Source organism: Hemitrygon akajei, chromosome 6 (assembly GCF_048418815.1).
Source record: "Hemitrygon akajei chromosome 6, sHemAka1.3, whole genome shotgun sequence".
Classification (NCBI taxonomy): domain Eukaryota; kingdom Metazoa; phylum Chordata; class Chondrichthyes; order Myliobatiformes; family Dasyatidae; genus Hemitrygon; species Hemitrygon akajei.
This window is the reverse complement of record NC_133129.1, coordinates 53,338,873-53,483,051: the sequence shown is the minus strand read 5'-3', so window position 1 is coordinate 53,483,051 and position 144,179 is coordinate 53,338,873. Positions and strand designations below refer to the sequence as shown.

Below are 144,179 nucleotides of genomic sequence, written 5' to 3'. Positions count from 1 at the left end.
CAGAAGAGCATCTCTGAATGCACAACACGTTGAACCTTGACATGGACGGGCTACAGCAGCAGAAGACCACAAGCATACACTCTGTAGCTATTTCATTAGGTACACTATTTGACCACTGATCGATTACCCCATCTGACCCCATCTGACCCCATACCCCATCGATTACTCCGGTCAGTTTTCTTGACTTTTGTCAACAAAATACTTTTAAGGTTCAGTCTCTGAAAGCTCAGAATATATTGAGGCAAAGGAGTTTTGGGGACTGGAACATTCATCCAAGGACAGTAATCAACAACTTCAAGAGAGAAGGAAAGGGTAAAGATTTTCAATAATATTTGCGGTGATTACAGACTTTGCTGGTTTTTGTTCTGGATTCGTCATGGACCTCAGCTCACGAAGAAATGCCAAGGAGAAGAACAACATAAAGAATCTTTAAAACTATATGGAAAACTCGATGGACCAGGCAGGGTCTGTGGAGGAATAACAGAGTTAACATTTGGGTTTGATCTGTTGTCATGAATGAAAAGTAGTCAACCTGAAACATGAACTCTGTTTCTCTCTCCACAGATGCTGCCTGAATTGCCGAGTATTTGCAGCACTTCTTTTCTTATTTCAGATTTCCAAGATCTGCAGTACTTTGCTTTCAGAGAAAAAAAAATCAGACAATGTTTGGCAAGCATGGAAGACAGGAAATCATGTTGCAGCCATTCAGCCACAACCAGGAAGCTCAGGAGGTTCACTATTTCAATGAGGGCCTCTGGCAGATTGGTATCATATAGTTACAGAGCAGCAACTACCTTTCCATCAATTATTTAGACAGGCAGACACTTCAAAAAGACTGCATTGTCATGTGAAAAATTGGTAAATATCTGATCAAATTATTCTTATTCATTCATAGAATATTCCATATGGAATTCTGACATGAATTAAGTTTTATACCAGGATGCCATCTGAAGTGTGTGGTGAATCTCTGGAAGTCTATTTACTGGATGGCTATGCAGGCTAGATAAACAGAGGTATTTAAAAAGGGAAGCAGATCTGAGAAGAAAAGCATATTTAAGAGATCAGGGAATTGACAACTATGAGGAACTGGAACAGAAGGGATGAGACCTGTGATAGAGCAGAAATAAATATATTGAAGGGTGGGTCAGGCTTGTGGGGCCAAGTGGCTTACTCCTGTTTCTATTTTCTCAGATTCTCGTGCAGCCTGAATCTAAAACTCTCATAATTATGATTGACAAGAAACTTGTTCTTGCCTTGATCAAAACAAAATCTTGACACTTCTTTGACATTGAAAGGCACTTGGACAGGTATATAGATAAGATAGAATTAGGGAGATATGGGCTATGGGTGGGCAAAATGGATTATCTTAGAAAGCCATGGTGGTTGGCATGGACCAGTTGAGCCGAAGGATCTGTTTCCATGATGCTTTGCTCCGAAACTCTATGACTGCTCCTGTTCTAGGTACGGAAATTTGGAGACAGGAGTATTTCTCACATTTGAAGAAGAAGTGGTTTTAAACATTGTTAAAGATTAGAATACTTTATAACATAAGCAACATACTGTGGGTATTGGAAATCTGAGACCACTTTGAGATGTTACGTAACCCCGTAACCAGATAACTTACCAGCAAAGATAGATGGATCAGCTGAGTCGGATGCTACTATTTTCAAACGTTTTATTCAAAAAGGGGCACAAGCGTATGGTTAATACAAAACATTCAGATCATATACATCGTCAAAACTCAATCCAAAACACCGGTGTAATAATAATCAATCAGAAATAAGCTCTATAGTTGTCTAGGGGTGAGATGCTGAAGATGTTCTATAGGTCAGTTGTGGAGAGCGCCCTCTTCTTTGTGGTGGCGTGTTGGGGAGGAAGCATTAAGAAGAGGGACGCCTCACGTCTTAATAAGCTGGTAAGGAAGGCGGGCTCTGTCGTGGGCAAAGTACTGGAGAGTTTAACATCGGTAGCTGAGCGAAGGGCGCTGAGTAGGCTACGGTCAATTATGGATAACTCTGAACATCCTCTACATAGCACCATCCAGAGACAGAGAAGCAGTTTCAGCGACAGGTTACTATCGATGCAATGCTCCTCAGACAGGATGAAGAGGTCAATACTCCCCAATGCCATTAGGCTTTACAATTCTACCGCCAGGACTTAAGAACTTTTTAAAAGCTATTATTAATGCTTTTGAGATAGTGATTTAGATGCATATCATATTTTTTTACTGAGTTAAGTATTGTATGTAATTAGTTTTGCTACAACAAGTGTATGGGACATTGGAAAAAAGTTGGAATTTCCCCATGGGGATGAATAAAGTATCTATCTATCTATCTATCTATCTATCTACTGAGTCCAATTGAAATATAAAGAGTCACTCAGAAGTTTGCAGGCTTTTCCCTTTCGGGAACCGCTGGGGTTTTCATGTTGTAGAGAGAGAGAGATGATTTAGAAAAGATGAACACTTGCCCGTTGTCTTTGCAGAGCAAATCCTTGGAATCAGGGGAGGAGACTTCCCCGTTGTTCGTTAAAAGCAGTCTTTCGTTGGCTCTAGCCACAGATTCAAAATTTGGAATCTAACGCACGTGGCTTCCTTCAAAATGGCTTCCCGCTCCCACGGGAATCGGTATCGTGCTTCCTTGGTGTCTCCTTGGTGCGTCTGAGGGTTTCCCCCCCTCAGACCCTCCTTTATACTTCTTCACGGGATCGCAGGTGTCAATCAAGGTTGCAGGTAATGCGATCTCTCTCTCAACCAGCCCACTTTGCCCGAGGGCTTTTCACGTGGTCTCCATGAGACAATAGTCAATGTCGCCTTTATTCTGCTTCTTGGGAGAACGTGGTCTTCCGCACGTCCCCCTCTCTCTCTCCCATTTTCCTGTGTCTATTCAGCACGTCTCTTTCCCTCTTGGGTCAGTTGACCCCCCCTCGACTAGGGCTCTTGCGATTCTCACAAAGGAGGGGGCCGAGGGCATAACAGAGATAAACTGACAATCTACGGCAGTCAGAATCATTGGTCCAGAGATAAGATTGCATAGCACAGATTTACATCAGGGAAGAAAAATGAAAATGATCCCTTTGCTGAGTGAAATGCTGTTAAGCTTGAAGGAATCAGTATTCACTGATAAAAGAAAAAGCTTCATCTCAATATAAATCAATCAGAAATTAATGTGAAATTTTGGAATAGTTCTTTTGAGTTCAAAAGTAGTAATCCATGAAAGGAAAAAGCTTTAACTCAATGGAAGAATTTGCTTTGATGAAATCAATCAGAAAATGTCATTATGGATTATAAAAATATAGTTTTAAGCAGAAGGTGATATTCAAAGATAGAAAATGTTTATATTCAGTGTATGAAATTTTTGATCAAGTGAAGCATTCATAAAACTATATAAGACATAGGAACAGTCTGCTCTGTCATTCCATCATGGCTGATTTATTTTCTATCTCAGCCTCATTCTCCTGCCTTCTCCCCATAACCTTTGACACCCTTACTAATCAAGAACACTCAGTGATGTGGCCTCCACTGCCATCTGTGGCAATGAATTCTACCAATTCACCACTCTCTGGCTAAAGAAATTCCTCTTTATCTCTGTTTTAAGATGAGAAGGGGTATATTCAAAGATGATGTTTGGGGTAAGTTATATTTTACCGAGTGTTGGGTGCCTGGAATGTGCTGCCAGGGGTGCTGGTTGTGGAGACAGATTAATGGAAGTATTTAACAGCCCCTTGGACAGGTGGATGAATGTTCAGAGAATATGGTTTAGGATCCGCAAGGTAATGTTGCAGCTCCAAAATCTCTGGTTAGACCACACTTGGAGTATTGTGGTCGCTTCTGGTTGCCTCACCTTAAGGAGATGTGGAAGCTTTCGAGAGGGTGCAGAGGAGATTTACCAGTATGCTGCCTGGATCAGAGAGCTGTCTTATGAGGAAAGATTGAGAGAGCAAGGACTTTACTCTTTGGAGTGAAGGAAGATGAGAGGTGACTTGATAGAGATGATAGGAGGCATAAATAGAGTGGACTAGCAGCACCATGGATAATGTGTAGGCAGAAGGGATTAAGAGTCATTACTTCATTTTATTTAGAGATACAGCATAGGAACAGGCCCTTCTGGCCTAATTAGTCCACGCTGCCCAATTACACCCATGTCACCAATTAACCTACTAATCAGTAATCTTTGGAACATGGGAGCAAACTGGAATACTTGGATAGTGAAGGATTTTGATTTATCGGGTTTAAAGTAAGAACCAATAACTGACAGAAGAAGAGTCTTTATCTCAATATAACATTTTATTTTGACTAAGTCAATCAAATCTTGACAGGGAGACTTGTTTGTCCATGCCAATCAAAAGCTTACTTTGAAATAAAAACCAGTAGACATTTGAAGTAAAGCTTCACTGCCTTGTATTCTGTTTTGATCAAGTCAATTAAAATTTGATTTGGCAGAATATAATGATTCATTCAGCCAAAAATAATTTGTACACTGACATGAAAGCCCTTTTTCATGAATTACACATTTTTACTTGAAGCCAAGTGACTTATAGTGTCATTGTTTGATTCGCTCTCTTACTACAATAACTTTCAGGATGACTTTTCTAACTAAAAAGGAAGACATTTCAATATACCATGATCCTCTTCATCAAAGCAGCTTCTTTCATTGAACTAGAACTATCACTTCCAAGAATAACAGTTCCTCCCTATCAATCAAATTACTTTCAATGATTCACTGGCCGGCTGGTGACACAATGGCATCAGCGCTGGACTCCGGAGCGAAGGCTCCCGGGTTCGAATGCTTTCCATCCGTGCCGGGTTGAGCATTGAGCTAGCCACTCGGCCTCGTAAAAAATACAAGGGTCGAGTCAGGAACGTTCATATCGTGACTCGGTTAATCGGAAAGGATTGGCTGACTGTCTGGTGCGACACGCTAAAATAAATGATTCACTAGGTCTAAACAGCCAAGGATTTTCCTATCATTGTTTACTGCCTTTCTCTTCAAATCATGTTGATCACCCTTGTCACAGACAGGTTCACTTGATGAAAGTAATGCTACTCAATAAGATATAACTTTTGTCAATATGAGTATGTAAATATAGCAAGTGCATTTCAAGCTATCTTACTTGTTGGCTTCTGTTAGTCTCAACAGTGTATTTTAAAGCACCCAGTGCTGCCAAGAGATTATTATCGATAATACCTACCAGCATATTAATTCTGGCTCATAGACTACCTCTGGGTACACAGCAGGTTTGGTTTTGTTTATCGTTGCTGTCAGATAAGACCTTAAGACCATTAGAATTAGGCCATTTTGCCCATTGAGTTTGCTCCACTCTTCCATCATTTATTATCCCTCTCAACCCCATTCTCCCGACGCTGCCCTATAATGTTTGGTGCTCTTATTAATCAAGAACCCATCAACCTCTGCTTTAGATGTATCAGGATGCAGTAATAAGCTTTTGTTGTGTGCATGGGTCATATAAATAATCCAGACAGATCACTACATATGTAACTAATAAAGATATTTTAAGAGGGAATAACATCAGAATGTGGAAGATGCTGTTACAGTTGAAGTTCAAAGTTCAAAGTAAAATTTATAATCAGAGTACATACATGTCACCTCATGTACCACCCTGAGATTCTTTTTCTGTGGGCAAATCTATAGAACTGTAACTATAAACAATGGACGACAAACTGTGCAAATGCAGATATAAATAAATAGCAATAAATAATGAGCATGAAATAACAAAATAAAAGAGTACTTTAATGAGTGTAGTTATCCCCTTTTGTTCAAGAGTCTGTTGGTTGGGGGGTAGTAACTGTTCTTGAACCTGTGGTATAAGTCCTGTGAAACTTGTACTTTTTACTTGATGGCAGCAGTGAGAAAGGAGCATGGCCTGGGTGGTGGGGATCTCTGATGATGGATGCTGCTTTCCTCTGGCAATGTTTTATGTAGATGTGGGCAAGGGTTGGGAGGGTTTTTCCCGTGATGTATTGGGCCGAATCTCTGAGCTTCTGCAGGATTTTCCACTCAAAGGCATTGGTGTTCCCATACCAGGCTGGAATGCACACTTTCCACCACACATCTATAGATCCCACCCTTCAATATATTCTATAGAAGTTTGCCGAGGTTTTTGATGACATGCCCAATCTCCGCAGACTCCTGAGGAAGTAGACAGTCACCAGTAGATTGTGCAAATTGTGCTTTCTTCACAATTATGTTCATATACAGAGAAAGTGCAGAGCAGATAAACAAATAAAGTGCAAGGAGGAAACAGGAGATAGAGAACACCATGAGGAGATAGATTGAGAAATCAGGAGTTCATCCTTTGGTGTACAAGAGATCCATTCAAGAGTTTGATAAAAGTGGGATAGAAGCTTTACTTGAGTTTCAAGGTACGTGCTCTCAAGCTCTTATATCTTTTGGGTGATTGGAGTGGGAAAAGAGGGAATGACTGGGGTCCTTGATTAAGTTGCATGCTCCCAAAGCAGCTAGTAATGTAGACAGGGTAAATGGAGTGGAGGCTGTTTTGCACGATGGACTGGGCTGGACTCAAAATTCTGCAATTTCTTGCAGTCCATGGTGTAACAGTAAACACTGTTGACTGGTGATAAGGATGATTAAAACATTGCGCATCAGCTTTGTGAAAGCGAATCCCTGAAGTCACTCCTAAGCAGATCAATATTGTTACCCACAGGATCACAAGACAGCACAGCTGGAGTGAAAAGTTGGATCAGAGGAGGGTTTACCTGGAGGAGTGAGTAGATGAATCTGCTCAGATTGCTGCAGCCTGAGAGAAACATTGATAACAGGAACATCAAAGGTGCAGGAAAGTGGATAAATAGGTAGAGAAGCCTCAGGGGCTGAACATCACAGCTGAAAACATTCTGTATTCTATAAAATGGAGGCGTAATAAGAAACCTTGACAGGTTCAGTCAAGTACTGAGGTCTCATGCAGCACCCACTGAAATGATGGAAATGTTCTTTATGGCCAGCTATATTCCCAAAGCTGCAGATTACATTGAAAGCATGTTGCCATAAGGGAGTCTGAGAAGGCTGTCAAAGCCTTGACTTGCTTTCAAACGCTATAGTAGTAAAATATCAGTTATAGGTATAGGCAGAGAAATGATAGATGGAGTATAATCCAAGAAAGTGTGAAGCATTGCACTTGAGCGGTCTAATATAATAGGGAAGCACAGTGTACAGTTAAAAGCAGGACCATCAGCAGTATTGATGTACAGAAGCTTCTTAGGGTCCAAGTCCAACTCACTGAAAGTGGAGAGGGTGGTGAAAGGGTATGTTTTTGTCTTGTCTTCATTCATCAGGACATTGAATATAATCATCAAGAAGTCATGTTACAACTGCATAAAACTTTGGATAGGCCGTACTTGGAGTATTATGTGCACTTTTGGTTGCCCCATTACTGGAAGAACAGGGCCTTTGAAAAGGCCGCAAAAGAGGTGTTCTGTGGTCCTGAATGCATTAGATGGTATGAGCTACAAGGAGAAGTTGGAGAGACTTGGCTTGTTTTATTTGTAGAGAAGGAGGCAGAAGGGAGCCCTGACAGAAATTCATAAGATTATCATATCAAATCAAATCAAATTAGATCAAATCTAGTTTAATTATCATTGAACCATACATGGATACAGCTGAATGAAACAGCATTCCTCTGGGGCCAAGGTGCAAGACATACACAGCACATTCAAAATAGTGCACATATAAAGACACAGTCACACAAAAAACAAATACATATAGCTCAAGGCCCTGAACCACATGTCCTGCAAATTGATGGTACAGTTCCCGGCAGTGCGCAGCCTCCAGTTTCCATGCAGCCTGTCTTCCCACCGAACAAAGCAAACAGGCCTGCGGCATCTTACATTATCAACGTTCAACAGGGTCTTGCAAGAGAACTGCCCTAGACAATCACTCATGGTCATGCTGTACGGCGCCCTCACGCATCAACTCCGATGCCTTTGACTAGCAGGTAGCTCCTCTGATCCCAAAGCAACACGCACAAAACTGATGGAGGAACACAGCAGGTCAGGCAGCATCTCTGGAAGAGAGTAAGCAGTCAACATTTCGGGCTAAGACCCTCCGACGCGCTGACTGGCTCCTCCACCTACAGGCTGGCCGGCTCCTTTGATGCTCCAGCCAGATACTCTGATCGACGAACAGCTCACTGATGCAGTAGACCTGCTGTACCTGAAGTTCTTGGAGTCCAGTACTGTCTTGCAATCCTAAAAAACCACATTTAACTAAGATAGAAAGCATCTTTGGATGGCCCTTGAGGGGCCGCTGCGTCCGAGCGCACCTCCATCTTACCAGCAGACTGAGAAGTGTAGAAAAGGTAGACAGTAATAATAATTTTCCCAGGTTAGAAATGTCAAGTAGTAGAGTTCCTGGATTCAAGGTGAAAAGGGTAAATCTTAAATGAGATATGCAGGGCAAGTTTTTTTTTACACGAACAGTGGTAGATGCCTTGAACGGCTGTCAATGGTAGTGTTGGAAGCAGATACTATAGTGTCTTTCAGACACGTGAATATGCAGAGGCCGAAGGATAGTGATCATGTGCAGGCAAAAGAGAATAAGTTTAATTAGTGCTCAGCACGAACATTCTAGGCTGAAGGGCCTGTTCCTGTGCTGTACTGTTCTATGTTCTAAAGCAGGAATTCCCAAACTGGGGTCCATGGATTCCTTGGTTAATAATAGTGGTCCATGGCATAAAAAGGTTAGGAACTCCTGTTCTTAAGCTATTCTAGTGATGGGAATTGATTCTACATTTAGCAATCTTGTGGATCCACATTAAAGGCAAGAATAATTTGTTCACAGGAATTGGAATATTATTTCAATCCATAGTCATTTGAAATAGCAAAGTACTGTTTATGGGGCATAAAGTTTGGAAGAAACTGTGACTAATGATTTTTTTTTAATTGGAAGATTGATCTAGGCATTGCAATGCAAGTGGAATGAATCTATTTTTAGTTTGAAAGAAAACATATCCAGTCCATATTATCAAGCACACTGATGCACCATCAATAACTCACTCTGAGACGTAAGAAACGAGGTATCGGCTTTTATTGACTGGAAGAATGAACAACACTACATCCTGGAGAATGAGGCCGGGCATCAGGCCTCAATCGCCTTCATAAAGGGGTCTGTGGGAGGAGCCACAGAAGCAGTCAGCAGGGGTCTGTGGGAGGAGCCACAGGAGCAGTCCAGACAGGTATATGTAGTTCACCACACACACATCTTGCCTATGAATTGACTTGTAAGAATGCAACCTCAATGGAAATGGCTGCAAAAGATGTCAAGGAATTTTATTCTCCTCCAGAAAAAATGGCATGGCATCAATTCAGCATCATATGATTATTCGTGACCACCACGGACTACCCCACACACCTTCTCCACAGTCTTGCTGCAAATGCAATAGCAGGCACTCTGCACTGAGCTTATCAGGTGGAAATGTGCTTCAGGTGTCAGTAAAAGGGACAAAGACAATGAGTCTAACCCTTGTGCTTCAGATGCCTTCCCTGCACAGGAATGAAACTTATCCAAGGAAAGGAGGTCTGTTTAACACATACCTAATTCTGATGGAGTAGAACTGGACATGTGTCTCATCTGACCTACAAGATGTGATATGAAATGGCCAGGAACAGCAAAATTACAAGGTAAAACTACAAATAACTGAGTGGGCCACAGAAATTAATTTGTTAGTAAGCAGTGAATTATTCTGTCATGGTGGGGATAATGAGCACATGAACTAAAGATAGTTCCAAGACATTTGTGTGAAGTATTTAAGGTACTAGATCAAACACAATACACACAAACAGGCCCTAAGACCCAACTGGTCCATCCTACCCAAAGTTCCTGACTATGCTAGTACTATTTTCCTACACTTGGCCATATGCCTCTAAACCTTTCCTATCCATGTATCCTGACTAGGTACCTTTTAAATATTGTTAACGTATCTGCCTCAACCACTCTCTCGGTGAAAAAACTGTCCCTCAAATTCCTATTAAATCTCTCCCATTTCACTTTAACTGTAAGCCTTCTAGTTTCAGTATTCTCCAACTCTCTGGAAACAGACTGCGAGTTTTGATTCTGTCCAGGTCCCTCATATTTTATTACGTTAATCATGAGCACAGGATGATGTCAGTCAGTCACAGTAGTAGAAAGCACTGGTACAATAGAGAAGGACACACTTTAGAAATGAATAGAAGAGTACATTTTCAAAGGTTAACCAATTCAGATATGTGACCACATGTTAATATGTAGTAATTAAACAATAGACAAATCAAGGATGTTAGAATTGGATCTTAAAAAGTCATCTCCAATGTCATAGGAACCTGAATCTTAAATTAATTATTCTCAGAACATACTGGAATTGTAAATCTGAAGATTGTAGCTGAAAACTTCACCAGCCATTGACAAAGATCTAGAAAATTTAATAAAAAACAAAACCATCAAAGACACACCCCCACCCCAAACATGAAGTAGCTGACAGATTGTTTTCTCATCAAAATGACAACAAACAACCTTCTAATCCCAAACAACATTCATTTTACAGTTCGACATCTGGGATCATGTATTCAAGATTCGTGATTCAACAGCTGAGATTGATCTGTCCATCCCATAGTATACTTGATCATGGACCTCACATCACCTCTAACTGAATGATTCATAAGGTGCAGTGGTATCAAGCTCGCATTCATTCTCAACACCACCCAGCCTCAGATTGGACAACTGATTGCTCTCTGTATCTTCTTAAGGAACCCGTGAACATGAAGTACTTCTTTCACAAAATATAACTTCTGCCTTGATATGTGGGTATTTGTAATAGGACATTCACAATGTTCGATTCACTATGAAAAAAATGTACCTGCATCTTCAATATGCGACAATTGAGAAAAGGGGTATTTAAGACCTCAGACCTGGCGATAAAACTTGGTGCCTACTGGAAGCTAATGATCAGTTTCCCTACTTTATGTTTCTGAGATCTGGGTTACTCACAACAGACATCTCAAAGTAATACCAAAGCCGGCTCTGTAAAATTCTTAAAGTTCACTGAAAGTAGAAGTAAATTAGTGTCCCCTCACAGTCATTTTATTCTCTTATGCAGAAGTACGTGCTTGCACAGGTGCAATGAAAAACTTACTTGCAGCAACATTAGAGGCACATTGCATCAGGTAAGCAACGTTCACAAGAAAAAGGTAAATTAAAGATAGATTATACATGATTTTTACAAGAATAAATGTCGTGCAAAATGATCAATGTGTTGCTAAATTGTAGTGGCTAAGGTTTTGCTGGTAGGTTGAAGAACTGAATGGTTGAAGTGAAGAAGCTATTCTTGAACCTGGTGGTGTAGGACTTCAGAGTTCTGTACCTCCTGCCCGATATTAGCAGCGAAACGATGGTATAGCCCGGTTGGTGGGAATCATTAACTATGTATGTTACCTCACCTATAGGTACCACTAATAGTGGGGAGGGATATGCCCATGATGCATTGGGCAATCCTCTACTTTGCAGCTTTTTCCCATTCCTGTACATTTGAATTGCCATGCTAGATTATGATGGAAACATTCAGGATACTTTCAACAATACATCTGTAGAAGCTTGTTAGCGTTCAGTGACAGGCTGAACCTCCTTAATGTGGTAAGAAAGCAAAGATATTGGAGCGCCTTTCTTACTTCAGTACTGAGGTCCTAGTTAAAACTCGACCAGCTTTGTTGGGTACGCTATGCACCTCCCTGACATCCAAAACAGGCATTTTATTCCAAACTCTTTTGTGTGGATAACTTACCGAGCAGATAAAGTAAAATAGATGCAATCTACCTTGACGAAATGCAGGATCCTCACCCACTATTGGGAATCACTGGCCCATGACCACTCAAAGTTAGGAAGAATAAGAAACATTTGGTATTTCATTAACAACCTCAGATCCATGCCTTAAGGTTCATTGTAAGTAATCTCGAAGTGAATTGTTTTCAGTTTAATCCATGAAAGTTAAAGGTTTATCTCAACTAGTGAATCAAATCATGACAAAGTGGTTTAATGGAGATTTGGTTGAATGAAAAGCATACATGATAAGAAGAGATTTGTTGCAGTGAAATAAATTGTTTTGACGATCTGAAAAAATAGTGGGAAGGCTTATTGTAAGTTCCTTCACTTTAAGTAAATAAAGTAATAAACCATGAAAAAGCAGATAGAAGCTAAGGGTAAGTGGTAGGCGGAGTTCACCACCACACACACTAACCACTGATTTCAGTCATAAGCCACCTCCTCTCCCATCTGCCATTGTGAAGGGTCTGAAGTTCCCACATTAACCACAACAGCTACCACAGAATTCGCAAAACTAGAGTGGAATCTGGTGACCCCAGATCCCAAAGAAGTGCCTAAGAAGACAACAACGAAGTCAAAATGACTTCTGTCATTCCAGTAACTTGCATGACAGAGTTTTTTTGAAAACTGTTTTTCTTAATTCTAATGGGCTGGGCTGTCACTAACTTAAGTTACAGTCATGCAGCACTCAAACAGGCCCTTCAGCTGAAATGATCCACACAGACATAGATGTCCTTCTAAGCATTTCCCATTTGCCAACGTTTGCCCATATTCTTCTAGACTTTTCCGTTCCACATATGTACCTAACCAAATGTCTTCTACATGCTGTTATTGGACTTGCCTCTTCTACTTTCTCTGGCACCTCATTTCATATATATATATATATATCACCCTTCCTGTGGAAAAAGTTGCCCTCAAGTTCCTGCTAAATCTCTCCTCTCACCTTAAACCTATGCCCTCTGGTTTATGATTCCCTTTCCCTGTTAAAATGGCCCTACTCTTTTGCTCATTGCCCTGACTGATGAAGGCCTGGGTGCCAAATGCCTTCTTCATTACCGTCTTCCTTTGACGGCACTTTCAGTGAACTGTGTACCGGAATTCCTAGGCCCTCCTGTTCTACAACACTCTCCAGAGCCCTACCTTTCATTGTAAGTCGAGCCATGGTTTGACTTTCCAAAAGGCAATACCTTTCACTTATCTGAATGAACACCATATGCCATTCCTCAGTCCAGTTACCTAGTTGATCAAAATCTCCCTGTAATCTTTGAGACTTACTTCATTGTGTAGAATGCCACCTATTTTAGTGTTATCTGCATACTTACTAACCATGCCTTGTATATTCTCACAAAAATGCTTTATATATGTAAATGATAAACTACAACGGCTCCAGCACCAATCCCTGCTCAATTCCTGCTCAATCCCTCTCAATCCAATATTCCTGTGGGCAGATTCACTAGAGCCGTTGGGAGTGGTTTAAATAATATGCCGGGGGATGGGAACCAGTATGATGGAGCTGAGGATGGGCCAGCAGGTTTACAAGTTGATGATGGGTGTAATATGAATGTATCATCCTGCAGATGATGTCAGTGGTGGTCTGGGCTGTTTCCATTATTCTCTGCTGACTCTTGTGTTCCTGTGTGCTGGAACTGCCCCACAGGTCCATGAGTTGTTTGTGTTTTTGATGACATGCCAAATTCAGAACCAAGTTGAAGAAAAAGATTTCTCTACACCAATAGGTTATGGAGACTCACTCACTGATTTAATTCAAAATTGAGATCAATAGATGTTAGGATATTACATCCAGAACATTGATATCTATATCAATGATCTGGATGATAATGTGGTAAATTGGATCAGCAAATTTGTTGATGATACAAAGATTGGAGGTGTAGTGGACAGTGAGGAAGGTTTGCAAAGCTTGCGGAGGGATTTGGACCAGCTGGAAAAATAGGTTGAAAAATGGCAGATGGAGTTTAATGCAGACAAGTGTGAGGTATTGCACTTTGGAAGGAAAAACCAAGGTAGAACATACAAGGTAAATGGTAGGGCACTGAGGAGTGCAGTAGAACAGAGGGAGCTGGGAATACAGATACAAAATTCCCTAAAAGTGGCGTCACAGGTAGATAGGGTAGTGAAGAGAGCTTTTGGTACATTGGCCTTTATAAATCAAAGCATTGAGTATAAGAGTTGGAATGTTATGGTGAGGGTGTATAAGGCATTGGTGAGGTTGAATTTGGAGTATTGTGTGTAGTTTTGGTCACTGAATTACAGGAAGGATAGTAATAAGGTTGAAAGAGCGCAGAGAAGGTTCACAAGAATGTTGCCGGGACTTGAGAAACTGAGTTACTGAGAAAGGTTGAATAGGTTAGGACTTTATTCCCTGGAGCGTAGAAGAATGAGGGGAGACTTGATAGAGGTATATAAAATTATGATGGGTATAGATAGAGTGAATGCAAGCAGGCTTTTTCCACTGAGGCTAGGGGAGAAAAAAACCAGAGGACATGGGTTAAGGGTGAAGGGGGAAAAGTTTAAAGGGAACATTGGGGGGGGGGGCTTCTTCACACAGAGAGTGGTGGGAGTGTGGAATGAGCTGCCAGATGAAGTGGTGAATGCGGGCTCACTTAACATTTAAGAAAATCTTGGACAGATACATGGATGAGAGGTGTATGGAGGGATATGGGCCAGGTGCAGGTCAGTGGGACTAGGCAGAAAAATGATTCAGTACAGCCAAGGAGGGCTAAAAGACCTGTTTCTGTGCTGTAATGTTCTATGGTTCTATACAGGATTAAAGGGAAATGGTGTTTGAGGTAATCAGCCATGATCTTCATGAATGGCTGAGCACATTTGAAGTCAAGTTACTCCATTCCCTGTCTTTCCTTATTATGTCATTAATGCGTAATGTTAACTCATATTTTCTCATTCCATAATTACTGCTACCTGCTGAGTATTTCCAGCATTCAATTTGATTTCAAAATTTTAGCAACTTCAATTTTCCAGTCCCACTGTCATAGGAAGAACCATAAGACCATTAGACCTAGGAGTAGAATTAGGTCATTTGCAGAGTCTGCTCTGCAATTCAATCATGGCCGGTCCTTTTATCCACTCCTCAGCCCCACTCCCCGGCCTTCTTGTCGTAACCTTTGATGCTGTGTCCAATCAAGAACCTATCAAGCTCTGCCTTAAATGCGCCCAATGACCTGGCGTCCCTGCTCCTATATTCTACAGCTCTTAGAATGAACACTAACATTGCATTTGCCTTTCTCACCACTGACTCTACCTGCAAGTTCACCCTTAGGATGTTCTACACAAGAACTCACAAGTCCTAATACAATTATATTCTTGATACACAATCTACTCTTCTATGGTCTTGCAACTTAACGTCTGCCTGCACTGCACTTTCTCTGTTCTTGCAGCACCTTATTCAGCATTCTGTTGTTTTTGCCACGTACTATCTCAATGTACTGATATGTGAAATACCTGTATCCATGGCATGCAAAACAAAGTTTTGCACTGTACCTTGGTATGTGTGACAATTGTAAACCAATTTAATGATTACTTTTACCAGTTTACTCATTCAACTAGGGTTCGTTCCCTCTGGTTAGTAGTAATCATGTTGCACCCAAAAATACATTCAGAATTATTACTGTACAATTGAAGGATTAAATTGAAATCATCAATTAAAGATTAAAGTGGGTAAATTCCAAAGGCCTAATGAGATCTGCCCTAGATTACTGAGAGACAAGAGAGGAGATTGCTGGGGCTCTGACAAAGGTTTTTGTAATCTAACTAGCTGTAAGACAAGTTTCTGAATAGAGAGTGGTCTCTGGCATTCCTTTGTTTAAGAAATGCAAATTTATAGGATATGAGACTCACATCAGGAGCAGGGAAGAGATTCTTAGGGATAGAATTTACTCACATTTCGAAAAGCATAGACTTAAGATAGTCATCATGGCCTTTTGTAGGTCAGATCTTACTAACAACTGAGAACTTGAAGAAGTGATGAAGATGATCGATGAAGGTAAAGCAGTGTATTTTGTCTATGTCATGACTGTGAACGAAGCCAACCAGAGACACAGCTGGTAGAGATAAAAGTCTTTATTTGGGACACACACAAGCTGCAGCCTTTGGAGTCACTCGAGACAGAGGCTCCCGACCAAACACTCCAACACGTTGTTATATGTTAAAGAACAAAGTTAACAGGACAACTTCTATTGTTACAATGCCTTCATAATGCTTCTTTTCAGTTACATGTAATTTTTCGAATACCTGGATCTTCCCAATTGTGCTCTCTGAGTTGTATTCATGTTGGTGTTCCCCGGTCTGCAATTTATTCTAAAATGCAGCTTCAGGGAGACCATTGTTCCGAGATGCTTTTAAAATTCAATCTACAATCCATGTTCAGATCTGAAGACTGGTTGCTGTTGAAAATAATATTTGCTATATTGCACATCTCCAGAATATGCTCTAACAGTCTATATAGTCATTAGTAAGGCATTTGACAAGGTCCCTCATGATGAGCTAATCCAGAATATTAAAATGCCTGGTGCCCATGGTGGTTTGATAATTTGGATTCAGAACTTGCCTTCTTATAGAAGACCTGAAGAGCTGGTTCCTGTGCTGCACTGTTCTATGTTCTATTGAGACGTTTATTACAGAAAGGGATGCTTTTGCATTGTAGCTATTTTACTTTTGCCAGTAACTATGGGGATTTTGCAGGCTGCTATATTGATGAAGTCTGCATGAACAATTAGGAAAACGTCTATTTGAAATGCAAAACAGGAAATGGGAAAGTCAATAGGAAATGTTTCAATAACACTTGACAAAAGCCCAGAATTTGTGGTTAGTGGTGAACCACCAGACCTCACAGTGACATATGGCAAAGAATTACTCTTCGCTTCTGTGAGTCGTCACTGCCAAGTTACATCTTCGAACTCTGTAGCTGTCAAACAGTGTTTCTAACATTCTGCAAAATTAAAAAAAAAATCCCTGAACACTGAAAAAAATTATTCACCGTTCAAAGGTTCATACTCCTCCCTGCACGAAAAAGAAACAAAACTTATAGACCCCCAAATCCCCATCCCCTCCCCCCCAGGAAAAAGCAGTGACAATAGCGATAAATCTCCACCCGCTCCCAACAGAAAAAAGCAGCAACAATAACAACAAATCTCCAACCCCTCCCCATGGGAAAAACAGCGACAGTAACAAATCTCCACCCCTTCCAGAGTAAAAAAGTGACAATAACAATCTCCGACCCTCCACTCGACTCGCAGAAAATGACAGCAACAGTGGCATCGAAACCTCCCGAACCCTCCCCACCTCACACCAACAGATCACCCACTCGCCAAAGAAGAAAATGCCAAAAAACTGAAGGAGACCAATAAAAAGTACAGTCCAATCACATAAATCTCAGAATATTGAACAGTCCTCCCGCGACTCAGAACTCATGCCTGGTCTGAACGGTGGTCGCTACAGGGAGCGATCGCTGACCGGGTCCAAATGCTGCCGATCTGGTGGCCTCCATCAGGAACTATCACTGACCCCCTCTGCGTTCGCCTCGATGCCTCAGTCTTCCTCGCCGCTTCGAGAATGAGTCATTCATAACCCCGTGTCCCGTCTTTGCTTTTTTCCACAGGTCGGTTCGTATTCTTGGTCCTTCTCATTTCTGATCTCCACGGGGCAGCTCTCTGGACACAGCACAGCAAACTTTATAAGATATTGAACAAAAAGATTCAAAATAAGGCTGAAAAACACTTAGCAAATACAAGCATTGACTAATGCAATTCCTCAGAGTCTTGAGGAGAATACCCAGTACTTGGATTTTGTTGCACTCACATTCAGGGAATCGATGTTGCTGTTAAGTTCAGGGCACATGTACATATGCATTCAGTTCTGAATTTTTTGCACACCAGGTGGTTCAGTGTGGATATTGCAGCACCTTTGCTTAAAACCTGGTCTAATACTTTTGATCGGGGCCTCTGTTAAAAACTTATGATGATTTGAATTTGGGCCTGTTTGTTTTCTGCACATTAGTTGTTGTCTTATCACATTTGAAATGATGAACTTGTCTTCCAAGGGGAGCCCTTTTCAGGATCAGGATCAGAATCAGTTGAAGTAGTAGCTGGGCACTTGTGTTATTTTTAGTTCAACAGAAATAGCTCTCCTTGAAAGACAAATTCAATGGGAAACAGAAATAACCTATGTGAGTGCTCATTTTCTATCTCAGACCAGGTAATATCAACAGAAAGAGAAACAGTTAATGATTCAAATCAAAGAGCACTAAGAATTCCTAGTTACTTGAATACAGCTAAGCATAAGTTTAAAAATTACTTTATCTGATTGCTACTCTACCCGATTTCCTTGTCAGATTTCTCTTAAATCTCTATCAGTGCAACTAAACTACAACATACAGTAAATGTGGCCAGTGAAGATGCTCACACGGTAAGGTCTAAGTTTGTGTAAACCCCTCATCGAGATAGTATGCAAACTTGCCCCATTAGCTGGCCCTGCTAGCAGCCATGGGACTTAGTGGTGAGAAGGCTACCTTTCATAAACATTGTCTGATTTGGGGGTTCAGCCAAATAGAAACATTGTGGTGTTATGATTAAAGAAACTTCGATTTGAGCAAATGCTGCATAAATACCTCCTATACCCTAGTGTCTGTCAGTGATAAATAACAAATTGTACACCGCATAAAATTATAAATAAAGTATATTAACAAGATTCGTCTTTATTGAGCAGTTAGTAGGAAAAAAGGGAAAAAAAAGAAGGGTCCATTACAGTTAATCCAGTCCAAATGAGCACATAGAGTTGGAACTAATTTAGAAACTGTCTTTTTACTCACACATTGGACCCACAGTCTGTGTGAAAGCACACACCACATTCCGAACACTGCTCGAAATCCATGTTGAACAAGCGGGCACTCTCTCGGGAGTATTGGTCCTTCCTCCTTGGAGCCATTCACCTGCACAAAGCATTTCATGCAACAGGGATGTTCATTCCCACAGCATCCTCAGCCATCTTCCCCTGTCCTCACCGCAGCTTGCGCCAGAAAAATCTGCAAACCACACTATCCACCACAAATCTCACTCCGCCCAGCTCTCTAGAACCTTCTCCCAATTCCAGCATCCTGATTGGCTGACACAACATTCCTAGTTGCTCATCACAGCCCATTATCTTTCGGCCGAAACCAAAACATTCTAAACGCAGAACACGCTGCTTTTACAGAACTGCAAAAATGGAATTCCTACAGCATAGTAATAAAAATCTTAACCAGGGCATTACGTTCGGTTGTGCCTAGTTGGTGGATAGAATAGTTCTCAGAATTTTGATGATGGGTTGGGGAAGACAATGGAACACCAGTGTGAAAAATATTATCGGTGGAAGGGAACATGAGGAAGGGCGTAGAAGTGATTTCAACAGTGGAAGCAAGTGGAAGATTCAGTTGGTAGTGGGAAGAACTGGGAAAGATCAATAGGGCTATGAAGGACATAAAACTGTGGGTTGGGAAATAACGATCCTTCAAAGTGTACTCACCTTAAGGAGCATCAGCACATCATCCAAAAAAAATCTTGACATATGCATTCCTCAGCCTTTATCCTCTAGCATTTCAAAACTAGTTAGAAGTGGTAAATTGGGGCAAGTAGTATACACATAGATGTCCACAATTCACTTTACAGGTACCAGCTTTGCAAGGGCAAAGTATCCAACTGTTATGCAATATGCAACAGATTTCTGGGCCAAGATAGCTGTTTTTTAAATGAACATAAACAAGCACAACTTTTAGAGCAACATTAAAGCAAAAGTGTTCTGAATAAAAAAATGTAATGAAGTCTGTCGATATTTCTTTTTCAATTGGCTATAATGGAAAATTATGCAAAACATAATTGAATTACCTAGTGTCCTCACTGCTAGCATTGTTCTCTCCCTAAAATAAAGAACAACAGATTAGGAAGAAGGGTAGGAAATGGGACACACTGGAGATGGTACATCAACGGTTTTTTTTAAATTCACCAGGCAGAGATCCAAGTGCTCTTTTTGTTTACATGAAAGTTAGTGTCTTCTGCGGTTACTTTAGCAATTCGTCACCAATTACAATTGTTTTTATAACAAAAAAAATTCCATGAAGACTGTAGAAATGTCCCAAATGTCGACTTCTATATGCCCCCATCCTTCATCCCTATGGAAACATCCCATTAATTCATTAACAGGACATTTAATCAGCATAGCTTGTTTACAGGTCACCACTAAGAAAATAATACTTTTTTATTTGACAATTTAGCATCACTTTTAATTAGTTAATGGTGGTCTGAATCAGTAATATGCAATGATCAATGAATATCAGTAAAGCAAATCTACATTTAAATTTAATAGATTTTGCATAATATTGACAAAAAAGGAATCAACTTATGAAAAATGTTAAAAAATTGTCCAATAATCAAAAATATTTGGCAAAACAATGTAAAATTATTTGCCTTTTTGATATAGTCACCCCTCTGTCGATTTTGCATATATTGCATACAAAATTTAAGTGTTAAGTGACAGAATATAAATTAGCAGCTTACTACCTCATTAAGTTACAACTTTTTATATATTGAACAGTGTTATATAACTGCAAACATTTAATGCAAATCTGTCATGCTATCAATATGGCATTAATTTCCATTACAAATGTAGCCATAGGAAGTTACAATAGTAAATGTCAGGAACTAAAAGCAGATAGATTTAACTGGGTCTTGCCAGGATTGTCAATATTTCTCCACAGATGCCAGCAAGATTCCAAGCTCCTGTACAACTGAGTAGGAAAGCAAAGTATTCATATATTAACAATTCCATGCGGGAAATGTAAAAATAAGGTAAATCACATTGTATGCTTTTTTAATTATTTCAAAGTGTCATTGTATATTTTTGTCATAAACTTCTAGGAACCATAAAAAATCTTGACCATTTAAAGACGTTGGGGACAGCATTTTGACAACTGATATAGTTTTTCCACTGGAGTTTGGAGATGTGGCTTATTCATATTCCCAAAATCAGGTAGTTACATCATTTGACATCCTATTATCAGTCTCCAGCATGCCTTTGGGCTCCAGAATCATACCTGTTAGTAAATCTGGTGGTTCGCTTAGGAATTAACAAAAAACAAAGGCAGTGACAGTGGACAGTAGGCCCCAAATAAAATCTTTAGCACCACTTTCACAGCCATTTCTTACTACTTCCAACTTATTATGGACAAGTTCCTTGCTTTATTTGATAAAAATTGTAACCATTCATTACCGCTTATTTCCAAAAAGTAAGAATAACACTATATAAAACTTTTAATCTCATGTTTATTCACTGGCCTGAATTTGAAAATTCACAAAAAAAGTTAAGATTTCCAAATAATTACTTTACATTCCCTTGCCTTGGGATGACTTTGTGACTTTACTGAAATTTATGTTTAATCTAACCCTCTGTAAAATCTTAATACCAGTTATAGTCTAGTGGGTAAGGGAACATGAAAAAGATGTAAAAACATCAAATGTGATTTTATCACAAGGGTAAGTGCTTTTTGAAGAGTAGCTGGTGTTATGTACCCCTAGGGTTAAATTTTTCTGTGGTCACTTTAAAATGCCAAAAGAATTGAGACTGACTTTTGTTTTTTTGGATTTCTACTTACTGCAGAGTTGCTGGGTTGCTATGGTGAGCAGCTTGTGTTTATGGTTTCTGGTGGTTTGTTTTGAATAAGCAAGGTCAGATGATCTTCCCACAGACACACAGTTAGAGTCAAGATTGATTTGGTCAATGGAAGACACCAGTGAGTTGGTCACTGGTTTAAACTTTCAGTAGCCCAAAAGGAGTGAGTTGATCGATCTTGAGTATTGATAAATGACTCTCACAAGTTTTCTGCAACTAGAACAAGTTTGCAGGAAGAGAAAAGAGGAGAGGAAGGTTTGGAACAGAATAAGCCTAATGACAAAGAGGTCACTGTTTGGACTCTCTCTCTAAGTAGCCCATAAGGGTGAGTTTGCTTCCATTCAGCTACAGAAGTGTGATTGTCACTTGGTTAATCCACAGGAGTGGGTTCTCTGGTGAGGGGAAAACCTTTGTGAGTACCACGTGTGTGTTTACCCTTTGCTTGGGTGTGGTAGTTCACTGAAGAAAGGCACCCCTGTGGCAAATCACTGTTGGAGTTATTTCATATGTCGTGGAACTAGATAAGTGGCTATCATAGTTGGGTGTTTGGGGTAACTGTGTGGAGTCTACCGATGTGTCGACCCTTGCTTGGGTGGTGGTCCTTTGAAGATGGTCCCCTTTGTGATGAGCTACTGTTGGTGATAATCCATGCGTGGATTTTGTTTGAGTATCCTGTGGCTACCACTTTGGGATGTCCCATAACTTGTGTTGAAAGGATATTTATTGAGGATCACTGTCAGTGATACTTTGTGTGTGGAGTGGAACAACTTCGGAGATAAAGCCTACTGCTATTGTTATTTTGTATTGCTGACGTGGAATCTGTGGAATATCGATGTAATTGCCTTCTCACAACACGTGCCTTTGGATTACAAATCTCTCTCTCTCTCCTCAATTCTACTCAACTCAGTATCACGAATTGAACTGACTTCATTCCTAAACCATTGTAAGACTGTATCATTTACCACCTAAGCTTGAAGAAGTTTGGGGATTTATATTTACACACTATATATATATGCATAAACTCTGCTAACCAGTTTGATTTATCTGGTTTTATTACTATATTATGTAGATACTAATAAATAGTGTTTAGTTACTAGCAAAACGAGACTCTTAGGTGCGTTCCATTTCTGTTGGTTCTTTTAACCCGTTACGGGGTACGTAACACTGGCAAATAATTACTTGCATTTTATTCAGATCAAGTACGTAATGTATATTTCTGGGTAAATTTAGCTGGAAGTCTAATTCTGAGGCACCTTAGTCTGAATGACGACACAGCCAGAACCACATGGAACTCCGGGTGAGCCTTTTGGATTGTGAACGTTCACGTACGGATCAAAAGCAAAAAGTGGTTCAGATTGTCACTCTAAATCTTAAAGAGGAAGCAGGCAGAGGGGGAGTGGGTGATCGGCTGACAGACAATGAAGCCCAGAAAGTCCACAAGTCTTATTACATTCTGGTTGCAATTTAAGTAGTGGAGTCATGGGCATTTGGGAATTTGGTAGGCTAAAGCACAGAAAAAGAAACTTTTCTTGGACAAACTTGGAGGCCAACATCATAACACCCTTCATGAAGGTGGACCCTTGCAAGGTGTCAGGTGTACCTGGTAGGGCTCTGCAAACCTATGTCAACCAAATGGCAGGAGTGTTCAAGGACATCTTCAATTTCTCATGCTACAGTCGGAGGTTCCCACCCACTTCAAAAGGGTGACAGTCAAACCCAAAAAGAGCAGGGTGGGCTGCCTCAATGACTATCACCCAGTTGCACTCACACCTACTGTGAAGTGCTTTGACATATTGGTCATGGCTAGAATCATGGTTAAGGATCTGGACATGCTGTAACTTGCCCATCGCCACAATAGGTCCAGAGCAGAAGCAATCTCACCCAGCCTTGGACCATCTGGACAATAGCAATACCTATATCACGCTGGTGTTTATTGATTACAGCTCAGTGTTCAACACAATCACACCCTCAGTAGTAATCAACAAGCTCCAAAAGCTGGGCTTCTGTATCTCCCTCTGCCACTGGATCCTTGACTTCCTCACTGGCAGACCATAGTCAGCGAAGATCAGAAGTAACATCTCCTCCTTGCTGACGAACAACACTGCAACACCTCAAGGATGCATGCATAGTCCACTGCTCTACTCACTCTATACCCAGGACTGTGTGCACAGCTCAATCACCTTCTATAAATTTGCTGAATACACCACTATTGCTGGCAGAATTTCAGATGGTGATGAGGAGGCATCAAGGACTGAGATCAGCTGGTAAAGTGGTATCAAAACAGCAACCTTGCACTCAACGTCAGTAAGACCAAGGAATCGATTGTGGACTTCAGGAAGGGAAAGTCAAGGTAACACACACTTGTCCTCAGCGAGGGTCTATGTCACCAAATACTCTTGCAAATTTCTACAGATACACTGTGGAGTGTATTCTAACTGGTTGCATCACTGTCTGATATGGAGGGGCCACTGCACAGGATTGCAAAATTACAGACTCAGCCAGCTACATTATTGGCACTAGCCTCCCCAGCATTGAGGACATCTTAAAAACGTCCTGGCTCAAAACAGCAGCATCCATTATTGAGGATTCCCATTACCCGGGACATATCCTCTTCTCATTGCTACCATCAACAAGAAGGTACAGGAACCTGAAGACACACTTCGTATTTGAGTAACAGCTTCTTTCCCACCACCATCAGATCTCTGAATGGACAATGAATCCATGTATATTTTTTTCTTGCTCCTTTTTGCACTACTTATTTAATTTTATATACTGTACCCATGTGTATTTATTGCAATGCATAATAAAACATATGTTACAATGTACTGCTGCTGCAAAACAACATATGCCAGTGATATTAAGACCTGATTCTGGTTCAATTCTCAATAATATACAAAAAGCACAGAGGCAAAAGAAAGCAAATAAGGGACACAATAGAGTCTGGAAAAGCATTAGAAAAAAAATCAATGAATATTCTAGTATGCTTCATTTATAATGTGTATTATTAGCAAGAGGATAGAGAAAAGTTGCAACTATTGAGGCCCCCTGTTGCTTGAGGATGACCATAGAGGTTGTGTCCTAGCTGTCTACATGATAAACAAGTCAGGGCAGTAAAAAATAGAGAGCAAGTTGTTCCCCAGGCAGCAGGCTCCCCTCTCCACACAGCTGAGAAATCCAAAGGAACAGCAGAGACTGATACAATTCAGCACCAGCAGCATCATAGGAATTGCACTGTTGAACTCAGTGAAGGACTGCCTTGGGGATTTCACCTCTGGATTTTTCCCTCGGAGTTTACTCCCAAATCCTTTCCCATGAATGAGCATAGCTGCAAGGCAATAGAGGTTTAGTAGTTGGCAACTCATCTCCCAGATGAACCACCAACCATGGCTGACGAGCCCCATCCACTCAAAGCAACGCGCTTTAAAGGTGCCACTAGCAATACCCCTTAGCCCCTTCTACTGACAGTAGAAACTGCTCTGCCAGGCTTAGTAGCAAAGCTGCATTGGAAGGCCAGAATTGGACTTGGCTGTCAGAGGCTATTTGAGATGCATGCCATTGGGAGCAATTAATAGGCAGTGGGAGCTTGTCCCACCATCTCCTCTGGCTGTGACAACCTTAAGTAACCTGGAACCATTAGAAGATAAATAAAAAACTTGAGCATAAATACAGATGGTTTGTATGTTTATTTTCACAAAATGGCAGGGGGATGCAAGAACAATGCACACATTGTATTTTGGGAAGTGTGTAACAATTTAGGAAGAATTTGCACAGAGATTTAAAGATAATTTTTTAAAGTACTTGGTTCTACATTATTGAAGGATTATTCCGTTGCTATTGGATCTGAGTTTGGAATGAGACACACCTTTGAGGTGAACATAAAAGTTCTAACAGCTTTATTCAAATAAACCTTCAAACATCTTCACCAAAAGGTATCTGGCTCTTCAGTCTGTCTATTGTTTATGAGAGCCTGCTGTGAACAAATTAGTTGTTATGTTTGTTTACAAAATGTACTCTGGAAAGAACTCAAATTCAAAGCATGTTGGTACATCTAGATCAGAAGATGTAAAATAAATGCAAGTCTCTTCCCAATTATGAATGTTTCTGCTTTTCTTTTATAATCTATCATAAATTCTAATGAAAATATCATTCTCATACAAATTTAAACTTGTTTATCCAACATTAAAATGCATTAAGTAACATTTCAAAAACATCATAGCACTGCGCCAAAAAGATAAAAAATATATTTATATATATATTAGGACACAGTATTTATATATAAATAATCACCAAAGTCAGGTCTCTCAGCAGCAGACTAGGGGGTAAAATGGACTATATGTATCATATTATCAGTGTAGTAATTTTTTTACATTTACAGGAACAATTTAAATATTTCTATGGACTAACAAAACATTGATAACAATTTTTAATTATATTAGATGGCTTTGAGCAAAATCATATACATGCAACAACTTGGTAGTACCACAAAGTAATTGTTATTGTATTCACTCAGGACCAACAGGGTCTCCACAGACTACGGGGCGAAGGTCTGCTTCTTAGCTGTAATGCTCTATGATTCTATGACTCCAATTACATCCGAATTAGGCCATCCATGCATTTTAAAGTAATTGGGCAATCTCCTATCCACAGGAAGGAACTAAACGAGGGCAAAGAGTTATAGTGTTCGCACAGTTACAGGGTAGAGAAGGGACAAATGTTCTGCCCCTTTAATAGGTAACTTTCTTGTTGTATAGTAGTGTATGACCTCAGGAACACTATTAAATGGAAGGCTGTTCTGTCCCAAGATGTATTTGTCTTTGGTTCTGGTAAGCTTCATGTGCATGAAACCCTGGCTGCTCCTGTAAACAAGCAGAATTACAATTACCAAATGGTCACAATCTGGGGAAACACACAAGCAAACTTTTTTCTGAACTGGCTGTCCAGCAAAATGGCCCCATTTACCAAATCATACCATCACTACAAGCTTTCTAATTCAAATTGTCTCAGTCCAAAATTAAATTTCAGTGACAGAGCAGTAATGAATGATTTACTAACTTTATCAGCATGAACAATATGACCTTCAGATAATTACTATGTACGTTATATGTAAAATAATCAACATCTTACTATGCATCGCAATGCATGCCTACTTCGAGAAAGTTATAATAAGCAAGCAACAATTTTCAGCCTGAACTTCCACTAATTCATGTTTGTAATCCACAGAATAATCACTTAGAACACCCACAGGTTCAATAGTATCCCAGTTCTTGACTTCAATCAGCTCTGTGCCTGACCTGATTATACACAACTTATGAAGTGAAGTTCACTTGAAAATAAAAGCATTGGACTGAGAAAAAACTGTTTTCTCTCAAAGTTATTTGTGTCGACAATAATAACATTTGCTCAAAGATTTTGAGGGGATACATCCCACATTTTTTCCCATAGGAGCCAGTTTTAATTTCTTCTTTAAAGGAAATTAGACCAAGGGATTACCAGCTTTGTGTTGCCTGTAAGGTGTGTTCTAAATGGTTTGCAATAATACAGTGAAAAACTGGCAGAGCCAAGTCTTCTTTCCAATTCAATCAATAAAGAAGAACCCTTTTCTCTCAACACCAAGCCCCAATGCTGTTCCCCAAACTTGTCCAAGCCAGTATCTGTTGCCGATGAACCAATTTCTGAGCAGCAGGACTGAAAACTTGAAGTTGCTTCAAATGTTGGACTACACTTTCTGCTTTCTTAGTAGCAGAGCAGAGTTGGGTCTGAGTGGCAATAGAGTGTTATATCATCTCTATGAGATTTGGATACAGGCAAGGCTGTAAGAAAAACAGCAAAAAAAATAGGGCGTCAATCGGTGGTGTGGGGAGTGTTAGGTGCCTGTGGTGTAGTATGCAAAATTAGAGACAGGGTTCCCTTCCGAATCTCAGTGGAGAACAGAGAGGAGGTTTGGCTCCTAAATGTACGAGATCCCTACAGAACCTGCAATTTGAATGAATGAATGAATGAATTAATTTATTTTGGTCAGTGCAAACATAACAAGCATCATTTACAACAATGATTTTATAATGATGATTTCATAGTATAAAATTACAACAAAAAACATAGATATTCTTTAAAACAGACCGAAAGGGTGTAGGCTGAAGCTACAGCTTATTACGCCTACCCCTCTTACTTATACAACAACATATCTGGCGTCAATCATCACATCAGAAAGAAAAAAATCTTATAATCTTTTAACACAAAACCCAATTCCAAATATGCACGATTCCACTCTTGATTTTGGCTCACGGTGCTAAATTGTCACATCATGTAAATACAGAAAAAGTCTTTTTCAAACATCACTTTGTGCCAGCATTTTGGAAAAATGCTGTAAACATTCAATTGTTCTCACATTTCTCTGCTCAACACGCTGAACTTGGAAAATTCCCACTTGTAATATTTATCCAGTTCCCTTTTGAAGGTTGAATACCTGGATTTGGCAAACTAACGACAAAAAGATCTGTCAGTGTTATGCACCATGACCCTGTCTTAGCACAATAACTCAAAGATCTCTGTTCATGCAGAAAGAAACATGGAAGATGCAAATTCATTCTGATGATCATGACTACAATACAGGTTGTGCCCCAGAACTGCACAGCATGGGACGGGTAACCTGGATTAAATGATCCAGGCTTGTGTTTCACACTTAAGAACTGTGCTTCAGTTCAAAGAAAAACATAATTTATTTGCCCCTTAATTTGTATGAATGCGAATGAATACCTTAATGACAGGTAAGAGTTGGGTCATCAAATGATGTTATAGAAGTTATCAGTTTATAAATTACTATGTTTACAAATATTAAATCTTTAATTGTTTTGTTAATTGATAATTCAACATTTAAAGAAGTTTAAATTATGTTAAAACTGCTTTAAAAGTCTTTTGAAATATTTTACATTTTCAATCTTTGTTGTTTAAGATGTTTAAAGTTTATATTTAAAAAAAGACTTTATTTTGCTTAAGTTCTGGAAGGTTTCCAAATTTCTCAGGATCTTTCTAGGATATAGCAGCTGCTTTGTGCAATATATTCATTCAATTCAATTCAATATCATAAAATGCAATTAGAAAAACAACAGAAACTCCTTTTGCAGACATTTAGCTAATCTCTTTCAAAGCAAAGAGTAGGCAATGTGTGCCACACAAATATTATGGACTTGCCAAGGTTTACCATTTACAGATTGCTCCCTTAATAGTGAGTGGAGGCAATTAGAATTTTGGCATCTTCTATTAGAAGGGATTCCACTTGATTAATATCAAGTAGGTTTGTGGCCACAGTCAGAAGCGACTTGTGGTCAACTCCAAATTATTAGAGGAAGAAGCTGCAAATTTTAACTTACATATTGTAAGCAATATCTTGTATCCTTAATAAATTTAATGGAATTGTTATGAAATTAGAGATCAATTTTGTAATCTTAAGGTCAGCAAATATATATGGAAACCAAAAAAGTATTGGTCAACCAATGAAATTAGAACCAGAACCATACAAAACGTTCTTCTTTGAAGAAGCAGAACATCTTCTTAGTTCTTGAATGAAACACCACATCCTGAGAGCAGACGCGGCAGAGGCAGAGGAATTGAGAGAAGTTTTTACAAGTAACAGGTTGGGAAGAGGTCTAGTCCAGGTAGTTGTAAGAATTAGTGGGTTTAGACAGAGAGATTGAGAAAGCTTGGATTGCCAGCATCTGCAGATCTTGTTTGTGACTGGACTACTACATTGCAAAGGCTTTCCAGGCATGCCTACCCTGAAGAAGCTTAAATATTCCCTTCAACGGGAGTTCAGTGAAATCCTCTCTCACTGCTCACCCTCTGTGATCTTTGCTGCCGTCTGACTCTTCGATCATGTGCTCACCCAGACCTACTATCACAACCATGTCACCTATCACTTACTCTGACTCATCTTTTTTCTCCAGTCCTGCTGAAGAGTCTCGACCTGAAACGTCAACTGTACTCTTTTCCATAGATGCTGCCTTGCCTGCTGAGTTCCTCCAGCATTTTGTGTTTTGCTTGGATTTCCAGCATCTGCAGAGTTTCTCTTGTTTGTGATTGGAATACCATCTGTTAGTCTGCAACTTAAAGGTTTGGTTTATGTTGCACGTAGCACTTTTCTATCCCATGTAGACAAATTCTACTAATATCTGACATCAGCAATAAAGTAACTTCACAATTTGAAAACTAGCCGATAAATTTAATAATTGCACAGGATCATTTTCACTATTAACTGATTTGTGCAAAATGACAGAACCCCATTTATGTATCATAATTCTGTCTATACTCCCAAATGGAAGCTCAATCAGCTAGAACAGCAGGGCAGAGGATCAGCTCCATGTGTTTTCAGCTTTATAAGATGCATCTAATGCGGCTTATGCCAAAATATGTTGGACAGCTTCATTCTATGGAATGACTCCAAAAGATTTAGAAGTACCCAAACCTATCAATCAAGCATACAGTCAAGATTAAGACTGCTAAGTTGTTATGACGAATCTCAAAAAATAAAGAAATATTTATATCTTTGTATTTTTAAAACCACAAGCAAATTGTTACATTTACAAAATAAATAAAATGATAATATTTGTTTAGAATGTTACCTGATGTTTTATTGCCAAAATTCATGTTTTTCCCCCAATGCTCTGAAACAAGCAACTCAGAACTAAAGGAAAGATGAAAAATTCTGCAATTTTGAAAGCTGGAATGGTGTAGATAGTGGAGACTCATTATGTTAAACAGAGAAGGAACTACCTGGGGCATGAAGCACTGCACCAGTTATATTCCCATTCAAGAGAGTCCACGCACTCGCAAATCAGTGGTGAGAACATTTTGCGGCAATAACCCAGGACAAATTTAAATGTCATCTGGAAAAATGTGAATCAATGAAAATGACTTTCTGAAAGGCAAAAACATGCTTGGTTTGATTGATTAATTTCCTCCAGAGTAATATTGTTGAAGGTAGTGCAGTCTAAATTTTCAGAAGTAAATTTTTAAAGTATCAATTAATAAACTGGATAAGTAAAGTGCAGCCCTGTTGAATAAAAGGGGAATTAAAAGGGCCTGTCTCAGTGTTGGTTAAAATATTCTTAGAAGAGATAAAGACAAGAGTAGCAGTGTTGCTTTTGACAAGGGTATATAGACATCTAAGTCAAGTGCTTTTGTTGGTGAATAAAAAGTAAGTCTAAATGTAGATCATCACTTAAGACAAAGGAGTAGAATAAAACAGGATTATCTTTTTCAGCAGAGAAAATTAAAAAATAGGTTTAATGCATTGGAATTTAGGATACAAGTTAAACAATACATCTGAAACAGACATCAATAAATTGTCAGAGAAGGAAATTGTTCAAGAAGCACAGAGTAGTTCTGTCATGTTGAACGTCTATCTTGCTAAAACAGAATAATCGGTCAGCTGTCATTCACCAAATGCAGAAAAGATGTGTTTCGCAGTCAAAAGAAAGTCAAGGAGAGTTTGTTTTCTTTAATTTCAATGGAGACTGATAACAGCATAAGTGGCATGCAAAAGTTTGGGCACCCCGGTCAAAATTTCTGTTACTGTAAATAGTTAAGTGAGTAGAAGATGAACTGATCTCCAAAAGTCACAAAGTTAAAGATGAAACATTCTATTCAACATTTTAAGCAAGATTAGTATATTATTTTTGTTTTGTACAATTTTAGAGTGAAAAAAAGGAAAGGAGCAACATGCAAAAGTTTGGGCACCCCATGTGATATGAGCACTCAGATAACTTTTACCAAGGTCTCAGACTTTAATTAGCTTGTTAGGGCTATGGCTTGTTCGCAGTCATCGTTAGTAAAGGCCAGGTGATGCAAATTTCAAAGCTTTATAAATACCCTGACTCCTCAAACCTTGTCCCAACTATCAGCAGCCATGGGCTCCTCTAAGCAGCTGCCTAGCACTCTGAAAATTAAAATAAATGATGCCCACAAAGCAGGAGAAGGTTGTAAGAAGATAGCAAAGTGTTTTCAGGTAACCATTTCCTCAGTTCATAATGTAATTAAGAAATGGCAGTTAACAGGAACGGTTGAGGTCAAGTTGAGATCTGGAACACCAAGAAAACTTTCCGAGAGAACTGCTCGTAGGATTGCTAGAAGGGCAAATCAAAATCTCCGTTTGACTGCAAAAGACCTTCAGGAAGATTTAGCAGATTCTGGAGTGGTGGTGCACTGTTCGAACTGTGCAGCGACACCTGCACAAATGTGACCTTCATGGAAGAGTCATCAGAAGAAAACCTTTCCTGTGTTCTCCCCACAAAATTCAGCATCAGCAGTTTGCAAAGGAACATCTAAACACGCCTGATGCATTTTAGAAACAAGTTCTGTGGACTGATGAAGTTAAAATAGAACCTTTTGGCTGCAATGAGCAAAAGTATGTTTAGAGAAAAAAAAGGTGCAGAATTTCATGAGAAGAACATCTCTCCAACTGTTAAGCATGAGGGTGGATCGATCATGCTTTGGGCTTGTGTTGCAGCCAGAGGCACGGGGAACATTTCACTGGTAGAGGAAAGAATGAATTCAATTAAACACCAGTAAATTCTGGCAGTAAACATCACAGAATCTGTACAAAAAAAAAGCTGAAGATGAAAACAGGATGGTTTCTACAACAGGATAATGATCCTAAACACACCTCAAAGTCCACAATGGACTACCTCAAGAGGCGCAAGCTGATGGTTTTGCCATGGCCCTCACAGTCCCCCGACCTAAATATCATCGCAAATCTGTGGATAGACCTCAAAAGAGCAGTGCATGCAAGATGGCCCAAGAATCTCACAGAACTAGAAGCCTTTTGCAAGGAAGAATGGGCGAAAATCCCCCAAACAAGAATTGAAAGACTCTTAGCTGGCTACAGAAAGCATTTACAAGCTGTGATACTTGCCAAAGGGGGTGTTACTAAGTACTGACCATGCCGGGTGCCCAAACTTTTGCTTCAGGCCCTTTTCCTTCTTTGTTATTTTGAAACAGTAAAAGATGGAAATAGAAAAGTAATCTTGCTTAAAATATTAAAGAAATGTGTCATCTTTAACTTTATGCCTTTTGGAAATCAGGTCATCTTTTAGTCACTTAGCTATTCACAGTAACAGAAATTTTGACCAGGGGCGCCCAAACTTTTGCATGCCACTGTATGTATTAGCTGTTGTTTGAAAAATCCTATCTATGCAAGAAGTTAGTTTTTGTAAGTCTTGGAGAAAAAACTACTACTTTCTCAGTCTCAGAAAAAACACCTAACTTAGTGGTCCTTTAGTCGTTAAGGTCAGCATAATTTAAGCACAAGGAACAGTAGGAAAAAATGTGAATAAAACAAACCTCTGGGGGAAATAAAGGATTTTGACAGGCACTATTCTGCCTTTGGTTGAAAATTTTACACCGTTGTCAACTTGTCATGAATTAGATTGTCAGTAAATGTCACTCTTTGGCTTTCTCCCTGTAAAAGTAAACCCCGCCTGCATTAGAAGGTATAGATGAATAATTTCAAATCTAAGAAGGAAAGGTAAATCATGTATGATTTCATATAGGCTTTCATTTGGAATCTGGTAAAAAAAAATCTCTCCCAGAAAAATCCAGAACAATTCACAGAGTGTACAGATTTAATGACAGAGAAAGTTTGCAAGGATATAGGAAAAAGGCAGGAATAGGATTATAAAAGAAATGTCTGTAAGATTTAATTAAACACTGTCAAACCAGTAATTGAATAACTAAAATATATTACACAATCTTAACTGATACAAAGAATAGAAAATTTCACAATAATGCTGAATTTTGGAAATAAACTGTAATCATGAAATGCTAAATAAATACTATCAAGAATATCAATGAACAACGATGTTAATGAAAACTAGCCTCTGAACTGCAAAATATGTTCAAGGTCAGGTTTGTTATGAGGTTGAATATTAGTCACATTGAAACTGGACAGTGGTCACAAACCATCCAAAGTAACAGATGAAGAGCCTGAAGCAATAGCTTACAGCAGTACGAGATGAGTGCGTTATTAATTTCTAGTCAGAGCAAAGGTGATGCCATCATCTGTTAATAATCCATCAGCAATGCTTATAAGGCCAATGGTACTCCATACAATAATATTATATTTACAAACAAAATGGGTACAGATCAAAATTTTAAAGTCAGGCCAACCCATTCTTACTGACTAGCTTGGGTTCGAGCCAATCGTGGGGCAAGTCCCAACAACTATTACTACTGAAGTATACAGCAGTAGAACTAGACTCCACAAGATTACGGAAACAAACGCAGAAAGTGGCAGAAATACTCGGCAGATCATTTGGCATCTGTAAACTATAGTGGGAAATCTGGATGATTTATCTCTCAAGATAATCAGGCCAGTGTATAATTAAGAATTCTGTCCTTTGAAAATGCTCTTTGCTACAGCTAGATTACTATTCATAGCATGATTTTTTGACTAATCTTCCAAGACGATTCTGGGGATTTAGAATGCGGTCATAGATGTCAATAAAAATAATTACACACTTGAAGTGATTTATTTGGCCCAGAAATATAAACATCCGCCTAAGAATTAGATATGGTAATACAGCTTTCTTTGGGCATTGTGGGTCCACAGCTGGTTGGAGTTTCAATTGTACTGTACATGCATGCTACAAATATGCATATTTGGCAGATGTTACTGTCAATCTACATGCAACACTGATATACTGTTTGCCAAACAGGGCCATAATGCAGTGACAAAGATTGTGTGGAAATCAAGCTTACATATCTGGATGACTCTGTCCAGTAATATAATTAAAAAGATAACCTCAATTACTTGCAGATTTATGAGGTTCAGGATGATAGGCTGAACTGAAATTGAGTTTATTTTGAAAGAGACACCGTAAGTGTTTTGAAGTTCTGTTTGAAATTTGAAGTGAAAGCTGAGATAATGGGTGGCATGTTCACCAAAATCAGAAGCTTTATTTATGGTGTCTCTGGGTTGCCTGTGTAACTATGAACAGGAGAGAGCGCTGCTAAAGAAAAGTTGAAAGAGGGAGGTGAGAGAGTCTATGGGTAGGAGTAGCATTCTAATGATTTCTGTGAGCAATACTCCTATGTGCATTTCATTGAGGAAAACTGTGCTAGGAAAGCAACATTATCAAAGGGGATGGTAACAGATACCTCCAGCCTCAGTAATGATTCAACCACCTACCTGAGGCATGATAACCTCTCTGCTTCTGAACTTCCAAGTCTCCCAATTATTTCATGCAGTGGTAGCCAAAATATGTCATGCTTAACCATCCAAAGAACTTCATGGTGGCTCTCAGCAGAAGCAGAGATTTTCTCCTCTCCTTTGGCAGAGAATTGAATTGAACTGACATGACTTTATTTCTTACATCCTTCACATACATGAGGAATAAAAATCTTTAGGTTACATCTCTGTCTAAATGTGCAATTTATAGTAATTTGTAATACATAGTATGTTCAACAGGACAGTCAATAGACCATAGGAATACAACTGTATCAGTGTGAATTAATCACTCTGATGGCCTGGTGGAAGAAGCTGTCCTGGAGCCTGTTGGTCCTGGCTTTAAAGCTGCAGTATCGTTTCCCAGGTGGTAGCAGCTGGAACAGTTTGTGGTTGGGGTGGCTCAGGTCCCCAATGATCCTTCATGCCCTTTTTACAAACCTGTCTCTGTAAATGGCCTGAATAATATGGGAAGTTCACACCTACAGATGCGCTGGGCTGTCCGTACCACTCTCTACAGAGTCCAGAGATTATTAGCTGAATTAATTAGAACAGACCTAGATATTATGAGTTTCAGAGTTAACCAGGAGGAATATAAGATTAATTTATTTGCTGACGATGTTTTGCTCTATTTAACAAACCCATTGTATTCACTGTGTAAATTATCTTCTAGATTGGAAGAATATGGGAAAATATCAGGCTACAAAATAAATTGGGATAAAAGTGAAATTCTACCCCTCACTAAAGGAGATTATAGTCAATGTCAATTAATAACTCAATTTAGATGGCGGATAAATGGTATAAAATATTTAGGTACAAGAGTTGATAATGATATAAATAATTTATATAAGTTAAATTATTTACCATTATTGAAAAAAATTCAAGAAGATCTTGATAAATGGATGATGTTACCAATAACATTAGTAGGCAGAGTAAATGCTGTAAAAATGAATGTATTCCCTAGATTACAATATTTATTCCAAACACCACCAATACAATTACCGCAGAAGTTTTTTCAAGAGTTAAATAAATGTGTGAGGAAGTTCCTTTGGAAAGGTAAGACGTCAAGAATATCGTTGGAAAAATTGACATGGAAATTTGACCTAGGAGGGTTACAACTTCCAAACTTTAAAAATTATTATAAAGCAAATCAATTTAGATTTATTGCATCTTTTTTTGATGAAGATAAACCGGCATGGATTAGAATAGAACTAGATAAAATAGGAGAAAATATACCAGAAGATTTTATATATAAGTGGGAATCTAAATGGATACAGGAAAAGAAAGAATATCCTATATTAAAACTTCTGATTGATTTATGGAATAAGATAAATGTTGATGATGAGATAAAGAAATCTTTATTAGCAAAGAGGCCTTTAATTCAAAATAAACTTATTCCTTTTACAATGGTTAACCAACTTTTATACAACTGGTTTCAAAAAGGGATTAGATATATAGGCGATTATTTTGAAGGAGGTATATTAATGTCATTTGATCAATTAAAGAATAAATATAAAATATCAAACAACACTCTTTTTTGTTATTTCCAATTAAGGGCTTATTTAAGAGATAAATTGGGTCAAACAATGTTATTGCCAAAACCTAATGAAATAGAAATTTTAATTCAAAAAGGAAAAATTTAAAAAAATATTTCTTACATGTATAATTTGATTCAAAAGCAGGCAATTATACGAGGAATTCATAAGTCAAGACAAAAATGGGAAACTGATTTGAATATTAAAATTGAAGAAACAAATTGGTCAAGACTATGTCTTGACAGTATGACAAATACAACAAATGTCCGGCTAAGACTAGTGCAATATAATTTTTTACATCAATTATATATTACACCACAAAAAATAAATAAATTAAACCCAAATTTATCTGATCAATGCTTCCGATGTAATCAAGAAATTGGTATTTTTTTTACACTCTACTTGGTCTTGTTTTAAAATTCAACCTTTTTGGACAAATTTAAGAGTTTTACTGGAACAAATTATTGGAATACAACTTCCACATAATCCAACATTATTTTTACTAGGCGATATTGAAGGGATAAAATCAAAATCCAAATCGAATAAATATCAGAAAGAATTCATAAAAATTGCATTGGCAGTAGCCAAAAAGGCTATTGCAGTTACTTGGAAATTGGATTCATACTTAAGCATAGATCGTTGAAAGAATGAAATTTTTAGCTGCATTCCACTTGAAAAAATTACTTATAATTTGAGATAAATATAAAATATTTCTGAAAATTTGGCACCCTTATTTACAAAAGATAGGATTAAATATATAGGTGCTCCGAAGATAAAATTATTGGTTATCTGGGGAAAGAAATAAATATACATATTAAAGCTAGTATGAACTCCATGGAGCATGTGGGGGATCTTCCGATATCCAGGGATTCTTTCTTTCTTTCTTTTTTCTTCTCTTGTTTTCCTATAGGGATATGTTAGGGGGGAGGGGTTAAGGGGAGGGGGGAAGGGTTGTTTTTTTTCAATAACATTTTTTTTTATTAAAAAAAGTCCTGAGAGTGAGAGAAGTACAGTTCTCATACCAGGCAGTGATGCAGCCAGTCAGGATACTCTGAATTGGGCCCCTGTAGAAAGTCCTTAGGATTTGGGGAATCATGCCACACTTCTCTAACCGTCTGAGGTGAAAGAGGCACTGTCATGCTTTGTCCACCACACAGTTGGCATGAACAGACCACGTGAGATCCTCGGTGATGTGGATGCAAAGGAACTTAAAGCTGCCCACCCTCTCAATCGCAGATCCATTGATGTCATTAGGGGTTGGCCTGTCTCCATTCCTCCTTTGTCCACAACCAGCTCCTTTGCTTTTGCGACATTTGAGAGAGAGGTTGTTGTCGTGACACCACTGAGAGACTTCCTCTCTGTAGGCTGCCTCATTATTATTTGAGATTAGGTCAATCAATGTAGTATTGTCAGCAAGTTTAATTAGCAGATTGGAGCTGTGGATGACGACGCAGTCATGGGTATACACAGAGTAAAGTAGGGGGCTTAGGACACAGCCCTGAGGGCCACTGTGTTGAGGGACAGAGGTGAGGGAGCCCACTTTTACTACTTGCCGGCAATCTGACAGGAAGTCCAGGATCCAGCTGCACAAGATAGTGTGAAGGCTGAGGTCTCTGAGCTTCTTGTCAAGCCTGGAGGGAATTATAGTGTTGAATGCTGAACTGTAGTCCAAGAACAGCATTCTCACATAAGCATCCTTATTCTCCAGATGTGTAGAGCTGAGGCTATTGCGTCATCTGTCAATTGGTTGTATTGGTAGGAGAATTGTAGAGGGTCCAGTGTGGGTGGTAGCATGCTGCAGATGTAGTCATTGACCAGCCTCTCTAAACATTTGCTTATTATTGAGGTGAATGCAACAGGACGCCAGTCAATCAGACATGTTACCTTAGTCTTTTCAGGTACAGGGACAATGGTGGATGTTTTGGAGCAGGAGGGCACTTTACGCTGGGAGAGGGAGAGGTTAAAAATGTCTGTAAACACGCCTGCCAGTTGTGCCATGCACATCCCGAGTACCCGCCCTGGGATGCCGTCCGATCCTGTACACTCGTCGGAAACACCCGCGAACTTCAGCCTCAGAGGTGACCAGGTGCAAGTCACTTCGGCGGCTCTCCTCAGAGGCTCAGTGTTCACTACATCGAACCTAGTGCAAAATAGATTTAGCTCATCTGGGTGAGAGGCAATGATGTTGGCAGCACCACTGCGCTTAGCGTTGAGGTCTGTGATGGTGTGCAGACCTTGCCATAAGCTGCGTGTGTTGTTGGTGGAGAGTTGTATCTGAGATTGTAGCTGCATTTCTTGAATTCCTGGTGGTTACTGGTGGCGAAAGCTCTGTCTCACTTGGTAAGTGTTGCTTGCACGGAACTGTTGATCCAGGGTTTCTGGTTTGGGTGGATCCTGACTGATCTTTGGGGGACAACATCCTCAATGCACTTCCGGATGAAGCTTGTGACCCCATCCGTGAACTCAGAGACATCCTCATCACAAAAGACATTCCAGTTGACGTCATGAAATCAGTCCTGTAGCATGGAGACCGATTGGTTGGCTCTATTAAAGTCTCCGGCGATGATGAAGGTAGCCTCTGGGTGTACTCACGAGTAATAAAATACACCCACTAGAAATTAAAGACTTTATGTAGAAAGCTTGATTAAATTCCCAACAGACTGGACTATCACTGACAGTATATAAAGGTCAATGCAATGCTTGCACTTTTTGTGCATTTCCAAGCACCAGGATTGTTTCTGCTACATTTCAAACAACATGTAAAAACAACAGCTGTCTTTTGTTGTATGTAACAGCAGCTTCACTATAAACCAAAACAGCAAAATGACTGTTAAAGGCAGAGCTCAGTCAGTTAAAATTAATCCCAATATTTCTTCCACCTTGACCTTCAACACTAATGCTCACTAGAGTTGTTTGCTCAGTCCCTTAATCTGTTCCTTGTATATCTAAGACTATATGGCCATAGAGTGACAAGTCATTTTTTTAATATGCTGGAGACACCATTGTTATACACCAGTTCAACAACAAGGAGATAGAATAGAGGAAAGAGCTCACAAACCTGTTCTGGGACCCCTACTCTTTGTGATTTTTATAAATGACCTGGATGAGGAAGTGGAGGGATGGGTTAATAAACTTGCTGATGACACAAAGGTTGGGGGTGTTGTGGATAGCATGGAGGGCTGTCAGAGGTTACAGCGGGACATTTGTAGGATGCAAAACTGGGCTGAGAAGTGGCAGATGGAGTTCAACCCAGATAAGTGTGAGGTGGTTCATTTTGGTAGGTCAAATATGATGGCATAATATAGCATTAATGGTAAGACTCTTGGCAGTGTGGAGGATCAGAGGGATCTTGGGGTCCAAGTCCACAGGACACTCAAAACTGCTACACAAGTTGACTCTGTGGGATGGAGTTTAAGAGCCGAGAGGTAATGTTGCAGCTATAGAGGACCCTGTTCAGACACCACTTGGAGTACTGTGCTCAATTCTGGTCACCTCACTACAGGAAGGACGTGGAAACCATAGAAAGGGTGCAGAGGAGATTTACAAGGATGTTGCCTGGATTGGGGAGCATGCCTTATGAGAATAGGTTGAGTGAACTCAGCCTTTTCTCATTGGAGCGATGGAGGATGAGTGGTGACCTGATAGAGGTGTACAAGATAATGAGAGGCACGGATTGTGTGGATAGTCAGAGGCTTTTCCCCAGGGCTGAAATGGCTAGCACAAGAGGGCACAGTTTTAAGATGCTTGGAAGTAGGTACAGAGGAGATGTCAGGGGTAAGTGTTTTTTTTTACACAGAGAATGGTGAGTGCGTGGAATGAGCTGCCGGCGGCGATGGTGGAGGCAGAAACGATAGGGTCTTTTAAGAGACTCCTGGATAGGAACATGGAGCTTAGAAAAGTAGAGGGCTATGGGTAAAGCCTAGGTAATTTCTAAGGTAGGGACATGTTCGGCACAGCTTTGTCAGTCGAAGGGCCTGTATTGTGCTGTATGTTTTCGATGTTTCTATGTAACCTTGTGTCAATGTTTAAGAGCAACAAAATAGCCTTTGATATCAGCAAGACAATAGAGCTTATTGTTAACCTAAGGGGATGAACACAACACTGTCCTCGGCACAGTTTCTGTAGAGACGCTCAACAGCTTCAAGTTCCTACACATCCAACATCACCAGCATATCCCCTTTTCCAGTGGTGCTGCCACAATCTTGTCTCTTCATTCTACCATGCTCAGTTATTTCATTACTGACAGTTAAAATTTTCTTTTGCATGATTTCAGACTGAACTCTTAATCTTTGCACCATTGTTGTACTTTGCATGTTGCAGTTGTTTTGCTCTTGTCACCATATTAATTGGTGCATTTATTATTACCATGTAAATTGTATACTTCGGAAGCTTCATGCAAGCAAGGAATTTCATTGCACTCTGGTGTATACGAAAATAAGCTAAACAAAATCTGAATCAGTCTTGTGCATACAAGACTTGTGTCCATCTTCTTTACCTGTACTCAATAATGTACTGCTTTTTAAGTGACTGCAGCAAGCTGACTCAAAGTTGCGCTTCTGTTCCCTATATTGGGTGAATCCAGGCCCAGAGGGCACAGCCTCAGGGTGGTGAACCTGTGCAATTCACTGCCACAGACTGCTGTGGAGACCAAGTCATTAGGTAAAGTGGAGGTTGATAGGTTCTTGATTAGTAAGGGTGTCAAAGGTTGCAGAGAGAAGGCAGGAGAATAGTGTTGCGAGGGATAATACATCAGCCATGATGGAATGGTGTTGTAGACTCGATGGGCCAAATGACCCAAGTCTGTCGTATGACCTTCTATAGTGGAGGATGATTTAGGTGCCTTAAAGTAGACCTCAAGCAGCTCTTTCCGTCTTGGGTTTATCTTCAGACCAATATTAATGAGCGGCAGAAATCCATCCCAATCTCGCAGAATACTAGGTGTGAATGGTGGGAAATGAATGTGGTCGAACTGGGAAAGTAGCTGAAAGGTTCTCCACAGAACCATTGCTATATTCCAGGCAGTTTACCCAGCAATTTTAATTATGTTGTTAGGTTGCCTCCATTCTGCAAATTCACCACTCTCTGGCTAACGAAATTCTTCAATTCCATTCTAAATGGACAACCCTCTATTCTGAGGCTGTCCCCTCTGGTCCTAGACTTCCCCACCAGAGGAAATATCTCTCCATACCCACTCTATCAAAACCTCTCAACGTTTGATAGGTGTCAATGAGATTCCCCCCCCCCCCCCCCCCCAATTCTTCTGAATTCCAGTGAATACAGGCCCAAAGCCTTTTGATTTCAGAATCATGTTCGTGAAACTTCTGGTAGGCCCTCTGTGAGCCACATGGAGAGGACACTGATGGGCTCACAGAGTGCATCACTGGTTACATCAACTTCTGTGTGGACTGCAATGTTCCGGCAAGATCTGTCCTTTGTTATTCAAATAACTAGCCATGGGTAACAAAGGACATTAAGGACATCCTGAAAGCTAAAAAGAGGGCATTTAGAGATGGAAATAGGGAGGAGCTGAGGACAATACAGAGGGACCTGAAAGCCAAGATCAGGGAGGCTAAAGACAGGTATAGGAGGAAGCTTGAGTGGAAACTCCAGCAGAACAACATGAGAGAGGTCTGGAGTGGGATGAGGACCATCACTGGGTTCCAGCAAACTAGCAACAGAGGAGCTGAAGGCAGTGTGGACAGGGCCAACGAACTTAACCTGTTCTTCAACAGATTTGACACTGCCCATCCCCCACATGATTCATCTGTTGTCGGCCCCCAACCAACACATACTCCACTCTCCCCTCCTCACAGCCCCCCAACCCTGCTCTCATGACTACACCCCTCCCCCACATGAAACCATCACGGTGGGCTTCAAAGCTGAGAAGACAGCTGAAACGTCTCCACCCAAGCAAGGCTGCAGGCCCGGATGGTGTCAGCCCCAGGGTGCTCAAAGCCTGTGCCCCCCAGCTATGTGGAGTACTTCACCATGTCTTCAACCTGAGCCTGAGTCTCCCGAGGGTTCCTGTGCTGTGGAAGACGTCCTGCCTCATTCCTGTTCCGAAGATGCCATGCCCCAGTGGCTCCAATGACTACAGACCAATGGCACTGACCTCCCACATCATGAAGACCCTGGGCAGTCTTGTTCTAGAGCAGCTCCGGCCTATGGTTAGGCCACACTTAGACCCCTTCCAGTTCGCCTACCAGCCCCGACTAGGAGTTGAGGATGCCATCGTCTACCTGTTGAACCGTGTCTACGCCCACCTGGACAAGCTGGTGAGCACTGTGAGGGTCATGTTTTTTGACTTCTCCAGTGCGTTCAATACCATCCGCCCTGCTCTGCTGGGCGAGAAGCTGACAGTGATGCAGGTGGATGCTTCTCTGGTGTCATGGATTATTGATTACCTGACTGGCAGACCACAGTACGTGCGCTTGCAACACTGTGTGTCAGACAGACTGGTCAGCAGCACTGGGGATCCACAGGGGACTGTCCTGTTTCCCTTTCTCTTCACCATCTACACATCAGACTTCAACTACTGCACAGAGTCTTGCCATCTTCAGAAGTTTTCTGGTGACTCTGCCATAGTTGGATGCATCAGCAAGGGAGATGAGGCTGAGTACAGGGCTACGGTGGGAAACTTTGTCACATGGTGTGAGCAGAATCATCTGCAGCTTAATGTGAAAAAGACTAAGGAGCTGGTGGTGGACCTGAGGAGGGCTAAGGCACCAGTGACCCCTGTTTCCATCCAATGGGTCAGTGTGGACATGGTGGAGTATTACAAATACCTGGGGACACGAATTGACAATAAACTGGACTGGTCAAAGAACACTGAGGCTGTCTACAAGAAGGGTCAGAGCCGTCTCTACTTCCTGAGGAGACTGAGGTCCTTTAACATCTGCTGGATGATGCTGAGGATGTTCTACGAGTCTGTGGTGGCCAGTGCTATCATGTTTGCTGTCGTGTGCTGGGGCAGCAGGCTGAGGGTAGCAGACACCAACAGAATCAACAAACTCATTCGTAAGGCCAGTGATGTTGTGGGGGTGGAACTGGACTCTCTGATGGTGGTGTCTGAAAAGAGGATGCTGTTCAAGTTGCATACCATCTTGGACAATGTCTCCCATCCACTCCATAATGTACTGGTTAGGCACAGGAGTACATTCAGCCAGAGACTCATTCCACCGAGATGCAACACTGAGCGTCATAGGAAGTCATTCCTGCCTGTGGCCATCAAACTTTACAACTCCTCCCTTGGAGTGTCTGACACCCTGAGCCAATAGGCTGGTCCTGGACTTATTTCCATTTGGCATAATTTACTTATTATTATTTAATTATTTATGGTTTTATATTGCTATATTTCTACACTATTCTTGGTTGGTGTGACTGTAACGAAACCCAATTTCCCTCGGGATCAATAAAGTATGTCTGTCTGAACCCTCTCCAATGTCAGCATATTATAGGGGCCAAAAGTGCTCACAATACTCCAAGTGAGGCTTCACCAGTGTCTTATAAAGCCTCACCATTACATCCTCACTTTTACATTCTAGTCCCCTCGAAATAAATACTAACATTGCAATTACTTTTCTCACAATTGACTCAACCTGCAAATTAACCTTTAGGGAATCCTGCATGAGGATTCCCAAGTCCCTTTGCACCTCAGAATTTTGAATTTACTGTCCGTTTAGAAAAAGTTTATGCTTTTATTTCTTCTACCAAAGTGCATGACCATATACTTCCAAACACTGCATTCTATCTCAATTCTTTGCCCATTCTAATCTGTCTGAGTCCTTCTGGAGCCTCTCTGTTTCCTCAGCACTATCTGCCACCCCCCTCACCTATCTTCGTATTGTCCACAACCTTGGCAACAAAACCATCAATTCCCTCACTCAATGACATATAACGTAAAAGAAGTGGTCCCAACACAGACCCCTGTGGAACACTACTAGACACCGGCAGCCAGTCAGAAAAGGCTCCCCTTATTCCTGCAATACCATGGGGTCTTAACTTGTTAAGTGGCCTCATGAATGGCACCTTGTCAAAGGCCTTCTGAAAATCCAAGTACACAAAATCCACCGATTCTCCTTTGTCTATCTGCTTGCTATTTCAAATTCAAGCAGATTTGTCATGCAAGATTTTCCCTTACTGAAACCATGCTGTCTTCAGCCTATTTTATCATGTGCCTTTAAGTACTCTGAAACCATATCCTTAACAATCAACTCCCACATCTTCCCAACCACTAAGGTCAGACTAACTGGACTATAATTTCTTTTTTTCTGCCTCACACAAAGAACTTTGATAGCACAGATCTCTTTATCATCTTCTTTCTAAGGTCCATATCCATTACAGGAAGTCAATAAATCTTTGTGGATACCAAAGGTCAAAAGGCAGCAGGCCCATATGAGCTATTTCCCAGAGTTTATAAAGAAATTAGGGCTGTGGGGCACAAATGATTGGCAGAATTCCTCACTAATGTACGTTACTGGCAAAGAACCAAGTATGAAAGGAATCTAAGGCCATAGAACTTCTTAAATAAGTGAAATAGGCAAGTGACTCAAGGCTGCTGGTCAAATCATTCCTCAGGTCCTACTACAGCTCTTCCTGCAAAAGATCACGCTAAAGCTTAATCTCAAAGGGACAAGCTAGCTTTAGAATTGGTCATAACTGTTGTGACAGGTGCTGACAAGCTGTGTGAATGTCAGATTTTCAACGCGAATTAAAAGTAGCTGCAGAATTCATTGACTTTTCTCTGATTTTGATACTGTTTCTGTAGAAAGGATGTAAACTATCCCAAGCTCGTGGCTGCAAGCTCTTATTAAATTCATTACCAAGCTGCTGAGTTACCAAAGACTTCGGCAGATGAATCGAGCTACCATAACTGAATTTGAACAGCATTCTGCCACAGGGAGCAGTCCTGGCCCAGCATTTTAATAAATGCTCTAATTGCGGAGGACAATGGAGAAGGAGAGAACAAGAACAAATCCCTATGAATGAAAATAAAAACAGTAAGTGCTTGAAGCAACCCCGCAGGTCAGGCAGCACTTGTATAGTTCAGGCCCTGCACCCCTCAACAGCACTGGGATGGAGAGTAAAAACAAGTTAATTTAGGCAGCAGAAGGTGAAGTCGAGAGGGTGAGAGGGGAGTGGGAATAAGTGAAACAAAGAACCAAAGTAGAAAATGCTGTAAGAACTTAAAAAGCAATTTTCCAGCATTTCTACTTCTGTTTCAGATTCCGCACCTCAGTTTTATTTGTTTTTCTCAAAGAAATAGATCAACCATAAGGCACGACTGTAGTGTGGCAATTAAGCAGCAGTTTCTTTGTTCTGTCTGATTATAAAGCTATGGAACGTGCCCAGCATCCCACACTAAGTAGTTAAAATGCTAAAATAAAATGATAGCTAGATAAGCCATGGCCCGTGCCTCTGACATTTAGAGCCATTCAAAAACATTCCAAAACCATTAAAAAGTATTCAAACTAGTAAAACAAAGATGACCAATTGTAGGAAAATAAAATGCTTGAATATACTCAAATACAAGCACAATTGAAAAAGCATAAACAAATAAGTTCAATTAAAAATGTAATCTAACTAAAATATTTATTTTTGTCCAATGCATTCACTCCTCTCCAAACTAAAGAATGGAGATCGTACAGAATGATTTTCTACTTTAAGCACTGGGTAACTCGAGCAACTTTGCATTCTGCCACTGGACAATAAATCCAAAAACGTAAACTGGTGCGAGGAATTGACAGCAGTTTTTGGACTTTGTGCTCATATGAATTCCTGAAATTACTGTTAGTAACAGAAGGACACCCAGTAATTATGTTGATATCCCTGTTCAGAATCTGGGCCATTAATTCAGAAGAGGAAAATTTTAATTGTGAAGTGCCTCCAGCAATCAATTGTCTATGAGCAATTTCTTCACTTTGTCCTTAACCAGTGACATTTTCACCGTATGCTGCTGTTCAACTGTCTGCTATGAACACATTAAATTAATTGACAGCTTACTGTTAAATAAAAGCTCTGACAAGTAGTCTTCAAAACACTAGAGATGGCAAAAATATTCTAAAATCTCTACAAGATAACAAGACTACACTTCAATCACTTTTGATGTGCAGTATGCTAGCTGGAATATTCTGCTAGCTGCAGATGTCAGAGTATGCAAACTCAACTGAAAGCTTTTATTAACTTCTGCAAAGGCAACCTGAAACTCAGGCCTCTGAAATAAATAGAATATTTAAAGAGATTAAAATAGTAAATGTATTTTAAAAAAATGACAGAAAATTTGATTTCTAAATGATGTTATTGTGAGGCTACAAGATGTATTAAATAATCTGCATTGCAGTATGCAATAAACAAACATAAATAAATACATTAGTCATGCATATGAAAAATACTAGGAATGAAAATAAACACACTGGTTTCCCCCATCCCTGTAATGGATGTCCATGCTATTGCTTCTGTTTAAACAGAATTGGTCTAACAAGCTAATGTGGCAATGAGGGTGGAGGGTAGGTGGTCAGAACTACAAGCTGGGGCTCAGCTTGATATGATGGCTGGCCCTTAGTTCTAGCACCAAGGAGCATCAGATCTGGTGGTTTCACCTCACACTAGAATCCCCAGGGAAAGGTGGAGAGCGAAGGGTGGACAACCTCAGGACACTGGCCTCCCTACACAGTCTCACCACTCCCCTCCTTCCTAACAATATCTTTCTCCCCAAATTCCTCAGCCTTCTTCCAATATGATATTTTATTAGGAAAATATATACTTTTGGTGCCACAAGAGGCTGCAGGTGGTGGATTCTGGTGCAATAGACTGCTGAAGGAATGGTTGATCGCTTGTTGCTCTAAACCTCTGTGTTCACAGTCACCAATGGTAAGGCAAAGGAAATCTGGGGCACACAAGCAGCTTGGAATGTAATGCTAAGACCAGAGGGTGAGAAAAGTCCATGAGGAGATTTCAATACCATGAGAATTTTAAATTACATTGCTAAAGATTGTAAAGACATTCGAACATTCAGAAATATAGGGACCCAATTATCAGATACAGCATGAGCATTCTGATTGTCAGTACCAGGTCAACATTAACCTTCAGTAGCCATGAGGCCTCTAGACTAAGGCCTTGCCTCTACTGACATTCTGCAAAGTGAGGTCAGGTATGACAGTGGCCTAGACTGCACAAATGATGGACTAGTCTGATAGCTTCAGGCAGCCTATGCCAAAGTTCACTAAAGTCTAACCAACAAGCAAACCATTAATACTAATTCAATACAGTAAAAAAAAACCTACATCACCCAAACAGATAGACCTGTCATAGCTGGTATAAGGCTGAAGAGATTGTAATATATCCTCGGGACAGGCCGTCAATGGAGTGACAGGTGATATGCACAAACCACACCTAAGGTACCTTCCATTCTTTGGTGCTGGTGTGAGAAGGTGCAGTTCCATAGTACCCTGATGTGTATATTGCAATGCACACTAATAGCAGCTTGGGAAGTCTATAAGAATCTGTTCACTGGCCATTACTTCAATCTCAGTGTTTTTGAAGCACTTGCCCGATCTTTTTTTCCTAAATTAAATCACGCAATAGTGATGATATACATGCCGATCTGTGTTGAAGTAAGCAACTAACACATACTTAGAAGACTCCCAATAGAAATGACATTTCAGTTACTAACAAAATGGAGACGAGTTGTTTCCATTAAAGCAACATTTCGTCAATAATCAATGGTGGCTAGCTGTTTACAACAGGTAATTGAACAATGATTGCTGCTAAAACTATTACACCAGAATGCTTGTGCACTGGAAGCACACATCTGGTAATATGTAAATAAATAAAGAGGCATCTACAACTCAAAAGCAAGCTTGCAAAACAAATACATTGATACATATGTTCAATACAGAGGTCTGTGCGAAGTAATTCAACTTTCTGTAATGATCAAATACCAATGTCTTGGCACAGTGAATTATAAGCCAAACGCTGCATGTATTTACACTGTGTTTCAGTTCATTAATGAATTATAATCAATTATTTAAGGAGGTGTCACTTACTTTAGTGAAAGTGAGTAATCATTTTTGCTGCTTTGACTATTTCGGATTAGATAGCTACACTCTTTACAAAGTCGTAAAAGGTTTTCTGCATCTGTTCGGCTAATGGCTCCATGATACCACCTACAAAAGAAAAGCGCATATCACAATACATATCACAATACTGAATACAGACAAGCTATTTGGAATGAATATCTCCTTAAAAGTCAACAATTATGGGCCATGAAATATTTGATTGTTCAGGAATATTGGAAATTTGTCTCATTAGCAATAACTTCTATTTATTTGACACCTATAATTATAATAAAAATTCCACAACACTTTAGAGGTGAAGGTATACAACTATGTGTAGAGATATTAAGCAAAAAAAAGCTAGGTCAGAAGCATCTTTTAAATAGTGGCAAAGTAGAGTGCTGCACAGACATAGAACATTTCAGAGCTTTGGGACTTGGTACATGTAGAAAATGGTGAAGGAATGAAAATTTGAAATACTCCAATGTATAAAGTTCAAAGTTGAAAGTAAATGTTATTATCAAAGTACCATATACAACCCTGAGATTCACTTTCTTCTGGGCATACTCAATACACCTATAGAATAACAACCACTTTGTGTGAGTAGGCCTTCGTTAGTCTTGATAGACCATGGATTTGCACCTTGGAAAGTTTCCAGGGTTTCCAGCTGCAACATTACCTTGCAGCTCTTGAACTCAATCCCCCAACTGATGAAGGCCAAAACTCCATACATCTTCTTAACCACACCATCAACTTGCAGGGCACCTTTGGCTGATTTATGTATGTGGATCCCAGGAACCATCTATTCCTCCACATTGATAAGGATCCTGCCATTAACCCTATTCTCTGCTTTCAAATTCCACCTTCCAAAGTGCATCATTTCGTACTTACCTGCATCTGCCACTTCTCAGCCCAGCTCTGCATCCTATCAATGTCCCATTTTAACCTACCCTTCCACCATCTCATCCAAGTCACAGAGCAAAGATCCCAAAATACCCCCGTGGAACATCGCGGAACCAAAGCCCCATCTACCACAATTATCTGTGTTCTATCAGCAAACCATTTCTGAATTCATGGAGCCAAGTTTCACTGGATGCCATGTCTCCTGTTCGAGCCTACCAAGAGGAGCTTTGTCAAACACTTTACTAAAATCAATATACATTATATCCACTGCTTTACCTTCATTTTATTTTGTCACTTCCTCAAATAATTCACTCATGCTCGTGAGGCATGACCTATATCTCACAAACCCACACTGACTATCTCTATTCAGACTGTCCTTCTCTAAATGCTGGTAAATCCTGTCTCCAACATTTTGCTCAACACTGACATGAGCCTCGCTGGTCTATAAATTCCAAGAGTATTCCTATTACCTATACAGAGGCATAACATTTGCCATCCTCCAGACTCTGGTATTAACCCTATGGTGAGAGGAGATGCAAAGATCATCGCCAAAGGTGCAGCGATCTCTTCCCGCAACTCCTGTGGTGACTTAGGGTGCATCCCATTCAGCCCAGACACTTACATACCCTAATGCTTTCAAAAGTTTCATCAGATCCATTTTCTTAACATCAGCATGTTCCAGCGTATCAGCCATCAAGGTCCCTCTCACTGGTGAAGACCGAAGCAAAGTTTTCATTAAGGACACCCCCTACCTCCTCCAAACCCAGGCATGTTTCCTCTTTTATCCTTTATAAATCCTACCCTCACTCCGGGCATTCTCCTGTTCTTCACATATGTGTAGAACAGCATGGGGTTTTCATAATCCTACTTGCCAAAAACTTCTCATGCCCCCTTCTAGCTCTCCTCAGTGCTTTTTTAAGCTCCTCCTAGATACTTTTCAACTCTCCAGAGAACTGCCTGATCCTTGCTTCATAAATTTTAAGTATGCTCTTTCATCCTCTTCACTGGATATTCTCTATCATCCTTCTCCTGCCTCAATGGGACAAAATTATCCAAAACCCCATGCAACTACTTCCTAAACAACATCAAATTTTTGTTTTGGCATTTCTCTGAGTACATCTGTTCCCTAATTACTCTTCCAAGGTTCTACCTAATAGCATCATAAATCATCCTGTCAAAAAAACTTTCCCATAACACCTCCTATGATCCCCATCCAAGGCTATGGTAAAAGCCAAGGAGTTGTGGGTGCCATCTCCAAAACGCTCGCCCACTGAGAGATCAGCCACTTGACCAGATCCAGTATGGTTGTTCCTCTCAGTGGCCTGTCTACTTATTGTGCCAGGAATACAATCCAGTTTAAGATGCCGCTACTGAACGTGGGCACCAGCTTACTGGTGGTTTTCAAGGCAAGGAATTCGACTAAATGCTCTATCAATAACACCTTTTAATATGGGATATTGTGGTAAATGATCACCGCAAACAATAAAGAGGCGAGGGAAGGGGTGGTTGATCCGAGGGTCGAAATGTGCAGGTGCAAGACAGAGCCAGATTGAGGTTGAGGCACGATCCAGGAGAAGATTGAGCCGGAATTGGAATCGGAGACATAGTTGGAGCATGCAGTGTAAAGAAAAGCTGAAGTGGAGCCCCTTCACCTAAACCAGGAGCGAGGTTTGAATCATCCAAGTGCAGCGCCAATTTGGAAAGGTCGAGTTCGGGCCGCAAGGGGCCTAGAGCATATCGCTGTGGTGGGACCTGGACCCAAGTTCAGGGGATGACCTGGTGCTTGGACAATTTAAACTCCAGGCCAAATGGACTGAAAGGGCAAGGTGTTGGGACCAGAGGCGAGGGTCAACCAGTTCTGCTTGGCAACATTTTACTCGGCTCTCCATGGTGCTGAGGTTGAAGCTGTTTTGTCATCTGGTCTAAGTGTCTGCGAGCTCTGTGGAGATTTGCCTCTGTGTAATGGACTGTGACTGACACTATGGGCCCACTCCAGCTGCTCCTGGCTTTGGGGTTATATTTCTCTCATTGGAGCACAGCACAGGCAGCATCCAGAGACTACTACCCTTGAGGTCCTGCTTTTGTTTCCTACCTAGCTCCCTATATTCTCTCTTCAAGACCTCATCCCTTTTCCTACCTGTGCTATTGGTACCAATATATACCATGATTCTGGCTGCTCACCCTAACCATTTTAATAATGTTGTGAGCCCAATCTGTGACGTCCCTGACCTTTTTACCTGGAAGCAACTTACCATCCAGGAGCCTCTTTCACATACACAAAATTTTCTGATTAACATCTGATCCCTCATCATCACTGTTCTCTTCTTCTCCTTGCCTTTTGAGAATCAGAACCTAGTGGCTGCAGCATTGCCCTCGTAGGCTGTCCCCCTCAATAGCATTCAAAGCGATAGACTCGATATTGAGGTGAACAGCCACAGTGGTACTCAACATCGCCTTTCCCTCTCCTGATAATCTCCCCATTACCTGCCTCCTGCAGCTTAAGTGTGACTACCTCCCTGTTGCTCCCATCTAAAACCTTTTCATACTCCCAAATGAGCCAAAGGTCATCCAGCTACAGTTCCCTAACACAGTCTATAAGGAGCTGCACCAAGATACCCTTCTCACATACATAGCAGTTAGGGAGACTGGCTGTCTTCCATATCTTGCCTGAGAAGCACACAGCTAACTTGGCATCTATTCTTACTACTCTAGTTAGATACTAATTCAGACACAAAGAGAAACTTGACAGAAACCTCACCTTTGCCCATGCCTCTCCTTGATGAAGCCTCAAGCCCCCCACTCTAACGAACGATGCACATTTGGTTCAGGTGAAAGAAGTTTCACACATATTCCTGAGATGGAGAGTGCTCTGACTCTAGAGGCACTATTCATTTTGTATGCAGTTCGGTCTGTACAAATGTCACTTTCTGTTCATAAGCTTTTTTTTTTAAACATCATTTCCTATGTGGGTTAACTTGGATTTTTTTACAGAAAGCACACACAGTAAAAAGACATTCATCTCCATCCACTCTTTACTTGCCCTTGAAGCAGTAGTACCCGTGAGTCTTATGCTTTCTTAGTATTGGTAAACATTTAATAGATGTACTTAGAAGGAAGTATTATGTTTATCCTTCATCTCTATTAAGCTAATGTTGTGCCATGAGTTCACTCCAGTCCACAGTACAGCTACAGAACATTGCACGTGTGTATTACCTTGCTTGATGTCGATCCTGAGAATAATCAATAATATCAGGCACGTTACAATTCTGTATTGAATCCAATATGTGCTTTACTTAACTTTCTGCAATTTCACAATGTTTTCTCATTAAAAACCTGAACAAAGTTTCTGGCTTGAGTGGTTTTTGAGAAGGTGTTCAACTCCCTGCTTAGCTTTGTACACGCACACTGCGAGGGCAGCAGAGGGAGATGGCTGTACAAGGAGAAAATAAGCAGACAAGTCTAAATTCTTTGAATTTAGAATAAGAGGTGATCTCATTAATATATCTGTAATTCTTTCAGGACTTGGTAGGGTAAATGTAATGATTATATTCTTTGGTTGGACCACATAGAACTGGTGTACACAATCTCAAACTGGCTGAGTGGAATGGCCTAATCAAGACTATAAAATCATAATCCATACTGCATTGCTCTAAAAGGGACTGGCCATTCAGTACTGAGAATAAATTTCTTCACTCAGAGGGGAGTGAATCTTTGGAATTCTCAACCTAACAATAGAGAATTCTCTACCAAAACAAAATATTGAATACTGAAAGAATTAAAGGAAGCCAGGGGTGAATTGGCTTATTCCTGATTTTGCTTCTTTGAGTTTTTAGGTTTTTAATGATGATAGACCTGATAGCATTGATGCTCAAGCAAACCTAAGTGTGCTTGTACATAGTAAAGTCCAATACAACATGCACGTGCAGGTACTGCAAGTAACTGAGAGGGCAAATGTAATGTTAGCTTTATTAGAGAACAATTTGAAGAAGCAATTTATATTACAACTGTACAGAGATCACACCCGGTGTATTGTATAGAACTATATGCTCCTTACAGAACAGTGAAGATCCATCAGACTGGTTCTAGAGATGGCAAGTTTGCTGTGTGAAAAGAGATGGAATATACTGGGACGGTTTAGAAGATAAGAGAAGATTTGAAAAAATTCTTGAAGGGATTGACAGGTTAGATGTAGGAAAGACATTTTCCCTGAATGAGGAGAATGGAGCCAAGGAATAAAGAGATGGAGAAATTTCTTCACTCAGAGTTGGTCTTCATGTGAATTCAAACCAGATCAACTGCATTCAAGGGATGTGGCAATAAAATGGCACTGAGGTGCACTCAAGTACCATGAACAGATGCACTGATCTATTTTTAGCCTGTTGAATCTAAACAAGTTACGAAAATCAAAGTGATACTAACATACATTTAGAGGCAGGGTGTTAATGGTTACAAGTTGGGTAGACAGGCTGAGAGAGAGATTATCCAGGACTTCACTGAATAATCAAGGCACAGGCATTAGGGTTAGAAATAATCTGCTCTGAATTGTACGTGTTCATACAACCTATGGCTCAGAAATGCTTAGCAGCATTACAGTGTCTCCAAATGATCACACTGGTGTGAATATAAATGCAAACACTTACCAGCAACATGAAAAAAGTACTAGTTTTGAAATTAGATTTACAGTTTGTTGTTATATTAATAAACATGAAACAGCTATGCAGAACCACCAAAATCTTAAAGGAAGGTCATTCTGTATTACTTTAGTCCAGAATTATTTTCATGTAGCTTTATGGACTCAGATCGAGATTTTTGAAGTGACGGTGACCATTTTATTTGATCATGCACTTTTTCCAAAACTGAAATCGAACTACCATTAAGAACAAATGTTGGGATTATTGAAATAGAGTTTTATTTATGGTGTAAACATATGCATTATTGCATCTAAAACGGTCACTCCAGATCAAAAATTAATTAGCTGGTATAGCAATAGATAATACTGCCAGGCACTTGAAGGCAAATTCCCTAGATATACCTAGAAATCTAACTGTCATGATTCACATTAAGACCAAATCAAAAGAAATTTCATCTGCTGACCATGAGTGCCAACTAGTTATTCTGGCTGTAGAGTGCTCTATGTGAGCCAACGGATATGAAGATGATATAAACAAGAGCTACATAACAAACCAATAGGTTTATGCCAATAGTCATAACCTCAGGTTTATGGAATAAACATTGCAACACAAGCAGCCAAACATATTATACACTAACGTGTTCTTCTACTTGAATGTGTCCAAGAGAACAAGTCAAGAGAAAAAAATAGTAAACTTCAGATTCCTTCAAAAAAGGGATCTGTTACTTTCCCTCAGACTTGTTGTCTGCAAACTCCACTGAAAACCTACTGAGGAAAAAAATAACAATCAATTTCATCTCTGCTTTCCTCAACTCAGAATGACTGCAGGACATAGCTTAGGAATTCAGAATGAAGTGAATTACAGACCTGAAGCTGAAAATAGCCTTCAGTCAATTTTTAAAACTACGAAGGGTGATTGATATGTTCATGGCCTAAGGTAGGAGGAGTCAATTTTAGAAAACTTAGCACATTTATTTTTCAACATAGTCCCCTCCTAAATTTACACATTTAGTCCAGCGGTCGTGGAGCATACGGATCCTGGACCTCCAGAAAGTGTCCACAGCAGGGGTGATTGATAAGTTCGTGGCCCAAGGTAGAAGGAGATGAGTTATACAGCTCTTGTTACATGCACATGCCGGTCAACTCTTTCAGTGATAATGCAGAAAGTTTGAAGTTAATAACTCATCTCCTTCTACCTTATGCCACAAACTTATCAATCACCCCGATGAGTTATTAACTTCAAACTTTCTGCATAATCACTCAAAGGATTGAACTGCATGTGCATGTAACAAGAGCTGTATAACTCATCTCCTTCTACCTTAGACCACAAACTTATCAATCACCCCTGCTGTGGACACTTTCTGGAGGTCTAAGATCCGTATGCTCCACGACCGCTGGACTAAGTGTGTAAATGTAGGAGGGGACTATGTTGAAAAGTAAATGTGCTAGGTTTTCTAAAATTGACTCCTTCTACCCTAGGCCACGAACTTATCAATCATCCCCAGTATACCTACTTATTTACTAAAATAACAAAATCAGAAACACAACCCCGGTATTATAAATATATCCAAAAATAATTTGTATCTAATGTTACTAGTGCAAGCACTGGTGTGAATTCTATTTTACTCAACATTTAGTGCATTGATTTATTACTTACGAAGAACACAATAGTGTGGAGTGAGCAATGGTCTGTTTGTAACATGGAAGAACAAAACAATGACTTACACTTGCTTCTCCAGTGGAGTGTTGGGATCTATTCTCTCTCCTACAATATCACTGAACTCCAGACCTCCATGTTTGATTAGATCGGGGGGTACCAGCTGCCTGCGTCTGTCACATAAGGGAGAGGACTGTCTCTTCTCAATGCCATTGAGCTGAACTACAAGGAAACAAGAAGATATAATGATAATACTTGAAAAGAGAAAGAAGTATTTTTCTTAGAGATAATATTTCAAGAAAAGGAAAGCATCACTTGTCTTCTTTTTCCAGTTGATGTAACTACATTTTCTTGGCCCATTTGATATTCTTTTTACACAACACAACTGGGCAACGGTTACAGAAATGCCAATAGAAGCCCTTAATAATAAAGGATTAATGCAGAATCAAAATACTACAGACACTAAATGGGTAAAATGAATCAAGATGAGAGATCATCAAACTGAAAATTTAATTCTTCTTTCATCAAAGTAATTCTAGTATTTTCTTTCTTTATAAATCAATTGATAAATGCTCAACCAAACTTCAAATGATTATTGGCAAATTTAAATCGCAGTATTGTTAATTATGCACTTTCAAATAAAAAGCACGATGGAAATTTTCCTCAATTGTTGTAACTTGGACCATGTGGCAGTGGCAGTGGCAGTGTTGCAACAATTCATGCTTTGGATTTTCTAATTCCCCAGTGCTCTGAGCACAAAGAAACTACAATTTAAAATATGAACTCAAAATGTTCAATATAAAATAAATTACTTCTATAAGAACTGAATTTATTGTCTATCCACATATTATTACAGATTTTTCCTAAGAATTAAAAAGAGTAACATTCATGTAGAAGTGTGGCAAAACAATGTGATGTAATTTTGTTGGAACACACATGATGGAACACAATTTGTACTTACTGCAAGCGTCATGATGCTTATCATTTGCTTTCGGGATGCTTAGTGCTTCAGGCACACGAAAGCACTGAGGCACCCAGATGTGCAAGCCTGACTGCCAGTTCTACAATTTCATGCATGTGTAGACACACAGAGGTCACCTATGTAGATACGAGCCTTTGCCACATGAACAATCTATCTTAACATTACTTGAGAAAACTGCTGAAAGAGACACCAGAACGTGGACATCAGTACTGGGAGCCTATTTTAATTTATCTGATAACTTGAAAGTTTACCTCTGATGACGGCCTTCTCGTTGCTGCCAACTTGTCCCCATGACCCTGCTCTCTGAGTTACAATTCCGTTGTCCTAATATGTTTGCAAACCTTACCCTCCACTCAGCAGTCAACCAGAACATCCTCGAGCCAATCTAACCCTTTGATAGTGTCCCAAATAACATCCCAACACACCCCAATCCATTCCAAAACTCTCTCCTCCTCACCCACAAACTGGAAGTGACTAGCAATCCAATCATCTACCACTGGTGTAAATCTCACCTCAAAGCACATGAAGCCTTGGATTTAATGAACGGCAGAATTCTGCAGCAGCAAGCTCTTATGGGGGTGAGGGATATTGCCCACCTCAGACAACCTATTTTATACATCCACACACTGAATTTCCAGGACCATGCTGGTCCCACTATCCATCCACCCTCTATACCTATTTCATCTAAAATGTACCCTTGGCAACAATTCTCAATGGAACCATGAAAACAGAAATCAAAATTTATGTTAACCTTAATGAATTAACCAACAGCCTTTTAGGTTAAGTGCACCTTAACAGCAGTTAGTTACATTGCTATGCATAGTAACATAATCAACAAGTACTGGCAAGATGAACTTCCAAGTAAGTCATTTCTTACTTGTAGCATTCTTTACTTGATTCTATTCCAATGGTAATGTGCATTGTTGTAATACATGCATTAACAAGCTGACTTCTGTGTTTCCCAACAGTTACTCAAAGAATATATGCTCTTGGGACACAGCCTGGATTTTCAAAATTGTGATCATGCAACAAACAGATTTGACTACAGATCTACAGATGCGCGCGCACACACACACACACGCACGATACGCTAATCATTAGAGAGTGCGGTTGGGAGACTGTAGGTCTGACACAGTGGTCAGCAGCACAGGAGCGCCACAGGGAACCGTACTCTCTCCGGTCCTGTTCACCCTGTACACATCTGACTTCCAATATAACTCGGAGTCCTGCCATGTGCAGAAGTTCGCTGATGACACGGCAATAGTGGGGTGTGTCAGGAATGGACAGGAGGAGGAGTATAGGAAACTGATACAGGACTTTGTGATATGGTGCAACTCAAACTACCTGCGTCTCAATGTCACCAAGACCAAGGAGATGGTGGTGGACTTTAGGAGATCTAGGCCTCATATGGAGCCAGTGATCATTAATGGAGAATGTGTGGAGCAGGTTAAGACCTACAAGTATCTGGGAGTACAGTTGGACGAGAAGCTAGACTGGACTGCCAACACAGATGCCTTGTGCAGGAAGGCACAGAGTCGACTGTACTTCCTTAGAAGGTTGGCGTCATTCAATGTCTGCAGTGAGATGCTGAAGATGTTCTATAGGTCAGTTGTTGAGAGCGCCCTCTTCTTTGTGGTGGCGTGTTGGGGAGGAAGCATTAAGAAGAAGGACGCCTCACGTCTTAATAAGCTGATAAGGAAGGCGGGCTCTGTCGTGGGCAAAGTACTGGAGAGTTTAACATCGGTAGCTGAGCGAAGGGCGCTGAGTAGGCTACGGTCAATTATGGAAAACCCTGAACATCCTCTACATAGCACCATCCAGAGACAGAGAAGCAGGTTCAGCGACAGGTTACTGTCGATGCAATGCTCCTCAGACAGGATGAAGAGGTCAATACTCCCCAATGCCATTAGGCTTTACAATTCAACTGCCAGGACTTAAGAACTTTTTTTAAAAAGCTATTATTAATGCTTTTTGAGTTAGTGATTTAGATGCATATCATATTATGACTGAGTTAAGTATTGTATGTAATGAGTTTTTGCTACAACAAGTGTATGGGACATTGGAAAAAAAATGTTGAATTTCCCCATGGGGATGAATAAAGTATCTATCTATCTATCTATCTATCTAGAAGCAATAGACAATCTGCTGGAGGAACTCAGCGGGTCGAGCAGCATCTCTGGGAGGAAAAATATTGTCAACATCTTGGATTGAAACCCTGCATCAGGATGCCACTCATCTTACTGAGCTCATCCAACAGATTGTTTGTTGTTCCAGATTCTAGCATCTGAAATCTTTTGTGTCTCCACAGGAGACGGGGTAGAAACACAGTCTGTAAATAAATCTAATTATCAGCCAACGTCACTGTGCCCTACACAGACATTAACATCTGTTTAAGTGGTTTTCATGCAACACAAGAGGCATTACATCCATGAAGACACACAACTTGCACTAATGTGGTTGGCTTTTGTCCAAGCTCAATATTGTTGAACAAACCAGCACCACACGCAGTTCCCCCAAGTTCCTTACATAAGAGAACCATGCATAATGAAAACATATGGCTTGCTCGAACCACAAGAAACGTTTGAAAATTTTGTTTTATGCAATGATACAAATTAATATAATTTCAAATCAAGACATTACAAAGAGCATGAATAGTCAATTGCTCAGACGTTCCACTCAAGCTGCCTTGCAATCGCCAATCAGAAATAATAAACACAGCTGAAATAAGCAAAAATGTTTATTTCACAAGAAAACTTGATTTTAAAAATGTTTCTTATTTTCCTCCCTATGAGTTGAGGCACATTTATCCCTGCTTGTGATAGTTTTCCCAAACTAACCAGCTCCTGCTTTAAAACATAGTGATTTCCAGATATGTACTTTGTGAGCTCATTATAACATCTGCTACACTAAGATCAGTTTATGATGTTACTGTTTCTTTAGCCAGAGAGTGGTGAATCTGTAGAATTTGTTGCTATAGGCAGCTATGGAGGCCAAGTCTTTATGTATATTTAAGGCAGAGGTTGATAGAATTTTGATTCGTCAGGGCATGTATGTTATGGGGAGAAGGCAGGAGACTGGGGCTGAGGGGGAAATAGATCAACCATGATGAAATGATAGAGCAGAGTCAATGGACCAAATGGCCTAATTCTGCTTCTATGTATATCTTATGGTCTAACTTGAAGAGGCAAAACTAGGATGAGATAATTAGGGCAAACAGGGATTCTTGGACATTAACTTCTAGTTTACAATAAAGTCAGGCTGATTTTTAAAAGAATACTCAAAGCTTTCAAAAAATACCGATTCAGGAGTCTAGGAATGCAGAATGGTTGCAAAGAGTGAGTGAGGAGGAGAAAGACTCTCCACAGCAGTCCAAGTTGCTCAGCGAGCCCCTCAAACTGAAGTTTAATGAGGGGCAACATAGGAGATACGTAAACTTCAGCAGTCTGCCCTCTGCCACAGCTATAACTGCAACTTCAAAACGAGTGTTGACCACTCTAACTACATGCTTACAATGCCTATGAAAGCATTGGATCCCTTCCAGGAGTAAGTTGGATACGTCAGTTGGATATTCTTGCAGTTTGTATGGGTAGGTAAATGGGTTTATTACTGTAACATGCATTGGGGTACAGTGAAAAAATTCTTACATACAGTCTATACAGATAATTCCCTTACAGCAATTTCAAGTTTAATTGTCATTCAGCCATTCACAAATACAGCCAAAGAAAACAGCATTCCTCCGGGGCTAAGGTGTAAATCACAGTACACACATATAGTTACGGTAGAAAAACATGCAGTCACAAAAAAAATTGCTCAAGTCCCTGAGTGGCATGACCCAACTTGTATTGCACCAAATGAATACTGAAGCAGCACCGAGGGGAGGGCCAGCACCCAATTCATTATGGATTCCAGCTCCTGCTCTCTTCCTCACCACCCTGGTGTCTCCTCTCCTGAGTGAATGCAACATCCACCACCGAGGCACGAGGGCCTGGACCCTACAACAACCGAGGCAACGCAGTCCCCACCACCATTGGTCTCACCAATGAACTGGACTTTGTGTTCTACATTGCCAATGTCCAAATGGGTCTTGTGATCACAATGAGAATGTCCAAGACCATTACTAGCACTGTTCAGTTGGACCACGTGCTGCCTTCACACAATGGTATGCAACTAGTCCAGCTGTCAACATGGTACGCAGCTCCATTGCAATTGAGCAACTTGCTGATGGGGTACACCTATATAGTACTTGATGCTCCCAACAACCAGCAGTATCTTGAGATTGGAAAAAAGACACAATAGCGAACAATTACACCTTTGGCTGGCACAGGAGAGGCCAATGCAACTGGTGCACACAGCCATCTTACCAGCAGTGCACGGAGGTAGTTACAGAACACAGAATAAAGTGTTGCAGTTACAAAGAAAGTACAGTGCGGGCAGACAATATGTTGCAAGGCCACAATAAGGTAGATTGTGATGTCAGGAGTCCATCGTATAGGACAAGGAATCATTCATTAGTTTTATAACAGCAGGACAGAAGCTGAACTTAAGCCTAGTGGTACGTGTTTTCAGGCTTTTGTATTTTCTGCCTAATGGGAGGGTAAAAAGAGAGACTATCTGGGGTAGTTAGGGTCTTTGACTGAGGCAATGTGAAGTGACAGAAAGATATAGGACTGCATTTCATCTTCGCTTGCTGACAAACAGACTGCAAGTTTCCACACAGCATATGAGACTTACTTTGGTTACATTTCTGAGATATACCACAAGCAAAAAGGGAATTTTGCTTCCTGAACATCAGGAGTGTAAGCAAATGCAACAGTACTACAGTCGTCAAAGTTCCTTAATCTTGTGCCAGCCCAGTTATTCACATGCATTCAAGTCCCAATAATAATGAGGAGGACGTTTCAGGGTTCTTGGAGGTACACAGTCAAATAGGCTGAAGTCAGCATGGTTTATTGAAGAGGAAACCTTGCCTGATGAACCTATTGGAATTCTTTGAGAAAATAACAGGCAGGATAGACAAAGTTGTGTCAGTGGATGTTGATTACTTGGATCATCAGAAGGCCTTTGACAAGATGCCACACATGAGGCTGCTAAACAAGATAAAACACCACGGTATTTCAAGGAAATGACTAGCATGGACAGCGGATTCAGGCAGGAGGCAAAGAGTAGGAATAAAGGGAGCCTTTTCTGGTTGGCTGCCAGTGATTAGTGGTGTTCTGCAGGGGTCAGTGTCGAGCTTGCTGCTTTACATGTTGTGTTAATGATCTGAATGACAGAACTGATGGCATTTTGGCCAAGATTATATCAAATCAGATATCATTCAAACCATACATAGATACAGCTTAAGAGTTCCTCTGGGGCCAAGCTGCAAGGCATTCAAAACAGCAAGCAAACATTCAAAAATAGTGAGTAACGTAATCAAAATAGCAAGCATAGTCACTTGAAAAAAAACATATATAGTCCAAGATCCTGAGCGACAATGACCAGCAATCGACGGAACAGTCAACTGTCAGTGTGCAGTCACACGCAATCCAGCCTGTCATTCCATCACTCAAACACAGGAGGGCAGCACCAAGGGCAGGCCAGGCAGGCCCCATCTGAGCTTGGACGCCACACTGTAAACAGTTCCTTGTCTCACCTAGTCTGCAGCAGCAGGCAAGCCCGAGGCTTGAGGCCTAGTCCTCCCTACAACCGAGGCTACACAGCACTCAAGTCACCTGTAACTCCACCAGACAAGGGTAACAGGCCTGTGGGAACTAACATTATCACTGACCAACAGAGTCTTGCAATTGCAAGTGAAGTGTCCAAGACACTTATATTCTAGACCTTTCGATTACAGCGTCCCACGGTTATCCTGCACCAGCTTCAATGCTTCTGAGTGGCGGGCAGCAAAACATTCTGCAGGCAGCTCAGCTCTTCCGACATCCCAACTGACACTTCATCCAGCCCCATCTCCAACATTGGGGCTGACCCATTTGACACCTCAGCCGGCTCTGCTGCTGACACCAGTCCAGCTACTCCAATCAACATGCAGCCCAGTAGCACTGAAGTACCCGATGATCTTGGAGTAGAATTGTCTTTGGATTGTAAAAAAATTAATTTTTACAAAGAAAAAAGCACCTGGGAGGCTGCTGCATTTGCACACTCCACCATCTTACCGGAAGATAACTGGAGGGGTAGGTAGTGTTAAGGAAGCAGGGAGTCTGTGAAGGACTTGGACAAATTTAGAGAAGGGCAAAGAAGTGACAGTTGAAATACAGTGCAGGGAAATGCATAGCCATGTAGTTTGGTAGAAGGAATAAAGGCATAGATCATTTTCTAAACATGGAGTGAATACAGAAATTGGAGGAGCAAAGGATCTTGGGCATCCTTGTGCAGGATTCCCTGAAGGTTAACTTGCAGGTTGTGTCAGTAGCGAGGAAGGCAAATACAATGTTAGCATTCATTTCGAAATGTCTAGAATATAAAAGCAAGAATAAAAATAATAATAAGAATAAAAGCAAGAATAAAAAATAAAAGCTGAGGCTTAAGACATTGGTTAGAGCAGATTTGGAGTATTGTGAGCAGATTTGGGCCCCATATCTAAGAAAGGATGTGCTGGCATTGAAGAGTATCCAGAGGAGGTTTATGAGATAAATTCTGGGAATTAAAGGATTAACCTACAAGGAGAATTTGATGGCTCTGGGCATGTACTCTCTGGAGTTTAGATGAATGAAGGGGAATCTCACTGAAACCCATCGAATATTGAAAGGCCTAGATAGACTGGATGTGGAGAGGATGTTTCCAATATTGGGACTGTCTAGGACCAGAGGGCACAACCTCAGAATAGAAGGAAGTCACTTTAGAGCAGTGATAAGGAATTTCTTTATCCAGAGGGTGGTGAATCTGTGGAAATCATTGCCACAGATGGCTGTGGAGGTCAAGTGATTGGGTATATTTAAAATGGAGGTTGAAAGGTTCTTGATTAGTAAGTGGGTCAAAGGTACGAGGATGGGGTTAAGGGGGAACATAAATCAGCCAAGATCGAATTATGGAGCAGTCTCGATGGACTGAATAGCCTAATTCTGCTCCTATGTCTTATGGTCTTAACAACTAAGTGGTTTCTGGTCAGCAAGGACCGCCTGCTGCAGTCCACTGTGCAATCCATGTATATACAGGCAGCACAGATGCAACAGGCCAGATGAACTACAGTCGGCCCTCCTTATCCGCGAGGGATTGGTTCCGGGACCCCTCGCGGATACCCAAATTCGCGGATGCTCAAGTCCCTTATTCAACCTGACCTAATGTGGTGGACCTTAGGACCCTGTGGAGCCCCAGACTTTACTTAGCCCGTATCAGTGCGGTGTACATTAGGACCCGGCGGCAGAGATCTGAATCCGCAGTGTTTCTGTTCACGAAAATAATCATGATCACGATTCAAAATAAAGTGGAAATAATAAAGCGATCGGAAAGAGGTGAAATGCCATCGATCATTGGAAAAGTGTTAGGCTACACAGGTTAATGATCGGAACAATTTTAAAGGATAAAAATGAGAAAGGCTCTGCCCCGATGAAAGCTACAATTATTACTAAGCAACGCAGTGGTTTAATTATTGGGTTTTGATCCTCCACATCAACCCGGTATGGTGGAGAGCGCACTCAGGAGCGGTCTGTCACTAGATTGAACTCGGGAACTTCTGTTCCCGAGCCCAGCGCTGAAACACGTTCTTAAGTGTTTTATATGCACAGAAAGGTAAAATATATACTATATACTAAGACAAACGTTTGACTAACTGATGCTAAATAATACCGGATGTACCTGTTCCGACTTACTTAGTAAGAGAACTTCCGATTTTTTTTTAAATCTCGATCCACGATATTCCATGCACATCCTCCCGTATACTTTAAATCATCTCTAGATTACTCATAATACCTAATACAATGTAAATGCTATATAAAATAGTTGTTATACTGCATTGTTTAGAGAATAATGACAAGAAAAAAAAGTCTGCATACGCTCGAATGAGTGCTGGAAGAGCACTTCCGGGTTTTTGCGATTCGCGGTTGTGGACAAGGAGGGCTGACTGTACATGCAAAAATCTATATTTATACAGGCTATAGAGCCAAGGTGAGGTCCTCAAGTGAGCAGATGTCATGGACCTCTGCTATCCACTGCATTACCCAACCATTCTGAGGATGCTGTTATAAACAAGGAGCAGGAAGAAGCAGAGAAGTGGGAAAATAAAACAAGGAAAATAGGACACTTCCATTCCAGCTTGATTATCTACAAATACCCACCTAAATTTGACACTACCTCCTACATCCCCCTCTGTCAACTGTGCCACAACTTACATCATCTTTGTTGTTGACAACATGAATGAATGCTCATGGTGTATGTTATAAATAAACATTATAAAGAAAAAAACAAAGAAAAAATGGGAATTAGTCTATCATACGTATCCAGTTGGCTATTTTTAAGTTTCAGATTTACTGATGTCAAAATGTGACATTGCAAAATTGTTCTGCTTTAGGTGGCCACATTGATGAAGGCAGGCCTTTGGTATATCTAATATGGACTTTGAGAATTCTGACAAAGTTCCACATGAATGGTATTTCAAAAAACTAAAACACAAGGTTCAAGGGAAGGTGTAAAATTGGACCACCAGTTGGCTCAGTAGCAGAACATAAAGGAAGTGTCCTGATAGATCTTTTTATTACTGCAAAGTTTTTCAGCAGGATTCTATAAAGATAGTACTTAGTTCCTTGTATCATGTGCTAATGATTTAATTGTTAATATATAGTCCATAATAAATAGGTTTACAGATGACACCATGTGAGATATTTGCAGATGATCTAGCCAAAATCAAAAGTTAATTTGTTGTGTATCACTGGGGTGGGAAGTGGCAAACAGAATTCGACCTAGAGAAGGGCAAGGTAATGCATCTGACGCAACAAGGCAAGGAAATACACAATTAGGGGAAGGATATTAAGAGGTGTGCAAGAACAGGGGGATCTTGGAATGTATGCCCATAGATCCTTAATAAAGTGTTCAGATTCAGAATCAGGTTTAATATCATCAGCATATCTGTACGCCATGAAATTTGTCGTTTTATAGCAGCAGTAACATTGCAATACGTAATTAAATAAGAAAGGCAAGAAGAGAGGAAAAAATATTGAGGTTGTGTTCATGGGTTCATTGCCCATTCAGAAATCTGATGGCAGAGTGGTTTGAAGTGTTTGAAAGGCCCTTATGAGCTGAAGCAGGTACAAGAGTAGGGAAGTTATACACACCAGCACTTCATGCACAACTAATTAAGACCGCAACTTGACCACAGCTTTTATTTCTAGTTACATTACAGGCACAAAATGTTTGCACCAGAAAGGATGCAGAAGGGATTTGAGTAGGTGGCTAGGATTGAAAATGTTAACAATAAGGAAAGACTGGATAGATGGGAGTTGTTTTCTTTGGATAGAGGTTAAGAAGAGGCTTAATTGTGTGCTGCGTCTGCGAGGCTGGTTTTGACGGAGCTTTCATTGTCTGCTGTGTCTGCGAGGCTGCGTCGGGCGGCGCCGTGGAAGTCCATAGCGGGGGTACTCCCTTCTGCCGCCAGCATGGGATGGCAAGTCTGTCGGGACCCTGGGGACTTGTGGAAACTGTGTGGTGATTTCTTTTGAACTTATAGTCCTTTAACATCTTTGGACTATTTTTACTGTGCCCATGGTCTGTTCTTTTTTATCAATTATGCTATTGTTTGCACTGTTGTAACTATATGTTGTAACTATGTGGTTTTGTGCAGGTCTTGTAGCTTTAGTTTTTGGTCTTGTTGGGTGGATTTGGAGCTCCTTTCCGGGGAACGTGCTAAGACGGTAGTGCAATATTAATACACAGCAGCCTCTCTGGACTCTGGATTGGGGATTGCCAAACGTTATGTGGATTTTCTGGTGTAGTCTGTTTTGTCATATGCTTTTGTGATATCATTCTGGGGGAACATTGTCTCAATTTTTAACTGCATTGCATTTGTGGTTTCTAAATGACAATAAACTGAATCTGAATAATGATGGAGTAGACAAAACAGATCAGATCCATTTCTGTCAAGCAGAGGGGTGTTAAAAAAAATCAAAAGCCATCTTTTAGAGCAACTAATAGAGGTATTAGATGGAAGATGAGGAAGAACTATTTCACCCAGAGGCCATTAGGGGTCTGGAGCTCTGCATAAAAGAACATCTGATATCAATATTCATTCCATGAATACTTCAAGGGCCAAGGACCTAGTGCTGGAGAATGGAATTAGGCCAAATAATTCTTTTCTGACTGACACAGCTACAATGGGCTCAATGGCCTCCTTCATCATAATTATTTTATGATTTCATCTTTAAGTACAGAAAGCATGAGATTCAAGCTTACACTTCAAATCCAAAGAGACTGTGGAATGAGGGGCAGTGGAAAACAAGCAAGATTAGACATGCAAGGAGTATCATTTTTGTTCAGGTATTATTCAGGCACCTTGACCTGCAAAACAGAAAGAAGTGCTTCAGTAAGTGCTCTGAAAAGTTTTATATCATGTGCTTCTCATCGTGCAGTTAAATGCAAATTTTGTAACGTGCAGATTATGGGTGTGAAACCTGCACCTGTATTAAATGTATTAGTATAAACAGAACTATGACAGTTAAGCATTAGTCCTAATAAACACAGAATGCTGAGGTGGGTGATGGGCGTGAGCCTGAAGGTAGCGACTCATTTGGTGACATATTGCATTTATAAATGCATCAATTGAAGACACCTGTGAAGTTACTGAAATCTCTGATGGCACTGCAACCAATTCTTGGGGAATTGACTGGATGACATCCTCTGGTTGAGCAGCATTTCTTCTCCTCACCACCAGGCTTCAAGTGCGATTAGAAAACCCTGGAATCTGCTTTTCCTTATGTTGTACCATGATTAAAGCTAGAATGATTTTTACAACAATTCCCAAAAATTGCAAAAAATAATCTACTTCATCTTCAAGGGTGTCCTGGGTGTCAATATCTCTGAAGATCTATCCTGGCCACAACATATTGATGCACTTGCAAAGAAGGCATGTCAGTGGCTGTAGTTCATTAGGAGTTTGAGGAGATTTGGTCTGTCACCAAAGACTTCAGCAAATTTCTACATATATACCATGGAGAGCATTCTAACTGGTTACATCATTGTCTGATAAGGAAGGGCCACTATACAAGATCGCAAAAAGCTGCAGAGGGCTGCAAGCTCGACCACTGCCAGCATGGGCACTAGTCTCCAATGTTGGTGAGGCATTTTCAAAATGCGATGCCTCAAAAAAAGGCGGCATCCATCATTATGGACCCCCATCACCCAGGACATGTCCTCTTCTCATTACTACCATCAGGAGAGAGGTACAGGAGCCGGAAGGCACACACTCAGTGTTTTAGGAACAGCTTTTTCCTCTTTGCTATCACATTTCTGAACAAACAATGAACAATCCATGAACATTTACCTTACTACTTTTGCTCCCTTTTGCACTACTTAATTTAAAATTTTTTAGATACATTGCTTATTAAAATTTAGTTATGTGATGCACTGCAACTGCTGCTGCAAAACAACAAATTTACAACATATGCTAGTGATATTAAACTTATTTTTAATTCCTGTGGTGCCTGCTCCTCATGAAGAACCAACTGAACAATGGCTGCATGCAACAGACGTGTAAATTAACAGGCAGCACAAAACCTAAATTAATTGCACTGTAACATTCTCTGATTTAATTTGCTTCCTCCCTGTTTTTCCAATTATATTCTTCTGGAATTTAAGACAGCTTCCTCCAACTGTACTTGACAAAGCTTGGATGCTTTATGAACTGGGTGGGGGATAGGAATAGAGTTCAAGACACAAGCAGGTTGGCTGAATAGGCAGATAAAATTTAAAACTGAAACGTAAAGTCTTATGGTAGGATAAATGAAAGCAGGCATTACGAACTAGAGTATAACTCAAAATGAATGCATGAGTAGGAAGATCTAGGACATCTGCATAATTTGTCAGAAGTAGTGGAGCTGGTTGAAAAAGCTGTTAAAAGCAAACTGCAATGTGATAATCTATAAATAGAGAGTAGAGCAGAAAGGAAGCCAATCATAAGTCTTTATTGAAATGCTGGTTTAGCAATAACTGGAATACTGTGTCCAGCTCTGGGTGTCACACTGTGGGAAGAAAGATGTAAAGGCATTATTGAAGAAAGTGATTTCAGGGCTGAGTGACTGGTTGCATGGGTAGATTGGGAAGCTCAGAAAAGGAGAACTACAAGGAGATGTGATAGAGTTATTAAAAAAAAAATCACAAAATGTGCAGGCACAAGCTGATAGGGAAACTATTCCGATTAGCAGAGGTGGGCAAGAATAAGGAAACATGGATTAAAAGTGACTGCCAAAAGAACCAAAAGTGAGATAAAGATCCTTTCAAAAAAATAAATATGAAGTGGGTAGTCAGGCAGTGGAAGGAGACTTCAAAAGGGCTGGTCAAGAACCTGAAAGGATTTGAAGGAATGTGGGGAGGGGGCAGGGGAAAGGACAAGCTGGAATGTTGTTACGTGAGCCAGAATGGACATGATGACTCAATCATTCTCCTATAAGGCAGCAATTCTGTAGCTCTGTGATTATTTTTAGTATCTTGTTAACCTACTTTAAAAATGCAAATAAGGACTTTTGGTCACTTTCCTTCTCCAAGGATAACGTAGCTGGCTTATTCCTTCAGTCTGTATTGAAACTGATCTTCCATCATTCTCGTTCTGTAAACAGCTCATTGTCAAGATACTGCTTTTACATCCGAAGAGTTGCCTATAAAGTGCACCTTCACAATTTGAGGCTTTTAATTACAAGAAAACTGTGCTTTTATCCTACCACACCAAAACTCTGCTTAAGAACTGTTTAGAATCACCAGATATTTACATTTCACTTCTTTCTCCTAATATTCATTAAAATAAAATTAATATTTATAAAAAAGCATTCATTTTGTTAGTTTTGTTTGTTAATTTCAGTCAATTCACAGTGTAACATTTACTTCCCATCTGCCTTTTGGCAGATTTGTCACTGGAACCTACAGACTCTGCACAAATAGAATCACTATCCAAATACAAAAACTGCTACACATGCTCAAGTGGGATTTTGAACTAAACCAGCAAAGCCTCAGTCTCGGCATTGACATTTACATGCAGAATAAACAGTAGCTAAAAAAAAAACAGCCGCATGGAATCATCTCTATAGGGATTGGCCCATACTCACTGCGGGTCCAAAACAAAGGACTGGAATTTTACTCTGAGGCCATGTTTTGTCATCAGCTTAAGACCCATGAACTGCGGTGTCACAATTAACTGTATTCCCAGAAATGCTCAGTTCAAAAGGTCATTAAGGTTTTTAATATCAAGAAAATAATTCACTGCAATATTGTGTGTGCTATGGATTTGAGGAGAGGATGTGAAGTACACCGACCCTCTGTCTATGGATAAGAATGACAGTGAACTTATGAGGTTGGCCCTGTACAAATGAGACTGATGCAAATGTCATGTGCTATTCCAGTGCCCTTTAAATCCTGCTTGCCACGAAATGGACAGTATTTAATGTCTCCTGTTGAGAAGTTGTGAAATTACTGTCACAACAGATGCCATTTCATTGGCTCTTCACAGAACCCTGGACTACCGGACAGTGAGGATGCATTCATCAGGATGCTCTTCATTCACCACAGCTCTGCATTCAATACCATCATCCTCTCAAAACTAATCAATAAGTTCCAAGACATCGGCCTCAGTACCTCCTTGTGTAATTGGACCCTAGATTTCCTCACTTGCAGATCTCAGTCAGTTCAGATTGGGAACAACAACTTCACAACAATCACGTTTGGGTGCACCACAAAGTTGTGTGCTTAGTAGTACAGCTCAATGCCATATTTAAATTTAGTGACAACACTACTATTGGCTGGTGTCATCATCAAAGGCTGAGTCAGCATACAGTAGGGAGATTGAGAATTGTTGTGGCCCAATGTCAGCAAAACCAAAGAGCTGATTTATTGAGAAGAGGAGGAAACCTCCTGGAGGTCCATGAGCCAGCCCTCATCAGAGGATCAGAAATAGAGAGGGTCAGCAACTTCGGATTCCTTGGCGTTATCATTTCCGAGGATCTGTCCTGGGTGCAGCACATAACTACCACTACAAAGAAGACATGACAATGTCTCTACTTTCCTGGAAGTTTGCAAAGATTCAGCACATCAGCTAATACTTTGATAAACCTCTGTAGAACGTCGGTGGAGAACATCCAGACTGGTTGCATCACAGCTGGGTATGGAAATGCCAATGCCCCTGAATGGAAAAACCTACAAAAAGCAGTGTATCGCAGTTAAATCCCTTCCCATCATTGAGCACATCTACAAGGGGTGTTATCGGAGGAAAGCAGTAACCATCAACAAGGACCTTCACCATTCGGGCCATGCTCTCTTCTCACGGCTGCTATCAGGAAGGAGGTACAGGAGCCTCAGGTCACCACCAGGTACAGGAACCTCAACCATCAGACTCTTGAACCAGAAGGTCACAGAACTGAGTCACAACCATGGACTCACTTTCAAGAACTACACAACTGATGGTCTTGATATTTATTGTTCGCTTGTTTATTTATTATCATTATTTTGATCTTTTTCTCTTTTTGTACTTGCATAGTTTATTGTCTTTTGCACATTGGTTGTTTGCCTGACTTACTGTGTGCAGCTTTTCATTCTGTTTCTTTGTATTTACTGTGAATGCCCACAAGAAAACAAATCTCAGGGTTGTATATGGTGACGTTATTTGTACTTTGAACTTTTAAATCATGTCAGAGACACTGCGGTCTTAAATTTTGGCAGGCTTGCAGCTGCAGTGGTGGACAAAAGTATAGGTCAGGTAAAAACTAGAGCTAAGTGTCAGGAACTTGAAGCTGGGTGGGAGCTTGAATCTATAGTGCTTCAATGTTTCAGATTGTTTTGAATTTCAGCAGCACAGAATTTGTTATATTAGAGAGAGGAGTTTGACCTCTATATGCCATTGCAGACTTGGTGCTACTGCCAACAGCTTGGTAGTGTGATGTTTTATTTGCTTTGAAAAGGAAGTCCATACCATATCCCTCATGAGAAACAAAAACTAAGTGTTATTATATGGTTCTCGTTTATCAGAACATTTTTACCATGTACACAAAGAATGGGTTTCTCTAATGTATAAACAAAATAATTTTCTTGATACCTCTCCTCCAGACAGGACATGTTGACAAATAGGTTGGCCAACCAAACCAAAGCACGTAATGAGTTGGGAGGAGATCAGGAGGTCTGGGAGTCAGAAATGTCCTTGGAGGGGGAGGTAATCATAGATCCTAGGATTGAGTGGTTTGTAGACAAGGAGTAGTCCGAAATTGTGATATACAGTAATGAGGTGTATAGAACCTAGATTATTAGGTGTGAAAAAAAGCACCTCTGCTTTGTCTATTACCACAAATAGTGCTTCAAAATCCAGCTCACTCATGAATCTGGAGCTTCTACCATTTATCTTCAATATTTGAGTCATGAGAAATATCATCTAGGTGATAACAAAAATTGTCTGCAATGGATGCATCATTAAAGTAAAAGAGAAAACGTTGTAAAAGAGGAAGAGTTATGTTTTAAGCTGAAGGTCCTTTGTCAAAACTGGGAAAAAGAAGAAGGTTGGTTATACGTTGCAGACAGAGTGGCAAAGTGATGGACAGAGTAAAATAACAATCTCCAAAGTGGCGAGGCTGGAGGTGGCATGGTGAAAAGTCACTGAAGAATCCTTTTGATCAAAAGGGAGATGAAAGAAGATACTGTAGAGAGGAATGAACAAAGGGGTGTTTAAAAGCTGTAAAATTCAAGTCAGAATTATAACAATGATCCAGCAGATTAGACAATGTCAGAGATGGAAAAATGGTTAATGTTACAAATTAATATCCTACAGCAGAACTGATCAGTTCTGCATGTTACCCAAAAATTCAGCACAGGAAGATGAGATGCTGTTCCCCAAGCTAGCAGTAGGACTCTTAAGAACAGTGCTGCAGGTCACAGATAGATATGTCAGACTAGGAGTGCAATGAAGAGCTAAAGTGAAATTCAGATGGCACAAGAGACAGCAGATGCTGGAATCTGAAGCAACAAGCTTCCGCTGGAGGAACTCAATGGGTCAAACAGCTTCTGTGGGAGGAAATAAAGTATTAACATTTTGCATTGAAAACCTGATTTAGGATTGAGAGTGGAGAAGGGAGTTAGCTAGCATAAAGAGAAGAGGGGGGAGAGGTGAGACAGGAGTCTAATCTGATTGGTGGGTGACTGTAAGGTATGGGACCTTTGAGGATAATCAGCACCTGCGTGCAACTCCAGAACTGTGTTTGCATATTGAATGCCAGTACACTGCAAAGCAGCTATCCATTCTGCATTTAGTTTCATCAATGCAGAGGAAAACACCTTGTAACCAACCTGAGCACCCTTAAGATTTCAATGGCTGACCTGCTTTATTAGTCAACTAAATGAAGCATTTATTTTTAGTACCTATAAAACTTGTTTTATAAATGTACATATACACCCCTTCGCCTTCTATCTCTAAAGGTAATGTTCATTTATTCCATCTGTATTGAAATTGATCTTTCATATTCTACACATGTATTAATATCTTCAATTATCAAAATATTCCTTTTACATTTGAGGCACTTGACTCCAATAAAATCAAGAGTGGGCGGTTTCATGGCAAGCCAAGATTATATTTGAAATGTTTTACATATATACTTCCCACGCACTCATCTGTTAAAATGTCACCTATACTTAACTTTAAACTGGGATGCTAGCCTGCAGCCTTCTCTTATGTCTGTTGCTAAGAAAGAAAATTCAGTCAAGTTTCTGGACAGCTGTAAATGCCAAGTTATTTATCATGGAGGGAATGTGTGAGCAATGCCACTACAGACCATGAGGGCTTACTTTTTCTTGGTTGAGATGGGTATTGCCTGAGGCACGTGTGCAATTTCTTTCCAGATGTTGGCCCACACTGGAAACATCTAAATCCTATTACCAGAGGACACGTGATCAATGGGGTCGTCAGCGTATTACAAAGAGAAGGTCAATGAAGTTGCTGGGGAACACAACCAATGTAATGATGCATTATGCTGAAATCCTGAAGTTCTGGGTTATGAAAACTGCTCTCCATCAACTGTGATAGTAGCCATGCTTTGTACAAATCACAGAAGCTTTTCCCCCTTTGGTCTCCAATGACAAAGTTCCGCAAATGCTCAATACTACCCTTACTACTTGGTCCATGCATGGGATATGGATAGAATGAGTGGGTGAAATATTGGCAAATAGGGTTTAATTTCTGAATGTATAAGGTCATGCACTTCAGTGAGTAGAATCAAAAGGGAAATATTATCTAACTGGAGGAATAAAGCAGATAAGCAAAGTACAGAGAAACCTGGGTGACCTGGACTACAGTGCAGAGATTGGTTGCCTTACTAAAGGAAAGGAATACCAGAATCAGAAGGCAGTCAAAAAAGATTCATCAGACTGATTCCTAGAATGAAGGGTTAATATATACTGAGTGGCCAAAGAAACTGATTCTGTATTCTTTAGAGTTTGGAAGAATGAGGGGTAATCTTACTGAAAGATGTATTATCCCAAGAGAGGATGACAAAGTCCACAATAGTGCAGCAGTTAGTGTAGCACTATTACAACCCGGGTCATTCCAGAGTTCGGAGTTCAATTCCAGCGCTGTACGTTCTCCCCGTGACTGCATGGATTTTCTCCGGGTGCTCTGGTTTCCTCCTACAGTTCAAAGACATACTGGGTAGTAGGTTAATTAGTCATTGTAAACTGACCTGTGATTAGGCTGGTGTTAAATAAGTGGGTAGCTGGAAGGGCCTACCTTGTGCTGTATTTCTAAATGAACAGAAGAGGAAGAGTCTCAAAGAGGATAAAGGTGTAGTCATTTAAGACAGAATGTAAAAATTTCTTGCAGAACATGGTGAATTTCTGGAATTCTCTATGCTGAAACTGTCTTTCCATGTCCTACGTTTTCAGAAGCCTGAAACCTGAGCCAATCCATTTTGGGAATGCTGTGTGATGTTCCCTAATCATGAAACAGCTAAAGTTCTCTTTCCTTGAGTGGAGGTCCTCAGTGAGATTGTAAATATAGGAATGGGCTGTAAACTGCAGCATGGGTATTTGTCAGGAATGTTTTGTTTTAAATACTCTGCACAACATCAAAAGTAGCCCAAATATTTAGCTTTACGCTTGAGACTAAAGGGATAGTGAACAGGTAAATGTCACTTCATACAATCAAACTTCAGATGACATTTAATTCAAACTATTGCTTAATTGAGCTGTTTTTCATTAATCACCAAGCATCATATTCTGCCCAAACTACCAAATATCACTTTGGTTTCTCATTGTAAACAAAAGAAAAATCAAGCTACTGAACTTAAGATTCATTATATAAATACAAACAAGGTGAGTGTACCGGAACTGGGAAATAATTCCTGCAATGCCCAAGCTATTTTTGATAACAGAGTCCGGTCATATGATTTTCTTGCATGCAGAATGAAGATAACAGGAACACCTAAAGTTACCTGAAGTTGGTAATGACAGACCATATTCATATTTCAGCATGAAAAGGTAATCAGATTTTGATATTGCTATAAATCTGTGATAGCACTTCAATACAGGCATTTTTATAAGCAGAGCACTTCAGAAGCAAAACTCTGATGTTGATGCCTGGGTGATATTCCAACCCAATTATCCCTGCTACACCACTCCAAAGAACGGACGGCAACAGTCAAACCTTACCCAAACCATCTACAGAGTGGCTTCATCTGTGGTCTTCAGTCCTATGCCTTCATACCCCTCTGCTCTTCTGATGCTCAGTGGTGGGCTCAGCCTTACCCAGTTTTCCTCATGTATTATACACAGGTAGGATTCTTTGTCGTGTATGATGCTTGGTCAGTAATGCACAAGGCATTACTAATTTTTAGCAGCAGGCTAATTAGCCTTCACACTGCAGCTGCTTACAGTGCTTTTGCAGGTCTCAACAAAACTCTAAACAATACACATTGCTCATATTAGCACCTATGTGATGAACTCATTTCAGCTTCCAGCTGGCATTACTATTTTTCCACTTGTGTTAAGTATTAACTGTGTTCACAAGATTGTATGAAGCAAATGTCTAAACAGCTGAACAATGAGGCTCATGCTGCTACTGCAATCACTCTATTTCCCATTCTGTGATGCAAGTTTACTTATACGTGCAATTGAAATCACTTATGTGAAATTCATGCTCCATCTGTAAAAGGCATGGGCCTTAAACTCGGAACACAGTCTTAACTGGAGCATTAAGTGTTGTTCCAGAGTTAATTAAAGAGCTTTCTTTCCCCACTAGTGCCTCCTGGGGAGTGTTAGGTGCTGCTCTTCCTTAAAACAGCTTCCTGTTTAACTTTTTCATCAATGTGTATCAATTTCCTACCTATCTGTGATCACATTCAGAGTCTACTCTGCCAAAGTCCTCCATTGCCAATTGGATCTCTCCCCTCCCTCATGGTCTTTCATGAAGCTGGCAGGCACAACCTTTTCAAAGTGTGAAAACAGGAATATTTCTTACTCCCAAATTGTTCAACATTGTACTTAATGACTGTGAAACTCATTAACTAGTGTTATAACAAATCTTGCTATTTACCTTTATCCCTGACCTGAAAACGTAGAAGAAAATAAATCAAACATTTACTACCACATGAATAAACTAATAAACTTCTAATTGTAAATTTGTAAGGCTCTGTTGCCATCAGTCCAGCTGAAGTAGGCACAGAGACATTGTATTTCATTTCTCAGTTCTCCAACCTATACGCCATGTACTGTCTGTGTCAGCAGAAAAACAAACTCAAATTACCCTTCATATCTCACACCTGTGTGCACAATCCAAATCCCTGTTAGTTCCAGGTTTGGATTATCTGCACTGGCATCCTGATGCTGGCTTAGTGATTAGCAGGGAACCTTTGCCTGGAAATGAGGGAGGAAAGATACCCACTGATACAAGTCCATGAGGTGTGCAGCAAAACAGTGCCAGTCAGTTTGAAAACTGGCACAAGTCGAAAAGGCAGGCTTTGATGACTGTTCTGCTGGTCTCATTAGAAACTGAATTTGCTGTATGCTCTTGATATTATAATCCAAAAGGATCATGCAACGCCACCTTTTAACACATTATTTGCCACTACTAGACAAATGACACTCCAAGCCTTCCCACACCTGACATGCAAATCTAAAATCAAACTTAAACACAGACCTGAAAAGGGTGTGACTGTAACCTTATTCCATTCCCACGGTTGGTCATATTCCTCTGCAGGCCTGGCGTCATCTTGTGGCAACCTGCTTTCTCTTAGGTAACTATCAACACTCTCTGTGTCTGAAGCTCCATTCTCTTCAGGTTCATAGGGTGTGTCGTACAACTGAATTCCTTTCTTCTGACTTTCTTGCCTGTGAATCTCTGGAATAGAATCAAACCTTATGAGTGCCAGGAAGAAATGTACCAAGAAAAAAGATCTGTTGAAAGTCCTTGTATTTTAATGTAAGAGACTGTAAACAGACATTGTCAAAAATCAAATTAAACTATAAAGTAGCTTCTAAACGTTTTTCCTTAATGTTACTCCCAACTACCCATTTCAGCTAAAAACAGAATTTCACAATCCATGCCTCAGCTGAGAGTTGGCTCCTGGAATAAAAGATAAATTTTCTAGCATTTAGCTGTGAAATGCTGTCCCTTTATTTTCAGCAGGTAGCATTGTCCAGGACTGCAGCTTTGTTATGGATCTTGTAAAGTCAAAGAGATCTACAGGGTGGAAACAGATCCATCCGCACAACTTACCAAGATGTCCATTTGAGCAGGCCCCATCAGTCTGTATTTGGCCCATTATTCTCTTTGTCTTTTCCATACATGCACCTGTCCAAATGTCTTACACATTGCAGTTGTATGCCTCCAGTCGAGGTAACATCCTCAACTAAAATTTCCTGCACCTTTATGACATCTTTCTTGTAGCACAATACTCCAAGTGTGGTCTCACTAATGACTTGTGCAGCTGATATCCCAACTCCTGTACTTAAGTGCTTGAGGTGCGTCCCTCCCCCATGCTTCTGTGCAAGGAGCTCTGCCAAGGAAAATGCTATAATCATCTGCTGCTGCACATCGGCTACTGAGATTTGGCTTGAATGTGGTTTTGTCGTGTAGTGACCACAGATTGAGCACTTTCCCATTGGATCTGAGATGAGCCCCACTCCCATGAGAAGTTTGTTGGAGGTGAGATACAAAAATAAAGTAAAAAAAAAACTAAGCAAGTTGTTGAGGCAATGAGAGAGTCGTGTTTGACTTTGGACTTCAGTGAATGGAGTTATACTGCAGAAGCAATGCTGTGTATAGATGATGCTTGCCTTTGCACTTGCTCAGAGGCTGAGCCCCAAGCCATCACTGACTTGTGCACCAAAGCATTCAAGAGGGAAGATCTTTCACTTAACATCCATGAGAACAAGACCCTCGACCAATCTATCCCACTGTACCACAATGCTGATCGAGAATAAACTAGATCAGAGTAAGGTAGGCTTCAATTTGTCCAATATAGCAATTGAAAAAGAAAACGGAAATACAGTCACCTTTTTGAAGGTGCACAGAAGTGATGTAAACTAACAATATCCCTGAAACTACACTGAGCTGCCACATGTTACTACACTCTACTTGGGGAAGAGATGGCGGTGCTAAGCTCCATCGCACAAAGTGTATAAATGAGTAACTAACTCCTCAGTTAATCTGATTCCCATGAAAACAAATATATAACTAAACTACTGACAAGAGAACACTCAAGCTGTAAATGGGACAGGAGTCCAAGTGTTCAAATAAAGTCAAAGTCAAAAGCTTCACCTTAAAGAAAAGCTCATGAAGATAAGCTTTAAAAACTTTAATCTATTAATAAGACCAAGGTAAACTAATCAAAGGTTGTTTGAACAGGAGAACTATGAATCAGTATCATTCTGTTGCAAAACATCTTAAAATACAGGATTAACTTAGATTATACTTTGGGCCTGCAGATCTGTCAAATGTTCTTCAATCCATGCTCTTCAATCTAAAGACATAGAGTAATTGTAAAACTGTTTCAAAGAAGACAAAACAGCCCTTCAGCCCATGATGTTGTGTCAACCTATATAAACGTACTCCACAATTAATCTAACCCTTCCTTTTTACACAGCCCATAACCCTCCATTTTTCTTACATCCATGTGCCCAAGAGACTCTTAAATAGACCTAATGTACAGTACTTACCTCTACCATCACTCATGGCAATGCATTCCAGCTTCCTACCACTCTCTGTAGAGACAACTCACCTCTAACATGTCCCCTAAACTTTCCTCCAATCGATTTAAAAGGATGTCCTCTGGTATTGGCCATTGCTGTCCTGGGAAAAAGGGTCTGGCTGCTCACTCCATGCCTCTCAGTCCTAAACACTCGATCAAATCACCTCTTACCTTCTGCTGCTCGAAAGAGAAAAGCACCAGCATACATGATCTTTCCTCACAACCCAGGAAGCATCCTGACATTAACTTTGTACTCCTCCAAGTACAACTTTCCCAAACTGTATAATTTCACACTTTTCCAAATTGATCCACCTGCCACTTCTCTGCCTAGCTTTGCATTATATCTTTGTAACCTATGATTATGACAACCTTCTACATAATTCACTACACAATACACTGCACCGCCGCACAACACAGCACCGTCACACAATTCACCGCACCGCTACACAATACACCGTACCGCTACACAATACACCGCACCGCCACACAATTCACCGCGCCGCTACACAATTCACTACACCATCAACCATTGAGAAATCTGCAAAGTAACCAAACGACCTTTCAATTTCCTCTACCAAGTCATTTAGAAAAAGAGAAGGGGTCCTGTCCCAGATCAAATCCAGGTAGAACACCATTAATCACTGACTTCTAGGTAGAATAAGCCCCACTGACTAGCACTCTGTCTAAAGGGCAAGCCAATTCCCAACCCATGCAGCCAAGTTTCCACGGATCCAGCCACAATGACTTTATGGATGATCCTACCAGAGCCAAACTTGTCAAAAATCTTACTGAAATCCATATACACATTACCACTCCACCTTCATCAATTTGTTTTATCACCTTGAAATAACCTGACCTACCCCTCACAAAGCCATGCTGATTATCCCTAATCAGACAATGCTTCTCATACATAAGTAAGATTCATTTTTCTGTAATTATTACTCCTATACTTTTCTTCAACAATGCAATAACATTTGTCATCCTCCAGTCGTCTGGTACAACTGCAATGCCCAGGGAGAATGCAAAGATCACTGTCCACTCCCTATCAATCTTCCTTTGTTTCCCGTAGTAACACTGGGTATATACCATCCAGCCCCAGGGACTTATCCAACACAATGCTTTTCAAAAGCTCCAATGTTGCCTTTTACTTGAACTCAACATGCTCCAGAGAAGTGCACTTTATCTTATTCATGTCAGAACTACACGCATATACAGGTGGTTGTGTTTTTTTTCTTTTTAAAGAATGCATTTTAGAATTAAAGTATTCTAGCTTTGCTTCCTTTATGGATTTCTAGCAATCAAAATATTTTGATTTGGATATACTAGGCTAAAGATCCTAAAATAGCAATACGCTAGTTAATAATTCAAGAGCTTGGATTTATAGCACTGAAAAATAAATACTTGAACATTTGACAAAACCTTTCTCTAATTCACAACCTCCACTTCTCAGACAGAAACTGTAAATGAACAAAATCACCTCCAAGTTCATATCCTGACTTGGACATATACTTACTGTGCTGTGCCACTGCGGAGTATGAAAAGTATCAGTAAACTGCGAACAAGAAAAAATACGTACAAGAGGGAAGCAAGCAAAGAAAGAGAAGGTTCCCGGTACTAGCCTGAGAACAGTCAAGGAGAGGAAACAGCTTACAGAGAACACAGATCATTGAAATTTGCAGCATGTTACAGGCCCTTTGGCCTACAACTTTGTGCCGACCATGTAACTCTAGAAACTACCTAGCATTTCCCTACCACACAGCCTTCTTCTACTTTTCTATGCTCCACATACCTATCTAAGAGTCTCTAAAAAGTTTGGAAAAGAACCTTTTGGTGTCTGTATTCCCATACACCTGCTACTTTTGTTCTTCTTGATATTCAAAGATGTTAGCTCTACAAGGTGCTATAAGAAAATCCTATCTAACTGCAGTCCAGTTTGTAACTACTGGTAGGGAGAATGCATATTTAGGATGACAGAATGCAAATCAAGCAGGCTGCTTTGTCCTGAAAGTTAGTCTTGCAAATAATCTCAAAACAACACAATCCTTTCCAGAAAGATCAAAGAATTCTTATGTTGCCCATGTATTATTCTACCCTCAACCAACGCACGCAAAAACAGATTTGACTTGAAATGTATGCAGTCTCAGAGCATTTTTTAATCAGCAGGCACACTCACAACTAAAAGTGCTTGATCAAATCTCTGAAGTGTCAAGATTCAAAATGGAAACAATTACCATTGCCTTTCAATCCAAAGTTAAACATCTTTTTGGTTTCTATCAACAACAAAAAAAAGAAGCACGACAAATTGTCTAAATGATTATGCATATCAACAGAAAAACAAAATCAAAGTACTGGTGCACATTCCTTTATCCAAAATTCTGAAATCCAAAAAGCTCTGAAAACTGTAGTTTTTTTAGCCAACAGCTGACGTCACTCAGGTGTGACGTGGCAGCGCTAGCAGAGGCCGCCAGACGTCAGTTGTGGCTCTGCGCTCGTACTGGTTACAGATATTTTGTGTTCACTGTTGACTTTGTGTTTAATTTCACTGTGAAAATGTCAAAAAGAGCTGTAGATACCCCTATGGGTAACAATGAGAAAAAGAGAAGGAAGCATCTATCATTATCAATAATGCAGAAAGTAGAGTTATTGCAGAAACTTGAACATGGTGTGTCTCTGCAGCATCTTACTGAAGAATATAGTGTCGAACTACCACTGTATATGATTTAAAGAAACAGAAAGACAAGTTACTGAAGTTTTATAGTGACAGTAACGTTCTACATTTATTCCAATAAGTCATTTACCATATGTTTGATTTGGTTCGTTTAAAGCTGTATGTTTTTGTTTTATTGAATGTTTTTGTTGGAAATAAATTTTTTTTGTCATTATTCCCTAAACAATACAGTATAACAAGTATTTACATAGCATTTACATTGTATTAGGTATTATAAATAATCTAGAGATGATTTAAAGTATATGGGAGGATGTGTGTGTAGGTTTGGAGCTCCGCCAGGTCCTAAAGTCCACCACAACATAAAGATTCTGTAATACTTACACAGGCCACAGATGGCCCATCATTTGGCTTCATAATCTGGACCCCTTTCTCCATTATCATTCTTGGTTTAGACCTTGGATGGTGATGGAGAAAAAGGCATTGAATAGTCACTTCACACGATTACCCACAAATGTGAGTGTCAGATCCCCTCTCCAACCATTGTATCATTGCATACACAGAAGCTCTTGTATTCTAGTCCTCTTGACATACAATTATTTTTCATGACTTGTACCAGTCCTCCTAGACCAACAAATCTCACCATCCCTTTGCTGCCCCTCACAATTTATAAAATTTATAATGATTTTTAGAGCAAAGTTCGAAGAAAATTTATTGTCTAAGTACATATATGACATCATATATAATGGAGATACATTTTCCTGTGAGCGTACTCAATAAATCCAATAACCATAACAGAATCAATGAAAGACCAATCAACAGGGTGACAACCAGTGTGCGAACTGTAAATACAAAATAAACATAATAATAATAAAAAAAGATTCAATATTCCATGCGAGCTTACGCAATTCTGATAAATACACACCACTAAACTTAAATGAAAGCACAACCCAAAAAAATGAAGTTATCACTATAGGAGAAAAAGTTAACCAGTGGAACAGCATGACCCTCCATGGAAGACATCCCCACAATCTGAGCTGACAGGATGTCACCAAGGAAGCCTACTTCAGAGTTGGAAACCTTTTCTCAGAAACAGGGAGATTCCTTGTGGCAATACAGGATCAGGTGGTTAACATACACAAAAAAAACCAAAATCACAATAAAAGACCAACAAATTTAGATGATAAATGCAGAAAATGCCAAGAGAAACCAAAAACAACCCAACACATCACAGGAGCCTGCAGCAGTTCAACTCAATCTGATTACTTCAACAGGCACAATCAAATGATAGATAGATAGATACTTTATTCATCCCCATGGGGAAATTCAACATTTTTTCCAATGTCCCATACACTTGTTGTAGCAAAAACTCATTACATACAATACTTAACTCAGTAATAATATGATATGCATCTAAATCACTAACTCAGAAAGCATTAATAATAGCTTTAAAAAAGTTCTTAAGTCCTGGCAGTTGAATTGTAAAGCCTAATGGCATTGGGGAGTATTGACCTCTTCATCCTGTCTGAGGAGCATTGCATCGACAGTAACCTGTCGCTGAAACTGCTTCTCTGTCTCTGGATGGTGCAAACATGGCAAACATAAGTCACCAAAATCTTGTTTAAAAATAGAAATTCAATCAGCCAATTAGCAAGGCAGATCAATAATTTGCCTTTAACTCCACTGATTTTAAGTTTGACCAGTGTTTTAGAAGGGACTTCATCCAGTTCCTTCTAAATTGACTGACATTTCTGTCTACTGTTTTAGTCATCCATTAGAAAATTTCAAATTAGGTTCATCAGGCATGCCTGATTCTTTGTAAGCCCATTCCAACTCCTCTTGATCACTTACGAATTTTGAAAGTACTCAAACATTCAATCCTGAGAGATCCTGATAATTTCCCAAGAGGATTTAAGCTACATTGGATACAATTCCATCCCCACCACCCAGAAGAGTCTTCTCAATTTCAAATTTTAAGCCTTTAGCATCATAAACTTTAAATATTGGCTGAACATATCAATGCATCCAAGATACAGAGAAACCATTTGATCCATCCAGTTTATGCTGGCTCTCACAATATTTCCAATAAATTCTATTCCACTACTTTTCTTTTCCTGTAACTTTTATTTCCATTGGCTCCTCTTAAATGTTTCTGCCACCCAATTATGTTAATGATCAGCAATGAATTAACCAACCAATCAATATGAACTACAAGCAGAAACTGGAGATTCACATGAAGAACGTGCAGATAAGCAGAGAATTTCATCTGCACCACTTTCAATGCTTTGTACAATATTTATCTATTCCCTCATTCCTGAGTCGTTTGAAACAGTCACTGCTGGAAGTCATAGATAACCTCAACACCACAGCTATGAGAGGGAGGGAGGGAGGGAAGGAAGATTAGTAAAGAAAATTCTTTCTTCCTCATGCCACTGATTGCAGGAAAAAAAGTTCTAAGAAAAAAGGATCCCTCTACCATTGTGTCAGAAGATGCAAAAGTAGTTAAGCCATCAAGAATTCCTACTTATTATATCATATGAAGTCTAAAGTAAGAGCTTGGCTTGAATCACTTTCAAGAATGGAGTGTACAATAAAATTTTATTTATGTTTACATAAGATAACTTCATAAGAGAGATCAAGCGAAGAGAACATTGAAAAGATAAATACATTATTTAAAAAAGTTTGCTCAAATAGATGACACATGAGTAAAAAAAATTACAGTCTCCAGAAAGCTGTAGGTTCCTTCACATATATTGCATTGCACAATCAATAGCACAGAAACTGTGCAATCAGGTTCCACGAAAATAATTCCAGCATTTCAACAGATGCATTTGGTGATTATCAATGTATGGGAAGCATATTTTACTGAACCTCTTTTCAAGGAACTGCTACCAAAAATCTACGCGTTCTCTAAACTGTTAAGATTGTTTTTGTTTCCTTACCATCCTTGCCCTAATCAACATGAAGGTTATTCTCCAGTGATGACTATTAGCTTTGTTTGCTGCAGGATATTGTGTAATACCCCAGTGATATTTCAAAACCCTGACTAACAAGCTACCAAACTTGTTTAAGCATTTAAATAGTAGTGGCAAGGCTTCAATGGCATTTTCATCTCAAATCAATGTAGTACAAATATGCTTAACCAAAGAATCTTTCCCAATATTTCCTACTGTCACCACTTAAAGATGTATTGCAATCTGATAGTTATAACCTGTTGCATGCTGGAAAACCAGTAGAACTGAAACTGTCACATGTAGAGTGGATTCAAACCTACAAGTAGAAGCTTATAATATTAAGAACACTTCTGGAAATACAGAGTATTACCAGCAGCATCTGTGGGAAGATAGAACAGTCAACCCTATCAGGCTAATGTAAATAATTTTTATGAAAAATTATACTAGGATAACCATATAACAATTACAGCACAGGAAAGGCCATCTCGGCCCTTCTAGTCCATGCCAAACGCTTACTCTCAACTAGTCCCACCGATCTGCCCTCAGCCCATAACCCTCCATTCTTTTCCTGTCCATATACCTATCCAATTTTACTTTAAATGACAATATCGAACCTGTCTCTACCAGTTCTATTAGAAGCTCGTTCCACACAGCTACCACTCTCTGAGTAAAGAAATTCCCCCTTGTGTTACCCCTAAACTTTTGCCCCCTCTCATGTCCTCTTGTTTGAATCTCCCCTACTCTCAATGGAAAAAGCCTATCTACGTCAACTCTATCTACCCCGCTCATAATTTTAAATACCTCTATCAAGTCCCCCCTCAACCTTCTACGCTCCAAACAATAAAGACCTAACTTGTTCAACCTTTTTCTGTAACTTAGGTGCTGAAACCCAGGCAACATTCTAGTTAATTTCCTCTGTACTCTCTCTATTTTGTTGACATCTTTAATATAATTTCGTGACCAGAACTGTACACAATACTCCAAATTTGGCCTCACCAATGCCTTGTACATTTTTAACATTACATCCCAACTCCTATACTCAATGCCCTGATTTATAAAGGCCAGCATACCAAAAGCTTTCTTCACCACCCTATCCACATGAGATTCCACCTTCAGGGAACTATGCACCATTATTCCTAGATCACTCTGTTCTACTGAATTCTTCAATGCTCTACCATTTACCATGCATGTCCTATTTTGATTATTCCTACCAAAATGTAGCACCTCACACTTATCAGTATTAAACTCCATCTGCCATCTTTCAGCCCACTCTTCTAACTTGCCTAAGTCTCTCTGCAAGTTTTGAAAACCAACTTCATTATCCACAACACCACCTATCTTAGTATCATCTGCATACTTACTAATCCAATTTATCACCCCATCATCCAGATCATTAATGTATACAACATTGGACCCAGTACAGATCCCTGAGGCACACCACTAGTCACCGACCTCCAACCTGACAAAGTTATCCACCACTACTCTCTGGCATCTCCCATCCAGCCACTGTTGAATCCATTTTACTACTTCAAAATTAACACCTAAAGATTGAACCTTCCTAACTAACCTTCTAAGCGGAACCCTGTCAAAGGCCTTACTAAAGTCCATATAGACAACATCCACTGCTTTACCCTCGTCAACTTTCCTTGTAACATTTTCGAAAAATTCAATAGATTTGTCAAACATGACTTTCCACGCACAAATCCATGATGACTGTTCCTAATTGGATCCTGTCTATCCAGATAATTATATATACCATCTCTAAGAATACTTTCCATTAATTTACCCACCACTGACGTCAAACTTACAGGCTGACAATTGCTAGGTTTACTCTTAGAACCCTTTTTAAGCAATGGATCAACATGAGCAATATGCCAATCCTCCTGCACCATCCCCATTTCTAATGACATTTGAAATATTTCTGTCAGAGCCCCTGCTATTTCTACACTAACTTCCCTCAAAGTCCTAAGGAATATCTTGTCAGGACCAGGAGACTTATCCACTTTTATATTCCTTAAAAGCACCAGCACTTCCTCCTCTTTAATCATTATAGTTTCCATAACTTCCCTACTTATTTCCCTTACCTTACACAATTCAATATCCTTCTCCTTAGTGAAAACCAGAAAGAAATTATTCAAAATCTCTCCCATCTCTTTTGGCTCCATACATAGCTGTCCACTTTGATTCTCTAAGGGACCAATTTTATCCCTCACTATCCTTTTGCTATTAATATAACTGTAGAAACCCTTTGGATTTATTTTCACCTTACTTGCTAAAGCAACCTCGTATCTTCTTGTGGAACACAGCAGGCCAGGCAGCATCTATAAGGAGAAGCACTGTTGACGATTCAGGCCGAGACCCGTCGTCTTGACATTTTGTGTGTGTTGTTTGAATTTCCAGCATCTGCAGATTTCCTCCTGTTTGCTCGTATCTTCTTTTAGCTTTTCTAATTTCTTTAAGGTTCTTTTTACATTCTTTATATTCCTCAAGCACCTCATTTACTCCATGCTGCCTATATTTATTGTAGATCTCTCTTTTTCTGAACCAAGTTTCCAATATCCCTTGAAAACCATGGCTCTCTCAAACTTTTAACCTTTCCTTTCAACCTAACAGGAACATAAAGATTCTGTACCCTCAAAATTTCACCTTTAAATGACCTCCATTTCTCTATTACATCCTTCCCATAAAATAAATTGTCCCAATCCACTCCTTCTAAATCCTTTCGCACCTCCTCAAAGTTAGCCTTTCTCTAATCATAAATCTCAACCCGGGATCCAGTCCTATCCTTCTCCATAATTATATTGAAACTAATGGTATTGTGATCACTGGACCCGAAGTGTTCCCCATCGCATACCTCCGACACCTGAGCTATCTCATTCCCTAACAGGAGATCCAACACTGCCCCTTCTCTAGTTGGTACCTCTATGTATTGCTGCAAAAAACTATCCTGCACACATTTTACAAGCTCCAAACCATCCAGCCCTTTTACAGTATGGGCTTCCCAGTCTATGTGTGGAAAATTAAAATCTCCCACAATCACAACCCTGTGCTTACTACAAATATCTGTTATCTCCTTTCAAATTAGCTCCTCCAATTCTCGCTCCCCATTAGGTGGTCTATAATACACCCCTATAAGTGTTACTACACCTTTCCCATTCCTCAATTCCACCCAAATAGACTCCCTAGATGAGCCCTGTAATCTATCCTGCCAAAGCAACGCTGTAATATTTTCTCTGACAAGCAACGCAATACCTCCCCCTCTTGTCCCTCCGATTCTATCACACCTGAAGCAACGAAATCGAGGAATATTTAGGTGTCAATCACACCTCTCCTGCAACCATGTTTCGCTAATAGCTACAATGTGGCCACCCACTTCCTAGTGCACTCGAACCGGCTCACAAATAGCCAGCACGCCGGCATAAAGGCCAGTCCCAAAAGGGCGCCAGGTCTGCTTCACCAACAAAGGGAAAAGCCCGCGCGGGACTGTGAATACGTGCCCCTACAGCATCCGCGCCTGGGGAAGGCGGGATCAGGGAGGCTTTAAAGCGAGGCCGCGAAGTTCGAATAAAATCTTTTTTAACTGCAGTTTACCGACTCCGTGTAGCACACCGCTACAATTGGTGACCCCGACGGCCCAAACGATATTCGGGCCGAAGATGACTGATGCTGCATCTGTTCATGCAGTTTCGTTGAAACTGCCAAGCTTCTGGACGCTGCGACGTCACCTATGGTTCCAGCAAGCAGAAGCCCAATTCCACGTTCGGCGGATAACCTCGGAGGACACACGTTACTACTACGTGGTGAGCTCCCTCGACCAGGACACAGCGACCCAGGTTGAGGAGTTCATACAGTCTCCCCCAGCGGACGGCAAATACACAGAATTCAAAGCCCTGCTCATAAGGACTTTCAGACACTCACGGTGCGAGCGGGCTGCTCGCTTACTGCACCTGGATGGTTTGGGAGACAGACCTCCATCGGCTTTAATGAATGAGATGTTGTCTCTGGCCGGAGGACACAAGCCCTGCCTCATGTTTGAGCAGGCATTCCTGGAGCAGCTGCCCGAGGACATACGCCTGCTGCTGTCCGACGCGGATTTCAGCAACCCCCCGGAAGGTGGCAGCCTGGGCGGACTTGCTGTGGAACGCCAAGAAGGTGAGTGGGGCGTCCGTCGCACAGATCACCAGGCCACACTCCCAGCAGCAAACCAGACCAGGCCCGGCCACAGAGCCTGCTAACCCCAGAGGCAGGGGTGAGGAGACCAACGAACAATGGTGCTTCTACCACCAGCGGTGGGGCGCAGAAGCCCGCCGCTGTCGCCCGCCCTGCAAGTTCCCGGGAAACGGCAGGGCTAGCCGCCGCTGATGGCTACGGTGACTGGCCATCGGGATAGCCTCCTGTATGTGTAGGACAAGCAGTCGGGACGCTGTTTTTTGGTCGACACCGGTGCTGAGATCAGCGTCTTACCTCCGACGAGTTATGACACCCGCAACAGGGCACCAGGTCCCACCCTGAGGGCCGTGAACGGCAGCACAGTAAGGACCTACGGCACCCGTACGGTGCAGCTACAGTTCGGCTCCAGCCGGTTCACGTGGGACTTCACACTATCAATCTATGCTCTAAGCTCATCCACCTTTCGTACAATGCTCCTAGCATTAAAATAGATGCATTGAAGAAATTCTCCACCTCTTCCTGTCTGTTTATCTCTAACGGTGCAAACAACTTTACTATCTTCTTTTTCTTCCTTCTCCCATACATCTGTTCCTACTCTCTGGTTCCCCTCCCCCCTTGTATCTAGTTTAAATCCACTGAAGCCTCTCTAGCAAACCTACCTGCAAGAATATTTGTCCCCCTCCAGTTCAGATGTAAACTGTCCCACCAGAGCAGGTCCCACCTTCCCTGGAAACCTGCCCAATTATCTACAAATCTGAAGCCTTCCCTCCTGCACCATGTCTTCAGCCACGAGTTATCTGCACTATCTTACTATTTCTAAACCCACCTGCACGTGGCACTGGTAGCAATCCTGAGATTGCTATCCTGGAGGTCCTGAGCTTTAACTTGGTGCCTAACTCCCTAAACTCAACTTTCAGGACCTCCTCACTCTTCCTTCCTACGTCATTGGTCCCTACATGGACCACGACATCTGGCTGCTCACCCTCCCTCTTGAGAATACTGAGAACTCGATCCGAGATATCGCGGACCCTGGCACCAGGGAGGCAACAGACCATCTGGGATTCTCGATCTCTTCCACAGAACCTCCTATCTGTCCGCCTAACTATCGAATCCCCTATCACTACTGCTCTCTTTTCCCTCCTTCCCTTCTGAGCTGAGGGTCCAGTCTCGGTGCCAGAGACGCAACCACTGCAACTTGTCCCTGGTAGGTCGTCCCCACCAACAGTATCCAAAACGGTATACTTACTATTGATGGGAATGGCCCGCTTTGATTGTGGTGGGTCGGGGAAAATGGCGGACTGCGTCTACCTTAGCGGGCAGAGGGGTTGCCCCGTCTGTAGTGATCCTGTGGCCCAGGAAGTCGATGGAGTCGAGCCCGAACTGGCATTTGGCCAGGTTGATTGTCAGGCCGTACTCACTCAGTCGGGCGTAGAGTTGACGGAGGTGGGACAGATGCTCCTGACGACTGCTGCTGGCTATGAGGATGTTGTCCAAATAGATGAAAGCGAAGTCCAGGTCGCGTCCCACTGCGTCCATTAACCGCTGAAACGTCTGTGCGGCATTCTTCAGGCCACAGGGGTGCTCTGCTCATTCTGTCTAATCCCCTTCCCTCTCCTGACAGTCACCCAGCTACCTGTCTCCTGACTCCTAGGGGTGATTATCTCCCTGCAACTCCTATTTATTTCTGCCTCTGCCTCCCGAATGATCCAAAGTTCATCCAGCTCCAGCTCCAGTTCCCTAACTCGGTTTGTCAGGAGCTGCAGCTGGATGCACCTTTTGCAGGTGTAGTCATCAGGGACAGCTGTGCTCGCCCTGACTTCCCACATACTGCAGATGGAGCACTCAACTGCCCTAACTGCTGCCTCCGTTACCCACTCCTAAGGTAACTAAATTAATTAAAGGAGCTTACCTGGCCTTACCTCACTTGGAGTGAAGCTCATCCTCAGCCTCTGCTCACTTTTAGAACTCATCTTGCTAACGGATGCACAAAATAAATCGACATAAAGCACAGATGTTCACAGGCACTTGTTTAAGCAATGCCGGCTAGAATGCAGTTCCGGGGGAGGAGCTTGGACGAAACATCCATGGTCAATTCAGAACAACGGAGGGCCTCCGATGAATCATGCATACATAATTTATTCTTGACTGAACTCTGCAAAGGTAGGGGCTTCAGGAGGCTGGTCATTCACTTGCCACTTTGGGATGACAGGGGCTGCCTGGGTTTCAACTTTGCCTCTTAAATTCATATGCAAATTCATATCCAGGCTGCCACCCGGATTAGAGAACGTTTTATAATGAAGGGTTGACAATCTAGGGCTTTTCTCTTCGGAGCAAAGGAGAATGAGAGATGACTTAATAAAAGTGTACAAGATAAGAGGCATATAAAGAGCAGACATCTAGCACCTTTTATTTTTACCTCCCAAGGCAGCAAATAGCTAATATGAGAGGGCATTATTTTACTGTGATTGGAGGCAAGTGTGTGTGGGGGTGGGGGGGGTGAATATCAGAGTTTGGTATTTTTACAGAGTGGTAGGGATATAGAACACATTGCCAGGAGGTGGTAAAGGCAGATACATTAGGGACATTACAGACTCATTGATGCGCACATGGATGAAAGAAAAATGGAGTGGCTGTGTGGGAGGGAAGGGTTAGACTGATTTTGGAGTTGGTTGAAAGATCAGCACAATAACATGAGCTGAAGGGCCTGTACTGTACAGTTCCATTTTCTACATTCTAAAGATTAGCCATCTGCACACATGTCCATCGAACATACAGTGAAATGGATTAGTATTTGTCAATGAACACAGTACGACATGCTGGGAGGAATACCCAAGTGTCGCCATAACTCGGCCAGCAACACAGTATGCCCACACTTTCTATCCCGTACGCATTTGGAACGTGCGAGGAAGCTGAAGCATCCTAAAGTCACGTGGAAAATGTAGAAACCCCTTGCAGAGAGGATAACTTGTTACTTGTCCACTACCATTCACAGTTGCATGGAGCAACAATACAGCACCTTAAACTGATCAACTGGGTGTGGAATCACTTAGCAGTGAATAATTTCAGATAAATAATCTACTAAATCTTTTATTTCCTGTCTTTTAGCATCGTTTCAAATAAAGGCACGGCTTTATTACACCTCATCAATAGCTTTTTTTGTAAAAAGAAATCACGTTACTACTTTTCTTTCCTATTGTAAGATCTTTCCTTCCTGGTTATTCTCCCCCAAGATCTGCCTTACTACACTTTTCCATTAACTCTCTCTTCTTTATTGCCCTCTTCATGTAACTTGAAACTTGCTTTGATTCCCTCAACCACTAACTATTCCAACTGTGCTGCAACTCATTTAGCTGAAAAGTTAACTTTGGTTTACTCTCCCTATATGATACACAGTCGGGTGAATATTCCCACGACAATCTATCTAAAATGTCCACTGTCCCAAGTATTTGTATTTCTATTATTGTACCTCTACATCTGCTGTTATCTATGCAATTGTTTTGCCTCATGGCACTGTATAATGTACAGTTCTGGCTTTGGGCACTGACATGTTTGTCCAACGACTTCACTGCTGCTAATGACATGCATCAGTGATATCAACTTGATTGCAACTTGAAAGACATGGCCTTGAGGCAAGCCCAATCACGGGTAAATACAAAAGTTACCTTCCTCTATTTGAAACAAATTGAAGCTGGCAATAAGCTTTCACTATTAACTTGAAATTCCCTCATGATCAAACTTGCACTAAATTTAAATCATAATGCTACTAACTAATTAGGTATTTTGTTTTCTATGAGCAGTTTGTAGCTAGTGCTTCAATTCTCCATATCAAAACAATTGCAGTTCCAAATTTACTGCGGCTAAAAATAAGTGCTTTGCTAGTAGAAACATCAATGAACAGCCCTTTCTGGTTCTCCACTGATCTGTAAACAAAGCAAACTGACTGTGAGCTAATATCAGGTTCCTAGTGATTTGTGACTGCACTCTGCTTCAGGTAATTTGCAATGACATGTATTACAGATTGCATTTACCCATGTATTTAAACAGTGGTTATTCCAGCTGTGATGAAATCCAACAATTCTGAGGGTTTATCTTGAGAATATTTAATGCAGTATTTAAACCAGAAACCTACAGAGAAACCTCAATAAATAGGAGGCTAAGTGCTCCCTGCTGCGTTATACAAGTGATATAATGGTAGCTGAAAGAAGCTTGCCAAATCCAAGTGTAATGATGAAATAGAGCTCTTGCTAAACATGAAGTATTAAACATGTTTCTTTCTGTCCTAATTTCCTTCATGTTTCTCTGCAAGAGACAGAAAATAGAAATTCTAAGTTACACCTGGACCACCTGGAATAGAATGTAGGCTAATCAATAAGCACGCTGGCCTGGCAGTTGGCGCAACGCTAGTCACCCAGGTTCAATTCCACCAATTTCTGTATGGAGTTTGCACGCTCGCCCCGTGACCACGCGAGTTTCTTCCCACATTCTAAAGATGTAAGGGTAAGCATGCTGTGTCACCGAAAGGATGGCCACACTTGTGGGCTGCCCCCAGTACATCCTCCGATTATGTTCGTCGTTGATGCAAATGACACATCACTGAATGCTTTGATGTACATGTGACAAATAAAGCTAGTCTCATCTATAACAGAAAATACACCAACCAGATTTTAATATTTCTCTGGATCTAAATAAATTACCATGCACATTTACCAGTTCAATCACCATGCTATATGCACAACAGATGGAAAAAAAAGTCTGGTCTTTTTATTCTAGTAGATTTTAAAGAAGCTTCGAAAAATACCTATATCAAAGTCTTTGGCAATCAATATCAATACCCTTTGGTTCAAGTGCAGAGAATATACACCTAGCTTAGAGGTACAACAGGATGAGTGATGTTTCTATTTAGTGACTGACACCGACCAGTTCTGGCATGCTGTATTTACATTGATCAAAAACCCTATTAAAGACAGACAGGTTGAGAAGACCACTTTCAATACCAATTAGATTTAACTAATTAAATGCCAGAACAAATACTATACTTTATTAGGAGTCTGAAGAGATTTGTTATGTCAACAAATACACTCAAAAACTTCTACAGATACACCATGGAGGGCATTTGGACAGGCTGCACCACTGTCTGGTATGGGGGGGGGGTATGGGGGGGGGGGAGAGATAATGCACAGGACCAAAGAAGCTGCAGAGAGTCATAAATTTAGTCGGCTCCATCTTGGGTACTAGCCTACAAAATACCCAGGACATCTTCAAGGAGCAATGTCTCAGAAAGGCAGAGACTATTATTAAGGATCTCCAGCCTCCAGCGCATGCCCTTCTCTCACTGTTACCAGCAGGTAGGAGGTACAGAAGCCTGAAGACACACACTCAGTGATTCAGGAACTGCCTCTTCCCCTCTGCCATCCAATTCATAAATGGACATCGAACCCTTAAGACTCTACCTCACTTTTTTAATATACAGTATTTCTGTTTATTGCATGTTTTTAATCTATTCAATATACATATACTATGATTTATTTATTTATTTATTTTCTTTTCTGTATTATATATTGCAGTGAACTGTTGCTAAGTTAACAAATTTCACGTCACATGCCGGTGATAATAAACCTGATTCTGATTCTGATTCCAAGAAATGTAAAGAATATGACACAGCTGTAAATCTGTCTAGATAGATAGATAGATAGATACTTTATTCATCCCCATGGGGAAATTCAGCATTTTTTCCAATGTCCCATACACTTATTGTAGCAAAACTAATTACATACAATACTTAACTCAGTAAAAATATGATATGCATCTAAAATCACCCTCTCAAAAAGCATTAATAATAGCTTTTAAAAAGTTCTTAAGTAGTTTACTTAAATACATTGAGTCCTAACCCCGGCACTTTAACATATCTTACTCCTGGTGGTTGAATTGTAAAGCCGAATGGCATTGGGGAGTATTGATCTCTTCATCCTGTCTGAGGAGCATTGCATCGATAGCAACCTGTCGCTGAAACTGCTTCTCTGTCTCTGGATGGTGCTATGTAGAGGATGTTCAGGGTTTTCCATAATTGACCGTAGCCTACTCAGCGCCCTTCGCTCTGCTACCGATGTTAAACTCTCCAGTACTTTGCCCACGACAGAGCCCGCCTTCCTTACCAGCTTATTAAGACGTGAGGCGTCCCTCTTCTTATTGCTGCCTCCCCAACACGCCACCACAAAGAAGAGGGCGCTCTCCACAACTGACCTATAGAACATCTTCAGCATCTCACTACAAACATTGAATGACGCCAACCTTCTAAGGAAGTACAGTCGACTCTGTGCCTTCCTGCACAAGGCATCTGTGTTGGCAGTCCAGTCTAGCTTCTCGTCTAACTGTACTCCCAGATACTTGTAGGTCTTAACCTGCTCCACACATTCTCCATTAATGATCACTGGCTCCATATGAGGCCTAGATCTCCTAAAGTCCACCACCATCTCCTTGGTCTTGGTGATATTGAGACGCAGGTAGTTTGAGTTGCACCATATCACAAAGTCCTGTATCAGTTTCCTATACTCTTCCTCCTGTCCATTCCTGACACACCCCACTATGGCCGTGTCATCAGCGAACTTCTGCACATGGCAGGACTCCGAGTTATATTGGAAGTCTGATGTGTACAAGGTGAACAGGACCGGAGAGAGCACGGTCCCCTGCGGCGCTCCTGTGCTGCTGACCACCGTGTCAGACCTACAGTCTCCCAACCGCACATACTGAGGTCTATCTGTCAAGTAGTCCACTATCCCATCCACCATGTGAGAGTCTACTCCCATCTCCGTTAGTTTGTGCCTTAAGATCTTGGGCTGGATGGTGTTAAAGGCACTAGAGAAGTCCAGGAATGTAATCCTCACAGCACCACTGACCCCATCCAGGTGAGAGAGGGATTTGTGTAGCAAATAAGTGATAGCATCCTCCACTCCCACCTTCTCCTTATACGTAAACTGAAGAGGATCCCGGGCGTGCCTGGTTTGTGGCCTCCTCAAAAACTGAGTGACCGTGCAAGAAAGGGACAAGTGAGGGAGACCACCAAGAGGCCTATGACCACTCTGGAGGAGTTAAGAGCTTCAGTGGCTGAGATGGGAGAGTGCGCATACAACTCTGGTCAGGCTGCCCCTCTAAACTAGGTCGCTGGAGAAGAATGCCACTGTGATGTCAACGGTCACGCTGAGTGAGCTGCAGAAGTGAGTGGCTGTAAATGGAATTAAGTTCATGGTTCAACAATTCCAAAGCCTTCTACAAGAAGGGTATTGGAAAGTTTGTTTGAATTAAACTCTTTTCAAAAAGGGCTTATATCAAAACTTTATAATATAATTATGAAGATACGTTCAGTGCCCTTTGATAAGACCAAAAATGATTGGGAAAGAGAACTTAATCTTATTATTCCTATTGAGAATTGGGATAGAATTCTTCAATTAGTTAATACATCATCTATATGTGCCAAACATTCATTATTACAATTTAAGGTTGTACATAGGGCCCATATGTCCAAGGATAAATTAGCTCATTTTTATTCTCATATAAACCCTATTTGTGACAGATGTCATTTAGAAATCGCTTCTTTAACTCATATGTTTTGGTCATGTCCACTTTTGAGAAAATATTGGAAAGATATTTTTGATATTATTTCGGCGGTATTGAACATTGATTTACAACCCCATCCTATTACCGCAATTTTTGGTTTACCGATGATGGACTTACTTCACTTATCTCCTTCCGCCTGTCGAATGATTGCTTTTCTCACTTTGATGGCTAGAAGATCTATTTTGTTGAATTGGAAGGAAATTAATCCTCCCACGGTATTTCATTGGCTTTCTCAAACTATGTTATGTCTAAATTTAGAAAAAATTAGAAGTGCTGTATTTGATACTTCTATTAAATTTGAAAAGATATGGAGACCATTTATTCAATATTTTCATATGATGTAATGGCCCTGTGCCGGGCTTATTGGTTTTTTTTTCAGCTTTAATCGTATGTATGTTGAGAGGATCGGAGTTGACGTCATTGATGTTTATGTATACTCGTGAGATACTATGAACAGCCCTTTTTTTCTCTCTTTTTAAAAGTTTTTTTTATTTTTTTTTCTTTGTTTTTTTTTCTTTTTCTTGATACTAGATTAGTAGATTAGCTAACTTTCTTAGATAGATTTTTTTTTCTCTTTTTTATACTATATATTATGGAATATCTAAACTTACCTTGTTCATATATATACTATATGGTTTATGTTTTGGGAAACTTACTTATGCTGTATTCATTGTTTATGTATTTCTTTATGTATAATGGGAGTCTATATATTTGTAATCCCTTACCATTATTTGAATTGTATCTCATTCATAATATTCTAAATATTAATAAAAAGATTGAAAGAGAGAGAGAAGAAGGGTATTTATGAATGAGTGACAAGAAGCCCTGGATAAAAAAAAGCACATCCTTGCTCATAAAGACTTTGAAAAGCAGCATTCAGAAGTTGCTGCAAAGATGTGGAAGAAGGTATTGTAGTTGGACGAGACTAAAGTGAAACTTCTTGACCTCAATACTAAGCATAACACTACTACTGCGCATCAGCCAGGTAACACTGTCCCTACTGTAAAGTATGGTGGAAGTAGCATCATGGTATGAACATAAGCAATAGGAGCAGGAGAAGCCCATCTGGTCCATTGAGTACGCTCCATATGGGGATACGTTTCATCCTGGAAATCTGGTCAGGATTGATGAGAAGATGAATGCTGCTAGGTACAGAAATCCGGGATTAAAACATGCTAGTTTCTATCAGAAAGCATAAACTGGGGAGGAAGTTCATCTTTCAGCAGGACAATGACCCAAAGTCCTCTCCAGAGCAACCATGGAGTAGCTTCAGATGAAGAAAACTGATATCCTTGAGTGGGCCAGTCAGAGTCCTGACCTTAACCCGATCAAACATCTTTGGCAAGACCTCAAGATTGTCATCCACTGCTGCAGCCCAACTAAGCTGGCATAGCTTGAGGAATTTTGAAAGGAGGAATGGGCAAATCTTGCTCCATCATGTTGCAGAAAGCTAACAGAGACTTATCCAGAGTCTACTAACTGTAATAGCTGAGAGGTGGTTCAACTAGGTACTGAGCAAAGGAGGATGAATATTTCTGAACTGCTGATATTTTAGTTTTGAATTTTTAGTTTTTCATGTGTTACAATTTTCCCTTTTATTGGGTTCTACTGTGGAAAAAAGGAGCATGGGATTCACAAATAAAGACTCTCAGTTAAATTGAGTAACATACCTGGTTGTAATTTATTTGAGCAAAGGGTTGGGGAGCTGAACACTTGCACAAGGCACCATAGATCTAAGTGCTTCTCAGATGTTAGATATTATCTGATGGACATTCAGAAAATAAAATGAGACAAATCGTATAAATTTCTAGTTACATTGCATCTGGAGTAGTGCTTTCAATCTTTTGTTCTGCATTACACGAATGCTGTATTAGTCAGTGAGTTACAATATACATCATCAGAACAATTTGGGGCAACAAGCTCAAAGTTATGAAAAGAAAATCCACAAACCATGCTAGCATTCCATCAGTGAAGGCAATGGAAGGAATGATACTTGAAAAGTCAAATTATTAAACTGAAATGTTTTCCGGAATGGGATAAAACCTCAAATTGCATTTAAGCTGTCGAAAGGTCATGTCATAAGGACAACTGCATGTTAAAGGTGGAAACGTCATCTCTTTCCCAAAATTCCAATGGAATTAGGTCAATTAAAATTTTCAAAACTGATGTTGATATGTGTTGAAGGGACATCCGGAGGCCAGAAATACAGGAATGGAACTACTTGAGAGGGATACAAGGCCACAGAATGTTTGAAATGAGATGGATGAGGGCATGGAGAATTTTCAATGAGGATTTTAAAATCAAGCTGTCATCTAGCCTGAAATTAATGCTGGTCAGCAAGCACAGGGTGATGGGCGGCGAGAGTTAGAGGACATGAGCTGCCGCATTCTCAATGATTTCAAGTTTCTGAGAGTTGTAAAAGGCCTGTCAGAATTACATGGGAGAGTGGAAGGTAGGTAACAAAAGAGGTTTATGAGGGTTTTGAAAACTATTGAGCAAAAGACAAAGATAGAGTCAGTTGTATGTCGTGGCTGGAATGGGAAAGCCCAATAACAGCATAGATGAAGCCTGAAATTCAAACCTGATATGAAGTTTGTCAGATTTCTCATTTAAGTTTGGACAGTTGCCTGAAAGGATATAATCAATGGTTAGGAGATTGAGTTTGTGATGGGGATAAAAATTGATGACTTCAGCTTTGGGGAGATTATCTGGTCATCCAGGGTTGCATCTGGACAAACATCTGAAAAACTTAGCATAGGGAGGAAACTTGACATAGCAGCAAGGTAAAACAGTGTTGATACAAATGCTACATTGTCTGATGGAAAGTGTCATGGTCATTAGAGAAGTTTGAATAATACAAATCTCCAATAACATTCGCATTCAAAATTAAAATGTAGCAAAATACACCATAAAAAGAGAACAAAAAGTTCCTGACCTATCAGCTCATCCCTGTTTTAAGAGTACTCCTTGCTTGATACCTTTACCTGGACACCATACATGAAAGCTGCATAAACAGTGATAATTAGGCTGTGCCCCAGTGCAGCCAGTATCAGTTCATTTCAGCATCCCCAAGGCATGAAATGTCATCCCTACGATGAATGGTCCATCATAAAAAGTAATAAAAGGCAGCAAAATCAGCATCAACATTACACAAAGACCATCAAATAATTAATACTTACAAATACAAACCATGAACACAATCTAAACATAATCATCTCCCCTTCCTTTGTATGGTGACTATTATCTACAAGAAATAATCAGAACTCTCAATGCATTTTCCCTCTTCTATTCTGCTCTGGCTTTCTTCTCTTTCAATAGGCAGGATTTCAATTTATTTTCTGATGTGGGCATCTGCTATGTCCCATAGCAAACTAAAAGCACAAATCCCTCAAGTTTCCTTATAGATCAGGTACATTAAGCTTGTTAAGGATTTTTTGGCACTGGGAAACAGTGACCCAGATATTTCACTGCAGGGCACAACACTTAAATGCACTATACAATTCCACTGTATCTGAAAACAAGTGCCATCACATTCTCCACACACTGTGCACATAATAGGTTTTGGGAAACACAATACTCAACTTCTGTCCTCCTTACATTTGAATGTGCAGGCACTTCTTCACATCTTAAGCCCATGGCCACTAATTCTAGATACCTCTATTAAAGTGAAAACTTCTTATCCATACTTTTTTTTGAAAAAGTACATTTATCAAGCTATTTCTCAGCTTCTGTCTCCCCATGCCCTCTTACAACCTTCCCCTTGTATCCACAATTCTTCTCTGATCTCAGTCTCCTCCTTACTGGCCCCACACAATTCTTTTCCAAAATATTGATTCTCACCAATCACTCCAGCCTCCAATCTTGCCTTCTTCCCAAAAACCTACCTTTCCCCAGTCTAATCTTCATCTCTGAACTCCAACCAAACCTTCAATGGAGTTAGCCAAGTTTAAAAGCTAATCACATGAAAATCTCATTGCAAATCAGAAATGTCCATGTGTAGATCTGGTCTTGACTTAATCAAATCTGACATCAAAACTAATCCTTTGCCCACTTGCTATGCTCCAATTAAAATAACTCAAAAATAACAAATATAACACAGGAAGAGGTTGTATTACAATATGGTAACACATGACATGGAAAATAAATGGACTTTTTAAAACGGCTGATTCAAGAGATGTGCAGTTCAATAAAACTATGTTTTGCAGCTAAAGAGGATATAAGATGTTCAAGTGGAACCCTTCATCAAAATTAATGGCATAATAGAAATCTGATTTTAGATGCCCTGACACAACAAATTATAGAACACCATTTCAGACTGGTTCAAGCAGATAATCTGACGCTAAATCACAATCTTACTGGATACGGGAATTGTTTTGAGGGGTAAGAGAAATCTATTCACCTTTAACAAATTGGAGTCAAGATACATTATTTCATTAGAGTATCACAAAGATTATTCTGCTCCACTTATTCAATACAATCAGAGCAGAATTCAGAAACATTAAGTTCTGAGAACTAAAAACTTCTAGTTTATAAATACAAACTGCCATTGTAGGGAAAGAAAAGAGGAGCAAAAAACAATCTGCCAATTTCTTTGGCAAGGACTCCCCACCGCGCACTGAAGACCCCTTCTCCTGTCTTCAACCCTCCTCCTCTTCCCGGACAACCTGCCCTGGACCTTTTCATTGCCAACTGCTGATGGGACATTAACCATATAGACTTCACTACTCCTCTCTCCTATTCCAACCTCACTCCTTCCAAACGCTCCACTCCCTCTGCACTAATCCTAACCTTAATATCAAACCCGCTTACAAGGGAGGCGCTATGGTAGTCTGGCAAACTGACCTCTACCTTGCTGAGGCCCAGCGAAAACTATCAGACACCTCCTTTCACTTACTACTCGAACAGGTCCTCACTAAGAAACACCAGGCCATTGTCTCCCACACCACCACCAACCTTATTGACTCTGGGGATCTCCCATTCACCGCCACCAACCTCGCAGTTCCCGCACCTGCACCACCCGTTTCTATCTCCTACCCAAAATCAAAAAAAACCTGCTTGTCCAGTTAGACCCATTGTCTCAGCTTGTTCCTGCCCCACTGAACTCATATCTGCATACCTCAACTCTGTTTTGTCCCCAGGTTCAAACCCTTCGCAGCCACATCCGTGACACCTCACATGCCCTTCATCTTTAAGGATTTCGGGTTCCCTAGCCCCCATCATCTTATTTTTACTATGGTTGTCCAGTTCTCATACACCTCCATCTCCCACCAGGAAGACCACAAAGCCCCGTTTCTCTCTGGACACCAGACCCAACCAGTTCCCCTCCACCACCACTCTCCTCTGCCTTGCAGAACTTGTCCTCACTCTAACTAATTACTCTTTTGGGTCCAACCCACTTCATAGAAACATAGAAAACCTACAGCACAATACAGGCACTTTGGCCCACAAAGTTGTGCCGAACATATCCCTACCTTAGAAATTACTAGGCTTACCCATAGCCCTCCTTCAAACAAAAGGGGTAGCCATGGGCACTCGCATGAGTCCCAGTCACGCCTACCTGTTTGTTGGCAACGTGGAACAGTCTATAGTGCAAGTCTACACTGGTGACCATCCCACACTTTGCCTACGCTACATCGACGACTGCTTTGGTGCTACTTCTTGCACTTATGCCAAACTCTTCGATTTCATCTACTTTGCCTCAAACTTCTACCCGGCCCTCAAATTCACTGAGTACATTTCCAACATCCACTTCCCCTTCTTGATCTCACTGTCTCTGCTTCCGAAGACAGCTTATCCACCAATGTCTATTATAAACCAACAGATTCTCACTGCTACCTGGACTATACCTCGTCCCACCCTGCTACTTGTGAAAATACCATCCCCTTCTCTCAATTCCTCCATCTCCACCGCATCTGCTCTCAGGATGGGGTCTTTCATTCTAGAACAGAGATGTTCTCCTTTTTCAAAGAAAGGGGCTTCTCTTCATCCACTGTCATTGCTGCCCTCAACCACATCTCTTCTATTTCACGCACGTCTGCTCTTACCCCATCCTCCCACCATGCTCCCAGGGATAGGGTTTCTCGTCTTCACCTACCACCCCACCAGCCTCCTCGTCCAGCACATAATTCTCCAAACCTTCCGCCATGTCCAACTGGATCCCACCTCCAAACACATCTCACCCTCCCCCTCATTTTCTGCTTTCTGCAGGGATTGTTCCCTACGCAACTCCCTTGTCCTTTCATCCCTCCCCACTGATCTCCCCTCCTGACACTTATCCTTGCAAGTGGAACAAGAGCTTCACCTGCCCCTACACCTCCTCACTCACTGCCATTCAGGGCCCCAAACAGTCCTTCCAGGTGAAGTGACACTTCACCTGTGAGTCTGTAGGGGTCATATACTAAGTTCAGTGCTCCTGGTGTGACCTCCTGTATATCGGTGAGACTGGATGTAGATTGGAAGACTGCTTTGCTAAGCATTTACACTCTGATCATCAGAACAAGTGGGATCTCCCAGTGGCCACCCATTTTAATTCCACTTCCCATTCCATTATGTCCATCCATGGCCTCCTCCACTGTCGGGATAAGGCCACACTTAGGTTGGAGAAACAACACCTTGTATTGTTTGGGTAGCCTCTTACCTGATGGCATGAACATCGATTTCTCAAACTTTCAGTAATGCTTCCACCCTCCTCCCTTCATCATTTTCCATCCACTTATCCTTCTCTCATGTTACCTCCATGCCCGCCCATCACTCCCTCTGATGCTCCTCCCCTCCCCCCCTTTCTTTTATGGCCTTCTGTCTCTTTCACCAATCAACTTCCTAGCTCTTGGCTTTATTGGAGTATAAAAGTTGCATTGTTTGTTGTGTAACCAAAACTATGTAGTCAGCTTTGAGCTTGCTATTTGCTATGCATGTATCCGATTTAGTAGGAAAATGAAATCTTAAGAATGTAGAAGATAATGTGGGGTGTTAATGAGAGGTAGCTAAGAGATGTAGATTAGAACATGATTAAGTCAATGGGTAGAAACAATAGTGGCGGATTTACTTGTGATACGCAACTGTAGACCGATTGGATATGCTAATGCAACTAAACCAGGAGATTGCTATAAAAAATGCTATGTCCAAGGATCGGTGGGCAATCAGCGACTAGCTCAATGACTGTCTCAGCTTTGATTTGCAAATTAAAGTTTAATACTTCTTGAAGAATCTTCTGCGTCTCCTGGTCGTTTGTGGGGCACGATAAACCATGACAAAATTGGAGACCGCGGCAGGACCGGAAAGAGACCCACGGAAAGGAAACGGCAGATTGGGGACGCTTCCCAGTCCTCTAGGGACCCCCACAAGGCTAACAGAATTAAGGGTGCACCCAAACAAAAGGTAAGCACTTTTTGCGACAATTTGGACTAAGAATTCTGTTGGTTTTGGGGAGGTCTTGGAGTCTCAGAAGTGTGGAACCACTGCCGAAGGGTCTCTCCGGTCCAAAGAATCTGGCAGAATTGGGGGTTAACAGGAGGCCCAGAGGATTGATCAAGAACACTGCAGTGAGGGTAAGTACAAATAAGCTAATAAGAAGTTAAGTGAAGAAAAATTCCACATGCTGTTGGTAAGTCCCTGTGGATACCGCTTTATATGAAACCAAGGTCTGAATGGGCAGGGAAAGGGGAAAATAGAGAAAATCCTCGTGGATACCGCCTTAAGAGACAAGGGTCTGAATAGATGAGGTGCATAGAGAAAATCCCAGTGGATACCGCTTCATATGAAACGAAGGTCTGAACGGGCAGGGAAAGGAAAATAGAGAAAATCCTCGTAGATACCGCCTTAAGAGATAAGGGTCTGAATAGACGAGGTGCAAAGAGAAAGTTCTGTGGATACCGCTCTGAGTAGAGGTCTGAAAGGGCAGAACAGAATAGGGAACAAGGACAGTCCAATATATACCGTAGATGTCGGATTATAAGCCGCTACTTTTTTCCCACATTTTGAACAGCTTTGAACTCTGCGGCCTTTACTACGGTGCGGCTAATGCATGATTTTTTTTCATGCCGCCAAAAACATTTTGCCTCGTAACAGTAGACCAATAAAATTGATGAGTAGTTCACAGAGGTCCAATGAAATTGTACGATAAATCAAGTGCACTTTCACAATTAAATTATTGTAAATCAGTCATTTGTACTCACCCTCATCAACATGGAAAACACTCGAAGAAAAGCATTGTGCTGCCTTTATGGCAGTTATTTAGTTTATAATATTTTCGCTTATTAATTCATTTGTTAGTATTTTCTAGTTGAATAAAGTATCTATCTATCTATTTGTTTTCTGTACATCCCGGGATACTATGACATCACATCCGGTTTCGCCGCGTCTTGTGGGAAATACCGGTTTGCGATAAACGGGAAGGTGGGGGGGGGGAGCACATTAGCCGAGCGAAAACGCTGCTTTTAAGTTAAAGGCGATCAATAACTTTTCCTGGTAGGCTGCAGTATATATTTTTTTACGTCATTAGGAGATATTGGAATGTTGTTCGTGCACTGTTCAGTAAAAAAGTATATGCAACATAATTTGTGTGTTACCGATACGTATGTATATTTAAAAGTAGCCGTGTTAGAGGCACGGTTCGAAAAAAAGCATTTGCAATATGTATTTGTTTATGTTACCATACGGATTTAATTAAAAGTTAAAAAATCCTCACGTGTAATATCTTTCTGTGTAAATATCTCATATTACAACGTGGGACACCTGCGGCCTAAAATCCGATGCGGCTTGTACAAGTACAAAATTGATTTTCTTTCTAAAATTAGAGCCAGCGGCTTTTAATCAGGTGCGCTCTGTAGTGCGAAATCTACGGTAGTTTAAAGTGCTGGTAGATAGACGATAGACTAGGCATAGAATGAGTAAATAATATTATCCTGTAAACAAACTGTGAATCTCTGAAATACAACAACATGACAGGTAAAGGAACGGCAGTAGAGATTCTGAGCAAAAAAAATCCCAGTAAATAAATATGAGATCACAAAAATTTCAGAAAAATGGGAAAAGAGAACCAAAAACCTGGTCACAAAATGGCCAAGAGAAGGAACGTTTAATGTAAGCTTGTGCGAAGAAATGGAGGCACTAATTAAAAATTACAAACCAAAAGATAAATCTAAGAGTACAAAAAAGAGAATGAGAAATGGAAGTGCTAAAACTCTTCAGAACGGAAGGAGAAAGGCTGAGGAGGACAGGTAGAATATTGATTACAAGCGAGGAAGACACTAAGGTGCTGGAGAAACAGCCTGTTAGAGAGAGAGGAAGGTACAGTGAGAAGCTGGCTTCAGCTCCGTACCCGGATGCGAAAGAAACAGAAAAGCCCCCTCCCTATAATGAGGAAGGAACCCCTAAGCAGTGCCCCCTGCTGACGGGAACAGTAAACATGCAGGGAGAAGTACAAGTTTGGGATAACGAGGAGGAAAAAAGACAATATGAGAAGGAAAAAGCAGCGATATGGAAGGAGATACAGGCAGAAAGGATAAAGGTGGAACAGGCAAAGAGAGAAATGAAAGAAGAGGTTGAACGGATGAAATACGAGAGAGGAAAAGGAGTATGAGGAGTATCGGTTATACCATAGAAATAAACAGACTAGAAAAGAAAGTGGCTCATCAGGGCAGGAAGAGATGAGGCATTCAAGAGGAAGTGGAAAAAAGATAGGAGATGAGAGTCTTGGAGAAACACAAGAGAGAAGGGAATCAAGCACGAGTAAGGATCATGAGGAGTCCCTGCCACAGGTGTACAGACATGGACAGGAAGAAAGAGAAGGTGACTCATTGGAGGAGCAAGAGTTAAGTGGAGAGAGAGAGGCTGCGAGAATTTGTGGGGAAGAGGTAGGAGGCAGAAGCCTAGAAGAGCAGAAGGAGGCAGTAGGGGAGCGACTTGCGGAAGTAGAGAGAGAGCTAGATAAGTTACTGAGAGGGGATTGCCAGAGGAGATGCGAAAAATACTTCAGGGGCCAACCAAGTATTGAATCAGGACAGAAAGGAAGGACTCCACAGGGAGACTGAGGGAAGAAGAGGACCCCGGAGAAATTTGTGTGGGAGGCAGTAAAGACATACCCTGAGACAGATGGGGAGTCAGGCGAGGAGGAGAGCCAGGGCAGGTGGGAAGAAGCAGGAAAGAATGATGCCATTGTTAGTTAAAGGATCAGGACAGGTGCAGTACATCCCTTGGGAATCCCAGGACCTAGAAGGGCTGAAAAACACTCTGCCCAATCTACATGAAGAAGCAGGGAAATGGATTAGAGCCTTTGAAGAAGAAATGGCGGGACGATTATTGGCTATGGGAGATTTGAAGGCACTATTGATAAGGTTGATGGGAACCTCCAAATTTAACGAACTAATGGAAATGGCTGGCATAGTAAACTCGAACGACCTGAGAACTGATGGAGACGGGTTTGACAGAGTGAGGCAGAGGGTATGGCAGGCCCTCAGGAAGCTTTATCCACCCAAAGTGGACCCCAAAGCCTTAAAGGGGGATCCACTGGGAGACACTGAAAACCCAGCAGCCTACGTAGAAAACCAGTTGAAAAGGTGGAGACTGGAGACTGAGCAAGAGGTGGAAAATATCTTATTTATCACCACACTGTTCCGACATAGCATTTTGGATGCAATGCCTCCACAAGTAAAATCCAAACTGGAGGAAGTGGTTGGGCTGACGTCAATGACCCAACAAGAATTTAGAGACCACGTAGTCCATGCGATTGAGAAATACTGGAAAGACAAACGAAGGTTGGCTGAGCAGCAGGAAGAGGTGCAAAGAAAGTTAATACAAATGCAGCTCAAAGAACTCAAAAAGAAGGAAAAAGAGAAAAACAAAAAGATGCTGCCAGCAACCACCGGTCCGAGTACAGCCATCGAACTGGATGAAGCACTGCTATATGGAGGAACCGATCATACTGTAAGACAAGGGCCAGAAAACCCCGTGCCAATAATCAACTTCTTTGGAGGAGCATTCCCACAAATGCCCTATCAGGAATAGACTAAATTCAAACAGCCCAGACAGGACTGGAAGTCCCAAGGAGGGGGACAGAGGAGCTATGGGCAGAGGGGACCAGTGAGGAAACAGGGGGAAAGAGAGGTAGAGAGATTGTGCTGGGGATGTAATCAGCCAGGTCACACGAGAAGAGATTGTCCGTTTACACCATGGCCTGTCACACACCAGCAGGAACCGATAAGAAGGGAACTAAAGTTTAGCCAAGGACCAGCCCCCACAGGCCCAAGCGGACCTGTGAACCCCTATGTGAGGTATTAGGGGTGCCCTGAGAACTCGAGTGGGAAGGGACATTACCCAATGATAACAAGGGAGGCAGACGAGGAACCCATTGCTCAGGTTATGTTAGAAGGGCAACTGACACCAATGATGATAGATACTGGAGCCACGTACACTTGTGTACAGTCACAGTATGCCCTTCACCTTCCCATGTCAGGAAAGTTTATTAAGACGGTAGGGTTCTTGGGGAAAACACAGTTGACACAGTGCACGGCTCCAGTGCAGTTGAGAATGGGAAATAAAGGAATTGTTTTGCCGGTGCTAGTATTTAAAGGAACTCCGATTAATTTGTTAGGCAGGGATGCCTTATTGAAACTGGAATTAAAATTAGAATGCACCAGAAATGGGCTGAGGGTGGAAAGAGTAGGGGCTCAATTGATAGTGCGAGAAGACAAGAAGGCTAATGTCTTTTGGATAGGAGACATCGCAGATCAGATTCAGGAAACCTGGGAAAAATTGGAAAAGGGCGTGCAGGCTATATTACCCAGGGCTGTAATGCCCAAATCTGAGCTACACTGTACAGTGATTTTTGACGAGACTCAGAACAGGGAGTTAGAGGAGAGATGGCACCTGGAGGCATGTACCCAACAGCACCTGGAAGGGAAGGCTGTGATAATTGGAAAGCAAGGGGCAGCTTTACAAGTTAAGTGGAACACCTTTTTAGAAAAATGGTACAGGACACCGGAGGCTGCGCCCCACGTAATATTGTTGGTAAACAAGGGATATCAGTCTAAAGACTTAGGACCCTTAGTTAAGAGTGCTGAAACCATAAGTGTGGAGGAAAATCACGCCAGAGGTGTGGATATCAGAAGACAACAATTGCATTAAAATAATGGTAAGTGTAGACATGGTAGGGACAGTGAGAGAGGTCGAAATAACTCCCCAACCACACATGCCATTGCTGGGAAAGGAAAGAGGCCAGCAGAAAGATAAAAGGTTAGATGAGTTGCCATCTATTCTGTGGTCACAGCATGACACGGACGTAGGGAAAATAAAAACAGCTAGTCTGGCGGAAATAAGGCTGAAAAGGGGAGCAATTCCACCCAGGAGACCACAATACCCTCTAAGACCAAAAGCAGAAGATGGACTAGCATCGACAGTGCAGGGGTTGCTTGAAATAGGAGTGCTTAAAAGAACAAACAGTCTATGCAATACCCCGTTGCTGCCGGTCTTAAAAGCAGATAAATCTAAGTGGAGATTGGTGCATGATTTGCAAGCGGTAAATGATGTGGTAGAGGACTGGCCAGCAGTAGTCCCCAACCCACACACGCTTTTGACTAATGTTCCACCAGAAGTGAGTTACTTTTCAGTGATTGATTTGTGTTCGGCTTTCTTCAGCATTCCTCTGGCCGACCAGTGTCAGTATTTGTTTGCATTTACTTACAGAGGTGCTCAGTATACCTATACCAGAATGCCGCAAGGATTTAAACATTCACCACACGTTTTTAATCAGGTATTGAAGGCAGACCTAGAGGGCATGCCATTGGAAAGTACATTGTTACAGTATGTGGATGACCTGTTGATTTGCTCCCACAGCGAGGAACAGTGTGAGCAGGACACTATAACTCTGTTAAAGAAGCTGGCACACGGAGGACATAAAGTATCCAAAAAGAAACTGCAATTTTGCACGCAGCAAGTGGAATACTTAGGCAGGGTAATATCCAAGGGAGTGAAGGCGATAGCACCAGATCAAATTGAGGCAATAACTAAGGCCCCAAAACCCCAGACTGTAGGGCAGATGATGACGTTTTTGGGAATGGCAGGGTACAGCTCAGATTGGATAGGAGAATATGCTGAGATTGTGGCACCTTTGAGAAAGATAATGAAAGAAGCAGGACATACAAATTTGAAGAACGGCTTACAGTGGAATGGCGAGGCGGAGATAGCTTTCAATACTATTAAGCAGGAACTGCAGTCAGCACCAGCATTAGCTTTGCCTGACTACGAGAAGGTTTTTCATTTGTATGTATCCAACCGACAGGAGGGTTATGTCACAGCGGTTCTAACACAAGAGACAGGCACAGGAAAAGCAAAGCAGCCGATAGCATACTACAGTACGAGACTAGATGAGGTGGCTCAGGGGTATCCACCCTGTTATCAGGGATTGGCGGCGCTGTACTATGCATATGAAAAGGCATCATCTGTAACCCTGGGCTATCCTGTGACTCTGTACACACACCACAAAGTAGCAGAATTGCTGGAAAGAGGGAAATTTGTGCTGACGCCAGCCAGGATAGCAGCGTATCAGATGCTATTGACATTTCCAAACATAACTATACAGCGATGCACTACCAGTAATATAGCCGATTTTGTCCCTTTGGTCTATGAAGGAGAACCCCATGATTGTGTAAGGAAGACGATGGCATTTGCCAAATTGAGAGCAGATTTAGTCAGAACCACTAGCGGATGCAGGTAAAAAGGTTCTGTTTGTAGATGGCTCTTGTTATAGGGATTATGATGGAAATCATGCAAGGTTCTCAGTAGTGCAGCAGGATCAGTCGAGCTATAAGATTATTAGGATGGAGTCCTGTCCCCAACCATGTTCCGCCCAACTAGCGGAAATCAAAGCCCTGACAGCTGCGTGTGAAATGATGGAAGGTGAGAAAGTAGACATCTATACTGATTCGGCATATGCTCACGGAGTATGCCATTTGTTCGGGGCAGTGTAGAAACAGAGAGGTTTTAAAAAAAGCAGTGGAGATCCCATACAACATTGTCAGCAAATTCTAGACTTAATAAAAACCATAATGAAACCTAAAGCATTGGCTATAGTAAAATGCCAGGCACATAAAAAGGGAAATTATGTAATAACTAAGGGAAATCAAGCTGCGGACGAGGCAGCCAGAAAAGCGGCTGGATGTACATCAGCTGTCATTGCCCCCCAGGTAAGCCTAGCTCCAGAACCTGTGGTAGGACCTAATTGAAATACAAGGTAAGGCAACTTTGGCAGAACAGACAATGTGGAGACGAAGGGGTCCAAGCAGAACCCAGAAGGCTTGTGGAGCATTTAAGACGGTTTGTTGGTAGCGCCCACCCCTCTACTGACGATTCTGATTTCAGAAGCGCAAGGGATTGACCATTGTGCAAGGGGGGAAGTGATAAAGAAAATAAAGAAGGGTGGTTTTTGGTCACCTTATTTACAGGCTTCAGTGGACTTTATCTTGTCACAGTGCGAGGTATGCGCACAGAATGCAGGGTTCTGACATCAGTTATTTGACTGGTTAGAAAGTAGACTTGGAGGATGGGGAGCATGGCTGACTAAAATGGCAATAACTGTCAGTATAGTATTGTTGAGCTGTGCGCTTGTGCTGTGCTGTTTTCTTCCTTGTCTCAAGTCTCTTGTAGTGCGTGCTGCAACCAAACAATTTCCGATGCTCGTGGCAATTACTGAAGCAAGCTTAGTGGAGAAAGGAACACCGAAAATGTATCGTTACAGCCTACAACACCTGCAGGATGAACAAGAGCAAAACAACAGTGTGGGAGTAGATTGTAAGGGCTTCTGAGTTTTTTTTCCCCTGTCTCAGGTACAAAGGGACAGGTTTTTGGCTCAGCGGCCCAGGGTAACAGAGAGAGAATATTTTGAGGTCTTGGCGCAGAAAATTATAGTTTAACCCGAGATTTGGGAGTATGTGCTTGAGTTTATTGGGGCTTTTGTGCGCGGACTCTTAGTCTTCTTTCTCTGTGTGAGACCCTATGGGTCTGAAAGGGGGGATATATTGGAGTATAAAAGTTGCATTGTTTGCTGTGTAACCAAAACTATGTAGTCAGCTTTGAGCTTGCTATTTGCTATGTATCCAATTTAGTAGGAGAATGAAATCTTAAGAATGTAGAAGATAACCATAGCCCAAATTGCCTGCATAAAAAAAGGATTAATGAGAGGCTAGCTAAGAGATGTAGATTAGAACTTGATTAAGTCAATGGGTAGAAACAATAGTGGCGGATGTACTTGTGATACGCAACTGTAGACCGATTGGATATGCTAATGCAACTAAACCAGGAGATTGCTATAAAAAATGCTATGTACAAGGATCGGTGGGCAATCGGCGACTAGCTCAATGACTGTCTCAGCTTTGATTTGCAAATTAAAGTTTAATACTTCTTGAAGAACCTTCTGCGTCTCCTGGTCGTTTGTGGGGCACGAAAAACCACGACAGCTTCGTCCCTCCCTGTCCAAGTTTCACCTATTACCTGTTATTTCTTTCTCCCCTCCTCCCACCTTTCAAATCTACTCCTCAGCTTTTTTTCTCCAGTCCTGCCGAACGGTTTTGGCCTGAAACGTCGACTGTTCTTTTTTTCCATGGATGCTGCCTAGCCTGCTGAGTTCATCCAGCATGTTGTGTGAATTTGCTGGAGGAACTCAGTGGATCGAGAAGAATCTGAGAGAGGAAAGGGATAGTCAATATATTGGGTTAAAACCCTGCCTCAGGGTAAATGATGTTTAACTAGAAATTGGTTCATGGTGCACATTATGTTAAAATCACTGACACAGATTTATTGATGACCAGCAAGTTACTCAAGTTCGGCAGTCACATGTCAAAGGTCCTGTATCTTTCTCCAGCATGCTCCTAAGAAAAGGCTTACTCCCTCTACATATATCGAATACAGTCTATTGGAATGATAATCAACAACCTTCAGATTCATTATGTGCCAGGGAGGTCAGCCTTGCCTTAACATGGAAGCAATACATTTACAGGTTGGGTCGCTCTGAGTGGAAGCAGGAAAACCAAGTTTGCCAGGATTCCTACACTCTTACTAAACCATAGCCCAAATTGCCTGCATAAAAAAAGGATTAATAATAATAAATCAATGGGGGGGAAAAGGTCAGTCTTTGCTATTAGCTCAGGACGATTGAAGCCTTCAGAAATGCAGGTGGGGGTGGGGGGGGGGGTGGCGACTGTATAAAACAAAGCGTTTCATCTTTAGTGCACTGAAAGGAATTGGTGCTGCCAGCATCATCTTCATCATTTGCCAGTTTTCTGACAAAAAAATGCCAGCAAGTTATGTTAGTAACTAGTAGAATAGGTTATAGAGAAACAGTCATTGCACACATCAATAATTTGAAGTGGATTCTGACATCTTCCCCCTTCCTTCCTGAAGAAGGGTTTTGGCCTGAAACATCAACTGTTATTCATTTCCATAGATGCTGCCTGACCTGCTGAGTTCCTCCAGCATTTTGTAAGTTGCAATAATTTGAATTAATAATTATAAATTAAATTCCAAAGCAAATTTAAGAATCTTATCATCAAAAGCTCACTTTCATTTTACCCATTGTGACAGCCTTTCAAATTGGTTTGCTGGCTCTATGACATGCAAATCTCCCATGAGGCTTAGGAAACACTGATCTTACATTCATGTGAGCTGCAAGTGACTACGTTGTCCAGCTTTGGTCCTGGAAGACTTTTGCGGTCTCTAGCCTCCATTATAAGGGCATGGGTGTATACAACGAGTTAAGGGATGGCCTCAGAAAAACAGCGTGGGATTGCCTCCGAACAGGCAGAGTAGGGGAGATAGGTTCACACTATGGGAGAGGACAACCCTTTCAAACAGCACATTACTAATGTTACTGCTCCAACAATGGGGTGGACAATTCACTATCTGCTACGACTCAGATCCTACATTGCTACAGCCCATTTCAACACAGCTAAATCATTATTACATGGCAAGACTCCTTCCTCATGAGGAGTTGCTACTTCTAGGTAGCAATAAAATGAACAACAAAATATGCTACAGGAACGAGCGAGCTGTGCAGCATCTATAGAGGATCTATGGAGTAGCATCTAAATAATTGATATTTCAAGTCCTAATACAAGACTTCAACTCGAAAGTTTAGAAGTTCCTTCCCCTGCCCACCACAAATACCTGCTGAGTTCCTCAATATTGCTCACTACTCCAGATTTCAGCATCTAAAATCACTTGTGCCTAAACAATAAACAGAGCCTCGACCTGAGATGGACACCATAAACTAAAAGCCTCTCCGAAAGTACCAAGGATGGGGCCCATCTCTGTTCCACATGCTGTCAAGCAGACTAGTCAATAAATCAAACTTCCACTTTCTTCACAGTAACCTCTCCAACTAAACCTACTCTCCTAGTCCTCATGCAAGTCCTAAAAACTAGGACTAACAAACAGCTATGCCTCTGAGGAACGTTGCAGTGTTCCCCATCCCTCTGATCTGACTCAACCCATTACAGGTGGAGTGTTATAGGTGAGCAGTTTCAAGTTCCTGAGTGTCAAAATTTGACAGGATCTATCCTGGGCCCAACATATTGATGCATTTACAAAGAAGGCACGGCAAGCTATATTTCAATAATAGTTTGAGGAGAACTAGCATGTCACCAAGGACGCACTCAAATGTCTACAGATGTACCACGGAGAGCATACTAACTGGTTGTATCACCATCTGGTATGGAGGGGGCCACTGTACAGGATTGGAAAAAGCTGTAGAAAGTTGTAAACACCGCCACTTTCGTCATGGGCACTGGCCTTCCCAGCATCCAGGACACCATCAAAAGGTGATGCCTCAAAAAGCCAACATCCATTATTAAGGATCCCCATCACCCAGTACATGTCCTCCTCTCATTGCTACCATCAAGGTAGCGGTATAGGAGCCCAAAGACATACACTCAGCGTTTCAGGAACAGCTTTTTCCTTTCCGTTATCCATTTTCTTTTCTTTTTTTCTACATTACTTTTAATTTAATTTTCTTTTTTATATACAGATGCAAAAAAAGGTTGGGAACCCTTTGCAATTACCTGGTTTCCTGCATTACACATAAAAATGCGGTCCAATCTTCATTTAACTCACAATAATAGACAAATAACAATCTGCCTAAACTATTAACACACAAACAATTATACTACCTCTCATCAAAACCGAGTACAACATTCAAACAATCACAGTCTAGGTTCAAAAAAGTATGCAAACCTCTAGAGTAATGCCTCCTTCAAAAGCTATTTGGAATCAGGTATTCCAATCAATGAGATGAGGTTGGAAATGTGGGATGTAGAGGAGCCCTGCCCTATATAAAAAGTCACACTAAAGTCAGGTTACTTAAAGAGCCTGCTCTTCTCAAGAAAGAGGTGTTTATATGCACCATGCCTCGATCAGAACAACTTTCAGAGGACCTTAGAAAAATTGTAGAGATGCATGAAGCTCGAAAAGGCTACAAAAGCATTTCTAAAGACCTGAGTGCTCATCAATCCACAATAAGGGAAATTGTCTACAAATGGAGGAAATTCAGTACTGTTGCTATTATCCTTCGGAATGGGTGTCCTACAAAGATCACACCAAGAGCACAATGTGCAATGCTGAAGGAGCTGAAAAAGAACCCAAGGGTAACAACAAAAAATCTGCATAAATATCTAGAACTTGCTGAAGTCTCTGTTCATTTCTCCACTTTAAGAAAAACAATGATCAAGAATGATATTCATGGAAGGATACCACAGAGGAAACCACTGCTCTCCAAAAAAAATTGCTGCACATCTCAAGGTTGCAAAAGACCACCTGGATGTTCCACAATGCTTCTGGGACAAAGTTATGTGGACAGACGAAATAACGCACACAGCTATGTTTGGAGCAAAAAGGGCGCTGCACACCAACACCTCATCCCAACTGTGAAGCACGGTGGAAGGAGCATCATGGTTTGAGGCTGCTTTGCTATTTCAGGGCCTGGACAACTTGCAATTGTTGAGGGGACAATGAATGGAAAATTGTGTCAACACATTTTACAGGAGAATGTCAGGGTAGCTGTCCATCACTTGAATCTTAATGGAAGTTGGATGATGCAACAAGACAGTAATCCAAAACACAAGAGTAATTCCACAACAGAACGGTTTAAAAAAAAGAAAATTCATGCCTTGCAATGGTCAAGTCAGAGTCTAGACCTTAGCCCAATTGAGATGCTGTGGCACGATCTGAAGAGGGCTGCTCATGCAAAGTATCCCAGAAATATTGATGATCTGGAACAGTTCTGTATGGAGGAATGGTCTAATGTATAAAATTCTAAAGGGATTGGACAGGCTAGATACAGGAAGATTGCTTCCGATGTTGGGGAAGTCCAGAACGAGGGGTCACAGTTTAAGGATAAAGGGGAAGCCTTTTAGGACCGAGATGAGGACAAACTTCTTCACACAGAGTGGTGAATCTGTGGAATTCTCTGCCACAAGGAACAGTTGAGGCCGGTTCATTGGCTATATTTAAGGGGAAGTTAGATATGGCCCTTGTGGCTAAAGGGATCAGGGGGTATGGAGAGAAAGCAGGTACAGGGTTCTGAGTTGGATGATCAGCCATGATCATACTGAATGGCGGTGCAGGCTCGAAGGGCCGAATGGCCTACTCCTGCACCTTGTTTCTATGTTTGCTGTTGTGCAACTCTGATTAGCAGCTACCGGAAACATTTGATCAAGGTTATTGCTGCTAAAGGAGGTTCTACCAGTTACCAAATACAAGGACTCACGTACTTTTCTCCAGCCTGGACTGTGAATGATTAAACAAAGTGTTCAATAAAGACTTGAAAAGTACAATTGTTCTTGTGTTATTAGTTTGGACAGATTGTGTTTGCCTATTATTGTGACTCAGATGAAGATCAGACCACATTATATGAGTAATTAATACAGAAAACCAAGAAATTGCAAAGGGTTCACAAACATTTTCTTGCAACTGTACTTACTGTAATTCAGTTTTTATTTTGTATTGCAATGTTTTGTGATGCCACAAAAAACAAATTTCACGACATATGCCAGTGATATTAAACCTGATTCTGTTTATATGCCTGCACAGCTTTCACTGTGCCAGTACTGGTACTTGGCACTTCCTCTCTGCAGTGGTATGCCCCTGCTAAAATAACTGATATGAGTCGAGCATATATCTCCTGATTAAAACAAAATGATGAGCATGATGCTGGTAGGTCCAAGGCATTAAGGAGAATGTTCAGCAACGTGCAGGTACGTATAGACAGATTGTTACTTTGCGGAAAGACATATTAAAGATCAAGTTCCACATTTATTACTGTATAAACTGAGAAAAGACCTAAATTACCTCAGCACCCATAGAACAGGCTAACTGCATTTCAGTCTCTTGAGCCTTTAGCATAAAATGTGTCCCTTCTGGGTTGTTGGCCCAACATACAGGAAATCTTTGTCTCAATAGTTGGATTGTTGTGCTGTTGTACAGGAGGGAGATATATCTGAGTAGTCACTCCCCAAATGCAGTCTTCAGATAGTAAATGGGTGACCACCACGAGGAGTCAGCAGTCAGTAGTCAGTGCAGTGCTCCTTGTGGTCATTGCCCTCAGCAACAGGTGAGGGCTGTAGCTGAGGGCATTGAATACTGCTTGGGGGCGGGTTGACATTGAGCACAGTAGCAGCAGCCAGGCCAGTGGCACTGTGGCTGGCTCTGTGATTCAAAGAAGGGTAAAATCAGTTAGAGAATTAGCGACAGAAGAATCGAGAGTTCGGGGGACGGACAGGAATTTCTGTGGCTACCTAAGAAACATCAAGATGCTGCGTTGCCTCTCAGGTGCTAAGGTCCAGGATATCTCAGAGAGGCTGCAGAAATTTTCAAGGGGGAGGGTGAGCAACCAGAAGTAATTCTTGCACAGAGAGTTTGCTAAGAGGCTGAAGAGCAGGACCTCCAAGGTATTAATCTTTGAATTACTCCTGGTGTCCCATGCTAGTCAGGGCAGGAATAGGATGATACTACAGATAAATGAGTGGCTGAGGAACTGATGCTGGGGGTAGCTTTTCAGGTGTTTGCATCATAGAAATCTCTTCTGTGCAAGGGTGACCTGTAGAATAAAGACGGGTCGCACCTTATCTGGAGGGGAACCAATATCCTGGACAAAAGGTTCACTAGTGCAACTCAGGAGTGTTCGGCAGGAGGATGGGAACCAGAGCACCAGGTCAGAAAGTGGAGGGATGGAGAGGAAGGTAGATGTCAGAGCTAGTAAAAACAGGCAGGAGCAAAGTAATAAACATGATAGTTTGAAGTGTGTGAAATTTATTACCAGGGTCATTATGGGGAAAGGTGATGAACTTAAGAGTATGGATGAGTACAAGGGAACAATGAAGTTGTGGCCATTGCAGAGACTTGGCTGAGGGAGGGAAGGAATGGGTGCTTAATGTCCCCGGGTTTTGGCATTTTAGAAAACAGAATGAGGGAGATAAAACAGGTGGGTATTTGCACTACTAATCACAGCTGCACTCTGAGGAGACATAATGGAGGGCTCGACTACTGAGACTATATAGGTAGAATTCAAAAATAAAATGCCAAGGTAAGAGAAACTTTGATGTTGAGGGAGGTGATGAATTTAGTCAAGAAGAAAATGGAAATGTATGTAACACTTAGGAAGCTAGAATTAAACAAAGCCCTTATTTTTATATAAAAAAAGATAGAAAAGAACTCAAAGGAATTTAGAAAGCCATGATGGACTATGAAAGGTCCATGGTAAGAACCATTATAGAGAATTCCAAGGCATTCTATACATACATCAAGAGCCAGAGGATAGCAAGGGAGAGGATGGGTCCACATTAGGAGCAAAGGATGTGGGTGAGGTCCTTAATGAGTACTCTATATCAGTACTTGCCAAGAAGGACATGGAGGATAGGGAGGTCAGTGCCAAGGGTATTTAAATGCTAGGGCATTTTGCAGTAAAGGAGGATGTAAAATTGAGTCTCTTAAAGAACATTAAATTGGTTAAGTCCCTAGAGCCTGATGGGATATACTCAGGTTATTGAGAGGCAAGTGATGAGATTGTTGGGGCTTTGATCAATATCTTTGTAACCTCCTAAACACAGGTGAGGTCCTAGAGGAACAGGTGAGTAGCTAATGTTGTTCCATTGTTCAAGAAGGAACCAGGGATAAACCTGAAAACTGCACATCAGTCAGTCTCATGTCAGTTGTAGGGAAGTTGCTGGAGAGAGTTCATAGGAATAGGATTTTTGAGCATTTAGAAAATCACGGCCTAAGTAGGGAGAGTCAGCATGGCTTTCTACGGGACAAGGTGTGCCTTATTGAGTTTCCGATGAGGTGACAAGAGTGATTGATGAAGGTAGAGCTGTGGATGTCATTTACATGGATTTTAATAAGGTATTCAACAAGATCCCAATGGGAGGTTCATCCAGAAGATTACGATGCATGGGTTCAATGGTGCCTTGAGCTTGTCCAACAGGTCTGAGATTTTTTTGCTCACTGTGTGCTTGACAGTGGGGAGGGTAGGAAGGATGAACAACCAAACTGTGGCACCATAGATTAGGGAGCCATTCAAGAAGGAAGAAAAGAAATGTAGTGGTAATTGGGGATACTATAATCAAGGGAATAGGCAGAGTTCTCTGTCGCGAGGATAGAGCGTCTTAAAGGCTGCACTACCTGTCTGGTGCCCAGGTTTGGGACATCTTATCTGACCTACAGAGGAATTTGCAGTGGGAGGGGTGAAATCCAGTTGTCGTCATCCATGTGGATACCAACAACATAGGTAGAACGAGGAAAAAGGTTCTGCTGAAGGAACTTAAGTAGCTAGGGACCAAATTAAAAAGCAGAACCAAAAAAGGTAGTAATATCTGGATTACTACCTGAGATACATGCAAATTGGCGATAAATGCATAGCTCAAGGATTAGTGTGTGAGAAGTGGGTTTGAATTTATGGGTAATTGGCATCAGTATTGGAAAAGGAGAGAACTGTACCAATGGAGTGGGCTCCACCTGAACCATGATGGGACCTAGATCCTAGCGAATTGCATAACGAGGGCTGTGGATAGGGTTTGAAGTTAAATAGTATGGGGGTGGTTCAACAGATTAGAGAAGTATGGGTAAAGTAAAAAAGAAAATAAAAAATAAAAGATAAAAAGGAGAAAAGTAAGTGGAATGAAGAAAAGTCAAGTGCAAAAGAGTAAAAGATCACAAAATTTTAAAATCACGATAAGTTTAAGGGCACCTTATTTGAATGCCCGTAGTATTCAAAATAAGGTCAGTGAACTTGCAGCTCAGATCAGTACAAAGAGGTATGATTTAGTGGCCATTACAGAGATGTGGTTGCAGGGTGGAGAGAATTGGGAACTAAATATTGAAGGATTATCAGGTAATAAGGAAGGGTAACCAGGAAGCTAAGTGAGGTGGGGTAGCACTCTTAGAGATGAGATCAGGGTGATAGTGGGAAACAATACATGATCTAAGGAGCAGAATGTTGAATCCATCTGGGTAGAGATTAGGAATAGCAAAGGGGGGAAAAAAAAACATTGGGAGTTGTCTATTGGCCACCGAATAATAACATTATATTGGCACAGGCAATAAACAAAGAAATATCTGAGGCATGTAAGAATGGAACAACAGTTATCATGGGGGACTTTAACTTGCACATAGGTTGGGTGTATCAAGTTGGCCTAGACAGTCTTGAGGAGGACTTCATAGAATTCATCCGTGACGGCTTTCTTGAACAGCATGTTACTGAACCTACAAAGGGATGTGTCATCTTAGATCTGGTCCTGTGCAATGAGACAGGTAAAATTAGTGATCTTATAGTTCGGGATCCTCTTGGAAAGAGTGATCACAGTACGACTGAGTTTCTCATACAAATGGAGGTTCAAACTAAAACCAGTATATTATGGAGACTACAATGGAATGAGGGAGGATTTGGTTAGTGTAGACTGGGAACACAAGCTATATGGTGGGATGGTTGAGGAACAGTGGAAGATTTTCAAAGAGATTTTTCACAGTGTACAACAAAAGTATACTCCAGTTAAAAGCAAGGACAGTAAGGTTGGGGAGAGACAGCCTTGGATAACTAAGGAAATATAAGTAGGCAATAAACTAAAAGCTCGTGCATACAAAGCTGCCAAGAGTAGTGGGAAACTGGAAGTTAAAAGGCAAGGTCCTTAAATAATAGCTATCACTAAAGAGGTAGTAATGAGCAAACTTGTGGGCCTGAAGATAGACAAGTCCCCAGGTCTTAACAGAATGCATCCCGGGTTACTGAAAGAAATGTCAGAAGTGAAGCTTTGGTGATGATTTACCAAGATTGTCTGGACTTTGGGCAGATCCCGGAGGATTGGAAGATGGTGAATGTCACACCACTGTTCATAAAGGATTTAGGCAAGAGGCAGGTAACTACAGGCCAGTTAGTTTAACATCTGTAGTTGAGAAAATGCTTGAAGATATCATTAAAGGAGAAATAGCAAGGCATCTGGAAAGAAATGAATCCATCAGGCAGATGCAGTATGGTTTCAGCAAAGTTTGACAAACTTACTGGAGTTCTTTGAGGTTATAACGAGCGCAGTGGATAGATGGGAACAGATGGATGTTATTTACCTGAATTTCCAGAAGGCATTTGATAAGGCACCACATAAAAAGACTTATCCATAAGATAAGGATGGATTGAGTTGGGGGGCGATGTAATAGCACAGATAGAAGATTAGTATGCCGCAGGGGCCGGTGCTGGACCCACAACTGTTAATGATACACATTAACAAACTGGAAGAGGGAAATGAGTGTAATGTATCTAACTTTGCTGATGATACTAAATTGAGTGGAAAAGCAAATTGTACAGAAGATACTGAGAGTCTGCAGAGATATATCTAGATAAGTTAAATGAGTGGGCAAGGGTCTGACAGATGGAGTACAATGTTGGTAAATGTGAGGTCATCCACTTTAGAAGGAAAAATGAAAGAGCAGATTATTATTTAAATTGTAAAAAATTGCAGCTTGCTGCTGTGTAGAGGAATTTAGGAGTGCTTCTGCATGAATCACAAAAGGTTGGTTTGCAGGTACAGCAGGCTATGAAGAAAGCAAATGGAATGTTGGCCTTCATTGCTAGAGGGATTGAACTTAAGAGCAGGGAAGTTATGCTGCAATTGTACAGGGTACTGGTGAGGCCGCACCTGGGGTACTGCATCTATCTATCTATCTATCTATGAAGTTTTGGTCTCCTTACTTGAAGGAGGATATACTGGCTTTGGAGGCGGTTCAGAGGAGGTTCACCCAGGTTGATTCCAGAGATGAGCGGGTTAGACTATGAGGAGAGATTGAGCTGCCTGGGACTGTACTCATTGGAATTCAGAAGAATGAGAGGAGTCCTTATAGAAACATATAAAATGATGAAAGAGATAGATAAGATAGAGGCAGGAAAGTTGTTTTCACTGGTAGATGAGACTAGAACTAGGAGACGTAGCCTTAAGATTCAGTGGAGTAGATTTATGATGGAGATGAGGTGGAACTGCTTTTCCCAAAGAGTGGTGAATCTGTGGAACTCTCTGCCCAATGAAGCAGTGGAGGCTACTTCAGTAAATAGATTTAAGACAAGGTTGAATAAAATTTTGAATAGTAGGGAAATTAAGTTATATGGGGAAAAGGCAGGTAGGTGGAAATGACCAGATCAACCAAGATCTTATTGAATGATGGGGCAGGCTTGACAGGCCAGATGGCCTACTACTGCTGCTATTTCTTATGTAAAAATACCGTGGCTCCAGGAGCAGGCCAGCAGTGGGATATCCTACAGCAAACTCATCATGGGACACTATTAGCTTTTCTACCAGGGGCAATGAGATGGAATATTCTTCACTTCATAACTGTCGAGCAGATTGGCACTATCCAGAAGGAATAGCATGCTTGATCGACATCCATCAATTATCCTAAACATTTTGGCACTGTGACTGGAGAGTTTATCATCTATACGCACTGTTACTCACTTGACTGCTCTGGTATACTCAGTATTAAGATTTTATTTGTTTTGGTGACCATATACAAAACTATTGTATATTATCATCATTTTATTTAATTCCATTAGCCAAACTATGTAATGTTTGTAAATAGTTTAATCATGTTCACATATGAATTTTGAGAAGAATTACAAACCATTTATTCAGAAAAACTTACGTTTTTCTGCTTCAAAGTCAAGTTGCTCACAACATAAAGATATTAATGAATGCACAGTTAAATAGGAAGTCTAACTATTTAACACACAACCAAGGATGTTACAGTAACAAACAGATCTGGAGTGCAAGATGATAGTGCAGTAACAGTAAATACAAATCAGAATTGGATTCTTAGCTTTATAAAACAGAGAAGTGAAGCAGGAAGTTACATTCATCTGTGTGAATTATAAATCGCAGGTCAGGCTTCAGATTGAGCAGTAGGGTAGAATTCTGGACATTAGTGTTTAGGAATGTTTTCAAGGTCTTTTCAAAGGAAACTTACATAAGTGATATTTATGATGCAGGGCCTCAGTTGCATGGAAAGTCCAGAAAAAGCTAGAGCTGTTCTTACAGAAGAGAGTGTTAATAGGGAACATGCAGAGGATTGTACTTAAGAATTAATTCCCAACATAAAAATAGTTAAGCAGAAAATAATGATGCAACTCATTGGTTAAAAAAGAGGCAAGATCCTTTTCTAAGTAAAATACTCCAAGGTATTGTGGTCTGGAATGCACCAATTAGGAGTACAATAGGTTTACGCGTAAACTTAAAAATAAAACATTATTAATACTTGAGGGGTGGGGGAGAATTACAGAAGAAGAACTTTTAATAGAAATAAAATTGTCAATGAGCTAGCCAGGGTTTGATTAACATACAAGAGAATATATGCAGTTCAATAAAATCTACTGAAATGAATTGCACAATATGGATACTCTGCTCTTACCTGCCATCATCTTTTGCGCCTCATAAGGTTCCATGTATCCATTATTTTCTATTTCTCGCTTTTTTACAACCTTTTTCTTCAATTCATTTTTGGCATCAAATGGGTCAGAGTAGTCATCCCTAAAAGCAACCTGAAACCACCAAAAAGCAACCCAATTACCACCTTGTTTGTAAATGCAACAAGACAGTAGCTTTGACATGGACAGGCTTTCTGATTAAAACAAAACAGTTTGCATTTATTGCATCTTTAATATGGTAAAAATTCTCATGGTCCTTCACAAATAGCAAACAAACAAGCTAAAAGGACGCACCATTAAAAACAGAAAAGTAGGAAATTCTTGATGTTGGGCAGTGTCTGAAAACTATTTTCATCAGACTGGAAAAAGTAAAGATAAGTGACAGGTTTTAATAGGTACAGGGCAGAGAATAAGATGAGCGGACAAAAAGGAAGGGAAGCTTTGCATGGGCAGGAAAAATTAAAGAAGGATTTATAAAAAATAGAAGATAGTCTTGAAAAAGACGCAAAGGGAAGAGCAAACTCATTACTAACAGTTGTTGCACAAATTAAAAGGTTCCTGAGATTATAAACTAGCTAATTAAATATTTCATATTTAACCATGAAAGATGAATCCCTGGATCTGGTAGTGCTAAAACACTGGAGATATTCATGTCAGTGCAAGTTCAGACTGGCTGGGGTGGTGCATATTCAGAGCGCTGCTGGGAGAATGTAGTAATGACCAAAATCATGGTCACCTTTCTACTATTCGCACTGATTGACTGTTCTAATTGAAATACTTAATTAAAGCAGTGAATGCACATGTCATGTTCGGGAAGTCATGCATTCCCAGTTTTCTTGTTCAGTTTTATGCTTCCTTGTTCTGAACATGAAAGTACAAATGTCTACTTAATGCTGAGGAACTATGCCAAAATGAAAATAAGAGATTTGAGAATATATACCTCAATGCAATTTTGAAATGATTCAACAAAAAAAATGACACCAGCATAAGTGCTGCACAAACATGACCAAACACATGACCAGGTATTGAGGCAAATCCGGGCTATCTGGCATATAAAAACAAGAGGTGATGACAGTTTTTCAGAGCAAAGACTTTACATAGATTAATAAATGCCAAGGCCACTACCCAACCCAGGCATACTCTTCTCCCCCTCTGATTGCGTAGTAGATAGAAAACCATCAAAACATACTAAACTTAAAAACACCTTCTATCCCGCTGTTCTAAGACCACTGAACGGTACACTAATACAATAAATGGAATCTTGACCTTGCACTTTATCTGCCTGCAATGCACTTTCACTGTAACTCTAATGCTTTATTCTGATTCTTTTATCATTTCCCCTAATACTACCTTAATGGACAGGTGTAATGAAGTGAACTGTATGGATGGCATAAATAACAAAGTGCTCCTCATTACACGTGACAATAATAAACCAATTTACCACCTTCTTCACTACACAGGTTTTTTTGTTAGCTATTTGTGGTGGATTAGTTTAGTTGCTGTGACATTCAAATGTTTTGGTTCTAACTTTCCAAAACGCTCTCAACTCAAGAATTCCAATTGAAATATTACAAATTATTTTGTTCTTCAAGAAAATGAAGAGAAGACAGGAAATGCTCATCCAACATGTTATGGGAAAGCTAATGAATCTTATAATTAAGAGCAAGTTAACTAAGTACTTAAAACATTTTGATCTCATGAGAGAGTCAAGATGAATTTCTAAAATGTGAATGGTATCCAATAAAACTAAATAAATAAGAGAATAAAACAATAGTAGAAATGACAACATTAACAGCTTATCTATTCAGTAATGTTCTACACTATCATCTTGCACAAATGACACCAGAGCATTGGTCATCCTGGGAGAATGACAAATACCAATCTGTTATCTTCCACTTAATAACATGCAAGTGTACCAATTAGAAAGAAAAGACTGATGGTGTCCCACCAGAACGTATATTGAAGTTTTAATTATTCAAAGGTTTACTAATTGGTAGATCGACATATGGGTATTACACTAAGTTTGCCAAAGCACAATTAGTTGGCCATGTTGACATGAACATTAAATTAAATAAAACTATAAAACTGAGCCAGATTAATTTCAATGCAAAACCATTCCTTGAATCCAAATTATTCATGCAGAATAGGATACAGAGATATTAAGGATGTGGGGCCAAATGAGATCGATTAACATTTAAATCAACCAGGAGCTCATTAAGTTGTGTAACATAAATGATTGCCCAATTTGTCTGCTGCAGTTCCTTGATGCAGAATAGCTCAGGTCCCAAACTTTGCAAATTTCTTCAGTTTATTCATGAGGACTATCTGGAACTAAAGGTAGTTAAAATAAGAAAACCACAATCCATGCAGAAAAACTTGTAACAAGTAATGACCCAGAAATAATCAGCAGCTAACAAAAAAAACACTAACTGAATATTAACCATAACATGATCCAATTCCATTTGAAATTGAAAAGACTAAGTCACAATCCAACTTAGATTTCACTAAGGCTGTTTTTAAGGGTTGAAGCAGAAATTCCTCTATCAAGTCCCACATTATACACTCAGTGGCCATCTTACTGGGTACACCAGCACGTTAATGCAAGTATCTAATCATCTAATCATGTAGCAGCAACTCAATGCATAAATTCATGCAGATGTGGTCAAGAAGTTCAGTTGTTGTTCAGACCAAACATCAGCATGAGTAAGAAATGTGACTGACCGTGGAATGAGGGGTGGTTTGAGAATCTCAGAAACTACCGGTCTACTGGGATTTTCACACATAATAGTCTCTAGAGTTTACAGCGAAAGGTGCAAAAAAAAATCCAGTGAGAGGCAATTCTGTGGGTCAAAATGCCTTGTTAATGAGAGGTCAGAGGAGAATGGCCAGACTGTTTCAAACTGACAGCCAGAAAGGTGACATTAACTCAAATAATGATTCATAAAAAGTGGTGTGCTAAACAGCATCCCTGAATGCACAATGTGTTGAACTTTAAAGTAGATGGGCTACAGCAGCAGAAGTCCATGAACGCACTCAGCGGCCACCATATTAGGTACTGGAGCGTACCTAATAATGGTTACTAAGCGGAAGTAGAGAAGTGTTCCCACAGCAAGTTTTTCCTCTCAACAGCAATGCCCCCACAGCTGCAGTGTATAAGCAGGAAAATCCTGATTGTACTGTAGACAGAAGAGAAAGGGCTGTTGCGTTAATAGAATTAGATATTACATCGCTTGAATTTGCAACATTGTATGTCAGGCAACCATCACATTAGAGGGATGTGCCCCTAGAAAATATACCCATATTCTGTAACCTCCACTTCCCATTGAATCGCATGTTATAAGCATCAGTACATTCCTACTGGATTTGCTTTTCCCCCCACCCATATTCAGCTATTTTATCAGTGATCACAAAAGTGACCCATCAGTTATTTAACAGCTACAAATCCTGGGGGATTTTGCTGATGTCGGGTTTTAGTCTCTCAGTACTGTGGAGCAACAGATTTGGATATGACGTCACAGTGTGAACAGGGTTTCAGGTCACAGCTGAGTTCCTCTTTTGATTTGCCCACCCCAGGCCGAGGATGTGAACATACACCCTACAGTGCAGCACCATTCATCACCAAGACATTTTCTCTGATACACAAGGGTCTGAGATTAGTAGAGAGCTTAGGACGTGGCTATGTCAAGAAAATGGATGGCATTCAAAGATCAGGGATTACTCTAAAAGGCTATGGCTTCAGAGGCTCCAAAGTTCTGTTATCAAAGTACAGATATGTCACCATATATAACCATAACACGCATTTTCTTGTGGGCATACTCAATAAGTCTATACAATAATAACATAACAGAGCCAATGAAAGACCACTTGGGCATTCAACCAGTGCACAAAAGACAACAAACTCCGCAAATGCAAAAGGAAATAATAAATAACAAGAACATGAGATGAAGAGTCTTAGAAAGCGAGTCCATTGGTTGTAGGAACATTTCAATGATGGGGCAAGTGAAGTTGAATGAAGTTATCCCTTTGGTTCAAGAGCCTGATGATTGAGAGGTAGTAACTATTTTTGAACCTGGCTCGTGCATCTTCTTCCTGATGGCAGCAGTGAGAAGAGAGAATGTCTTAGGTGGCGGGGGTTCCTGATGATGTACCATAGATTCCGTACTACAGAGCGCACTACTAAAAGCCACAGGCTCTAATTTTAGAAAGAAAATCAATTTTGTACTTGTACAAGCCGCACCGGATTTTAAGCCGCAGGTGTCCCACGTTGTAATATGAGATATTTACACAGAAAGATATTACACGTGAGGATTTTTTAACTTTTAATTAAATCCGTATGGTAACATAAACAAATACATATTGCAAATGCTTTTTTCGAACCGTGCCTGTAACACGGCTACTTTTAAATATACATACGTATCGGTAACACACAAATTACGTTGCGTATACTTTTTTACTGAACAGTGCACGAACAACATTCCAATATCTCCTAACGACTGGTAAAAAAATATATACTGCAGCCTACCAGGAAAAGTTATTGATCGCCTTTAACTTAAAAGCAGCGTTCTCGCGTGGCGAAACCGAATGTGACGTCATAGCATCCCGGGATGTAGTACAGAAAACAAATATACCGTAGATGTCGGATTATAAGCCGTTACTTTTTTCCCACATTTTGAACAGCTTTGAACACTGCGGCCTTTACTACGGTGCGGCTAATGCATGATTTTTTTCATGCCGCCAAAAACATTTAGTTTATAATATTTTCGCTTAGTAATTCATTTTCTAGTTAAAGTTAGAAGTGTTTTAACTATATTTGTTTTCTGTACTACATCGCGGGATGCTATGACGTCACACCCGGTTTCGCCGCGTCTTGTGGGATACCGGTTTGCGATAAACGGGAAGGAGGGGGCGAGCGGCATTACGCGAGCGGCATTGGATCTGAGCGAACGCTGCTTTTAAGTTAAAGGCGATCAATAACTTTTCCTGGTAGGCTGCAGTATATATATTTTTTACCAGTCGTTAGGAGATATTGGAATGTTGTTCAGTAAAAAAGTATACGCAACGTATATTTAAAAGTAGCCACGTTACAGGCACGGTTCGAAAAAAAGCATTTGCAATATGTATTTGTTTATGTTACCATATGGATTTAATTAAAAGTTAAAAAATCCTCACGTGTAATATCTCATATTACAACGTGGGACACCTGCGGCCGAAAATCCGGTGCGGCCTGTACAAGTAAAAAATTGATTTTCTTTCTAAAATTAGAGCCAGCGGCTTTTAATCAGGTGCGCTCTGTAGTCCGGAATCTACGGTACTTAAAACACTTCTAACTTTAACTAGAAAATACTAACAAATGAATTACTAAGCGAAAATATTATAAACTAAATAACTGCCATAAAGGCAGCACAATGCTTTTCTTCGAGTGTTTTCCATGTTGATGAGGGTGAGTACAAATGACTGATTTACAATAATTTAATTGTGAAAGTGCGCTTGATTTATCGTACAATTTCATTGGACCTCTGTGAACTACTCATCAATTTTATTGGTCTACTGTTACGAGGCAAAATGTTTTTGGCGGCATGAAAAAAAACCATGCATTAGCTGCACCGTAGTAAAGGCCGCAGTGTTCAAAGCTGTTCAAAGCGTGGGAAGAAAGTAGAGGCTTATAATCCGGCATCTACGGTATGTTGCTTTCCTGTGAAACAATAAAACTGAGGAATTTAAAGTTGCTAGTCCTCTCCACCTGTGATCCTCCAGTGAGGACTGGCTAATGGACCTTTGGTTTCATTCTCTTGCAGTCAACAACCAGCTCCTGAGTCCTGTTGACAATGAGCAAGAAGTTGTTGTTAAGGCATCATCCAGCCAGATTCTCAGTCTCCCTCTTACATGCTGATTCATCACTACCTTTGATTCAGCCTAAAACAACGGTGCCATCAGCAATCTTGAATATGGCATGGGAGCTGATCTTAGCCACACAGTCATAAGTGTAAAATCAGTAGAACAGGGGGCTAAGCACACAGTCTTGTGGCACCTCTGCTGATGGGAGATCGTGGAGGAGATGTTATTGCCAATTCAAACGGACATCGAGGATCCAATTGCATAAGGAGATATTGAAGCCAGAATCTAGGAGTGTATTTATTAGTTTTGAGGGGGTGATGGTATTGAATGCTGAGCTGTAGTCAGTAAAGAGCATCCTAATACATGTATTTTTGCTGTCCAGATTTTCCAAGGTTGAGTGAAGAGCCAATGAGATGGACCTGTTGTTCCAGTAGGCAAACTGAAGTGGATCCAAGTTGTTTCTCAGGCAGGAGTTGATGTCTCATCACCAACCTCCCAAAACACTTCATCACTGTGTGTGTGTAAGTGCTAGTGGACAACAGCCACTGAGGCAGGCCACCATGTTCTTCTTGGGTATACGTATAATTGAAACCTACTTGAAGCAGGTGAATACCGCAGACTGCCGAGGTGAGAGGTTAAAGATCTCAGTGAACCCTGCAGCCAGTTGATCAGCTCAGGTCCTTAGTACTTGGCCAGGAACCACATCTGGACTGGGTGCTTTTCACAGGCTCACCCTCCTGAAGGCTGCTTGCATGTCGGCATCAGACTGAAATCAAAGGATCTTTGGGAGCTGTGAGCTTGTGACCATTCTCCCACGTTTTGACAGACAAAGTGAGCTTAAAAAGAATTGTGCTCATCTGGAAATGAAGCCCTGCTGTCACCTCTGTAGCTTGATTTAACTTTACAGGAGGTGATATTACTCAAATCCTGCCACAACTGATAATCATCCTTCGTTGATTCAAGTTTAGTCCGGAATTATGAGATGGCTTTCTGGAGATTGTACCCAGACCTCTAGGAACTTTATTGGTCTCCAGACTTGAATGCTTTTGATCTGGCTCTCAGCAGATTGTGATCTCATGGTTCATCCAGGGCTTCTGATTGGGGAAACTGAATGATATTGTGGGAACACACTTGTCCACAACTGTTTAAATAAAGTCATGACACCCATGGTGTACTCATTCAGATCCACAGATGGGTCCTTGAATATGGTCCAGTCCACTATATTGAAGCAATCCCATAGCTGCTCCTCTGCCTCCTCTTTGTTATCCTCATCTCAAGCTTTGCTCCTTAGCCTCAGCCTGTATGCAGATAGGACAACGACAGCCTAGTGAAATAATTCACTGAAATGTGGTCTAGGCATGGAATGGTAGGCATTTCTTATCATATTATCTCCTCCCTGCATTGCATAATGCAGAGAATGCTTCTGAGATGTCTGTTCGCGTTTCTAGACTGGCAAAGGAGTGGCTCAGCTCTTCCTGCCAATGCAATCGATGCACTAATGTTACATCCAAATCTTATTGCCTTAGTATTTGACATGGTGTTCTGGATAGTGGAGAATGTTGTCATAGGTTACAATGGGATTTAGACAATATGTAGAGCTAGATACATAAATCGCAGGAGTTTCATTTACATTTAGAAATGTGTACAGGGATACAGTTTAGAAGATCAAACTTGAAAACAGAGTAGAAGGATAAAAAGGAGGATTCTTAGCAGTGTGGATAAATGGAAGGATCTTGGGGTCCAAGTGCACTGATCTTTCAAAGATGCCCCACAAATTAACAGGATAGTTAAGAAAACAAACTATGTACTTGCCTTCATTAATCAGGGGACTGAGTTCAGCAGTGCAAGGTAATGTTGCAGCTCTTTAAAACTCTGGTTAGATGACACATGGAGTATTGCATTCAGTTATGATTGTGTCATTATAGAAAGGACGTGGAAGTACATTTATTATGTATGTATGTATACTTTGAAAATAAATACAACCTTGAGATTTCTCTCCATACAGGCAGCCACAAAACAGAGAAATTCAATAGATCCCACTAAAATGACTGCCAAGCACCAAGTGTAAAAAAATAAAATCAAATTGTGCAAACAATAATAAGTAAAAGCAAATCACATTGAGAACTGAAGTTCACCCAAGGGAGTTCACAGCCACAAAGCCAGTCATCACTGCAGCCGTTTCAGAAGCCTGTTCGTTGCAGGCCACAGCCTTAGTTCAGTGCAAAGACGAGTAAACCTTGCCATGCAGTAACTGAACACATCCCCAGCCCTGACCATTTCAATCTAACCTGGTGCTTAAATCAACCAAATATTGGCTCATTCCTCGCTCTCTAACCTGGGCTCTACTGCTTCAATATGCTCTCAGACCTGGACATCTCTGCTTTGATTTAACCCATTCCCAACCTCTCCAATCTGGCCTCCTTGTGCTTAAATATGACAAACACTGGCTTCGTTCAAAAGCTCAACTCCGAAAGAGTAGTTACAGGCTATTGATTGGAGTAATTGTGCGATTAATAGAATAGTTAGTAGATTTGTTTGCTGTCAGCATGGCATTGCTGTGTTTCACCAGCACCATCTTAAACCAGAGGTTTAACATGTCTTACAAGGAAAAATTGAGCAAGCTAGAATGAGAGGTGACTTGATAGAGGTGTATAAGATTATGAGAGCCATACACAGTGAGTTGCCTGCAGCAACAGGCAATACCATGAACTCTGATCAAGGTGAGTGGAAGAATGTTCCATGAGTGATAGGTGGTAGGTGGCTTGAATATACTGCCAGGGATAGTGGTAGATATTTAAGAACTTCCTAGATAGGCTCACAGATGTGAGCGAAATGGAGGGTTATGGCTGTGGAGGAGAAAAGGGTTAGACCAATTATGGAGTAGATTTATGTAGGACGGCACAGCATCTTTGGTCACATTAATTCTAAAGAATTGCTGTTTTTACTGTCATCCATATATACTTTTAGAATTAATGTGACCCCAATGTGTTACAGGGATAATATTTCCTCCTAAATCACATGTTAATGAAAAAAATCAATTTTCCACAATGCATCATACACATTAATCAACATAAGGAGAACTAGGGAAAAAATAGGGTGAGACAGGAGGAACAAACAAGTATATACCTGCAGAAAAGAATGAGGTGTGTACACCTCTTACATTAAGTATAGAGGGCAGTTCTCAAAGGCTTAGGAATTCACATCTGACAAAACCTATTTACAACAACACAAATTACTTGGCTTGCAAAATAAATATTTTAAAGAAAGACTAATTGCATCTTCACTTGAAAATGTTACATACACCTACCTCTTTACAAACAAGCAAACGTTTTAACTTTAAAATCTAACATACTCAAAATATCTGGACATGCAAAAGCAGCCAAGTGTATGGCCACGGGACATTAAAAACTAGGGATTACTTTAAATGTGGTAGAATATGCACTCAGTACACAAACTACAACACTTACGTAATTACTACTCAGTTCTGATTTGTTGGTATCTTTTGCTGGTACACCTACACTTACCTAAAAGTAGTGGATACAGTCCATTCCAACGAAGGTAAAGCAAAATACATCATCAATGACCCCCCCTCCACCATCCAGGCCAGGCTCTCTTCTCTCTGCTGTCATCAGGTAGAGGCACAGAAGCCTCAGGATCCACACCACCAGGTTCAAGAACAGTTATTACCCCTCAACCATCAGGCTCTTGAACCAGTGGGGAAAACTTCACTCACCCAATTACTGAACTGTTCCCACAACCTATGAACTCACTTACAAGGACTCCATCTCGTTTTCTTGATTTTTTTTTGGTATTTGCTTTTGTCTTTTGTACATTAGTTGGGGGCAATCGTACATTGACTCTATATTTCTTGTATTTACTGTGAATGGTCACAAGAAAATGAATCTCAGGGTTGTATATGATGACATGTATGCACTTTGATAATAAATTTACATAAACCCAGTCCCAGAATACAGGAATCAGTTCACACATCAAATCACAGAACAATGCAAAGATTGAAGGAGGGGTGAAGAGATCTTGCAAAATCATTCTAATTGCCAAAGGGCCACAATGGTCCAAATAGAAATGTTGTATTTAACGTATTACCAATGACATGGAGTTTTCTAGTGCTTACCTCAATACCTGCAGTGTAAGAAACTCTTCAAATCTGACCTTTCTCTTTAATGGCCTATGCAGATTTTGAAAGATCAGTTACAAAATATATTTGGTTGCTGCAGAATGATTGCTTCTCTAATAAACTGATTATTCCACTCAAAGCAACTGGACTTGGTATCTACACCTTCTCTGCTAAAAGCTTTCCCACACAGATCACATCGAGGATGTAGTCTGTGCTATTGCTGGTTTCAATGCTCCCTTCAACTGATTGTTCATCTGGTGGGCTGTAGATGGTAAACAGCAGGTTTCCATCTGGAATCCAAAGTTAACAGTGAGGATTCTAGGAGGTGCATCCAGTCTAATCAGAGATGCACCTGATCTTTTATTCCAGGAGGATAAAAATGAATGCTGACTGAAAGATCAACTGGTGTTAATGTTAACATATGCACCTGATAAAGCAAGGGACAACTTTTCTCTTTGGCACCCCAGTCGCCAAGTGTTGACAAGGAAGACCTTCCAGTAACAAGACAGAACACACACTCAATAAATCAATGAAATAACAACCACAACAGAATCAAAGAAAGACCAAACCAACTTGGGATTTTAACCAGTGTACAAAAGACAACAAACTGTGCAAACACTAAAACAAAGAAATTATAATAAAAAATAAACAAACAATAAACATCAAGAACGAGATGAAGAGTCCTTGTAAGTGACTGTATAGGTTGTGAGTACATTCGGAGCAAGTGAAGATGAGTGAAGTTATCCCCTTTGGTTTAAGAGCCTGATGACCGAGAGGTAATAACAGTTCCTGAACCTCGTGCTGCGACTGAGGCTCCCATAACTTCTTCCTGATGGCAGCAGCAAGAAGAGAGCATGTCCTGGGTGGTGAGGCCCCTGATGATTGATGGTGTGGAGGGCTTTACCTGTGATGGACTAGGCCTTACCCACTACTTTTTGTATGATTTTCCATTCCAGAACATTGGTGTTTCCATACCAGGCTGTGATGCAGCCAAGTCAAAATACTCTTCACTACACATCTATAGAAGTTTGTCAAAGTTTTAGATGTTATGCCAAATCTTTACAAATTCTTAAGGAAACAGAGGTGCTGCTGTGTCTCCTTTGTAATCACAAATATGTGCTGGGCCCAAGACAGGTTATCCAAAAGAATAACACTGAGGAATTCAAAGTTGCTGAACCTCCGACAAGGATTGGCTCATGGACCTTAGGTTTCCTTCTCCTGAAGTCAAAAATCAGCACCTTGGTCTTGATCACATTGAGTAAGAGGTTGCTATGACACCACTCAGGCAGTTTTTCAATATGCTGATTCATCCTACGAAAGTATCATCAGCAAACTTGAATATGGCATCAGATCCGTGCTTAACTACACAGACATAAATGTAAAGTGAGTGGAGCAAGGGGCTAAACACACAGTCTTGTGGTATACCTGTTCTGATGGAGATTATGGAAGAGATGTTGCTGCTAATCCGAAATGACAGGGGTCTATAAGTGAAGAAATCGAGGATGCAATTGCACAATGAGTTACTGAGGCTGAAGTCTTGGAGCTCTTTAATTAGTTTTGAGGGGTAGTTGATAAAGAACAGCCTGATGTATGCATCTTTGTGGTCCCTTGTTCCTGGGTTGAGTGAAGAGCCAATGAGATGGCATCTGTTGTGGATCTGTTCCGCTGGTAGGCAAATTGGAGTGGATCTAAGTCACTTTTCAAGCATGAGTTGATACGTTTTATCATCCACCTCTCAAAACACTTCATCACTGTGTATTAAGTGCTACTGGACGATAGTCATCAAGGCAGGTCACCTTGTTCTTGGGCACCAGTATAATTGCACCCTACTTGAAGCAGGTGGGTATCTCAGACTGCTGAAGTGAGAAGAAAAAGATATCAGTGAACACTTCACCCAGTTGATCATGTTATGCCCGCAGCCCCCTCCTTTGTAAGAATCGCAAGAGCACTAGTGGGTGGGGTCAGTAGACCCAGGAAATGGGGAAAGGGACGTGCAGACTGCCTCGTTCCCCGGCGATGAAAAGTCACGCAACATTGGCCATTGTCTCTTGGAGACACATTGTGGATTGGGGACTGTGCTACCTGCAGCCCTTGGGCAACGTGGGCTGGTTGAGAGAGAGATAACATCAACCCCAACCTGATTGACATCTGCTACCCTGCGAGTCCAGATAAAAGAGGGGCTGTAGAGATGGCCCCTCAGACGCACCAGAAGAGACGCTAGCGATCCTGTAATAGCGGGAAGTCATTTGAAGAAAGCCACGTGCCTTCGGTTCCCTTGCCTGGGAGCCCGTGGCTGATACCACAGAAACGATTTTCTTGAACTAACAATGGGGAACCAACTCCCCCCGACTCAACGGATTTGCCTCATCAAAGACCCGGGCAAGTTTCTTTTCTCACAAATCTCTCTCTCTCTCCAACAAGTGAAAACCCAGCGGTCCCCAAAGGCTGAAGCCTGCGTGAACTGAGCATGACAATCTATTATACCCTAGACAAACGATAGAGCCATTTCTTATTGATGATTATTACTATACCCGCACTTTAGATTGAGTATTGATGACGTAGATTATCTGAATGTTTGTATTAACCTTATTTTTGTGCCCCTTTATAAATAAAGACTTTTAAAAATAGTACCATCAGACTTCAACGGACCTCTCTATCTTTGCTGGTAAGTGACCCAGTTACGGGGTACGTAACAATCAGCAAAGGTCTTTAATACTTGGCCAGGTACCCCAACTGGGCCAGGTGCTTTTCATGGGTTCACACCCCCGAAGGCTTCTCGCGCGTTTGTCTCAGAGACTGAGAACATAGGATCATTGGGGATTGTGGAAGTTCTTGAATGTCCCTCCATGTTTTGACAGTCAAAGTGAGCATAGAAGGCATTGAGCACATCTGGCAGTGATTTATCTTATATAAGGTGATAGTTGAAAGACAGTGCACCTCTGATCTGGCTCTCAGCAGATTGAGATCTCATGGTTCATCCAGGGCTTCTGATTGGGGAAGACTTTGAATGATTCTGGAGGACACACTCATCTTACAACTGTTTTAATAACATCCATGACAAGCATGGTACAGGCAGTACCCAGGTTACGTACGAGTTCCATTCCTGAGTCCGTCTTTAAGTCGGATTTGTACGTAAGTCGGAACAAGTACATCCGGTATTATTTAGTGTCAGTTAGTCAAACGTTTGTCTTACTATATAGTATATATTTTACCTTTCTATGCAAATAAAACATTTAAGAAACGTATGTATTCCAATAATTAAAACACTGCATTGCTTAGTAATAATTGTAGCTACCATCGGGGCAGGGCCTTTCACATGCTCCATTATTCTCACTTTATCCGTTATCCTTTAAAATTGTTCCAATTGTTGACCGACTAGCCTTACGCTTTTCCAATGACCGATGGTGTTTCACCTCTTTCCAAATGCTTTATTATTTCCACTTTATTTTCAATCGCGATCGCTTCCTGTCAATGGAACAGAAGCACCGCGGGCGGCAGGTCCCGAGATCCCCTGGGTCCTAAACTCCGCCGCACTGAGACAGGTTAAATGGGACAAGTGGGGGCTGTGCTGGGTTTGGGTATTTGATCCTCCACAATATTCCGCATGGGAATTTAAACTGGAGGAGGCAGTGTTTTTTTTTTACGAGGTCGAGTTGTGAGCTCGACATCAACCCGGCACGGATGGTACGGGAGTCACTGGATCGACATCAACTCGGCACGGGAGCGATCTGTCACTAAATCGAACCCGGGGACCTCCGTTCTCCAGCCCAGCGCTGATTTCACTGCGCCACCAGCTGACCAGAACAGGTGGGGGGGGGGGGGGCGCGTCAGGGTGAATCTTACTAAGAAAACTTTAAGCCAAATACAAAGTTAAACACTCAACACAGTGCCAATGGCAACGACTTAAAATGGCAAACGGCGTTCTCTTTCCTCGATTCGTAAGTACGAGTTGTCCGTAAGTTGGACTTTCGTAACTCGGGGACTACCTGTATATTTACTTGGATCCATAGATGAGTCCTTGAATAGTGCCCAGTCCACTGACTCAAAACAACCACACAGTTGCTCCTCTGCCCCCTGTGACCACCTCATTGTTGTCCTAATCTCTGGAGCGTTGCTATTTTGCCTCTGCCTGATGAAGGTAGGAGAAGGAGCGCCAAGTGATCTGATTTACTGAAATGCAGTCTGGGCATGAAACGGTGGACATTCCTTATCTTGGTATAACTGTGGTCTAGTGTGTTGTGACCTCTGGTTCTACAGGTTATACGCTGATGGTAATCGGGCAGGGTTTTCTTCAAACAAACCTGGTTGAAGTCCCGAAGTCCCACACTATGATTTGAAATGCATTGGGTTAGACTGTTTCTTGCTCGGAGACGGCATCATGCAGCATCTCAAGTATTTGATTATAGAATGCCACTGGTGGTATGTAATCTCGGTCAGGATTATGGAGGTGAACTCTCCAGATAAATAGAACAGGCGGCATTTGGACCATTAGGTTATTTATGAGATGTACCAGAAATTGGCAATGCCCGCATATATTGCCATTTTCCAGTCCATCCCCAAATTGCTCCCAGATCTAGCTGCATGTCTGTGGAGCTGTGAATGAAAATGAATACCCGTGTCATCAGTGAATATCCCACCTCATCCTTTTATGAAAACGTCCATTCACAAAATAACTCCCACACAAAATGGTGAAGTTTACAGGGTAGCTTGTTGGACTAGGAGAAAACATTCCTCATGCATAGGCACTGCCACAACAATAATTTATCTCATGGACACCAAAATCCAATTAAAATTCAGTGAAAATCCCCACATATTGGTTCATCTCAAATGCAGCAACCTCATACGTTTGATCACCCCCCCCACCCCCCCATCACTCCAGCTACTGCTAAACTTCGGTAATCAATATTTTCTCACTTCCAAGCATTTGCTTCAATGCTTTTCTTGTCGGCCTGCTGAACTGCAATCCTCATCAAATGAACGTAATAGAATTCAAGGTCTTGTTCACTGGCATCGTCAACAATCATCATCCCCAACACCACAACATGTGAAATTCATTATCCTCGTCACCACTTCACTCCACAACTCTCTGAACTCTGGAATTTTTTCCTTCACGTACTCTATGCCATAATAATTCCCAAGTCATTCCAGTCTTTAGAAGTTTCAATTTGATATTGAAATAATACTACAAGGACTCTTATGTCTCTTCCACACTTCTGATCACTTCACCCACTTCTTATTTTTACCAGCATGGAAACATACAGCATGCAGACTCAGCCACTGAGTCCATATGAACCATCCACTTAAACTAATTTTACCTAATTATCTTCAAAATTCCCATCAAAACCTACCTACACACTTGTGTCAGTTCAGTCTATGTAAACACCTACAGCTTCAATTAAACTGGATGAATTCATTCATGGAAAAGCACAGCGCATAAACAGGCTCTAAGAGCCCATGGACAATCGTGATGCCAATTCAAAGTAATCCCATCTTCCTGCACACAATTCATATTGTACCAACACACCCCCCCACCCCCCACTATTCTCTGCCTGTCCAGATGCCTTTTAAATGTTGCTATCAATTAAGCTTCCACTACCTGCCACGGTAGCACATCCTAGGCCGTTCTAAAAAAAGCTTCTTTGTAGCTAACTCTCCAACAACTTAAAGCTACTTCCCTTTGTTATTTGACAGTTCCACTGTGGGGAGGAGTCTCAATCCATCTTTTCATAATTCTATGCGCTTCTAGCAGGATGACCCTCAGTTCAAGAAAAAACAATCTATGTTTATGTATCTATCTTTATTCCTGTCATGAAAACAAGTTGCTGAAAAGTCACAACTTCTGTTAACAGGAGACAGCAAATCTCAAGCAACGCACACAAAACGCTGCAGGAATTCAGCAGGTCAGGCAGCATCTATGGAGAAGCAGTCGATATTTCAAGCCGAGACCCACCCTGAGTCCCGAAGAAGGGTCTTGGTCGAAATGTCGACTGTTTACTCTTTTCCATAGGTGCTGCCTGACCTGCTGAGTTCGTCGGACATTTTGTGTGTGTTGCTTGAGATTTCCAGCATCTGCACTTTCTCGTGTTTGAGACCGCAAATCTCAATGCCTGTCAGTGCACTTGGCAATTCCGTCAATCAAGGCGCTTGGCACAAATGCAACGTTCTACTCCCCACTGGAATATATCAATAGGAGAGAATTAGTCAGAGCTGTAAAGCACAGCAAAAGACCCTTTGGCCTATCTCATCAATGTCAATCATGATATCTCCCTGAGCTAGACCCATATTCCTCTAAACTATGGGTTCCCAACCTGGTGTCCACAGACCCCTCAGTTACTGACAAGGCTCCCTGACATAAAAAAGGTTGAGAAGCCCTGGTCTAAGTCTATCCTAAATGTCTTTTAAATATTATACCTTTACCTCTTCCTCTGGTACCCATTACCCACTGTGTGAAATACACCATGTGCTCTGTAAACCTTTCACCTTTCATCCGAAAACCTGTTCTCTTTAGTTTTAAACTACACTGTTCTACCGGGGGGAAAAAAGACCATCCACCTTTTCAACACTCCTCGCAATATACACCTCCAAGTTACCACTCAGCTTCCTTCACTTCAAGGAAAATGCTGCCCAAACCTATCCAGCATCTCCTGATACTGCTAGCCCTGCTGTCCCAGTAACATTCCTGTGAATTTTCGCCACACTCTCTCCAGCTTAATAACCAGAACTGAGCAGTCACTGCAAGTGCCTGAGTGAGGCTGGTAACAACAAACCACTCCAAACAAGTCTTTGCATCATTCTACCATTTTGTTCTAGCCATTGTACTTCATATTAGAATGCATTTTCCACTTTCTCAGTGTTGTATAATTTATGTGCTTATAAGTCGTCTGAATCCATGCCTGTATGTTATGCTGCTACAAGCAAGTTTTCCACCGTATATCTCATTGGTGGGGAGATACATCTCTGCCAAAGGAGATGCAAAGCACTTCTTCTCTTTGCTACTGCAGTTCACCCTTGGGCAAATGCAGCACTTGCTTAACCCGCCCTTCCTCCTCATCTCCCACCGATCAGGGTCACGTGAAGCCATGGGAGCAGGTGGTAGATGGTTGTATGAGCAGCTGGTGTATATCACAAATCCTGGTTATGCGCCCACTAACGCCAGGCAGACAATCTCTGAAGAGTATTGATAATGGCTGGGGTAACCCATCTTGCAAAGACACTGCCCAGAGGAAGGTAATGACAAACCACTTCCGTAGAAAGATTTGCTAGGACCGTGATTGCGGCACCTAATGAATCTCACTGTATGAACGCTTCAATAGACGTGCATTGTTTTCTCTAGAGCACAGGCTGAGGGGAGAGCTCATACAAATCATAAAAATACGAGAAACAGTAGACAGGATAGTTGTCTTTACAGGAGAACATTTAAATACTTAGAGAAAAAAATCTGTAAGGTGAGAGAGGGGAAATTTTAAAGTAGATGTGCGGGGTAAGATTGCACAGAGCTGTAGATGCCTGGAACAGAACGGTAGGGATAGTTGTCAGCAGATACAACAGTGGCACTTAAGCTATTAAAAGATACCGAGCGCTATGTTCTAATCTAAACTCGGACTTGGAGCCACGTTCTTGGACTCTTAATTCCATCTCCTTCAGTTTCTGTCACTTTAGTGATTTTTGCACTACAATTTGCGCCATTCTGCATTTATTGCACTCATTATTGTATTTATTGTTACTATGGATATTCTTAACACCGTGAGCTTCAGGCAACAAGGATTGCATTGCAACCTGGTGTACATGACGAGAAACTAATGCATAGACATGATTCACTCTTGAAGAGTTTACAGGCAATCGGTTCTGGACTGCTTTGAGAGACATAACAAACTAATTATAAGAGTTGATGTACGCACTCACCTTGTCGTCGGGTTGTGGCGGCTTCCGGGACGCGGTGGCCGGGCTGCTCCAGTTGCCGACCGCCTTTTCGGTCACCGCCGTCTCGTGTACCTTGATGAGCCGTTGCTGAGCCGAGCTGATGCACTTGGCTCGGGGAGAGGAGGAGGAAGTCGCCCTCTCGCTCTGGCTGCGCTGCAAAATCGGGGATCCGCTGGCCACCGGGCCCTGGCGACAGCCGCCCTCGTCCTCCGGACCCGGCCACATGGCCTTGAGGCGGCGCAGCGACGATCCCGGGCCGTTGCTGTACGGGTCTTCGAAGTCCCGCTCCTTCTGCAGCCGGTAGGCCCGCATCAGGTCGCTTTCCCGGCACGATCCCGATTCGCCGCGGGGCTTCTTCTTCTTCTTGCCGGCCGCTGCCGCCGTCTCCGCCTTGACCGGAGCCTTCGCCTTGTAGCTACCCAGATTGAAGTACTCTCTCAGCCACCTCGCCATCTTCGTGCAGATTAAACTATCAGCCGGGGCTGTCCGTGGGTGCAGCAGCGAGCCGTCCCGTCCCGTCCAGTCCCCACCCCGACCTGTCCTGTCCCGCCCCGGGCCCTCGGCGCTCCCTCCCCCCCAGGCCCCGTAGCTCGATGCCACTCCACCACACTCCCTCTATCCCATCGGGAGCAGCGCTCCACTTTTTTACTTCATGGTTTCCTTCCAACACCCCGTCCTCCAACTTTCAGCTGCTGCCGTCGGGATTAGGAACACAATTATTTTCTACTTCTCAACTTCCTGAACTCGCTGCCAAGCCCCAAACCCCAAACCCCACAGCCTACATTCTGGTGCCTATGGCCAATCGCTCCGTGCTAACTCGCCTTCTCTCCGCCTCCACCACTCGCACTTGACTCAGTGCTAACCTGCCGCTCCCCCTTGGCCAAGCAGTCCCTGCCTTCGTTGCTCACTCTCTAGCACCTTGTCACGGTAAACTCAGCGCTCTCCGCGTTTCCAACCAACCAGCGCCACCACACTCCACTTTCTCACATCCCCGTCCCCGCTGGCTCGCCTTGGCTCTCCGCACGTCGGGCGCAGCTGCTGGTGAAAGTGAAAGGAATGTGATGTGTTCTGCCCCTGTACAAACGTCATTTGGGATTTTTTTGGGGGGGAATTTTCAATGGAGAAAGGAATGGTTACTAATTGAATCATGTTGGGTTACTTCATTGCAGGATGTGTATTTCTTTCCCATCAACTGCGAGGTAGCGCTATTGGGACATGTGCGCATTTACGTTTCGGCTGCTAACATACCTGTGAGTCCTGTTCGGAGATATAGGACAGTCTTTTAAGTTGAGTTCGTACAAGAGGTGCAAGATCTTTTGTACGTGGAGATGGAGTTGAATTATTTTTGCTATCATTTTCAGTAAAATTCCTGCCGTTAATTGCTTAATATTTTAGAGAGGCAAATATCCCAAAGTTCCAGAATGTTAGTTTTATTTTGAGGATCTTTTATCAAAATAAATGCTCTTGGAAAAAGAAGTGAATTTTATCAGATTAGGAATACTGTGTGTATTTACGATTTTCATTTCTGCAAGTAAGTCCATAAGCTGGAAACGGGAGCGAAACCTACTTTACATAAAGGTGCATTATCCTTTGGTCGCGATGTTGATGATAAGGCCGGCGCTTGCTGCTCGTTGCGATTTCTCTGTGTGAATATTAGTTTCTTGGAGATACTGTTTTGGAATTATCATCCAACAACTAAAGAAGCAGGAGACAGGGTGGGAAGAGGAATAGTCCAGGTAGCTGTGAGAGTCTGTAGGCTTATAGTAGATATCAGTAGATAAGCAGTCTCCAGAGATGGAGACAGAAAGATCCAGAAAGGGGAGGGAGGTGTCGGAAATGGACCAGGTGAATTTGAGGGCAGGCTGAAAGTTGGAGGCAAACGAAAGAAGCAGCTTGTGATGAGAAACGTCCGGGGGGGGGGGGGGGCGGGGGGGAGTACAGCAGAAACTTTGATGTGCCAATCTAGTGGACCACTTGATCCTGGATAATATAGTGTCTGCTATAGAGCCACAGGAGAGAGATTGCATAAACCCTTACAAAAAAAATACCCAGAAAACTCTCAAAAGTCAAACAGCATTTGCAATCCCCTTCATCAGAATTGGGAATAGAGGAAAATAAGTTGGTTTTCACAAAGTACACTGCAGATGCTGTGGTCAAAGCAACAGGTACAACAAGCTGGAGGAACTCAGCAGGCCAGGCAGCGTCCATAGAAACGAGCAGTCAACACTTCGGGCTAAGACAGTCCTGACGAAGGGTCTCGGCCGAAACGTTGACTGCTCGTTTCCACAGATGCTGTCTGGCCTGCTAAGTTGGTTTTCAGTTGTCAGGTAGGTGAGGGAGAGATGTGCCAAAGACAATACTTCTGATGGGAAGATACCAGATGGTTTATTGTAGCAGTTAAGGAGAGGTCAGGATAACCTATATGGGCTGACCAAAAAACAAATGCGGGTGATTGCAATGCAGATCACCTGGTTTTATTACCATTCACCATCCTGTTCTCACTCTGACAATTCAGTCTGCACTGATACAATGAGGATCAATTCAGGCTTGAGGAATAGTCACTTTCTTTCTGTCTGGGCACATTGCACTTCACCCACCCCACCCCACCCCATACCTCTTGATTAGGTATCGAGTTCTGGAGTTGTCAGTAACTTGGTCTAATCTTTCAGTCTGTTTCAGAGCTGGCTATTTGCGCCTGTCATCATTTTGACTTCCTTTTTTATTTTCTGTTGGCAAAATCTGGCCTGTCCCACAGCCGCATTATTAGCAGCATGTTGTACAAATAACGAGAAGACATCTGATCCTAACTGGTACAGAGCTGGCACTTCACATTTCTTGATCCCAAGCTATCAAACATTTCCTTTGACATGTTCTAAGAGCACCAGCTTCAAGGACATTGTGATCAGACTTTTGAACAAACCTCTCATATGATAAAAGATTTTCTGATCTACTTCATCATGACCCTTGAACTTTATTTATCTGCCTACATTGCACTTACTTTATAAATGCAATTATATGTAGACTGATCTGTCTGGATGACGCCCAAACAAAAGCTTTTTGCAGTACCTTGGTGCATGTGACAATAATAAACCACTACACATTCCTCCCTCACCCTCTCTGCTACTAAAAACT

General features: G+C 41.1%; 1 protein-coding gene across 1 annotated transcript; it reads right to left on the bottom strand.

The window, feature by feature from the left end:
* Positions 1 to 25,161: 25,161 nt before the first annotated feature.
* LOC140729066 (SH2 domain-containing adapter protein F-like) lies at positions 25,162 to 141,583 on the bottom strand. Its single transcript, XM_073048363.1, has 6 exons — positions 141,030 to 141,583; positions 123,142 to 123,271; positions 76,770 to 76,970; positions 55,560 to 55,713; positions 48,293 to 48,412; positions 25,162 to 26,353 (listed from the first exon to the last, which is right to left on the bottom strand). Exons 1-6 carry the CDS (start codon positions 141,498 to 141,500, stop codon positions 26,170 to 26,172), a joined length of 1,260 nt encoding a protein of 419 aa, XP_072904464.1. The 5' UTR covers positions 141,501 to 141,583; the 3' UTR covers positions 25,162 to 26,169.
* Between the last annotated feature and the right edge of the window lie 2,596 nt (positions 141,584 to 144,179).

Bases quoted from the DNA above. Each gene is read 5' to 3' on its own strand.
- LOC140729066 (XM_073048363.1), bottom strand. From the start codon at position 141,500: ATGGCGAGGTGGCTGAGAGAGTACTTCAATCTGGGTAGCTACAAGGCG. The intron at 123,272-141,029 runs GTGAGTGCGTAC...TGGTGGTTTCAG, and splicing joins CGCCACAACCCGACGACAAG to GTTGCTTTTAGGGATGACTA. The intron at 26,354-48,292 runs GTAAGTGACACC...GCTTGTTTACAG, and splicing joins GATTACTCACTTTCACTAAA to GAGCAGCCAGGGTTTCATGC.